Source organism: Sturnira hondurensis, unplaced genomic scaffold (assembly GCF_014824575.4).
Source record: "Sturnira hondurensis isolate 20B ecotype Veracruz unplaced genomic scaffold, ASM1482457v3 Scaffold0003693, whole genome shotgun sequence".
NCBI lineage: Eukaryota > Metazoa > Chordata > Mammalia > Chiroptera > Phyllostomidae > Sturnira > Sturnira hondurensis.
Window position 1 is genome coordinate 9,815,114 of NW_028076324.1, and position 134,486 is coordinate 9,949,599.

At 51.1% G+C, this 134,486-nt stretch overlaps 4 protein-coding genes, 1 long non-coding RNA gene and 1 other non-coding gene across 10 annotated transcripts; 4 read left to right on the top strand and 2 right to left on the bottom strand.

The window, feature by feature from the left end:
* The first annotated feature begins 7,043 nt into the window (after nucleotides 1–7,043).
* TNFAIP8L1 (TNF alpha induced protein 8 like 1) lies at nucleotides 7,044–17,581 on the top strand. Of its 2 annotated transcripts, none has more exons than XM_037042609.1 (2): nucleotides 7,044–7,146; nucleotides 15,789–17,581. In XM_037042609.1, the coding sequence occupies exon 2, from the start codon at nucleotides 15,794–15,796 to the stop codon at nucleotides 16,352–16,354; it is 561 nt and encodes a 186-aa protein (XP_036898504.1). In that variant the 5' UTR covers nucleotides 7,044–7,146; nucleotides 15,789–15,793; the 3' UTR covers nucleotides 16,355–17,581. The 2 variants fall into 2 exon arrangements, with proteins under 2 accessions (XP_036898504.1, XP_036898506.1); XM_037042611.1 differs by lacking the exon at nucleotides 7,044–7,146 and adding an exon at nucleotides 8,300–8,375.
* An 11,305-nt stretch (nucleotides 17,582–28,886) lies between these two features.
* Nucleotides 28,887–39,023, bottom strand: MYDGF (myeloid derived growth factor). Its single transcript, XM_037042612.1, has 6 exons — nucleotides 38,812–39,023; nucleotides 37,748–37,798; nucleotides 34,072–34,133; nucleotides 32,203–32,284; nucleotides 30,820–30,892; nucleotides 28,887–29,477 (listed from the first exon to the last, which is right to left on the bottom strand). Exons 1-6 carry the CDS (start codon nucleotides 38,986–38,988, stop codon nucleotides 29,398–29,400), a joined length of 525 nt encoding a protein of 174 aa, XP_036898507.1. The 5' UTR covers nucleotides 38,989–39,023; the 3' UTR covers nucleotides 28,887–29,397.
* A 4,450-nt stretch (nucleotides 39,024–43,473) lies between these two features.
* DPP9 (dipeptidyl peptidase 9) lies at nucleotides 43,474–79,898 on the bottom strand. 4 transcript variants are annotated; one of them, XM_037042615.1, is made up of 21 exons: nucleotides 79,739–79,898; nucleotides 76,232–76,320; nucleotides 73,707–73,960; nucleotides 68,196–68,308; nucleotides 66,860–67,033; nucleotides 66,609–66,777; nucleotides 65,811–65,924; nucleotides 63,801–63,929; nucleotides 61,953–62,014; nucleotides 60,589–60,689; nucleotides 59,410–59,587; nucleotides 59,055–59,217; nucleotides 56,450–56,529; nucleotides 53,624–53,776; nucleotides 53,073–53,208; nucleotides 51,206–51,351; nucleotides 50,088–50,234; nucleotides 49,150–49,302; nucleotides 48,406–48,548; nucleotides 47,020–47,131; nucleotides 43,474–44,566 (listed from the first exon to the last, which is right to left on the bottom strand). In XM_037042615.1, exons 2-21 carry the CDS (start codon nucleotides 76,285–76,287, stop codon nucleotides 44,474–44,476), a joined length of 2,676 nt encoding a protein of 891 aa, XP_036898510.1. In that variant the 5' UTR covers nucleotides 76,288–76,320; nucleotides 79,739–79,898; the 3' UTR covers nucleotides 43,474–44,473. The 4 variants fall into 4 exon arrangements, with proteins under 4 accessions (XP_036898510.1, XP_036898508.1, XP_036898509.1 ...); XM_037042613.1 differs by having other exon boundaries at nucleotides 44,485–44,566; nucleotides 48,899–49,302; XM_037042614.1 differs by having other exon boundaries at nucleotides 44,485–44,566; nucleotides 48,899–49,302; nucleotides 79,672–79,898.
* A 261-nt stretch (nucleotides 79,899–80,159) lies between these two features.
* Nucleotides 80,160–80,231, top strand: TRNAG-UCC (transfer RNA glycine (anticodon UCC)). Its single transcript has one exon. It is a non-coding gene; the product is annotated as a tRNA-Gly (tRNA).
* A 33,156-nt stretch (nucleotides 80,232–113,387) lies between these two features.
* Nucleotides 113,388–113,998, top strand: LOC118984529 (uncharacterized). The gene is made up of 3 exons (XR_005065937.1): nucleotides 113,388–113,451; nucleotides 113,564–113,604; nucleotides 113,937–113,998. It is a non-coding gene; the product is annotated as an uncharacterized LOC118984529 (long non-coding RNA).
* A 9,451-nt stretch (nucleotides 113,999–123,449) lies between these two features.
* FEM1A (fem-1 homolog A) lies at nucleotides 123,450–127,349 on the top strand. The gene has a single exon (XM_037042617.1). The coding sequence runs from the start codon at nucleotides 123,704–123,706 to the stop codon at nucleotides 125,696–125,698; it is 1,995 nt and encodes a 664-aa protein (XP_036898512.1). The 5' UTR covers nucleotides 123,450–123,703; the 3' UTR covers nucleotides 125,699–127,349.
* The last annotated feature ends 7,137 nt before the right edge of the window (nucleotides 127,350–134,486 follow it).

Genomic DNA, 134,486 nt, shown 5'->3' on the forward strand with positions numbered 1-134,486 from the left:
GCTGTGAACAGCTTTTACACATCTCTTCATGCAGTTGGCAGAGTATCTCTCTAAAGATTATGGCTAAAAATGGAATTGCTTGGGGCACTGGATGTGTGTGCACAGAAGTCTCAGTCCTCCTCCATCGTCTCTCCATCTGTCCCCAAAATGACAGCTCACCAGAGTTAATGCCTCAGGGCCTTTGCACACACTGTTTCCCCTGCCTGGAACACTCTTCCAGCAGTATGCACATGGTTCCCTCCTCACCACCTTTCGGGCTCTGCTCACACGTCACTTCCTCAGAGACGCCTTTCTGAGCACCCTGTTCCTCTGGCAACCGACCTCTTTTTCGATGAGAGAACTTACACCTGCCGTTTTGTTAGGCGTTCTATTCTATTATTAATTGTGTATCTTCCCTAATGGAATGTCACTTCCACGAGGGCATGGATTTTTGTCTGTTTTCTCCATAGTTGCATCCCCAGAGCCCAGAACAGTGGCTGGCACACAGTAGGCATTTAGGAAATAGCGGATGAGTGGGCCCCATGGCTGGGTGGAGCTCTCCAGGGTCCTGACACCTCCTCTCTGCCTCCTGGGTGCCACCCGGAGCTCCCCTGAGCTGAAATCAAGGCGTTAGCAGGATTGCAGTCCTGGAGGCTCCGGGGGGGGGGGGGGGGCGTTTCTCACGTTTTTCAGCTTCTTGAGAATTCCTGCACCCCCTTGGTCCACAGCCTCTTTCTCCATTTCAAAGCCAGCAAAGGCTGGTCAAGTCTCTCTCAAACGGTATCACTGAGGTTCTTGGCGTCTGTTGTTCCATCTTGTCAGACACTGGTGCTCCTGCCACAGCCTTTGTGATGGCATCGTGCTCACCCAGATAATCCAGGACCCCATCTCAAGATTTCTTACTTAACCACATCTGCAAGTCACTTCCACTGAGGTGACAGGCACACAGGTTATGGGGACTGGGACCGGGCATCTTTTGGGGGGGGAGATCATTATTCTGTCAACCACAAGGAGGTGCAGACATGAATGTATTGATTCACTCTATAAACACTTATTGAGCACCTATTGTATACTGAGCTGTTCTAGGCACTGGAGGCACAGCAGGGAACGAGGTAAACAGTAACCTGGCTTTCCTGGAGCATCTCAAGAGAGACAGACAGGGAGCACGGCCGATGAAACAGACAGTGTCTGGTGTGGACTGTCCAGGGGCATCTGCCTTGGGGGTGAAGTCCTAGAACCTGTGGCCAGCGTTGCCTGAAGTGCTGCGTGCTTCTGGTTAAGAAGTAACATGACTTCAGGGGGAGCTTGATGTGGTAGGAAATAACATCAAACTCCAGGTGCAAAGGGACTCCTCTTAAATGTCATTTCCATCTTCCTTCTAGTCTCAGCTGGGTCCTGGGGGGTCTGTAATACTTTTTCCATCTGCTAGTCCCTGTATGTGCCACAGGGCCCGTGCTCTGAAGACAGCAGTAGCTGGTGAGATTCAGATTGAATTGTATTTTCAGTCACCTTCTACCTATGGCAAGAGATGCTGATCTCTTCACCTTTGTGATTTAGAAAAGACTTTAAAAAACTAATATAGCTATTGATGTTCCAAATGTGAGCAGGTTTAGAGGAAAGTATGAAACAATTTTAGATATGTGGGAAGTGGGAAGCGTAAGAAACCAGTGGCGTAGATTTCAGAAAGGTTGCCTCTTTTACAGATGACAAACAGAGGCCCAGGTCGGGGGAGGGCTTCCCAGTGACCAGAACCCGCGGGGCGGGCTGAAGATCTTTCCCCAAGGGCTTGGGTGAAGGGAGCAGAAAGCACTCCATCATCTTCACCCTCTCACCCGCCTATGAACAGGAATCTCTTCCATTGTCCTCATCCTCAGCTGACGTGAAGGAGATTCCCTTTAAATATCTTCAGGAAACAGCATCCTAAGTGGAAAGAACAGCTCATGCAAAGGCCCTGGGGCAGGACCATGCCTAGCATATTGAATGAACATCAAGGATACCCATAAGGTCTGGAACAGGGAGCGAGGGGAAGAGGGGAGGAGGTGAGGGCAGGGAGGGGATGGGACAGGTCCTGTAGGGCCTTGTGGGGAGGACTTGGGCTTTTATGGCTAGGGAGGCGGGAGCCCTGGAGGGCTGTGGGCAGAGAAGGGGACCATACTCAACTCAGGTTCTCAGAGGCGCCCTCTAGCCACTACAGGGAGAATGAATTGAAGGGAGAGTGCAGTGGCTGAGGGGTGACAGGTCCCAGTTGTCTGTCATTTGCTGTGTGTCTCCAGGTGGTGAATTTCTTCTCTGGATTAAGTTTCTTTATCTGCCTAAGGGGGGCCTATAATAATGTCTTCCTCGAGGGGCCGAGGCAGGGACTCTGAGATAATGTATACGAGATGCTTGTTGCCCTAGATTCTGGCCGGGTGTGGGGCTGCTGAGTTATTATTTTATCGCGTCAGGGTTCAGCTAACACATCCTCCCTGAGGTGGGAGGATGAGGTCAGCAGCACCCTCTGCCCAGGCCCAGATGCAGTCATCAAGACAGAGGTGGGTGTGAGGAAAACAGAGGAAATAGATTTCCCACCTAGGCCTCATGCCTCCGAAAATTGAGGATGAGCAAACTAACTGGGAAATCACAGGCTGTACAGGGTAATCCTCAGCACACCCTGCTGCCTAGGAGCTTCCTCTTTCAGGAAGCCCTCTTGGATTGCCTGGACCCTCTGGGGACTTGCAGAAACCTGGTGGGAGAAGGGTCTTAGGGAAATAGTCAGGGACCCCAGAGAGGCTGACTGGACTGAGCTATGGGAGGGAAGGATAGTCAGAGAAGATGGCAGAAGCACTCCGAGGGTGAAGGAAAGCGCCGAACTGGACAGGGAGGACGGAGGGTGTGGGTTTGAATCCCAGCTCCAGATATGGATTTCTCCCGTTTTTCCACTAATGCCCTTTTTCCTGTTCCAGGGTCTGACCCAGGATCCCCCTTTGCTCTGAGGGTGTACTGCCCTTTGGAACTGCATGCTGTAATTTTAAATAATTTACATAATTCCTGCTTCTTGCTTTACTGGAGAATCAGCTCCATGAAGGCTTCTATCTTATGTTCCCCAATGGGTTCTCAGTGCCTGGAACAGTATTTAGTATCAAGTAAGTGTTCATTAAATATATGTGGGATTCAAGAATATGTGGGGAGGTGCCCAGGTGGGACAGGCCAGAGTCTGAATTCCTTGCTTGGGTCCCCATGAACACCTGGTGACTTTGGACAGATGATAGTAACAGTCTGAATAGTTGACCCACCCATCCCACATTACCTGGAATTCAGCAAAGCGGGACAATTAGCCCCAGTTGATGGACAGAAGGAACTGAGACTGACAAACAGATAATCACCGGGCGCAGCCGGGAACTGTGTGATTCAGGAGCTGGACTTCCTCCCTCATGCAGCTACCTCACCTGCTGAGTCTGGGAGTGCAAGGAGGGTTCTGAGGGTGGAGGGAACAGCTAATCGGAGGTGTGGCCCTGCATCCTGGAGACACTAGAACACTTTGTCAGGAGTGAGGTGGTGGGGTGGCTGCGTGGGGTGAGGGTGAGGGGCTCACCTCCCGAGGGGTTTTGCCCTCCACTCAAGAGGGGCTGGCGACAGATTGTGGGAGTTACGCCTGGGCATTCGAGTTGGGTGTTGTGGCCACCACCACAGCTGGTTCTCCAAAGCGCCTGGGCGGTGGGGAAGCCTCCAGACAAGGGATTCCCGGAAGCTCCTGGAGAAAAAGCTCCCCCTCCCTCGATCCTCCTCTGCATCACCGAGGTCCCATTGCGTAGGGACGAGCCAGAGGTCCAAAGAAGGGATCGCTTTTTCTGTGTCACACAACCCGGCAGAATGCAAGCGCTGATATTGAGGTGCAAGTGAGGCTGGCTGGGTCTAGGGTCTCAGCTGACTTGGACCCGAGACCCTTCCCCGCACACAGATCCCGCCCGCTCTGCACCCATTTCAGAGTGAGAGAGGAGAGAGAGAAGAGAAGAGGGGAGAGGAGGGGAGGGGAGGGGAGGAGAGGGGCACCGCTGGGCTGGCTGTGGGCAACGCACGCCCCCTGCTGCGCATGGCCGGAATCGGCACAGCTACTACCCCGAGACCTGGCCCTGAGTCCCGGTTCTGAGCTGAGCCTCAGAACCCCTTGTCTGTTCTTTGCTAGGCTCAGGAGCACCATCAGCCCCCTGGCCAGCTGGGGCAACCCCAAGGATATTCAGGCAACTCAGAGAACTGTATACATTACACTCAACTCAGACGGTCCCAGATTCTAATTCCACCTCTGTCACAGCCTGGCAGTGTAGCTGGGACAGGCCACTTGCTTCCTCTGAGCCTCAGTTTCATCATCTTTGAAATGAAACAGTTGTAGCTCCTGGCCAGGTTGCTTTGACATTTGGTGAGTTAATTTATATAAAGTGCTAATAGTGACTGACACATAATAGGTGCTCGATAAATATTAGCTATACTATTGCTATTATTACCAGATGTGCAACTGGGCACTTTCTAAAACAAACAAACAGAACAGTTTTACTGTGATATAATTAATATACCATTCAATTCACCCATCTAAAGTATACAATTCAGGATTTTGGTATATTCATTATTCATTTCTAAAATTGTGGTAATATTTAGCATAATGTTTACCACTTTAGCTATTTTTAAGTATACAGTTCAGTGGCATTAAATACATTCATATTGTTGTATACTTGTCACCACCATCCATCCCCAGAACTTTCTCATCTTCCCAAACTGAAACTCTGTCCCCATTAAACACTAACTCCCACCCCCTCCCCCAGCCCCTGGCTCCCACCATCTACTTCCTGTCTCTACAGATCTGACTCCTCCAGGGACCTCCTGTGAGCAGAATCGCACAGTGTCTGTCCTTTTGTGTCTGGCTTATTTCACTCAACAACGTCCTCAAGCTTCATTCATGTTGTAACGGGTGTCAGATTTTTTCTTCTTCTTAAGGCTGAATAATATTCCATTGTCTGGATGGGCCACATTGTGTTTATCCCTCATCTGTTGACGGGCACAGGTGGCTTCCGCCTTTTGACTATTGTGAATAACGCTGCCATGAACACTGAGTCCCTTAACTTCATTGGGTCGATACGTACGAGTGGAATTGCTCCGTCATGTGGTGATTCTATGATTAACTTTTTGAGGAATTGCCGAACTTTTCCAGAGAAGCTGCACTATTTTACAATCCCACCATCGATGTTCAAAGATTCTAATTTCTTCACATTCTTGTGAACATTTTATATTTTTTCTCTTGTTTGTGGACCTCTAGGCTTTATTAATCTTTTTCTTTAAAGATTTTATTTATTTTTAGAGAGGAGGAAGGGAGGGAGAAAGAGAGGGAGAGAAACATCGATCAGTTGCCCCTTGCATGCCCCCAGCTGGGGACCTGGTCCACAACCCAGGCATGTGTCCTGCTGGGTATCAAACCAGAGACCTTTTGATTTGCAGGCCAGCATTCAGTCCACTGAGCCACACCAGCCAGGGCAGCTTTATTATTCTTGTGTCACATGTGGAAGACTGAGGCTTGGAGAGATGAACACGTGTAGGCAGATACTGACAAAGCTGGGATTGAACTCACCTCAGTCACACTCCACACCTGCCACGCCCACGCAGCACTCATTGGAACAATCTGCTGCTGTTCGCTCAGTGCCAAAAACAGCTCCCTCTGCTCCATTAGCTACCCTAATCCAAAGAAGCGGTCTCCATAATTTGGGGCTCTGGGACACGAAGAGATGGATCTAGGTCTCAACCAGGGGCCATTCTGCCCCCAGGGAACCCTTGGCAATGACTGGACACATTTTTGGTTGTCATGACTTGGTGGTAGGGCTACTTTGGCACTGAGTGGGCGGAAGCCAGAGATGCTGCCGCCTGACGTACCATAGTGCAAAGGGCGCCCCCACCCCGCTCTCACAAGCAGGAATTACTGGCCCCAAATGTCAACAGTGCTAATGAAGAGAAGTCCTGGACTAAAGAGAGAGTGAGACCCAGCTGTGGCTGGGATGAGGTGGGACAAGCAGTCCTGGGTTTTGAACTGCGGCCCCACCACTTGTGCCTGCATGTCCTTAGGCAAGTCACTTCCCCTCCCTGGACCTCAGTTTCCCCCTCCACAATGAGATAAAGAGACATTTCATTTATTTGGGACTCATGAGGTCTCAGTCAGGGTTGTGTGATCTCCAAGTGCAGGACAGGACTAGGCACCCACCAAACACTTGTCTGGCCTGCTCTGGCCTCCCTCGACTGTAGCAGCAACTGGGACCCTGGGTTGGCCCTGCAGGGAGGAAACAGAAGCAGCAGAGGAGCTGGGAGCCGATCCTGGGCCCCGTTCCCAGAACTCACAGCTGCATCCTCTGGGGGGGCCCCAGCTGGCCCCATCGCCCGACCCGCTGGCGGCCAGGAGGTCCATTCCCACGGAAATTGACTGTATCTGGACTGTATCTGGACTCCCCCTGTAGGATAACCAGGGCATGTTCACCCAGCAACTGCCTCGAACTCCACCCCGAGAATTTATCAGCAACCCAGAACGACTGATCTTCAACTCTGGGTCAGATTCAGCATGTCTTGGGGTACCAGACTCTGCATTTTTAAAGGAGCTCTCAGGTGATTTTGATGTAGTTTAAGAAACAAGTTTCTACCCCAACTGCTGGTGGGTAAACTGAGTCCCAGAGGGAGGAAGGAGCCTATCCAGAACTGTATGTTGATCTGTTTTTCTTTTTGGCTCCCTCTGTCTTCCTCTCTTCCCCTGGGTCTCTCTCCGTTTTTCACTCTGTCCCCTTCCTCCCCTTTCTTCGGATGGGCCCCATCCCGCAGCACCCCCAGCATCCGGCTACTAGTGCGATTCCGGAGTAATCCCCCTGGCCGCCTGGCCCCGCCCCGAGCCCGCCCCTCTCACGGAGGTGACCTGCTCCTATTGGCTTCTTTGTACACCGCCCGCACTGCCATTGGCTGAGCCCATGCCTTTGGCCCATCCCCTCCTCCTCCAGCCTCTTCGCTGCCTCCAAGCGGGCGGGGCAGGGTGGGGCGGAGCGATGGGAGGGCGGGCAGAGCTTCCCGCCCCGCCCCTCGTGGTTATCAAGCGCGAGTGCTGCGGTTTCTTGGAGGAGGTGGCAGGGCGAAATCCGGGTGGCTGGGCCCACGACTGGCCCCAAAGAGCAGGTGAGATTGATGCTGGGGATTCCCCCATCTCGGCGCGTTTCAGGGACCATCTAGCCATCCTCTGGCTCTCCTGCTCCACCATGCCCCTGCAACCCCCCCTTCCCGGTCAATCTATTCCTTCCTGAGTTTCTCCCTTTCTCCTTTTCTCCCTTTCCCTCTGTCTCTGACACTTTCTTGCTGTATGTGTTAGGGAAGAACGGCCCCATGGGCATGGGGCATTGCTCTGGGACCAGCGAGCCCCCGCTTCCCGCCCCATGGGGACTCTGATGTACTCTGCCCCTTTCACCGTGCAGGGCGCCAGGTGCTAGAGCCAGATTCCAGAGTCGGAAGGGCATTCCAGGTGGTGGGCAGCCCTGCCAAAGGCGTGGGGGTGGAAATGAGTGTGACTTCCAGTAGGTCCAGGTTGCTGGGATATCCAAGGCCAGGCCCACCCAGACTGGCCACCTAGGAGCTCCCCAGTGGCCCAGAGCCTTGGCCTCAGTTTTGCCAGCTGTGAACTGGGACTGTCACCGCTGAGGTAATCCGCAGTTGAGCTGACCCAGCATCACCACCTCCTCTATCCTGGGGGGCCCCCTGGAGGAGGGGCAGGTGTGGACAGGCCTTCATGGTTACCTCCTGAATATATGAGCCCAGGTGAGAGCGGTGAAGGCCCCGGGGGGCTGCTGGTGGGTGAGGGCAGTTTAACTAGTGGTTGAGTTCTGTCTTGGCATTTGACAAACCTGTGTTTCCACCCACCACTCACCGTATAGTGCCTTGAACAGATGATTTGATTCTGCTAGGCTCAGTTTCCTGTCTGTATAATAAGAGGAACCCTGGGAGTGAGTGCTGCTTCCAGGTTAAATGCAGGAATGTGGGTCCTGCATGCCTCCTGGGTCTCATCTCCCGTTCTCCCTCTCGCTCGCTCACTGCTCACTCTACCTCCAGCCACACCAGCCTCCACAGTCATACGCCTGGCATAATATTGCCTCTGGGACTTTGCACAGGTTGTTTCCTCCACCATCATGCCAGGTCCATGATGTTAACTTTAAAACATAACAAGTTGCCTGGATAGGCTGGGCCAAAGGACTGCCAGGCAAGGGCTGGGCAGCTGGGTGGGGTGGAGGAGGGGCCTGCCCAGGGACGCTGTACCTATGGAAACCGGAACAAAGAGCCGTAGCCCTAGCCACACAAACACCTTGGCTGGGCTTCTTCTACTCGGCAGGCCCCGTGGCCTGGGACACTGGTGGTGGGTGAGTACCAAAAAGCTGGGGGCTCGAATCCCACTCTGTGGGGAGCGGGACAGGAGGGTCCAGTCCCTAAAAGAAGAGATTAGGCAGGAGCAGACTTGAAGCTTCATGGTGTCCCTTCCTGCTGTGTGGGGCATGTCTGAGGAATGTCCGAGGCCCAGAGCCTCAGTTTTCTCATCTGAGGCCTGGGTAGGTAAGGGGACTTCTGGTTGCTTGGGGTCTGATTAGGTGGATTTAAGAGGATTCAGTGTCCCTGTCTGTCAAATGGAGCCACAATAGTGTACCTAGGACACTATCCTCACTCATGTCTGTCTAGTTGTTGGCATGAAAACAGCCTCACTCAGAGGCAGATGCTGAATAATGGCCCATGCTGGTCTGGGTTCAGCCCCAGGTGGTGCACACGGAGAGGTGGGAGCCTGGAGCTGGCAGGACTGGTCCCGGTTCCACAGTGATCCCCCTTCTTTGCGATCCCCCTACACTCCTTCCCAGGTGGGGGCTGCCTCTGGAATCCCACTCTTCTGAGCTTTCATAAAAGGATCTCAGCCTAGTCTTTGAGATCTTCTAAGGCCTCATCCTTTAGGCCACGGTTTCCCCTTATGTCCAGTGGGGTAGTGGGAGTAGGGGAGCTTCCACCTGGGGGAGCCCCCTCCAGAGCAGTTTGTGCTGTGCTACTATGTAACCTTGGGATAACTCTGTCTTTCTTTGGGTGTCTCTTAGAGGGGAAGGAGAGAGGGAGAGAAACATCAATGTATGGTTGCTTTTCGTGCATCCCCTGCTGGGAACTGGCCTGCAACCCAGGCATGTGCCCTGACTGGAAATTGAACCATGATCCTCTGGTTCGCAGGCCCGTGCTCAGTCCACTGAGCTACATCAGCCAGAGCCCTGGGTGTCTCTTTTCCTGACTGAACAGTGGAGCCCTTGAATGGGATCTCTGGGACCTTCTGAGAGGTCATTTATTCACTCAACAAACAGATCCTGAGCACTTACTGTGAGCCAGGCTTGGGGGTTGGAAGAAATGTATTTCACCCAGAGAAATCATTGCACTTCATTATAAATGCCTGGAGATACCGGAGAGTCAGACGGATGGGAAGTTAGTGTGGTTGGTGGTTCTGAGAGGGCCTCCTGGGCGGGGCGACATTTGATTTAAGTCCTGAATGACAAGAAAGAAGCATCCATGCAGAGACCTGGGCGGGGGGCAGAGCATTCCAGGCAGCGGGCACAGACCGTGCAATGGCCCTGGGGCATGATATTGTCTGATATGTTGGAAGAACAGGGAGGAGGCTCTTGTGGTTGAAGCAGAGTGAGTGAGGGGGGGGGGAGTAAGTGAGGGGAGGGGGGGAGGGAGGAGGTGAGGGCAGGGAAGGGATGGTGGCAAGTCTTGCAGGGCCATGAGAGCCCTGAGGACTTATGTTTTTACCCAGAGGGAGGCGTGAGCATAGGTGGGATGGAACCTGACTTTGGTGCTCACATGCACCCTCTGGTGGCTGCTGAAGGGAGGACAGCCTGGGGCACCAGGGGGCTGAGACCGTGAGTAGGTGAGAACTGAGTGGAGCCAGGACTCATTTAGGGGTTGCATCCACACTCCTGCCATGTGACCCTGAAGTTTCCACTTGCTGTTGAATGTCTTTTGCTCAGCCTGAGTCGGAGTCTGCCCTGTCCTTCCCTCCGTGGCATTTGGCAGCAGTCTGCCAACATTCATGTTTGGCCCCCAAACTCTTTCTTTAGTGGAAATCTGACTACAGTTAAAAGTGTCCTGGCTCCCACTGCAGCCTGGCAGGTTGCCCGAACCTGCCCATCCATGGGGTGGCCCCCAAAGGTTCTGGGAAACCCAGTTCGATAACCGCTGGTGTTTCCCTACCCTCAGGCAAGCCCATCTCCCTCTCCCTTTGACCGTATCTGAAATGCATGCTGACTGAGCAGTGAGTGAGGGTTAGAAAGGGCTCAGTGTAGTGGGTGTCCAGTACTGGGTGAGCACAAGGACTGTGGGTCATTTGCCACCGTGGGCGGAGGCCTGGGGCCCCCTGAGGCCGTCCTGGGCCATTGCAGCAGGGTCCGGGAGAGGAGAGGCGTGGCTTCGACCTGCTGCCCGGGCCCATCAATTATTGACACCCTTTGTGTGGGGCATGAAGAATTTATGGGGTGGGGGCGGGGGCTGGGGCGGGGGCCTGTGGGCCGTGGCACGCTGAGCTGTCTCACCCCAGCTCACAAGAGCCACTCGCTGTATTTTCAGGAATTTTGCCATTATTAAAAATGACTATGAACTTAGAGTTAAACACATTATATTTGAAGCAAAGGTGTGGAATATTATTCAGCCATAAAAAGGTGTGAAGCACTGACACTCGCTGTGGCCACGGACCTGGAGACCGTGAAGCTCAGGGAGAGAAGCCAGACACAGAAGGCCACACTATGTGTGATTCCATGCATGTGAAACACCCAGAACAGGCACATCCACAGAGACAGGAAGTGGGTCAGTGGTTGCCTGGGGCTGGAAGAAGAGGGAAATGGGGGGTGACTTCCAGGGACAGTGGGAGTTGGAGTGTCCAAAATGGGCACTGGGGCAAAGGTTGGAGTCCAAAACCTGAAATGAGCTTGGCAGAGGACCAAAGTCTCAGGAGTGGACTGGGCTCCAGCATTCTGGGGAGGAATGTGGGGGCCAGGCCAGGGGTCGACAGAGCCCCTCAGTGTCTGGACACCCATTTCACAGATGGGAAAGCTGCCCCTGAGCACAGGGCTTGTCTGGGTGCACTGTGGGAGGGTATGGATGGTGGCCTCTGAGGGGTGGTGTGTGGGCCTGTGGCCCTCTTCCTGTTCCTCCAACACTCTGGGCGCAGTCCTGCCGCAGGGCCTTTGTCCAGGCTCTTCCTCTGCCCGGCTCAACCTCCTCTCAGACCTTGTCCTTTCGGTCTCAGCTCCAGGGGCTCCACCTCAGAGAAGCCCTCCCGACCACCCCAAGTCACCTGCCCGTTCCCGGCTGTCACTCCCCTGCCTGCCCTTGTGGCCCTTGTCTCCCCCCAAATTATCCTGTTTATTTCCATGTTCATTGGTTTCTGGCACCTCCTTCCAGGATGAGCAACATCTCTTAGGGGGCTGCCTTGGGAATTTGGAGGGATGCTATTTTTCTCCTGAAATAGCAGGATGTCCTGGTGTTTGAGGGCAGGGACCAGGGTGCTAGGGGTCCAGCCACACGCAGGGCAGCCCTGGGCCTCACTGCTTCCTGATGTCCCGCAAAAACACAAGCTGATGCGTGGGGTTTTTTCTGCACTGTTTTCATATTCAGTGGCTGTTCTTGGGGAAATCAAAGGGAGCTTGAGCTCCTTTTTAGTAGGATTTTATAGCTGTATGTTCACCATATGGGCAGACCTCCACTTCATCCTCAATTGTAGTGAGCTGCAGCTTTTGAGGGAAATTCTTCTTAATGAAGCGCGTCTTGAGTACCGGCCGAGTGCCTGTCCGTGTGGAAGGGACTTATAAATCTCAGGTTGTGGAATCCTTTTATTTTCTGTTTATATTACAGTTTGGACCAAGTCCTGTTTTTTAAATTTTTTAATTCATTTAACATTATAAAAACAAGGTATAAAAGATACATAGTGAGGAGCACAGAGGTGTAAGTATATACACTTAATTTTTTTTGAGAGCGAGAGAGATGGATTTGTTGTCCTACTTAGTTATGTATTCATTGGGCGATTCTTCTATGTGCCCTGAGCAGGGATCAAACACTCAGCCTTGGCGTATCTGGACGATGTGCCAACCAACTGAGCTACCCGGCCAGGGCTACACTTACTATTAATAGTAACTCTGGGCTGCTGTGGCTCAGTTGCTTGGAGAGTCATCTCATACACCAAAAAGTTGGGGGTTTGATTCCCAGTCAGGGCACATACCTAGGTTGTGTGTTTCTCTCTCCCACCCTCCCTCCCTCCCTCCCTCCCTCTGAAATCAATAAACATATTTTTAAAATATTTTCAAAAAGTAGTGCCCTGGCATTCTAGCACCCCAAAAAGAAGCCCAGTCCCCATCAGCAGTCACCCTTCTTCCCCCTCCCCCAGCCCCTGGCAACCCACTTCCTGTGTCTATTGATGTGCCTGTTCTGGACATTTCACACGAATGGAATTGCACACTGTGTGGTCTTTTGTGTCTGGTTTCTCTCACTGAGTGCCGTGGTTTCAAGGTCCATCAGTGTGGTGAGTGCCAGAGCTTCACTCCTTTTCTCCGCCTAGTAATATTCCAGTGTGTGACTGGACCACATTTTGTTTATTCATTTGTTGATGGATATGAAGCTTGCTTCCACTTCCTGGCTGTGACTCGTGCTGCTGTAAATGTGTGTGTGTGTGTGTGTGTGTGAGTTTTGGATGGATGTTTATGAGTGGGATTGTTGGGCCGTGTGGCAACTCTGAGGAGCTGCCAGAAACAGCTGCACCATTTTCCATCCCTCCTCCACCCGTGTGTTAGGGTTCCAGGTTCCCCACATCCTCACCAGCACCTGGTATGGTCTGTGTTTTTACAAGAGCCGTCCTTGGCGGGGCGAGGTGATGGATCACTATGATTTTGACTTGTATTTCATTAGAGGCCAGTGATGTGGACCATCTTTTTAGCTGCTTGCTGGCCATTTGTATACCTTCTTTGGAGAATGTTAGGTATCTTTTATTTAGATATAATTCACATAACATAAAATTCACCTTTGAAAGTGTACACTTCACTGGTTTGTAGTGTGTTCTGAGATGTACAACCACCTAACTCAATAATGTTTTATATTTGTGGGGACCCAGACTGAACAGAACAGGGAACGTTCCGGATCCCATCCCCTCTGTCCCCTCAGATGGTGGCCTTCGTCGCTATCTATTAGCTTTACTTTTAAAGTGGTGGATGGAGGTAGATGGTAGTGCCTGCGGGTCCCATTTCAGAGTGATGCTGGAGCACCCAGGCTGTTCTGTAATGAGGAGGTATGGGGTCTAGAGGGGGGATCTCCTGTGGCCGTTGCTGGTCCCCAGTGCCTGGTACCCGGCTGGCGGTTCATGAATGCTCACTGAGTAGCTGAGTGAATGCCCTGGCAGAGCCTAGATGAATCTTCAGTGGGCCTTTTTCGGTTGTAATGACAGCGGTGTTTCTGGCATTTGGGGGCAGGGGCCAGGGACACTAGCTATCTAGTCCCTTAGCCTCTGGGCAGTTCCTGGGGCGGCCCTGACACAGAAGGGCTGGCGTGGTGCAGCCTGGCCACCTCCTGGCTTGTTTGCCCTCGGTCCTGAGCAAGCACAGCAGGCAGGAAGGAAGGCCGGGGTTTATTTTGGTCCATGGTCTGCTCCCCTGGGACAGCAGTCATCCCTCTGGCTGCTTGAATGGGGGTGTTTCTGGCAGAACAATGGGTCAGGGAGGAGAGGGGGCATGCAGCTGGCCCAGGTGTGGCAGGTCTGGAGACTGGCCGGAGGGGCTAGGAGTGTGGAGGCCGGGAAAGGAGCCTGCAGCTGCCTCTGCTCCCAGCTCTTTTCCTGCTGGGCTTGGAGATGGGGGTTGCTGCTGGGGGCCCAGGCCCTTCCCAAAGTGCGTAAATAGGCTCAGCTCCCCTGAGAATCAACACGCTCAACCTCAGGACCTGCGGGGTAAAAGGACCTGCCTGGGCTCACACAGTAACCAAGACAGGCAGAAGGGGCTGGGCTCCAGGGCCCTTGGGGTCCAGGGGCCTGGGCCTCATCCCTGGACTTGGAGGAAGTTTCTCTCTGAACCTCAGTTTGCCCGTCTGTAACCTGGGGAGACTAGACCCGGGGCCTTGGGAGAGCCCTCTCATTTCCAGTGTTTGCCCACATCCTTCCCCTTACGTGTTCAACAAACACCGTGGGCCACTTGCTGTGTGCCAGGCCCTGGACTGGGAGACACAGCCCCTAAACATGCCACTGGGCCAGGGAAATGGACATGGAAACCAAGGTGCTCGAGGCCACAAAGGAGGACACCCAGGGTGCCGTGGGAGCTAGGGACACCTGGCCCAGGTTGGGACTTCTGGGAAGGCTTCCAGGAGTAGGTGATGGTAACTCTGAGACTTGAAGGATGAGTAGGAGTCTGTAGGATGAATGAGGGAGGAGGGGTCCAGGTAAAGGGAATGGGATAGAATGTTCTAGAGAAACTGGTGGTAGAGAATTCAGGAGGCATAGGTACTTGGGCCAAGTGGCGAGCCCGATGCCGCTGCTGCCCACAGAGGCCTCTACATCCAGGTTGCTGGATGCTCGGACCTTAAATGGCAGAGTCCCAGGTGGTGGTGCCCAGGGGACAGTCACAGCCTGGTGGGCATTGGGTCGGCCACGAGCTTCTGCCCTAAGGCAGAGTTCTGATCTTCCCCATTTTACAAATGAGGAAACTGAGGCACGGGGCAGTGATGTTTTTTGACCCAGCGGTCAGAGCCAGGAGTAGGCCCTGAATATTGGGGCTGGTCTTGTCATGGGGGACAGCCCCCAATCCTCTAAGACTCAAGGTGACTGGCAGGTGTCACCTGGGGAAGGTGAAGGGGTTGGAGGTGCAGAGGCATTGGGGGCAGGCAGTCACCGTCTTCTTGTGTGGCCTTGGGGGAGTGGCTTGGCCTCTGTGTGTTTTCTTCTGCACAACGGGCGACCTGCCCAGTACCTGGTGGAAGTGACAAAGTGGGCGCATGCTGCCAGCTCCGGGCTTGCCACATGGTGCTGAGTCAGTGGGGCCCCAGCTCTGGCCTGGCCTTCGTGGCCCTGAGGTCTGGTGACTGGCCCAGGGGGCAGGGACGGCTGCCCCAGTAATCCCTGTTCCCCGCCCTAACCTCTAACATGGCGGCTGAGGGTTGGGACTGCTTCCAGGGTCCGAGCTCCCACAAAGACGGGCTTTGTGGGAGCCTCTGGGCCTGAGTGGGCACCCACGTGACATTCCTGGTCTAGCCGGCCTGGGGCCACGGCAGGGGTGGATTCTGACCAGGGCCTGGGCAGCGGGTGAGGGCTGGGGGTGGGTCTGAGGCTCCCCTCATTCATTCCACAGATGTTTCTGGAGTCTCCAAGGATACAGTGGAGAAGGGATCAGGCCCGGGGCCTCTGCTGTGGCCTGGGGTGAGGCAGGCAGTGGGGAAGCAAAGCAGGGGGTGCTTGGGGTGCTGTGTGGCCTGGGGAGGTGCCTCCCCAACAGTTTGATGGTTCAGGGGTGGCTTTCTGGAGGAGGCGGTGTCCAGCCTAAGCGGAGGGATAAATCTGCAAGGAGACGCAGAAGCCTGGGGGCCAGGGCGCTGGGGGATGTCTATGAGTCCACCAGGAAAGGGGCAGGGCCTAAGGGGTTTGGGGGAATGTAAAAGAGTTCCCCGGGGAAGAGGCAAGGGCTTGGGAAGATGGTGGGAGCAAACGAAAGCGGCCTGACCAGGCAAACCCCTTGTGGTCCGGGGCCGTGGGAACTGACGCTGGGTCTTGTCTTTCCCCTGGGCAGGGCCGATGGACACCTTCAGCACCAAGAGCCTGGCTCTGCAGGCCCAGAAAAAGCTCCTGAGCAAAGTGGCCACCAAGGCGACAGTGGCCGTGTTCATCGACGACACAAGCGGCGAGGTGCTGGACGAGCTGTACCGTGCCACCAAGGAGTTCACGCGCAGCCGCAAGGAGGCCCAGAAGGTGCTCAAGAACCTGGTCAAGGTGGCCGTGAAGCTGAGCCTCCTGCTCCGCAGCGGCCAGCTGGGCGGGGAGGAGCTGGCGCTCCTTCAGCGCTTCCGCCAGAGGGCGCGCCGCCTGGCCATGATGGCCGTCAGTTTCCACCAGGTGGACTTCACCTTTGACAGGCGTGTGCTGGCCACTGCCCTCCTCGAGTGCCGGGACTTGCTTCACCAGGCCGTGGGCCCGCACCTGACCGCCAAGTCCCACGGCCGCATCAACCATGTCTTCGGCCACTTTGCCAACTGCGACTTCCTGGCCACGCTGTACGGCCCGGCCGAGCCCTACTGCTCCCACCTGCGCCGGATCTGTGACGGGCTCACCAGGATGCTGGACGAGGACAACATATGAGCGCTGTCTACAGTTTTCCTGCTGGGGGTTGGGGAGTCGTGAGGTTTTTTTATGTTTTACATGACCTCTTTTATCCCCAGTGTGATTCTAGCCAAACTCCCTGGACAGGTGACCCGACCCTTTCTGAAGATGCTAAACCGTTTACAGCAGTGGTTTTCAGGACGCACGTCACCTAACCCTGCTGGGAGAGGAGCCCAGCGTGGCAGCCAGCACAGCCCCAGGCCAGCAGCCTGCCCTGCACCTCGAGCCCACTCGGGTCCTCCTGTCCTGAGCCAGACAACCGGATGGTGCCCCTCAAACCACTGGGTGCTCTCTGAAAGCTAATGCTGCCCGCTTCATGTTGTAGCCTGGGCTTTTTAATTCCTTCACAAAGGACTCATCCTGCCCTGGCTGGTGTGGCTCAGTTGCGGGTTTGATTCCTGGTCCGGGCACACATCTAGGTTGCAGGCTCAGTTTTCTGTCTGGGGGTGCTTAGGAGAAGCAACCAATCAGTGTTTCTCTCTCACATCGGTATTTTGGTCTCCCTCTCTCTAAAAGCAACGGGAAAAACTTGAGTCATACTGAACTGGGAGAAAGGAAGTGTTATGGGATGAGCAGGGTTTCCCCCCTCATTCCTTTGTTGAAGTCCTGACCCTCAGTGACCCAGATCTGGCCGTAGGGTCGTTGCTGACGTAACTGATGAGATGAGATCACAGTGAAGCACAGTGGGCCCCTAACCCAATGTGACTGGGGCACTTATGAAAGGCAGAAGTGTGGACACGGGAGGAATGCCATAGGAAGAAAGAGGCAGAAAATTGGAGGGATCTGCTACAAACCAAGGGACCCCAGGGATCACCAGCAACCCTCAGCAGCTGGGACAGAGGCCTGGAACAGCCCCCAGAAGGAACAGGCCTGGCTGGCACCTTGGTCTCAAGACTTCTGGCCTCCGTCACTGAGAGGGAGCAAAGCTCATTTCGGCTGCCCACCCCAGGGAGCAAGCACAGGGAGCCATGGGTAGGGTTGCAGTGGGTGCTGGTGTATGGGTGAGGACACCTCAATGTACCCAGAACCCTAGTTCTGACTCCCACGTGGGCAGGGACAGAGTGTGCCCCACGTACAGAGGACGCGAAGGTAAAGCCATCTGAGATGCAGGCAGTGTTTTCAACAATCGCTTCGTGTTTGGAAAACAAATACACTGACAAACACTTTTCAGACCTCAGAAGGCAAAGCTCACCAAATTGTGGCTTTGGGGACACCCAAAAGATACAGTGATTCTCCACTCGGGCTGTGGACGGACATGTGGGGTGGGGCAGTGTATTTGCAGGTTTTGTCAGAAGGGGGCAATGGTTGCGGGGCAAAGGGCAGCGGGTCCATTTGGGTCAGGTTTGGGAAGGTTTTTCCCGGGTGCCCAAGTGGGAGGAGGAATGATGTCCAGTGACCGTTTAACAGAACTGGGTCTGGTCCGTTCAGGGTGAGGGTTGCAAACAGGAGGCCTACAGACCTTATTAGGCTAGAATATGGGTTTGCTTGCCATCCCATCCAGGGTTTGAGCCAAATGGAATCATCTGACAACACAAAAGTGGAGAACTGCACATACCAATCTGGATTTGGAATTTCTCTCAGCAACTCGGCTAAGCCTGCATTGCCTGCTGGTGAAGCTGCATAGAGGTTGCCCCCCTCTGCTTTGTTACAGTCCCCACCACTCCCTTTTGCCTCTCCCAGCCTGTTGTGCTAGTTGATAAGATCGTGACCTCAGATTCAAGTTAGCCTTTCTGTGGTTCAAGGAAGCAGAAACCATTCTGCTTCCTTAAGCCAAAGCCATCCACCTGAGAGCCAGCCATTCCCTCCTCCCACTCCGCCATTTTAAGGCCAACTTTCCCTCCTATCTGTCCAGTCCCAAGACAGCTCTTCATATTTGAGAGTAAAGGTGCATTTTGAGTATCCCAAGAAGCCCTAGATGAATTTTCCCCCCAGATTTTATTTATTTACTTTTAGAGAGGGGAAGGGAGGGAGAGAGGGAGAGAAACATTGATTGGTTGCCTCTTGCATGCCCTCAACTGGGGATCTGCCCCACCACACAGGCCTGTGCCCTGGCTGGGATTCAAACCAATGACCTTTAGGTTTTCAAGACAATGGCCAACCCACTGAGCCGAACCAGTCAGGGCCCAGATGAAATTCTTTGCCCTGGGTTCTGCTGACTGAATTGATCAATATGCATAATAATGCTTTTTCTTGTTCCTTGCTGGGTTGTTCAGCCTCTTGACTCTTCATAAATTTGGGATTTAATTTCGGAAAGCCAAACAGCACTGCAGAAAATTTTAAATAAAAGCACATGTCTTCCACTGGCAGTATGTGAAAATGGCTTGAATTGCTTGGTGCTGAGTTTTCTCCTCTTGGGGGTTTTGCCTTTTAAAAAACAATTTGAAAAATTTCGATTACAGTTGACATACAATGTTATATTACTTTCAGGTGCACTGCACAGTGGCTAGAGATCTATGTGACTTAGGAAGTGATCACTCTGAGAAGTCCAGTGCCCACCTGGCACCACCCCTGGTCGTCACAGTGTTACGGCCGTATTCCCTGAGCTGCATTTTAGACCCATGACTGCTGGTACCTGCCAGCGTGCACCTCACTCCCATCGGCTTTTACGCGCAGCCTCCTGCTCCCTCCCGTCGGGAAGCTGTGGGTTTGTTCTCCGTATCTATGTCCATTTTGTTTCTCAGACTCCACCTGTAAGTCATACAGTGTTTGTCTTTTTCTGTCTACGTTATTTGACTTAGCATAATTCCCTTCTTGGTCCATCCATGGTGTTATAAATGGTAAGATTTCACTCTTTTTATGGCTGAGTAGTATTCCATTGCAAATATCTATCGCATCTTTGTCCACTCATCTCTCGACGGACACCTGGGCTGCTTCCATATCTTCACTGCGGTGGATAATGCTGCAGTGGACATAGGGAGGCATGTATCTTTTTGAATTAGTGTTTTTATTTTCTTTCGATAAATACCCAGAAGTGCAATTGCTGGATCACATGACTGCTCTGATTTTCAAAAAAATCTTCACCCAAGGACATTTTCCCCCCATTGCTTTTAGAGAGAGAGAGAGGCGGGGAGAGAAACACTGATTTGGTTGCCTTCCATATGTGCCCCAAGACCGGGCGTTGGACCTGCAACCTAGGCACGTGCCCTGACCAGGAATCGAACCTGCAACCTTTTGGGTACAGGATGACATTCCAACAGACTGAGCCACACTGGCCAGGTCGTCTACTTTTAATTTTTGAGGGAACTCCGCACTGTTTTCTGTAGTGGCTGCACGATGCTCAATCCCCCCTCGTGCACCGCTGGCGGGGCTCTCCCTCCACCCCCGCGCCAGCCCGTGTTGCCGGTTGGTGCGCGGACACCATTCTGACCGGGCCGGGGGGAGATCTCACTGTGGCTTTGCTCCACGTGTCCCTGATGACTCGTTGAAGGTGACCGTCGTATGCCCTCTTCACTGAAGCGCCCACTCGGGTCTCTGCCCCTTCTCAAGTTGGATCGGGGGCTTGTTATTGCGGTTCCAGGTTTACACCCTCGGCATCGATGATTTCCATCATACGTTTACTGAAGCTTGTTTTGTGGCCTCATGTGGACTCCCCCGGAAAACGCTCCACGTGCACTTGAAAAGAATGTATATTTGGCTGCTTTGGGGCAAAACATCCTAAAAATTTCAATTAAGTCCATCTGGTCTAATGTGATATTTAAGGCCAGCTTCCTTGATTTTGTCTAGAACAGGGGTGTCAAACTCATTTTCACTGGGGGCCACATCAGCCTATGGCTGCCTTCAAAGGGCCAAATGTAACTTTATGACTGTAAATGTAACTACCCCTTAACTAGGGGCAAGGAGCTCGGCGCTGTTGCCGGATAGAAACAAGGTGCCGGGTGGATACAACAAGGTGGGGAGGGCCGGACTCGGTCCGCGGGCCTTGTGTTTGCCACCTGTGCTCCGGAAGATCTGCCCTCTGATGACAGTGGGATGTTAAAATGCCTGCAATCACTGCATTACTCCTGATCTCTCTCTCACGTCCATCAATATTTACTTTATATATTTAGGTGCTCCTACACTGGGCACATAGAAGTTCACAAGTTATTTCCTTTTGTTGGATTGATTCCTTTATCATTGTGAAATGTCTTTCTTTGTCTTTTGTTACAGCCCTTGTTTTTTTTTTTTTTAAGATTTCATTTATATTTTTAGAAAGTGGAGAAGGGAGAGAGAAGGAGAGAAACATTGATGTGAGAGAGAAACATCAATTGGTTGCCTCTCGCACATGCCCCCACTGGGGACTGAACCCCCAACCCAGGCGTGTATGTGTCTCGACTGGGAATTGAACTGGTGACCTTTCGCCATGCAGGATGACACCCAAGCAACTGAGCCACACCAGTCAGGGCTACAGCCCTTGTTTTATTTTATTTATTTATTTTTAAAAGATTTTATTCATAATTTATTTTTAGAGAAAGGGGAAGGGAGTGAGAGAGGGAGAAACATCGATGTGTGGTTGCCTCTCACACGACGCCCACACTGGGGACCAGGTCTGCAACCCAGGTATGTGCCCTCACTGGGAATCGAACAAGTGACCCTGTGGTTTACAAGCCAGCACTCAGTCCACTGAGCCACACCAGCCAGGTATAGCCCTTGTTCTAAAGTCTATTTTGTCAGATATCAGTATTGCTACCTTAGCTTTTGTTTCTTAATTTCCATCTGCATGAAATATCTCTTCCCATCCCTTTACTTTTGGTCTGTGTGTATCCTTTGATCTAAATCAGGTCTCTTGTAGACAGCGTATGTAAGAGTCTTGCTTTCTCAACCATTCAGACACCCCATGTCTTTAGAACGGAGCAATACGTCCACTTACAAGTGAGGTACAATCAAACCTCGGCTCTCGAATGTCTCCCATCTAAAACAGTTCGGCTCCCAACCAAGCTGTTCATAGAAAAAAATGTCTGTTGTTGAACCTGACTTTGGCTCTCTACCCGATGGCCCTTTCATGCTGACCCCTGGGAAAAATGATTCGGTTTTTAAACAAATCGCTTCTCAAAGAGGCTCCAGGATGAATGAAGTTTGAGAATGGAGATTCCATTGTAATTATCAATGGGTATATAATTATTGCCATAGCATTTTCAGATTGTTTTTGTGGTTCTGTTACTTTTCTCTTGCCCTCTTCTTGATTCGATGACCCTCTCTAGTGCTGTGTTGGGATCCCTGTCCCTATTTCTTGGACAGCTCTTGGGGATTTGCAATCTGTGGTTACCATTTACTTCATACATACCAAGCTATGATTACAGTGGTCTATTTTCAGCTGATGGTTGTTGCTTAAGTTCGAACAAATTCTAAAAACTACAATTTTCACTCAACTCCTCCCATGTTTATCTTTTTGACATTATTTTCTTCTCTTATGTACCCCTTAATTTATTGCTGTAATTACACCTAATCCTACTTTTGCCTTTTAACCTTTGTTTTTTTAATGTATTTTATTGATTATACCATTACAGTTGTTCTATTCCTCCCTTCATTCCCCTCCACCCTACACACCCCCCACCCTCCCCCACTCTCCCCCCTTTAGTTTATGTCCACGTGTCTCAAGTTCTTTAGATTCTATATTTCCCCTACTATTCTTGCCCTCCCATCTGTTTTTTACCTACCGTCTATGCTACTTATTTTCTGTATCTTCTCCCCGCTTCTCCTCCTCCCACTCCCCTGTTGCTAACCCTCCATGTGTTCTTCATTTCTATGGTTCCACTCCTGATCTAGCTGTCCTCTTGGTTTGCTTTTGTTTTAGGTGTGGTTGTTAATAACTGTGAGTTTGCTGTCCTTTCACTGTTCATATTTTTCATCTTCTTTTTCTTATATAAGTCCCTTTAGCATTTCATATAATAAGGGCTTGGTGATGATGAACTCCTTGAACTTGACCTTATCTGAGAAGCACTTTATCTGTCCTTCCATTCTAAATGAAAGTTTTGCTGGATAAAGCAATCTTGGCTGTAGGTCTTTGGATTTCATGACTTGGAATACTTCTTTCCAGCCCCTTCTTGCCTGTAAGGTCTCTTTTGAGAAATCCGCTGACAGTCTGATGGGTACTCCTTTGTAGGTGACTGTCCCCTTATCCCTTGCTGCTTCTAGGATTCTCTCCTTCATTTTAGTCTTGGCTAATGTAATTATGATGTGCCTTGGTGTGTTCCTTCTTGGGTCCAACTTCTTTGGGACTCTCTGAGCTTCCTGGATTTCCTGGAAGTCTATTTCCTTTGCCAACTTCCTTTGGGGAAGTTCTCCTTTATTATTTGTTCAAATAACTTTTTCACTCGTGGCTGTTTCTTTTCCCCTTCTGGTACCCCTATAATTTGGATGTTGGAACGTTTAAACATGTCCTGGAGGTTCCTAATCCTCTCCTCATTTTTTTGAATTCTTGTAACTTTATTTTTTCCTGTTTGGTCATTTCTTTCTTCCTTCTGGTCCACCCTCTTGATCTGAGTCCCAGTTTCCTTTCCATCACTATTGGTTTCCTGTGCATTTCCCTTCATTTCAATTAGTTTAGCCTTCATATGTTCCTCTAATTTGTGACTATAATCAACCAGTTCTGTGAGCATCCTGATTACCAGTGTCTTGAATTGTGCATCTGAGAGGTTCGCTATTTCCTGGTCACTTAAGAGTTATCGGCTCTGGGGCTTTGAGTTCTTCTTGAGCCATATTTTGGACTGTTCATGCCTGTTACGTATGAGGAGCAGAGCCCTAGGTGTTCACCAGGGCTGGGTGACCCAGTCGCTGGGTTGTGACGCTGTATGTGGGGGTAGGGCCAAAGGAAGGCAATGGCGGGCACCCTTTGCTTCCTCCCGCTGCCACCATGGGCCGTGCAATTTGTCCCACTGCTTGTGAATGTGTGACCGCAGTCAGCCGCTGCTGGGTTCATTGCTGGGGGCTGCGTGGTCTGTCTCACTTCTCACTCCCGCCGTCCCAAGCCCTCACTGGGTCTGCCCAACGCTACCCCGGATGCCTGGGCGCCTGGGGTCAGGGATCCTTCCTGCCCGACCCTGCTCCACTGCTGGCTCCGCCCCTCTTACCCGTCTGGTAGAAAGGTTCATTGTTGTTGGACTTCCTTATAGTTCAATTTTCTGTTCTTTGCCTGCGTCTTTGTTCTCCAAACCTTTGTTGTATTCAAACTTGGTTGTGGGAGAAGGCACAGTGTTTCCACCTACGCCTCCATCTTGGCGGAAGTCCACCTTTTTCCTTTGTATGAGCTTTATAATTGGCTGACCCACTGCTTTTACTGTTTGCCTTTGTTGGTTAGATAGTTTTCTGTCCTATATATATATATATATTTTTTTTTTTAATTTTAAAGAAATTTTATTTTTTCAGAGAAGGGGAGGGGGAAAGAGAGGGAGAGAAACATCAATGTGTGGCTGCCTCCCATGTGCCCCCCACTGGGGACCCAGCTGGCAACCCAGGCATGTGCCCTGACTGGGAATCAAACTGGCGACTCCCTGGTTTGCAGGCTGCAACCCATTCACTGAGCCACACCAGCCAGGGATTCTTTCCTATATTTTCTTTTTCATATTTTTTTCTCTTTTACTCAAGACCCTTTAACATTTCTTTGAATACTGGTTTGGTGGCGATGAACTTCTGTAGCTCTTTCTTGTCTGCAAAGCTCTCTATCTGTCCTCCAATTCTACATGACAGCCTTGTTGGGCAGAGTAAGCTTGGTTACAGGTCCTTGCTTCTCATCACTCTGATTATTTTGTGCCAACCCCTTCTGGCCTGCAAAGTTGCTGCTCAACAATCAGCTGAGAGCCTTATGAAAGCTCCCACATAGGTAACTAACTGCGCTTAGAATTCTTTGTCTTCAACCTTTGGCATTTTCATCTTGGTGTGGGCCTCTTTGTTTGTGACTCTATGCCTCCTGGAATTGCACGTCTGCTTCCTTCACCACGGCAGGGAAGTTTTCCCTCAGCTTTTCAACCTCCCTCCGTCTCCTTCTGGTACCCCTGTGCTGCAGATGTTGGTACGCCTGATGTTGTCCCAGAGGTCCCTTAAACTAACCTCATTTTTAAAAATTCTTTTTTCATTTTGCTGTTCCAATTGGGCATTTTCTCCAACTTTATCTAACAAATCGCTGATCTGACCTCTGCCTCATCTAATCTGCCATTGAGTCCCTCTAGGTATTCATTTCAGTAACTGTATTCTTCATTCTCACTGGTTCATTTTTTGTTTTCAATCCCCCTTTTAATGTTTTACAATTATTTGTTGAAGTTCTGAGTTCATCTATTCCTCTAAGTTCATTGAGCATCTTTACACAAGTGTTTTGAACTCTGAATCTGACAGGTTGTCTCCCTTCCTTTTTCTTTTAATTAATTAATTTATTTTTAGAGAGACAGGAAGGGAGAAAGAGAGGGAGAGAAACATTAATGTGTGCTTGCCTCTCACACACCTGCTATTGGAGACCCAGCCTGCAACCCAGGCACGTGCCCTGACTGGGAATTAAACTGGTGACCCTTTGGTTTGTAGGCTGGCACTGAGCCACATCAGCCAGGGTGGTTGTCTCCATTTCACTTAGTTCCCTTTTTTAAAAAAATATTTTATTAATTTTTAGAGAGAGGGAAAGGAAAGGAGAAAGTGGGAGAGAAACATCAGTGTGTGGCTGCCTCTTATGTATCCCCTACTGGGGACTTGGCCTGCAACCCAGGTATGTGCCCTGACTGGGAATTGAACCGGCAACCCTTTGCTTCACAGGCCCGTGCTCAATCCATTGAGCTACACCAGCCAGGGCTAGTTCCCTTTTTTTAAAAGACTTTATTTATATTTAGAAGGGAAGGGAGAGAGAAGGAGAGGGAAACATCAACTGGTTGCCTCTTGTATACGACCTGGCTAGGGACTGAACCTGAAACCCAGGCCATGTGTCCTGACCAGGAATTGAAGCAACAACCTTTCGCTGTGTGGGAATTCACCCAACGAGCGAGCCACACTGGTCAGGGCTTCATGCAGTTCTTTTTCTGGAGTTTCGTCCTGTTCTTTCATTCAGGATGTTTGTCTTCTCAATTTGGCTGCCTTCCCGTGATTGTCTCTGTGTCCTGGGTAGAGCTGCTGCACCTCCTGCACTTGCAGTGGCCTTATCCAGCAGTTGTCCTGTGGGGCCCAAGGTGTCCTTGGCCACCTGAGCTGAGTGCCCTGGGCGTGCCCCATGCGGGTTGAGTTGCCCTCCTGCTGCTGCCATCAGTGGGGGCTGACCTTCAGGCTGATGCGCTGTGAAGGCCGGTCACAATTCAGCAGGTGCGTTGTCGTGAGGGATGACTCCATGGGATAGGGGTCACTTTAGCAGGGCTCTGGTGAAGCCAGGCACTGGGTGTTTTTGATCTGAAGCCTCTTGGGAGGGGCTCCAGCACAGGCCAAGTTCAGTGGTGACTTATGCCAGGTCTCTGGGCCCCTTGGTGGGAGCTACAGTGCTTTGTGATTGGTTGTCACTGGTACCAGGCTTGGGGCCCTCTGGAGGGCACTACAGTGCAAGCCGAGGCCAGCTGCCACTAGTGTCAGGTTTGTGACTGCTTAGTTGAAGCAATTTCTTACCCAAGAGTGGCTGCTACTTTATACCAGGCTTGGGGCCACCTGATGGGAGTTAAACTTCAAGTTCAGCCTGGTCATGGCTCGTGCTGGGCTCGGGGCCTCTTGGCAATTGCTATAATGCACACCAAGGCTGGCCACTGCTTTTCAGGATTTGTGGAACTTTTGAGAAGTCTGTAGGACAAGCCTCGGGCAGCCACCTCTGCTGTGAGGTTTGTGGGTTTGGGGGGAAATATGCAGTGTGAGCCGTGGTAGGCTGTGTGTGTGGAAAAGCAGCTGGAAGCAGCTCAGGCTGGGTGAACGTGCGGCGGGGTCCCAGCATCACCAAGGTGGGACAGTGTTAGCCAGGTGAACAGACAGCACAGATTTGGTGCCTTCCTGAGCCAGCCAGTGGGGTCGGGGTCAGCTAGGGCTCAACAAAGGAGCACTGGTGTCTGCCAGAACGCCCGTCTCCAGTTGTCCCACTCCCTGTCCCGGTAGCCTTGATGAAATTAGTCAATATAGTTATTTTCCATGTGTCCCTGGTGCTTTTTGAACAGTGGACCCTGCTCTGGGTCTTAGTGAGTTTGTGAGCAAGTGAGTTTCCAGCCCTTTGGGAAAAACACCTGAGCCCTGGCTGGTGTGGCTCAGTGGATTGAGTGCCGGCCTCCAAACCAATCCCTTCTCTGGAAACAAATGAATAAAATAAATCTTAAAAAAAAGAAAGAAAAAAAAAGGAAAAGCACCTCAGCCCTAGGCAGTGCAGCTCACTTGCTTAGAGCATCATCCGATGAAGTGAGAGGTCACGGGTTCAATACCCAGGCAAGACAAATGCCCAGGGTGCAGGTTCTGGCAGATGCAAGCGGCAGCTGATCGATGTTTTTCTCCTTCTCCCCGCCCCCCTTCCTATCTCCCTGAACGTCAATGGCGTATCATCCAGTGAGGATTAAAAACAACAGCACTTAGTCTCTAGCAGCCCCTTCTCTCTCCAGGAGGAAATCCCTGCTGGTTTTCACAGCCAGGGGGGAAAGCGCTGGTGCCGGCCCGCCTGATGGAAGGCTGTGACCCCTTGCTCCTCAGGGGAGACCTCTGTGGCTGAGATGTCCCTTCTTAATTGCCACACATGGGTGTGGGACTCGCCCATTCCTCATCTCTGTCCTTCCTACCAGTCTCAACACGGCTTCTCTATGTCCTTAGTAACGGGTTGTGTCCGGCTGGGCTGCGGGTGGTTCTCAACGACAGCTCCCCAGAACTTGGTTGTAGCTCTCTTGTGGCCACGGGAGGGGGTGAGTAGTGTCTCCCATTCCACCACCTCGATCAGAAGGTCCACCTGTTTCTGCCTTTGAAATAGACGTCACAGGTGAATGTCACGCAGCCATGGCCCCCGAGAGGTCTGATTTCTGGCGTACCAGGCATGGCGACGGTCTAGTGCAGTGGCAGAGCGTGGCTCCTGCTCGCCAGCCTGGGGTTTAGTTCAGCTTCTCCCCACGAGGAGCGCTGGCGCTGGGTGGCTTCGTTCTTCAAGGTGCTGGAAGCTACATAAAGTTGCAGGCATGTGCCACTTGGGGGCAGGAGGAAGCTCCATTTGTCCAGGGACTTGGCAGTGGTGACTCTGGGCTGACTGTGGAAAAATCCCTGTCCCTTCTGCTGACACCTCGGGGCTCAGGGTCTCGCTGCCCAGTGTGGCAGGAGGTCCTGGGTGATCATCTCTTGGGTCCTGCAGTTGGCCATGCTCACCAGACCTTGAGGCCAGATGAGTGACCTTCCTTGTGAACGTGTACAGCCTTCAGAACTTCTCTCATGACGGGGCAGGACACGTGGCTTAGAAGTTAAGGCTGACTGGGTCTGTCCCCTGAATGTCTTTGGGGCCCAAGGTCCCTCTCCAACGGTTACCTGTTCTGAGAACAGTTCCTCTCCGCGCTCACGTACCTCGGCCTGAAACTGGCTGGACTGTGGGACCCACTGAGGGTGCGGGCAGGTGAGAGCCTCCCTCTGCTCCCTGCAGGTGTGAGGCTCCAGCAGGAACCCAGCTGCCTTCAGGCTGGCACAAGGTGAGTGAAAGGTAGAGAGATCCCTGTGGGCCCAACATGGCGATTTCAGTCAGGAAGGGCTCCACTTTGAAGCCACACAGTATTTTCCCCTTGTTTGCTCTTGAAGACTCAGCCAGGGGGTGGACTCCCTGCCCCCACAGTGCTGGGAGGCTGAGCGCCTCTAAGTGGCTGGGGCATTTTGGGGTTTCATTTGTTTGCCTGTGGGTGTTTTTTCCTTTCTTGTTGTTTTTTNAGGTAGAGAGATCCCTGTGGGCCCAACATGGCGATTTCAGTCAGGAAGGGCTCCACTTTGAAGCCACACAGTATTTTCCCCTTGTTTGCTCTTGAAGACTCAGCCAGGGGGTGGACTCCCTGCCCCCACAGTGCTGGGAGGCTGAGCGCCTCTAAGTGGCTGGGGCATTTTGGGGTTTCATTTGTTTGCCTGTGGGTGTTTTTCCTTTCTTGTTTTTTAAATCACTGTACTGCAATCTGGCTTTTAACAACTAAGGAAAGCAGTCACGAGGTCAGAAGAGGTCTGCCCCAGAGCATTCACCCTCCACTGGCGCCACCTGCGGGACGCAGCAGACATGGCAGGGTCTGCCCCCGTGTTCAGGGAGTCGCAGTACTGCCTGCCTCGGCACCTGCTGAAAAGTAGGGGCAGCCAGATAGTCCCTGGGCCCAGCCAGGTGGGCACCAGCACCAGACGACCGGTCTATGTGGTTCCTTTTCAATTTATTTATTTAAATACAAAAGATGATTTCATTTCTTCCCAGTTAGTCTGAAAGGTGGTCTCCAGGGGAAACTGAGAGAAAACAGTCAGCTTGGGGTCAGAGGACAGCGGGACCATTCTTCCTGGAATGTCCGGGGCCTGGCCTGCACCCAAGGGGAGACACTGGCGTCAGAAAAGCTGCGACCTACCCCCCACCCCTGCCACCTTGNTGGGCACCAGCACCAGACGACCGGTCTATGTGGTTCCTTTTCAATTTATTTATTTAAATACAAAAGATGATTTCATTTCTTCCCAGTTAGTCTGAAAGGTGGTCTCCAGGGGAAACTGAGAGAAAACAGTCAGCTTGGGGTCAGAGGACAGCGGGACCATTCTTCCTGGAATGTCCGGGGCCTGGCCTGCACCCAAGGGGAGACTCTGGCTTCAGAAAAGCTGCGACCCACCCCCCACCCCCGCCACCTTGTGCTGATGTCTCTCCTGGTACAACCAGCAGCGGGCCTTGGACCCGCACTCTGAGCTCAGAGGAGCGAGGGTGGAGGGGGCTGGGGGGTGGGGCTGGGGGCGGGGCCCAGCAGGCCCTGGACTCTGTCCCAGGGCCCCGTCACCCTGTGGGCCCCTCCAGGCAGGGCAGTATCACCAGGGCAGAAATCCCTCAGCATCCTCTAGGAAACTGGTAATGTGCCGGCCCCTCACGGGGCACGGCCCCTTTGGCAGAGATGAGGGAGAGCTGCTCTCTGGGGGGCTGCTGGTCACAGCTCACTGCGGGACGCCTTGGCCACGATCACCAGCTTGGACAGCTCGGCCTTGAACGCCCCGGGCCTGTGAGACACTGCAAGAGAAGAAACGTGTGGCAGGGCCCTGGAGACTCCACAGGTGCTCCTGGGCCAGTGTGAGGCCCGGTGGGGTCTGGCAGAGCAGGCAAGCGGGCCCCAAAGTGGACCGCACCTAGCAAGGACCCAGCCGCAAGAGTCTTCTGGGTGAGCGACAGGAGAAGGGTGAAGAGGCTGGCCGCCCTGTCCTGAGGGCAATACGAGTGCAAAGGGAAGCCCCCAGTGGGACAAACTGTGGTGGTCTCTGGCACACCGAGAACAAGTGGGGAGGTTGGGGCCGGCCTGTATCAACACTGGCAAGCTTGTTGAGGACCCCATGATGCTGTCACAGCAGGGTCAGGGAATCGGCAAACACTGTCTGCCACGCCGTCTGACTCCCTGTCCGCCTTGTCCTATGTGCCCTGGAGCTCACTGTCTGCCCACAACCCAACACCCTCTGCCTTGACCTCTACTCTGAATGGTCCCCATCCCCTCAAGGGCCTGCAGATGGGGCTCTACCCAAACCTCCCTTCTCCCTAAAGACCCTGCCCATGCCATCTCCTCCTCCCCAGGCGTTCACGTCGGGTGACATCCAGAGCCACACGGGTTCCTTCACCTCATCTTTTCCTGAAACTCAGGGCCCTCGGGGCTTTTCCTCTCCTACTCGGCTAGCTCCCCAGTCCATCATCCTAACCACTCGCTTGTCCACCCTTGCTCTGCAACCCAAGCCCCACCTCTGGAGCTCCCCACCTCTTCCTGTTCAGTATCTGCCCTCCGTGGCCGAATGTGGCTCAGAGGACTGGGGCAGGGGGGCTCTCAGGAACTCAGAAGGTCCTAATCTTGAAGCTGTGCCTGGTCACAGAGCCCAGGACAGTTAGGCGGCGCGGAGGTCACGGCCCTCCCACAGAGCACGAGGACATTCTTACGCTCTCAGCTGTCTACCAGGGGTTAGTACCGTGTGGCCCACCACCCCTGAGCTAAAAACATTTTTTACATTTTTAAATAGCTTTAAAAAAACATAAAGAAAATGGTATTTTGTGATATGGGAAAGTAATATGACATTCACACCTCCAAGTTTGTAAAGTATTAAAGTTTTGTTAGAACACAGCCACACCCACTCGCTGCCGTCAGGAACGGCCTCTGCAGGATGGGGGCAGGCTGAATAGTTTCGACAGAGGCCATTCACCCCACTGGACCGAAAATATTCACTGTGGAGCTCGTTCCGGGAACTGCTCACAGGCGCCTGGCCCTCGGCTGCACACGTGCTGCAGCAGTCGCCGCTCAGTCCGGCCCGAGGGCCTTCTGCTGCCCCACCCCCACCTCCCCCGTCGGCTTCCCTGTCCACAGGCCATCGTTACCCACCTGCTGTTTTGCTCACTTCAAATTCTTCATTTTTCAGGGGAATGTCACTCTCTCTTTCAAATGCAGCTTTAGACTGAAAGGAAAAAAGTGGAAACTTTGCTAATTAAGAACGAACAGGATTTGCTTTGCTTTCCCGAAAGGCACAGACTAGAGCCTTGCTCTTTTGCTGGAAAGCTGGGTGACGCTCGTTTGAGCACGCAAGGGTGACTGGCTCGTGACTCCACTTAAGAGATCGGCAACTGGCTTGAAAGTTCGTGCCTTCACTGCAGATCCTAGGAAGAAGGTATTTGATTGTTTTTTTTTTTCTTTAACTTACAGAAATGGGACAAGCACAACAGCCTCATAAATATAATTTTTAAAAATCAGAATTGTGTCTCTCTCACATCAGCTAAAATAATAGTTTTAAAGTGAGAAGAGACCCTGGAGAGTAATTAGATCAAAGCTGTGACAGTCAGGCTGATGTGTCACCTGCGAGCAGCCACATCCAGTTATGCAACGAACCTCTCCCCAGGAGCTGCTGTGAAGGCTTCCTGTGTGGGTGATAAAAATACCTCCTGAGCGGATTCTTCTTCTCGAGACCTGGCTGGGCCTGACTCAGCCACTGGGAAGGGCCTTCAGAGCAGAGTTGCGGCTTCCCTGAAGACATCCGCCCGGGGCGGCAGGGGAGGCTTGTGTCCTAGTGCCAGCCCTGCCTGCCAGCCTGCCTGGCCTGTGGACCCTGGAGCTGCTTGGCCAACCGCTGTGACAGAAGCCAATTCCTGGCAATAAGTCTCTGAATGCCTTTCTCCTACTGGTTCTGTTTCTTCACTGAACATGGTCTGACAATAGTTTACAAATTTTCTGACCCTGATGCGGAAGCGGCAGGCTCTGTGGAGCGGCCGGCCATGGGGATCGGAGTGCAGAAGAAGGCGCTGCGTGGGCTGCGAACCACAGGCCCCTGGGCCAAGGGATGTGGACCTCCACACACAGACCAGTGAGCCACACCGCCTGCCCCTCCGGGGCCACTGCCACCCTCACTGCCCTTGTTTCTGTCCCAGTGGCGAGCATCCAGGCCTCTGTGCCCTCTAACTTCCTGTCGGTGTTTCCAAGGGGGGCACTGGCAGGAGACTGGCAGACAGGAGGAGAGGACGTCAGGGTGTCCGCCTCCTGCTCTGCCTACCTTCTGGGTTTCTCGGGGTCAGCAGGCCCCTCTGGGCACTGCCACTGCCTCTCCCCCTGCACCTCCAGACCCGGGGGTCTGCAATATCCCGTGTCCTTCCTTGCACTTGCAGGACAGGTGGCACAGGCAGGGTCTGGCCCTCTCCTCATCTTGCTCGTCCTTGCTGGGGTCTGAAAGGCGCTGTCCGCAGGGGAACACCCCAGGTGTGCAGGGGAGATACTCACGTAAGCCATGCCGTACTCAATCTCAGCACCCCGCACCTCTGCCTTGAACTGAGTGAAGTACAGGTAGGACTTGCCCTGGGGCCTGCAGAGAAAGGTGGGGTCAGGGGTCGGTGGCCAGGAGTTTCCAAGCACTGCTGACTCTGGGAAGTACTGAAGGGCCATCGACATCATCGCCCCTTCCATTCGTTGCCAGACATTCTTCTGGCTTTTTACTGATGAGCCTCTTTCTCCTTCTGGGGGAAGCTGTTCTAGGGCAGGGACCCTCACGCTCATCCACTGAATGCTTGTTATCGAATGCTGGTGACATCCAGGTATGGCAGTGGGGCCACAGCAACATGCCGAGAGGGCTGAGAAGTACAGGAGTTAACTAGGAAGGGGACGGGGAGAGGGGAGGGGGAGGGCTGGCTGGGCCCGGGAAATGGTGGCTGCAAAGCTCCCTCACAGGTGCAAGTGGGACACTTACGGGACATGAGGTCAGTGTGGCCAGAGCAGAGAGAGAAGCCTAAAGAGGTGGACTGGTGACAGTGAAGGGATAACGATGTCTGCAGTATGAAAAGCTCCAATTGGCCACGTGTGGAAAGCCGACAGCAATGGGGGTGGGAGTAGAAACGGCAGCAGAGAGGCCAGGGAGGAGGCTGTGGGGTGGGGGCGTGGCATGCAGGGAGCCGCCCAGATTCTCTAAGCCTCTGCGTGGAAAGAGGGTGGCTGAGCATCTGAAAGCTGGACCGCGGCTGAGCGGGTGTCTGGGGATGAGGGAGCACTTGGGCCTGCGAGGCTGGCCGGGGTCTGTGCCCACAGAGGGCAGGTGTTCACATGCCCGTGAGAGGCGGTGACCTGCACGCTGCAGAATGCAGCCCTGTGACAAGCCTTCCCTGTAGTGAGCACCCCGGGCTCCTTCCTTTGTGACGCTTCTGAGGCCAGGGGAGGTGACACAGGCAGGGTCTGGCCTGGTGAAGAGCAGGGGCCCCTTGCCCCTGGGCAAGTCCGGCAGAAGGGCAAGAATCCCCCCAACAGCACCCAGTTAACACCTGCAGTTTGTGTGACACTGAGCAGGAGACTGTGGGGTGGTGCCCACAGGCATGATTGAAACACGCCATATGTCCTTAATGTATGCCTGAAACCTGTGTAATTTTATGAACCAGTGTTACCCCAGTAAATTCAAAATGAACAAAAAATGCGTTGTGTCCTTTAATGTCGAGTGCCCGCTCTCCCACTGTGTCCAGGCTGTGTCTCCGGGGTGGACCCTGGTCCCCCGGGGGTGGGGCCATAGCTCGGACTTTTCCTGTCGGACATCCAACAAATGCTCAAGAAATCGGTGCTGTTGGGGTGACACACTCTAGGCAGAGGAGCCCAGAGGAGAAGGGACACGATTCCATGCAGCCCCATCACCCTCCTCCCCACCCAGGGCCATACTCCCTTGCCTTCACCCCTTCCTAGGCTCACCATTCCCTCACCAAGCAGGGTGTAGCAGCGGGGTTACGAGAAGGGTAAACAGGGCATCAGTCCCTGGTGGGGAGACTGTGCCCACAAACCGTGAATGTGACTGAGGGTGACAGTTGTAGGTGAGCACCTGGGGGCCCTGGCCCCGCTCCCTGGTGCCCTGGCCACCACCTGGACTGCACCTCCCCAGGCCCCACGACCTCCTCTAGGCCTCAGTGTCTCGAGCTCCCGGAGAGCCCTATGGCCCTCGCCAACTCCCAGCACCATGTGGTGCTCCCTCCGTGTGCCCCTCCAGGGCCACACAGCATGCTCTGGTCTGTCTGCCCCCCTCTTTCCTGGCCTCCCCAGAGCAGCCGTGCACTCACCCCCAGCAGCCTGAGCCAAGGCAACTGCCCCCAGGAGACCCCACCGCTGGGACCCACAGCTCACCTCCAGATGGTACAAGTGAAATGCTGGTGGTCTTCGCTGGTCCCCAGACTCATCTGCCACTTCTAGGGAGAGGAGAGAGACGTGGGTCAGTCCGGGACACGCAGGCTGACCGTGTGCGGGCTGGCTCTGACAGCCTCAGGTTTATTTCCAGTTCTGCAAGGTGAGCAGCCCTTCCCTGGGCCTCCAGGCTGCAGCCTGGCCCCAGGGGCTGCCACACTCTGTCAGCGCCCCTGTGTGAAACTACAATTGTGGGTACATGTCATTTTACATTTGACCAGACCCACAAAATAAGTGCACACAAGAATGAACCCTAATGTATGAATCTGGGGCAACGAGTATGTGTCAGTGTGGGCTCACTGACTGTGAGAAATGTCCCCTTCTGGGGGGGGAATGTTGACAATGGGCGGCTTGTGCATGTGGGGAGGGGCGAGGGGGTATATCAGAATTTCTACGCCTTCTGCTCAATTTTGCTGTGAACCTAAAACTGCTCTAAACAATAATGTCTGTTAAGAAAAATAAAAACAAAAAGAAAAGGGAAGACAGTGCACTCCTGCGTGCTCGCAGAGCATGAAGAAGTCCTCGGCAAAGACACAATACTTTAGTAACCATAGTTACCGGCTGGATGTGGGCAGGAACTGGACAAGTAGAAGGCCCGGTCACCTTTTACAGTTTCTTCTTTTTCAACAATGTATAGGTAATGGCTTGTTTAAAATTAGTATTTTAATTAGAATTTTAAAGTAGTTCCCAAACACACCACTACTAGTATATTCTGATTTCCATGGGCTCTGAGAAACAGCCAAATGGAAAACCAACTGTTACCTTCCGGGCTGCCTAAGGCACTTGCACAGTTTGTCAGTAAAAGGAGTTCACGGTGCCCCCCAGGAGTAATGACGGGCTCCCATGACTGGTCCAGCACCGAGGCTTTTTCATTATGGAAACAAGGCGGTTTCAATGTTAATTATCATCGGAGTGAATGGGCACTTAGAACCTTTTGCCTGCCACACGGATGCAGGAGCCAATTACTGGTTTACACACACCGAACAATGACCCCTTTAAACTGTGCAATCAAAAGGCAGGTCCACGATGGTGCTGGAGGTGGACACTGAGCTTGCTCCCTCCTGAGAACAGAATGTTTAGAGCACATCCTTCTGAGAGACAACTGTGAGCCGAGTAAACAGCTTCTGCACAATGAGTGTGAGAAACCAGAGAGAAGGATGAGAGAGATGTCTGCGAGCTGAGGACCCCAGGGTCACAGGAACCAAGGCACGCCCTTGCTTACGTTTCCCCCGCTTGTGCAGAGAGAGCGAGAGCTCCATCCAGGTTCTTTGGTCAAACTGCAGAGCACTGTTGCAGGTCCTCAGCCAGTTCCAGCTATGGCCAGCAGGAACAGGAAGATACCATAGCATGTGCATAAGGGCCCCCCCTGCCCCCACCCTGAGATCGATGCTGGGGTACAGCAGGGTGCCACTTCACGCATCCACTGGGCTGCTGTGTGTATGTGGAGCCCCCAACCTGGAAAGAGTGAGCAGAAAGTTGCAGCACCTGCCTGCCTACAGGGCTACCCTGTCCAGGGAAAGTGCAGAGACGGTGAATTGCTACCGTGTGTTCACAGGGGGATTCTTCACCCAATGAAAACAGGGATTTAGCAAAATGCTGCAGCACCCACACACAAGGCTGCCCCACAAAGAGTGAGTGGCGCGCTGCTGTGCCAGTGCACTCACAAGTGGCTGCGCACGCACACCAGGCTGCCCCACAGGGACAAAGGGCAGAGGTGGTAGGGCACTGAGACAAAACAGGGACAAAGGGCAGAGGTGGTAGGGCACTGAGACAAAACAGGGACAAAGGGCAGAGGTGGTAGGGCACTGAGACAAACACGCAGAGCAGCCTTGCTAGGACCCTGCCCTGCCGACAGACAAAGCAACAGGGCACACAAAGCGCACAACCAGCAGTCCTGCCCACACCAGCCTGCCCCACCCACAACTCACTGCTACACACCAGGTGACGCACCAGGTACCACACGCATCGTCCCAACCACCACTGGCCTGCCGAGGCCACCCATCACACGGCTTACACAGGGACCACTTTCTTAAGACTGGGAGAGAGCTACTCCATCCACCTCAGAGGAATAAACACAGAAAGTGAAACAAAATGGGCAGACAAAGGAATATGCCCCAAATGAAAAAACAAACAAAAACCAGAGAAAAACCCTAATGACATGGAGAGAAGTAAGCGTCCTGATAAAGACTCTGAACAGCCCTGGCTGGGTCACTCAGCTGGTCAGCGTCGTCCTGATACGCCAGGCTGCAGGCTCGCCTTCAGTCAGGACACACAGGTGCCCAGTGAACGCATCAGTAAGTGGGACAACACACTGGTGTCTCTCTCTCTCTCCCCTCCCTCCCCTAAGATCAATCAATTAAAAAATTTAAAGTCACTTGAATGTATATATATATAAGTAGACAATCATAATGCTCAACGAACTTGAGAGTAGCACCGAGAAATTCAGAGAGCACTTCAACAGGGACAGAAAACACAGTAAAGCACCAACTGGAGATGCAGAACACAATAACTGAGAGGAAGAACATGTCAGAAGGAATCGACATCAGGTTAGTTAACACAGAGAAACAAATTAGGGACATGAAGACAAAATATTGGAAATCACACAAGCTGAATAGCAAAATGAAAAAAAAAAGAATTTTAAAAACTGAGGAAAGGCCCTGACCAGTGCAGTTCAGTTGGCTGGGTACTGTCCCACCAAGTGAAAGGTCACTGGTTGGATTGTCGGTCAGGGCACATGCCTGGGTTGCAGGTTGGGTCCCACCAGGTTGGGGCGTGTACAAGAAGTAACAGATCAATGTGTCTCTGTCACATCAATGATCTGAGCTGGTTCTTTGAAAGAATTAATAAAATAGACAAGCCTTTAGGCAAGACCAATCAAGAAAAAAGAGAACACAACTAAATAAAATCAGAAATGAAAGAGGATAGGTTAAAACCAACGCAACAGAAATACAAAGAATCATGAAAGAATACTATAAACACTTATATGCCAGTAACTGACTAATATAGAAGAAATGGTAAGTTTTTAGAAACATACAACCTTCTAAGACTAACCAGGAAGAACAGAGAATCTGAATAGACCAATTACTAGCAATGAAATTAAAGCAGTAATCAAAAAACTCCCAACAAACAAAGCTCAGGACCAGATGGTTTCACAAGTGAATTCTTCCAAACAGTTAAAGAAAAATTAGTACTTATCTTTCTCAAACTATTCAGTTTGAGAATGGGAGCCCATTCTGGCCAACAACTTGATTTTGATTTTGGTTTATGAAGCACCCACCTCAGCTGCCAGGACTTCTGACCTCCAGAACAGAGAGATGATAAATGGGTGCTGTTTTAAGCTGCTATGATTGTGGTGATTTGTTCAGCAGCACAGAAAACAAATACAACACCTCTAATAGAGGCTCATGGGAATAGCAGATTCACATCTCACGTCCCTTCTGTTCAGACGTGTTCACTCTGTGAAATTGACTTAAGCACTCTCGCTTTTATTGGTTAAGTGAGAGTAATTCAATGAGTGTAAGTTAAGCCAAGCACAACTCTCCCCACTGTCCCTGGAGAGCATCTCTGTATGGCAGCAGATACTGTCACACTAAATGACATGGAATTTTGAACAACTCACCTCATTGGTCCCTCCTTGAGAAGCATAGGTGAATATACAGGTATATTTGTCCTAGAAAATGGAATGGGGGGAAAAAAGGCTTGGTAGGAGGTAATCCTTAGGGCTTAAGGTGCAGGGTCTCAGGGTCTCAGGATGTCTTTCTAAGAACCCGAATCAAGAAGATCCTGCACTAAAAGGAAAGGAGGCAGATTCCTCTGGCAGATGTCCCTGGAAGCGTCCCCATGAGGCCTCCCAGTGGCTGACAACCTACAATTCCCCTGCCTGCCTCCCTACTGGTGAGCTCCTGGGTCAGGACAAACAACCCATGTGGCTTCTGAGAAATAAAGACAGGAAGGAGGTCAGACCCCTGCTAGCACCCACCCCTCCAGGAGATAGGGCTTTGGGACACCAAGGAGAACATCCGGGGGCCCAATTCTGCGCTGCTGTGGCTCTTGGGCAGGTGCAAGCCTTTCTGAGCCTCTATTTCCTCATCTGCAAAACAGGCCTAACGTATTAAGCATTCAGCACAATACCCAGCTGTTAATACTCATAAATAGCAACAGTGATAAAGGAGAATAGAAAAGGCGGCGACTTCAACAAGTTGAGGACAAGGCTGGGCTAGGCGTACGCCTGCTGCCCAGGCAAAGAAGGGCCTGGCCTCACACTACAGTGAAATAGACCCGGAACCTGTGCAATAGAAGGAAGGAACAATGTCCACTTCCTCCCTCGTCAGAGGTGCAACACGACCAACCTTCCTCTGCGGGACATGGAGGGGACCTGGAGGCGCGTAGCCATCAGGCCCCAACTCCCCTCTCCCCACCTCTGTGTCGACCCTGCCCTCCAATGGCTGGGAACTCGCCTGGGTCTGGGGGATAGGGCTCCTTGGGCACGCTGGGCATGTGAGAGGAGACAGGGACTGAGGTTAGTGACCCATCTCTCTCAAAGTCGCCAGCCTCCAAGTCGGCACCCATCCTCAGGCCCCGCTCCCGACGTCGGAGCTCCCTCCTCCTCTGGCACAAACCCCTCCACAGGCCCCGTTCCCGCGGGCACTTTGCTCAAGCCTCCAGCTCCGCGGCGTCAGTTACCCCAGGGCCCACGTTCTGGGAGAAGGTGTGCACAACGCCGCCGGGCCGCACGTCAAACGCCACCGTTGTGGGCTCGGACACCGCTTCCGCTAGCCTCAGCGCCACGGCCGCCAGAAGCAGCGTAGCCCACAAGCTCCCACCTCCGCCACCGTCCCTCCTTCCGCTGGGCGCCGCCATGTTGGGATCGGGTCTCCGAGGCAAACGGCGGACGGGGCGCTACGAGGGACACGTTGGGCGTGCCCCCCCCCCCACCGAAGGCCACGTCAGCGCTGGGGGACCATGTGACCGGGCGCGCCCCGCCCGGACCGGGGCGGGGTTTGAAAGTCCAAGAAGTGGCCGTGGGGTGGATGGTGTTGGTTCTGTTGTCTCTTACTATGTGACTGTTCAGCTCTTACAGTTAGTAAATGTACAAGGAATGAGGGAAATAAAAGATCGCCGCTAAAATTTAAGTTAATAAGTATAGACTTATTAACTTGAGGGAAATGGAAGATGACCACTGGGCAAACACCTCTAGTTGTTGCAGGCAAAATCCATCCATTACTGGATGCTAAAAATTGGTGATGGAAAAGGTATGGTTAGAAACAGGATATTTGCAGAGTGTCAAAGAATTTTCTCCCCCAAGATACTTATTAATTGCAACGAGAAAAAGGTGATTTTACAGTGGAGAAACCACCATAGCCCAATGGTCAAAGTTAACATCACCCCAGGACACACTGAGAACACATACCTTCCAAGCACCTCTGGAACTCCTGCCCAAAGTGCTTGACCTCAAGCTAATCATAAATTGTTATTTCAAAATGAAAAAACAAAAAAGTATCCTTACCTCTAGGGGTTGCCAGAAGGATTAACTGAGGGAATGCAGGTAAAAACTCTAAATTCTAGTTGTTACTAGTGTTAGATACCAATGAAGAAATTACAGGTTTTCAATTACAGAAGGAAAAATTTTTTTTGGTCACAAATTGCTTCGAATTTTGAAAAAATATCAATAGCCATGTCTGGGTTGTCCAAAATTAAGCTGTTTTTCCTAGTCCTTCCTGACTTGAAAGAACAGAACGCAGAGAGAAAATGTCACGGGTAAACCCTAAGCTGGGCTGTATTCCACTCCTTATGGAACTCAAAGCTCAGCTCCCAACATGCCCCCCGAAACACACGCACAGAAGATGAAGGTCAGTGTCAGGAAGTCAGGAGGCTCCTGCAGAAGGTTGACTGCTCCCCAGATAATCTTAACTCCAGAATTCTGTTTTGGCCGCAGCAGCCTGTCCTCAGTGGGGATACCTGCTTGTGGTTAAGTCACTTCCTCCTTGCAGCTGGCTGCTTTGGATTCACTGGAAATGGGCTCCATAACTTGGACCACTGTCCAGTTTCTTTGGTGTTTCACGCAGCATGGCTCCATTCCTGTCTTGCCTCTTGTCACCCCGTGTCTGACCTTCAGCCTGTCACTGTGAAGAATCCAGTTGGTGGCCCAGAGCTGTTGCTAACAAGACACTGCATTTCAATTGTGAGTTGTTTGGGTCTCCTACTGAAGAGGGGTAGGTTTATTTTATTTAATGTTTTATTTTATTTGTGTGTGTTGAGAAAAAGAGCCACAAGCCTCTTGTTGTTTTTGTTTTGTGGGGGGGTTTTTGCCTAAAAAAAAAATCACACTGAAGGAATTAAAAGAAAAAACCATAATTCCAAAGATCCTGCTTTCTAATCCAGCAGTCCTAAAAAAAAACAAACAAAAAACTGATGACACAAATGTCATGGACTTCCTATGTCAGGACACCATAAACGGGGTCAATGTGGATATAAGGGGACCGCAGGCAGGAGCTCCTTGTGGTGAATAAACATTTCTGTGTTGTGATTGTGGTGGTGGTTACAGGAATCTGCTCAGATGACAAAGTGGAACAGAACTACACACACAGAGAAATGAATGCATGTGAAAGCTGATACCATGAGAATAAGGTTTAGAGTCTAGTTAATTGCATTGCCCTGCCAGTTTCCTGGGCTGAAAGTGCACTGTGGTTAAGATGTAAGTTGGGTGAAGGGTATACAGGACTCTGTGCTATTTTTTTGCAATTTCCTATGTGTCTAGTTATTTTTTTAATACCATAAACATGTTTGCAAGGCAAACAACAAGCCAGGGAAATATCTGCAGCTGATATGACAGGGTTTTATGTCCACCGCCAGTGGGGAAGGGAAAAAGTGGCCATGGATCAGCAGGAACAAACACACATTTCTAACCTGCCACCTCTGACATACGGAGACCTGCTAAGGTACAGTCCTTCTGTAGCTGCCCCTCATCCATTTCCCCTTCCTGCTGGCACCCCACTTCCCTTTTTTGACCTTGTTGTTAAGGTGGGAATGTGACTAACTAAAGTTTGGCTGGTAGATATTGTCTCGTGACAATCTGAGTGGTGACGAGGTGAGGCAGGGATAGAAGGTTCTGATGAGTTCCTGCTGAGCTGCCAAGCCTCCCAGGGCAACCCCAGTGTCCCCTTTCTCACCAGTTTCTATCATCCTGTGACTTACAACTAGTTCCCTTTCCACTCCATTTCACAGTGGTTTAAGTGAAAGACATCATGCACCCGAGAGGATTGTAAGCATTCATCAGCTAAGCTTCCTAAACAGTTTAAAATCAGCAACATAGTTCAATTTGCACCCTGTATGACAGACAACAGGTATTTACGAACAGTAACTCATAAGGACTCTACCTTACGAATTACTAGTAAACGTTTTAACACGTAAAAGAAATTTGAGTGCAATTACTGTGAGACGCCATGTTGCACCTGTAAGACGGAGGGAGGTAGGGATGTCCGATGACATGTGACACTGGTGGAGTGGAGAAGCTGGCGCACTGCTCTCCTGGCAAAGTGTACACTGAGGCATTCGCTTTGGAAGGCAATTTGATAGACTTTTTAAAATTAAAAATGAATATGTCTTTTCCTAATTCTAGGAATTTACCCAATAAACTCAAACATATGCCCCAAAGATCATCTGTACCAGCCTGTGATCTATGATGCCCAAAGTGTGATCCAACTACAGCCGGTGGGTTGAATCTGGCCAGCTGCCTGGTTTTATAAAGTTTTGTTGGCACACCGCCATGCCTACGTATTTATGTATGCTAGTGGCTGCTTTTGAACTACAAGGGGAAAGTTGGGTAATTGGAACACAGACTACCTGGCCCACAAAGTCCAAAATATTTACTATCTGACTTTTTACAGAGGAGGCCAGCTGACCCAATTTATGCTGATTAATACAAAAAGGACCAAATACCTTATTCCTTGATAGGTGCCTGGCAAAATAAATTATGGCACATTCACAAAGCTGAATAGAATGCACTTATTAAAAATGGAGACTAAGGCCCTGGCCACTGTGGCTCAGTTGGTTGGAGCATCGTCCAGTAACCAAAAGGTTGAAGATTTGATTCCCAATCAGGGCACATACCTAGGTTGTGGGTTCGATCCCTGGCCCAGGCACTTACAGGAGGCAATGAATTGATGCTTCTCTCTCACATGGATGTTTCTCTCTCTCCCTTCCTCTCTTGCTAAAAAGCAGTGGAAAATTGTCCTCAGGTGAGAAGAAAAAAAAAGAGAGACAGAAGAGGGCTTACCTGTGGAGTGAGAGGGAGGGTGTCTTTCCTCTCTGTACCCTTTTATACGTAAATTCATTTTTTTAAGCCATTAAAAATAAAAGTGGAGCCAAGGCTGGTGTGGCTCAGTGGATTAAGCATTAGCCTGTGAATGGAAAGGTCACCTGTTCAGTTCCCAGGGCACAGGCCTGGGTTGTGGGCCTGTGTGAGAGGCAACCAACTGATGTTTCATACATTAGTGTTTCTCTCCCTCACCTTTTCTAAAAAATAAATAATAGTCTTAAAAATAAATAAACAAATAAAAGTGGAGCCCTGGACGGTGTGGCTCAGTTGGTTGGAGTGCCCTCCCATAGATCAAAAGGTTGCAGGTTAGATTCCCAGTCAGAAAACATACCTGCTTTGTGGGTTCAATCCTGGTCAGGGTGCATGCGAGAAGGCAACCAACTGATGTTTCTCTCTCACGTCAGTATCTCTCCCCTCCCCCTCCTCTCTCTAAAAAGCAATGAAAAAATGTCTCCGTGTGAGGGTAAGAAAAGAAAAAAAGGTAGAGCTTCTCAAAGGATGGAGAGGGTGATTGCACTCAGCAAGACCGTCCTGTCGTCAGAAATTCCAGTACTTTACACGCCGTCTACACGGGCACAGTCTCCAGTCTCCCCAGGTCTCTGCTGGGGGGACACACGTAAAAAGGGGGTTTCTAGATCTCTGAACCATGGCGTCAAGTCTCTGGACAAGCACAGCTGCAAAAGGAAGTCACGGTGGCCCACAGAGCACTCAGCCAGAAGGATGCTGCACCTTGGGTGCTGTTGCCCTGGCAACGGGTGGCAGATGGAATAAGCCACCTGCCATACCCTATGCTTGGTCTTCAAGCAACACATCAGTACAGTGGGGACTGTCCTCCCTGGGCCACTCTGATGAGGAGTGGGGCATCTTCCAGCCAGGGCATGGTGCCCCTCCGCTTTTTGTGCCGAGGGCCCAGGGCTGACTGCAAAGACCATCATGCCTTTGGCTCCATCACCACCTGGACTCTGCACTCAGAGAGGCCCCATCCCCATCCCCAGGGCTTAGAAGGAACTGCGGGCGGGGGGCAACACTTCCATCTGGAATCCTTTAATGAGACTACTCCTTACACGCATAATTATAAAAGAATAAGAATTGACAAAAATATTTTCTTTCCATAATATGTAGAGGTGGTTTGTTTCTGGTGGGTTTTTTTCCATTTTCTTCTTCTTCTTCTTTTTTTGCCCACCCCTGGCAGAACTCTTGGCAGGGAGGGAAAGGAAGGAGTAAAGATAACCCTGAGGCGGGGATGGTTCCACTCCCAACTCCGGACACCGGTCTGTGCAGGCCCGGCAGGCATGTGTGGCCAGAGGGCTGGGAAGTGGGCACCAGCCACGAGGCAGCAGAGACCGAACCTGGACGAGTTCACAGCCGACCTGAAAGCTGGGGAGGCGGGCCCAGGAGGGCAGCCCTGCAGCTCGCGCATTGCTCATACCTGCCGGCCACCGCTCCCCACTCTGGGCTTCAAGAGTGGTGGGGCTCCCCAGGTGCTGACTGGGCTGAAGCCCGTTGCTCAGCGGCAGACCCCAATTCTAGATTTAGGCACCCCTTGCTTTTTGTCTTTTAAATAATTATGAAAAACGTCCCCAAAACAAAACACAAATAGGAAGTGGGGCAGGTGGGGAGAAAAGGCAATCGCATGCTTCGGTGCTGGGTGCGGCAGTGGGTCAGGGCCCAGGAGGCAGACCCAGCCTCTCCAGTGGCCAGTAGAATTCAGGCCACCCGCTCAGACAACGGGAAGAGGAGAGGATGGCTTTAGGAAGTGCCTCGTGGATGTCAGCCTTGTCTTTCTGTCTTGGCAACCAAGAAGCAGCAGGCAAGAATCCAGGAGCATTTTAAAAAATGATAAAAGGCGTCGGGACGTAAAGGCGGTGGCTCTTGGGCCTGGGGCGGTCCAGCAGGGGCTGAGGAGAGGGCACTGCAGGGTTAGCGGCTGTGAGGCCACTCATTCCTTCCCGCCTGGTCCCCCTGGTGGTGGTGGTGGCAGCGGTGAAGCCACTTGTGCTCTAAACGTGCAGCTGAGTGCCCCCGGCCTCAGAGGTATTCTTGTAGAAAGTGCAGCAGCGTGACTTCATAGTGCTCGCCAGACTCGGGGCAGCGGATACTGTGTCTCTCATTGGGGTAGATCTGGGTAGACAGAGAAGGAGGGTTGGTGACACCAAGGGACCTTGCTGGAGTTGCAGGCCTACCCTGCACCCTGGAGCCCCTCCCTCTTTCTGGTTCGGGGCATCCCCCTGGGCGGACGCTGTGCCGCCATCCCCTCCAGGTGGAGACAGAAGAGCACAAGCCCTGGAGTAGACGGACTGATTCCAACTCCGCCTGGTGCCTGTCAGCCTGCTGTGTAACCGAGCAATTGACCATCTCCCTGACCTTAGTCACCTCCTCGAGAATGGGGCGAAGAATTTGGACCTTTCAGGATCTTTCTGAGGGTTGCTAAAACACAGAGCACTTGCACATATGAAAGACTTAAGGAATGGTACTGCCACTCTGTCCCCAAACCTGAGGAGGTGCAGTGAGCCCATGTCAGTGGAGGAGCGGAACTTCAAACCTCGGGAGCTATTTCCGATTTACCAAAAGGCCACTAGTGGATTGCACACAGCAAGGCTCCCAGCATGGCCTCCCCAATTGTTTTGGGGAGGCTTTGCCAATTGTTTCCTGGGTGCCCTTACCATGGCAAAGGGGGTCATCACCAGAGAGGGGCAGCAACATGCTGGTGCCAAGGGCCACACCCCTGGAACTACCGAGTCCTAGCTGAGGTGATGTCCCAGGTAGACCAGCGAGGGGCACGGGTCTTGCTTCCTGCCCCATTCCCACACTCCAACAGCTCCTGGATGGGCCCTGGGGGCTCATGAAATAGTTGTGAACCTGCTCCAGGCTATTCCAAAGAACATGGCTGGCACCAGGCCCAGGAGGCCCGCTCCTCACCTCTTCCTGCCAGTGAGATGGGTTTTTGAACTAAACCATTCCTCCCTCTCAAGGCCCATGGCAACTGCCCTATTCCATGACTCTGGAGATGCATCTGACCACCCAGAATTCTCCCCTCTTCCACTCCTGCCTTCTTTAATCCATCCCTGGATGAATCGTAAGACTGATCAGACTGACCCCAGCTCAGAGCTCTGCAAGGACTTGCCAGACTGACATCAAGACTCGGCCTCCTGGGTCCTGCAGTCCCACAGGCACCACTGCTTTCCTGCCCGGGGCACCGGCATGCCCAGGGTGACCCGGCTGCCCTCGTCCCTTCGCACCACCTTGACTTGTGGCTGCATGGCTGCTTCTCCATCCTCCTGGGCTGTGAGGGCTGGGAGAGCATCTGGCTCCCCACTGTGCTCCCAGCCTGAGCCCAGGGAGTGGCACAGGACAGATGTGATGCGTGAACAAACTGGGCTGGCCAGCTGCCAGTCTGTTTCAGGGTATCCGAACCAGGATGGGGGTTGCCATTCATCTCCCTCAGCGAGTGCCCTGCTCCCACCCCCACAGAGTGTTCAACCTCACTTTGGGCATCTCCTGGGAAGGTGGGGCTCAGGAAAAACCCCATCTGCTTAGAGACCCTCCGACAGCTCTTCACCCCACAGAAGCTCTGGCGCATCTGGCAAGTGTGTGCCCAGTCACAGGTCTTTAAAGCCAGTGCCTCCCACTGTGGGACCCTCAGTTATAGTGTCCCCAACAGAACAGAGTGAGCACACAGAGGAGTCAGGAAGCAGAAAGACATCGTGACGGCAGGATGTGATAAAATCTGTCCTGCTCTCCCCCAGAAGAGCTCCACAGTCCACCAAGCCTCTTGATTCTAACTGTTGACCCCATTCCTGCTGGAACAACTGACCCTGTAGCTCATGTCCAGTGGGCTCTCGTCTACAGGTGCTAGAGGGGTGCTGGTCCACGGCAGGAACAGTCCCAGTCCAGCTCCCAGGCCCGGACACCTCCCCTCATCTTGAGAACAAAATCCAGGCAAGGCTCTGCCCCCCACCAAGGCCCCACCCCTCTCCCAATACCCACTCTTCACCCAAGGCCCTAGTCAGCTGAGCCTGCCCGTCTCCAACTCACCCCACCAGCCACCCCACTTTCCTGTCCCTGACCTGCTTCCTCCACCTGGGTCCCTGTGTCTGGTGTCCTCCACACCTCCTCCGACCCTCCCGGGGCCTAGCTGACTGCCACTCAGTCTCCAGTGCCCTTAAGTGTCAACTGCTCAGGGAATTCTTCTCTGACATCCCATTCAAGGTGACATCTCACCTAGATGCTTCCAGAACACCAGATAGTTCCTCCAAAGCAAATCTTTGTTTAAAATAAAACCTATGGCTGTGTGATAATCTGGTAGCAATGACCTCACTCCAGCAGGCCCTGGGCCGGTGGGGCTCTGGCCACGTTCCCCTGTGTTCCCAGCACTGAGGGCAGCAGAGACCAACCCATGGCTGCTGAATAAAGCATGGATGAAGGTAGGACGCAGGGAGCCCGGGGTGGGGGTGGAGGCAGGCAGTGCAGGCATCTCCCACAGATGCCCCAGGAGAGGTGGCAAGTGCAGCCGAATCGCCCTGCCCACCCTGCCAGGTCCTGGGATGGACCCAAAGTGTCCAGGAGCCACCCACCTGGAGTTGGTAAGGTTTTCCAGCTCGAATCAGCTGGGAGACGAGAAAGTTGGTGTGGAAAAAGTGCACGTTCTCATCCAGGAAGCCGTGCAGGATGAGCAGGCGGTTGGGCCTGAAAGACAAAATGGGGTGATGGTCTGTGCTGGGACCCTCCTCTCCTGCCCTGAGGCAGTTAGTCCCAGAGTCCCTCTCCAGCCCAGGGACAGCGAGGACAAAAGCAAGAGAAGGTGGCGGAACTGGAAGTGGCAGGGGGCACAATTGGTGAGTTAAGGAGACCTCACTTCATCCAGACAAAGAGGGGAGAAGGGTGCTCTCAGCCGTGTGTGCGGTGCCCTGAGCTACAGCAAAGCTTTTAGGGCAATGCTGCCCCAAGGTACTCTGGGATGACAGAATGTTCTAGACTTGCCCAGCCCTAAAATTACCATCACCCCCCACACATGGCTATTGAGCACTTGTTATGTGGCAAGAGTGGCCAAGAAACTTTATTTTTTAAAATTTAGATTTTATAAAGTAATTTATTGAAATAAATTAATTCACATAATTTACATAATTGAAAGTTATGTAAAATTCACATAATTTAAAGTTAACTTGTTTGAAAGTGAACACTTACTGCATTCACAAGGTTGTACAACCATCACCTCTGTGTAGTTCCAGAACATTCTATCACCCCAAAGCAAAAGCCCATGCCCATCAGCAGTTACTCCCTTCCCTGGCAACCAGCCATCTATGCCTGTCTCAAGGGATTTATTATTCCAATGGATGTGAGTGAATGCAAACTTAAATTTAAGCAGGCGGTTCCAAGCCGGGGTGCATGTTGGTGCCCCCAGGGAGCCCAGGCCACACTCCAGACAAAGAGCAGCCTCACTGTGGGGACCCTGGGCCAGTGTAAGGTAACAGGAACCAGCATGAAAGACACAGGAGCCTGGCATGTATTCAGACAGAGCCACAGCAGAACGTGGTAACACTGACTTCTTTCAACCAGAAAAGGAGATGCCAATGCCAAAAGCATGACCCAGGACATCGGGGCTGGTCCCATGGAGCCAATGTTGCAAACACATGTCAAAACCGGCAAGACAGAGGCTGCTCAGGCCGCAGACCCACTGAAAGGTCCGTGGTGGGTGATGTGCTTCCGTAGTGAGGGCAGCCCGCACGTGCAGTGGTTCAAATCTAGAACCTTCTTCCAGCCTTCTGAAGGCAGGGCCAGGGCCTCCTTCCCAGAGCACGTAGGTGCCCACTTCCTGGGAGAGCAGAGAGGAGACAGGGCTGCGTTGCGGCAGGGATGTGAGGCTCAAGCAGATGAGTGGAGGGGCAGAAGCCATAGGAGTACAGTGTCAGAGCCAGGGGGCCTTGGTGATTCGGAGCTTCCAGGGCAGGTGGGAGCCTTACTCATTGGGCAGCTTCTCCACATGCAGGGCCACAGACCCTGCCTCATAGCCGAGCTGGTTATTCTCCGGGATGTCCATGTAGCGTTCTGTGTACCCTGTGTCATAGGCCATCCAGACTGTGACTGGGGCACCTGCGATGGCCACCTGAGGGCCAGAGTGGATGGACAGTGCAGAGTGGGGGAGGGGGGGAGAGAGAGACATGCACATGGGTCAGGTTCCAGGAGCGCCTTGTTCAGCGGCTGTCCCAGGGCCTCAGCCTCCCCCGGAGGGCATGCACACGGGGGGCTAGCAGGGAGGGGCCCTCAGACCGTGTGTCCCCGTGGACTGTGCGCTGTTGAGGGAGGGTTAATTAAATGGACGTGTTTAGGCCGGATCGGCCCCTCCCTGGTCCCACTGCCTCTCTGCCTCCTCCTCCTCATCGCCGCCCCGCGGTGCCCGGACAGTGCCACCGGCCTGGGGGCCCCTCCCCCGATGCTCTTCACACCATGCCCCACCTCTGCCCATCCGAGGCCGGGGTCCCAGGCTCAGCCTCCCACAGAGAGCTGCTGGCGGGGTTTTGTGCAGCCGGACGCCATCCTGGGGTCAGCAGTGGCGGGCAATGAGGAGGGGGGCTCGGCCCCGTGGGGCTGCTGCAGGGAGAAACAGCCACGTGGCAAAGCCCCTGCCAAGATGCCTCCCCCAGGGGCTCCAAGGGACACAGGTGGGCGCTGGTAGACAAGAGGGAGCAGTCGGGGGTGGGACCCACCTTGAACACTTGGGGCTTGTGGATCAGTCCCATGAGCGAGAGGAAGCCTCCGTAGGACCAGCCGTGGATGGCCACCCGGCTCAGGTCGATGAAGCCGTACTTCTCAGCCACGAAATGCAGACCCTCCACCTGGTCCTCAATCTCCACCTGGCCCTGGGGGACAAGGCCGGGAACCTCTCAGGGGCCTCCTCCTGGGTGTGTGCCCCACTGCCCCACCTCTGTCCCTGCAGGGAGCCCCGTCCGTCTGGGATCAGAGCAGCTTCCTGGAAGGCATCCCGTTCTCCAAGTCCTGTTCACACTCTGCCTGTCCACTGGGGCGGTGGTCAGAGAGGCCTGGCACCACCTGCCCTGCGACTTCCCTGCTCAGTGACTCTGAGGAAGTCACATCCCCTGTCTTGGCCTCAGTTTTCACACTCCCAAGATGAGGATGTTAACTTAAGTAGGACCCATTTTATAGTGGATGAGAGATGGTGAGCGCCCCACATCAGAGGTCTGGCACATAGTAGGGCTGAGTGAATAGCTGGTGTCCGCACTGTCACCATCTCCACCAACATTCTCCTCCTCATCATCATTACCACTCTCATCGTCGTCACCACCACCATCACTGTTGGCTTCACTTCCACAGACACCAGTCCCTGTCGGCCCAGCCCTTGGCACTTCCTGCCATCTGGGCCTGTGCTGACATGTCTGGCTGTGTCTGGTCTCAGGCACCAGGCAGAATGGTATATACCTGTCTCTCACGGGGTGAAGCTCAGAGCTGAGCAGCAAAGCAGATGTTCCCCTTGGTTCCGAAATGCCACCCCACTTATGCCTGGCACCCTGGCCAGGACAGTCCTTGAAGGCAGTGCCCAGGAACCACCCCAAGCCCCGAGCCAACAAAACCAAGATCTCCCTTCACCACACCAGAAGGGTCCAGAGAGACTGGGAAGACAAGTTACCATTTGGTTTTTCAGGGCCCCTTCGAACCGAAGCCCTCGCTGACATGAGCCCCTGCCATCAATCACGACCACGGCGTAGCCCAGGGATGCCAGCGTGTTGAGCCGCAAATACTTGATTCCCTTGAAGGAGTTATTGACTAGCTGTACCTGTGAGGGAAGGCAAAGAGAGAGCGTGGGGCTTTGGGCAAGTGGTAAGAAATCCTGCATGAGATGCAAGACAGAATGGGCTAGATGGCAGGGCAGGGGTGGGGTCTTACAGCCTAATCAAGGCCCCTGTACTTTACAGTGAAGGCTGTAAAATGGCCCGGAAAGGTTCTGAAATCGGGGCAGGGGAAGATGGGAGGGGCCCGAGCCACAGCAGGCCTTGTGCCTAGATCATGGTACAGAAAGGAAGACCCCACTCGAGCTCTTTTCAGCTAGGCCCTTCCTGGAGCCTCCTCTTATTTTGTGAGCCATTTCCTGCCTCTTTTATACCCTTTAGTTATCTCTAGAAAGCAGACATAAAAGCTGGCAGGGGGAGAGGCTGGTGGCAGCAGGCTGCTTCTCTGAGGAACTTGACTTACACCAGCTCCTCGCTTCAGCACTGTTACTATCGGAGCCTTGCCATTCTGTGTGTGTGGGCAGGGGGTGCATCCTGGGCACTGCAGAGTGTACACAGCATCCTGGCCCCCACCCTCGGTGCCAGGAGTGCTCCCCCCCAAGTTATTACAACTACACATGTCCCCGGACATCGTCCAGTGTCCCCTGGGGGAAAGAACACCCCCCAAGTGAAAACCACTGTCTTAGATAGACCACTGTCTCTGCTGGCCTGGCCTTGTCCCCCTCTCAGGGAACTGGGCCTAGGGCTCAGGCCACCTCTGTCCCTATGCTGGGGAGAGTGGATCACTACCAGGCAGCTGGCCCAAATGAACACATGGGGGTGAAGGAGACATCCCAAAAGGACAGGGAGCATCAGACGGAGAGGAGGGGTGGGTGGTCGTTAGAGAGGATAAAGTGTACGGAAAGCCAGAGGCAGAAGATCGAGAGACTCCAGAACCCAGGGTGGTCAGTGTGGGTGGGATGGGGCACCCGAGTCCTGGCCCGGAAGGACAGGGTGTAGGGAGTCAGCCAGTACCCACCTGAGGACCTCCGTACACGAAGAGGACGGTGGGGTGTTTCTTCCCTGGCTGCACAGAATGTGGCTTGTAGATCATGCCGTAGAGCCGCACATCAGACCGCGTGTGGAAGTCGAAGATTTCCGGGGGCACGTAATCAGGGGGGCAGCCTGCAGAGACAGAGAAGCCATGGCTACTCAGGCAGGAGCCCACAGCTGGCCAACACCCACACCCCACTGCCTGGCCCCCACCTGCCGAGGCTGGGTTGGAGTCACCCAACTCCAGCAGGCCCCGACGCTAGCTTTTCCCCATAGAGGAAACACGTCTGGGACTTGACTAAAGCCAATTTCATGGCTTGCTCCTCTCTAATTTTCAAAATCACTTTCATTTTGGCAAAGCAACACTGCTGTTTGGATCATGACAGCAAAGAAAGGTCTTTCTCTACAATAATTTTATTCAGGTAAACAGGTTGCAGACTTAAAAGTTTAATAAGTAGGTGGTAATGTAGTTCAGGGGTTGTTGAACGTTTTCTGGGAAGGGGTGGAGAGTACTTTGGGTTTTAAGTGCCAAGGAGACGTGTGTCTTGGCAGTCACATCTCAGCTTTGCTGTTGCAGCCTCAAGGCGGCCACTGACGATGCGTATGATGGGGCGTGGCGGGATCTGCCCATGGCTGGCTAGCCTCTTATGGAGGCTATCTGCAAACATGCCTGCAAACCCAGGGCTGGGCATTAGGATGCTCAAGTTCCCATCACTGCTCCCCACTGCTGTGCAAGACCCGTCTCCATCTGTAAAACCAAGGCCAAAGGCCCTGCTCAGCCACATCCCATGGTGACATAAGGAGTCAGACTGAGTTACTGGGTGGAGAGGCCTCGCATCTACCAAGGTTCCAGGGGGTGATGATATAACGAGGTGATTTTAACCCACAGAAGACTCTACGAATGCCAGGGCTCCTTATTTCCTGAAACACCGGGAAATCTAGCAAGCAGCAGGGCTGGGGTCAGGGAACGGAGTCCTTCCCAGGGAGAGATTCTTGTGTGTTCCAAGGGTTTGATTTTTACCCCCAAAATGAGTGTTATATGATTTTGTAAATAAAAGAACATTTTAGGGAGACAAGCTGACTTGTCCGTGGCTCTGCAGCCAGAACTAGAACCTGGGGTCACCCCAGCAGAGTCTGAGCTGCCATCCAGGCTCCTGGACAAACAGACACGCTGCCTCTTGTTTTCTGAGGCTCCGCTAGAGACGGACTCCCAGGCTCCTCCCACCAAGGCTCCAGAGGGCCGTCCCTGTGCCCCCAAAGACAGCATCCCCTGAGGAGAGGGACGCCCTCTACAGCAGGGGTGTCAAACTCATTTTCACTGGGGCACATCAACGTCTCAGTTGCCTTCAAAGGGCTGAATGTAACTTTATGACTTGTAAATGTAATGACTCCTTAACAGTTAAGTGAGAACTCAGTGCTGCCACCGGATAGAAATGAGGTACTGGGCCAGATAAAACAAGGTGGAGGACCAGATTTAGCCCGCGGGCCTTGAATTTGCCACCTGTGCTCTACAGGGACCCCCTGCCAGGCAGTGGGGTCCTGAACCGAGTCTGCTCTGTGAGGCCTTCACTGAGGTGCAGAAATGAGAGACGGTCCCAGGTGGAAGGGCCCACAGGACAGTTGGGGCTGGTGGTCGTGTTCAACAACAAGCTCTCAGGGCTGCTGGGAGGAGCTGGGTGCTGGGCAGGCCTAGCAAGCAGGGCTTTGGGCATGCTCGCTGCCTCAGACCCACGAGACAACCTCCTCTCACCACTGCTATTTAATGGGATCCCACCCCATTTTATAGACGGGCAAGCTGGGGCTCCCAAGGGGAAGGACTGGGTCAAAGCTTCGGGGGACCTGGGGCTACTCACTGGCTGCCTCCATCATGCTGGCCCAGAACTGAGGCTGCTTGTGAAGAGGGTCGTCCTCGGGGCCGCTCAGCTTGTAGACGTGCACACAGGGCGGTGTGCTCACGCTGCTGTAGTGGCTGATGAACATGTCGAAATTCTGCAGGTAGGACGGGGGCGCTGAGCAACTCTCCCCGCTTCTGATTCTGTGCCCTTTGCCCCATCACCCGCCAACCTTCACTGAATATTTACCATCTTTACCCTTGATGAGTGCTCATTTAAACCTCAGAACTCCACCCACACAGGGTGGCTGCTATTATCATCACCCCCATTTTGCCAAAAAGCAAACTGAGGCTGAGAAGAATCCATTCTCTGGCCAAGAGCCCCCTATGGACAGACCCAGATCCTTCTGACACTGGAGTCCACTCATCCCTCTGGTTCTACCAAGTGTTTGCCTTGGATGGGGATTGGCCTTGTGCTTGGCTGCTGTCATACGTTCTAGAATGTTCCAAGAGGCCAAGGGCAGGTGTAGGGAGGGTGCCATTGAGTGCATCAGGGCTCAGGGAAGTGCCCACCTGGCTCATGGAACAGCTGTGGGAGAAGCCGGGCGTGGTGAGGCGCACAATCTCGCTGGCTGACTCGTAGCTGACCACATAGAGGTGGTGCTCAAGGGGTGTGTCCTTTGTGCCTTGGAAGTACACCAGCTTCGTCTCCTCATTGACCCAGATCTGTGGGGACACCAGGGGCTCCTTATGACACTGCCCCACGCTTCCCGTGCCTGCCCTCCCACGGCCCCCTCCCCTCTCCCTGTCCCCACAGGGAGGGCCAGTGTTCTGTGAACAGGGGACTTGTTATCCCCCAAGTTGGCTGCAGAAGCGTCTGGGAGAGACATCCTTCTCGGACCCTATGGAGCAGGAAGTGATCCCAATCTGGCTGGGCTGACCGCACGTCCTGGGGCAACTTAGGATCAGAAGCCTGGAGAGTTACCCGGGGTGTGCTCAGAACCTTTGGGTGGGAGCTTAGGGCCAGTGCCTTGGACAGAGGCTGAGCGAGGGGCCATCCTGGGCCCAAGGGCCTGCCAGGCCCAGCTCTGGTCCCAGGCGGGTTCAGCCCACCTCTGTGACCCAGATGCTTGGGATTAAGAGGTGATACTACCTGCCCCACCTACTCGCCTCAGAACCCCCACCAGGCCCTGTGTGGTTCTGCGGTGATGTCCACTGGAGGGAAGGAAAGTCCCTGCTCGGATGGTGAGAACAGGCACTGCCTTTCAGGGCCGTGCTGGCAGCAGGGAGATGGAACCCTTAGAGAGGCGCATCCTCTGCCCTGGCCACCCGGCCCTGGGAAGTGTTCCTGAGGGTTCCACCCAGGAGGGGACTCCAAAATGGAAGGACAAAGATGCTCACGTATTCTTAAGACTAAGGAAAGGTGACAACTTGAATGTCCAGAAAGGTGAGATTTTTTCCTCACAATTATGGCACAATTCTCTGGGTCCACAAAAAACCTGTATTTTCTAAAAAACCTGTAGAAATCCCCTAAGATAACAATGTGCAAATAGGAAAGGTCTGCGGGATTTCCCTCTCTGGGCACTTCCATGGAGGGGAAGTGGCTGCAGGGTCCAGGGGGAACATCGAAGGGGACCCCAACTTGAGTCTTACCTAGAATGATTCAGTTACTATAACAAACACCGATGCATTTGTTGTTAGCATACTTTTAAAATAAAGGTTTTCTAGAAATAGAGGATATCGTTGGGAAACTCAAACCACATAGAGTCAAGAGCCGCTTTGGTCTCAAGGATGATGTGACGAGGGGCAGAAGTGGGGAAGTATTGGTAAGCACTCTCAGCCCAGGGCCCACTAAGGCCACCGTCTTTCCAGAGGAGTGCCACAACAGGCTGGGGGCACATGGCCTCAGGCAGAAATGTGAGAGGGCCACTCCTTCTTTTTCTAATTTTTAAAATGCTGCTGCTTTGTTTTTTTCATTTCTGGGTAAAAAGGTAAGGCACGCCAAGGGTGAAACGTTCCGGTGACAGAGAAAGCGGACGATGTGGACTTGTGTGTGTGCCAGATGCCATGTGTACCAAGTGCTTTATAGCAGGGTCCTCGCCCGGGCTGATTCTGCCCCCAGGAGACACCTGGCCATGTCTGGGGACATCTGTGGTTGTCAGGACTGGGAATATTCCTGGCAGGAGCCAGGGATGCTGCTCAACACCCTGCAGGGACCAGGACACCCTCACAGAGAATCATCTGGCCCTGATGCCAGCAGTGATGAGGGGCAGAGACCGGCTGTCAGGATGAAAGAATCAGAACTACTAAATGGTCCCATTTCACAGATGAGGAAACTGAGTCCAGCTACTAAGGGGCAGGGCCATGCTATGAGCTGGGGGTTAGGGGGGCAACACCTCCAGCAAAACTGGCTGCAACCACAGCACAGCCACTAAGAGTGAGTGAGGCCTTTTAACCTTTGTGCCCAACCTTTGGCCTGCTCTCCTCACACATCGAGACATGAATGTGAAATCTGACAAAGTTAGGACTATGCTCCACAGTTTTACACTTCTGCTTCTTTCCCAAGAATTCATAGCAATGTCTTTATAAGCTGATGACCGGGCATTCTGTCAGGAGTGGTCACATTACAGTCAAAACAGTTGTCTATGGAGCCTGGACCCACCCATGCGCTCCTGGCTCGCTTGCTCACTTGAGCATTTACTGGCCGCTCTTTCTTGCCATGCAAAGAGTGCTGAGTGGCTCACATGTGTGCTGAAGCCTCTGTGTCTGTCTTTGGTCCCAGCTGGTGTGAGGCACCTATGCTGCTGCGAGGTAGAGGCCAGGAGTCTGATTGTGAGGGCCTCTGTGAAAGCTGGAATTTTGTAGACCTGGACCCCAGTGAAGACCCTCCAGCCAGAGGCAAAGGCTCACCACGTTTTTATGATGGTGTGTTTGAGGGAATGGATGGTACATTTCTGGTTTTCCCTATGGCCATATTCTTGGTTCCCGAAACTCTCTGGGGGTAGTCGTTGGGGCCGGCCCTGGTCAGAAGCTGTAGGACAATCCCATGGTGGGTATCCCAAATGTCCCACAAACTGTTCTTCCAGGGACAAGTGGTTTCACGGAGAAGGAGACAAACCTCCAGGTGGCTGTGAGAATGGGTCAGGCTCCACCCACTGGGGGTCCAATAATGGATGCTCAGAACAGGCCCTGCATCCTGAACCCAGGGTGTTTTCCGCTGGTCAGAATCACAGTGCCCGAGGCCCTGAGCACACCAGAACTGTGGAGGGAGCAGAGTAGGAGGGGCACATGGCCAGGTCGGGCAGCGTGAGCCACAAGCACAGGAGGTCTGGACAGGAACCAGGCATGTGTGTGTCTGAGCATGTGCACGTGTACAAGTGTGTATGGAGACGCTGGTACCTTGGAGCCGTGCCTGGCCAAAACCTCCCATTCACCGCTGGTCAGCGCGATCTCCTCTTTGACAGGACACTTAAATTCATCTGGAAGGAAGGAAGGAAAGGAAAGGAAAGGAGGTGAAGGGGTCCCTAGGAACCTGTGATGGGGACACAATGCACCGAGACCCAATTTCACCACTGCAGACTTATCCCGGAGCCCACATGTCCTCAGCCATGGCCCCTACCAACTATGCCAAATGCTAATCTATAGCCTCTGTGTCCTAGGCCAGCCCTGCCCTTCCTCAATTTTTCTGCCGCCCCTGAGGCCCCTGGCTGAGGCATGGGCTATGGCTCAGCTCACTAGTCCCCCCGCCTTGTCCCATCCATTCTGAGCCCGGTGCTACCCTCTCAAGAGGCTCTTGAGTCTACCTCAGCCACAGATTCATGCCCATGCTTCTGCTGGCCCAGAGGGCCCTGCCAACCACACCTGCTGGGCCCTGTCTGACAGGACTGTACATTTCACTTGCCAGTGTCACCCCGTCCCTGTCCCTCATGGGTCCCTCCAGGCTCCTGGCCTCACTCCCACTTTACCAGAACACTTTGATGTTGCCTTTAAGGTTCTGAAGTGAATGAAGCCAGCATTCTTATCTGTTCAATTGCCATCAAGCAGGTGGGAGACACGTGACAGGTAGTGCGATATGGGGACGCAGTTGGGCCCCTCCCCCATCCAAGGCTAATGGGACAATGGGTGTGCCCAGCTCCATAGCAGGAGGTCTCCTGAAAGGCACCTGCTGCAAGCTCCACTCAACCACTGCAGGTAACATCCGAGCGCTCAGTTGGCCCATTTCAAGAGGCGGAAATGAGAACTTTTCAAGTGACATTTCCCAAGGCTAGGTGGGGTCAGTTAAGTCAACATATGAACCAAAAAGCGGCAACACCGATGAGCCAAAGAAAACTCCCCTTGGAGATGGCTCTGCTGGCCTGTGATGGCCGTGTTATACCCTGAGTGGCAATGCCCTGAGATAGGAGTCACTCCTCAGTCCCTGCTACTCAGCCCCTGTAGCTTGTGGCTTCAGTTGTTCTTGACACTTGGGCTTCCCTCGGCTCCTGGCCCCCTGAACACACCCTCACTTGGGTCTCTGACCTGTGATGGTGGCTGCCTGTGGCTCCTTTGTGGGCTCTGCCTCTAACCTGTAGGGCAACCCTGGGGTGACTCGGTGCCAGGGAACACTAGGCGACATCTGGAAACACCTATGGTTGTCACACCTGGGGAGTGGGTGGGGATCGGGGATGCTGCTCAACCCCCGCCCCCCCCAGTGCCCAGGATGATCCCCACAGAGAGGGACTCAGTCCTGGTGGCAGCAGTGCCCAGGGGAAGACCTGGCTCCAAGCTGGAAGAGCCTCGGCTTACTTCTCAGGCCACACTGCTTCCTGTCCAGGCATGGCCCTTTGCCACTCTATCCTGCCCCTTCTGAGGCTTGAACGCCATCCGAGTGGGCAGACGGCCACACTCCCACCGTGAGTACGTTCTGCTCCCCCCAGCTCCGAGCACACAGGAGCCCGCCAGTGCAGCATCTCCACTGCTGAGCACTTCACCTTGAATATGTCCAAAACCCGCCTCTGGAGTTTTCCCTCCCAAAACTGTCCCTTTCAGAGTCTTTCCATTCCAGACCAGATCTTCAATCATCTTCCAAGTGTCTGTGCCTGCCTCCATCTGCCTCAGACTCCACCTCCAAAACCCACTGGCAAACTGTATCTGCCCGGTGGCCAAAGTGCATCCAGAGACTCACCACCAGGGTCAGCCTCACCACCCAACTCCAGTCCTCATCCCTTCTTGCCCCCGAGGCTACACTCTACTCGACAAACCCAGGAATCATTTTAAGCTCGTAGATCACTGGCAAAAGCCCAAGTCTTCCCCGAGACTCACATGACCTGCCCATTCCCTCCCTGCCCTCACCTCCTCCCTCTCTCCCCCTTGTTCACTCTGCTCCAGTCACCCAGGCCTCCTTGCTCTTCCCCTAACACTGGGCACAGTCCTGCCCCAGGACCCTTGCATGGGCTGCTCCTGGGCCTGGAGTGCTCTGTGTGGCTGCCTTCGCCACCTCTACCATGTCCTCCAAGTCTCTGATGCACAGCACATTATCCAGGGATGTCCTCCTGACCACCCCTTTTAGAGAGACAGCCCCTCCCTCTCTAACCTCTTACCCTGCTCACACTCACCACTCCCAGGCAGCATCATTCACTGTTCTGGGGTGATTCCCCAACTCTGCCATGGCACACATGGCACAAAAACCTCAGGGCCTCATGGCACAAAAACCGCCACAGAGGACAGGTAAATGAAGGGGTGTGACCAGATGAGATTAAAACTTACAGAAACAGGCAGCGAGCTGCAACTGACCCATGGCTGTAGCTTGCCGACCCCGGTATGAGAAGGGCCTGGCACCTAGACAGTGCTAACAACTACTACAGACTGATGAACGACAGCTCACTATGAGAGTCCCTGCCAGGCCATGAATAACATGTGCCAAAGGCAAGCTTCGTCATTACAGGAGGCTCAGCCAGAGGGTGGGATCCGGGAGCAAACGGCGCCTCGAGCCCTGATGAGCACTGCCGTCGCTCACTTTGCTCACCTTCCCCGGGGCTGAGGGGCTCACTCCAGTCGTAGCCACTGGGCTGTAACACAGTGGTGACCTTGTATAAGTGGCAGAAGCCAGTCTTGCTTTCATTGGCACGGATGAAGCAGAGCTCGTCCTCGCCCTCTGATTGGGGGAAGGGATAGAAGATGTCATGAACCTGTCGGGGCAGAAGAGAGAAGGTGGGTCAGGAGGTGGGGGCACACCCTGCAGAGGAAGGTGGGGCTCTGATGGCTGGCTGGGTTTAGAGGCACACACGGTGTCTCCACTCCCTGGCCGGGGGAGGCCTGCCTGAGCTTGCTTCTCCACGTGGGAAACCCGGGCTGCAAACCCAGCACCTCCACACCCTTACGTTGATCCACACGCTGGTGATCTCCTCGTACACCACGTACGGCTGGACATTCCTGGGCACGGCTCTGGCAAAGGCTACCCGCTGCTCCTCGTTCTCAGTGGTGGGAATGAACAGGGCCGGGGGCAGAAGGACAAGCTGAAGCCGCTGCTGGGGCCGGTCCAGGAGCATGGCCCAGGCACTGAGAGGGTGAAAGAGAAGCCAGGGGCCTCAGGGGCCAGCAGAGGAATGCCAGTGACTAATGCTGCCCCCCACCCCTTGGCCAATCTTGCCAATGCCTGACAGTGTAGTCCCACAACACGCAAAGGTTTCCAGCTGGCAGGTGTGCTCGGGGGAAGACAGGAGGGCTGACAGGACCCCACAGCCTGCCTTCTGGAAACATCTCACATCATTTAATCTTAGAGTAGTGTTTTGAAATGCCATAATTTCTGCCAAATCCTCACCCACATGCATCATCCTTGATTTCATACTTTGCTGTAACTTAAGTTTTTAACTTAAATATATTTTAAATGGGGACCTATCAGTATTCTAGGTGGAAAGGCAGCAACTCAACATCAACAAGGAGCAACTAAAACAAAATCAAAGAGCAACATGTCAGGGATGGGAGGTTACAGAGGGAGCCCACACCCTGACCAGGTGCCGGGCCTGGGCTAGCTGTCCTGTCGTGAAGGGGGTCCAATGGGCATTTGGAGCAGGGAAAGCACACTCTTTTGGTTGGCATGTCAGGATTTCAACCCTGTGGCCACCAGCATCCTTCACTTTTCAAACCTGCCCTCACAATGTGAAAGCAGCCACAGATAAGCTATGATGAATGAGTGTGGCCCTGTGCCAATAAAACTTTATTTATACACGCCAAAATATGTATTCCATATCATATCTGTGTGATAAAATATTATTATTCTTTGGAGCTCCCCAATCATTTAAAAATAAAAAAACATTCCCTGACTCCTGGGCCTCACAAAAAAAGTGAGGGTGGTAAGGACTTAGCCCTTGGGCCGTGCTTTAGGGCCCTGGTCAGAGATACCTGTCCCTGATGTGAGCAGAAGGGCTAGAAAGCAAGTTAAACAAGAATCCTCCGTTTTGGGGACCCCATGATTCTTACGACAGGGCACGAGGGCGTGGGAGTGGCCCGCCCAGGCTTCTGAACGTACATGGCGTACAGCCTATCAAAGAGAGACTCACTATTTGCCGTCCTGGGTCCACCCGGCCCTGGCGATGTACTCCACCTTCGGGAAGAGCGTGCCAAAGGGCTGCACCAGCTCCTTCTCTTGGGTCGAGATGATCTAAAGGGAAAACGGAGTTGGGTCACATTATGGCCCGATCACATGCTACCCAGGAGTAGACAGCCACTGTTAGGGGCACACTGTGCTCCCCTCAATTCTGTATGCCTTGGGACCTCAGAATGGGGCCTTATTTGGAAATGAAGTGGCTGCAGACGCAATTGGTCATAAGGTCATACAGGAGTAGAACCGCCCAATCCAATAGGACTAGTGTTCGCATAAAAGAGGAAACGTGGGCACAGACACTGCACAGTCAGAATGCCTTGTGACGAGAAACAGGAAGGATGAGGCCTGGAACAGGTCCTTTCTTGCAGCCTCAGGAGAAATCAGCCCAGCCGGCACCTCTATTTCCGCAGCCGTGAGACTATATATACTTCTGCCACCCAGTCTAGGGGACTTTACTATGACAGCCTGTTCACAGCACCTCAAGGGTTCTAGTGTGGACTGTCACTGCACAGCCTTGCCCAGGCGGCAAGACGGCCTTGGGCAAGACAGCCTCTGGATGCCACAACCTCCGGAGCCTAAATGGGGCTGGCGTGGCATCTCCTCAGGAGGATCAGGGGTAGAAAAAAGGCAGGCAGAACCTCGGCATGGCCCACAACCCAGCAGCCAGCTCCCCACACCCCTGAGCTACCTGTCCAGTTGGTATAACCCAGGCCACTGCAGGAGCTATTCATCTGACAGAGCCAGGGACTGTTTAAAACAAAGCCACTTAGAGTGATCTGTGTCAAATCTGCAAGAATACTCTGGTTGAGAGTGAAGGAGGGGTTTGGTTAGGACCTAACTGTGCCCGAAATGAAAAAGACTCCTAACTTACAAATATAAGTGTATTTTATTGCACACTTTTTTCAGAAACGTTACACAAGAATGCCTTTTGGCAAAAACACACAAGGGCTTCCTCAGCTGGTCTGAACTCTGACCTCTGACGTGCGGTGCTGGTGTCCTGCCCCCACAGCTCCTCTCAGATACAGCCTGTCTTGCCCTCCTTGCTATGGAGGCCTGAGCAACAACTCCCCAGGCAATGAGGGCCTCTTGCATTTCCGAGTGAGGTGCATGGCAGCAGGGGCAGCAGGGCCAGCAGGGCCCAGCCTGGAAGCAGGGCTCCAGGCGGAGCCATTTTGCATTCAGCCGACCTTGAGGAGTACCTGCCCCTGCAGTGGGGCAAGCAGCCTGCAAATGCTGCCCAACTACCCACCCAGCTCACAACACACACCTCAGCCTCTCTTCTTGTCCAGAAGCTTCTCTGGGGTTCACCGGCCCCCTTACCTTGCCCTGGCTGTCAGTCTGAAACTCAGCCAGCTTCAAGGCGATCTTGGGATTTTTGCTACCTGCAGAAATGAAAGTGAGGTGAGCCCAGTGGGTACTGCCTAGGTAGGGTGAGAGCAGGTGTTGGGGTGGAGGGTGCATGGTGACACCTAAAGAAAGGCGACGGCTGGTGTGGAGGGAGGGGAGGAAAGGTGTCCAAAGGTCTCTCCATGGGCATGTCAGCCTCTCTTGTCCAGGCATAAGTCCTAGACTTTCTGACTTTGGGCCAGGACCTCCTTCCAGACAGTGACATAACAAACTCTATGCTGATGGGGGGTCATCGGGGGACACATACACGAGGAAGACACCTGCCTGCATTTGGAGAGCTTGACATCTGGCTGTGAAATGGGGTACATCCGTGATAAAACCACCAACATTGCAGAAAGGTGGCATACACCCAGTGTAACACAGCTAGGGCCCCACCCACTGGGAGGTGAGGCAGGTGGCTTATTGACTGGGATGACTAAGATGTGCATACAGAAGTGGGACTTGGTTCAAGCTCCAGTTGCTTCTATGCTAGGTCTCAACTCTGGCACGCAGGGCTCCAGCACCCTGGGCAGGGGTGTCCTTGAGCCTCGGTGTTCTCTGACTCATCAAACCGGGAGGGTGAGACTGACTTTTCCTGCCTGCACTGGGATTGGGAAGATCCTCTAAGAGGGCTCCGTCTAGCCTGGCACACAGTAGGTGCTCACTGCTGGTTAGTGAAAATGATTCTTTCATTTGCTTCCACGGAGGTGGCAAATAAGAGGCCTGCAGGCTGAACCTGGCCTGCTGTGTATTTTGTTCAGCTAAGTATTTTTATTTTTTATTTATTTTTAAAAGGTTTTATTTATTTATTTTTAGAGCGGGGAGAAAGAAAGGGAGAGAAACATCAATATGTGGTTGCCTCTCGTGTGCCCTGTACTGGGGACCTGGCCCACAACCCTAGCATGTGCCCCAGACTGGAAATCAAACCAGTAACCCTTTAGGGCCCTGGCTGGTGTAGCTCAGTGGATTGAGCACGGGCCTGCGAACCAGATGATCGCGGTTCCATTCCCAGTCAGGGCACATTGCCTGGGTTGCAGGCAGGTTCCCTGCAGGCCAACTCCCAGCAGGGGACGCACGAAAGGCAACCAAACATTGATGTTTCTCTCCCTCTCCTTCTCCTCTAAAGATAAATAAATAAATAAAATCTTTAAAAAAACAAAACAAACAAACAAAAAAACCAGTAACCCTTTAGATCTCAAGCCAGCACTCAATTAACTGAGCCACACCAGCCAGGGCTCAGCTAAGTATTTTTAAATAATTTGAGTGATATTTAAGAATGGGGCCCTGGCTGATGTAGCTCAGTGGATTGAGTGTGGGCTGCAAACCAAAGGGTCACCAGTTGATTTCCAGTCAGGGCATGTGAGAGGCAACCACACATTGATATATCTCTCCCTCTCTTTCTCCCTCCCTTCCTCTCTCTCTAATAAATAAATAAATAAATAAGTAAACTTGATTTATCCTTTAAAAAATAAGGGGTCATTTCTCAAGTAATTCTGGATTTCCAGTTTCTCTTTAGAAACAGGCAAACTCAAGTCTGTCTTCTCACAAGGTGAGAAGGATGCCTTCTCATCCGAGGCGTCCTAGAATGGGGCGCACACCCCCTCACCTCCCCTGGCTCCTTCTGTCTCCTGCGCCCCAAGGCGGTGCTGGCCTTGCTCGTTCCCAGCCTGGCCTGCTTCTCTAGGTGCTGTGGGCCCGTCCCGGTTGGTGCCTCGCCTTGCTCTGTGGGGCCTTGGACAACTGCCCAGCCACCCGAACCTGTCCTGGAGACAGGACACTCACCTGTGCGGGGGTATCGGTACGAGTCTGTCTTCCTTTCTTCCAGCGCAGGAGAGGGCACATGAATGACCTCCACCTCAGACTCATCAACTTCCTCATACAGGATTCGCAGTGTCTTGTGGCCTTCTGAACCTGGGCAGGGGCAGGGGACACTACTGAGGGTGGTGGGAGTCTCATCCCATCCGGTACGTTTGAAGGACTCTCCTCCGCCACAGCTCAGCCCAGACAAGAGCATGAGCCTCGGGGCTAGGACCCTGGGGTCTGCCGTTTACTAGACCTTCAGCCAGTTGAGGCTCTGCTTGGGGCCTCAGTTTCCTTACCAGCACAGTGGGGACGAGAGCTGAGCTATTCCCAGAACAAAATGGCATGGGGGGTGGCCACGTGGGGTGTTTGTGAGCTGCATTATGTGTGTCCCTGCCAGATCCCTGTGTTGAAGCCCTCACCCCCAGGACCACAGAATGTGACTGTACTTGGAGACGGGGTCTTTCAAGAGGTAATTAAGGTAAAACAAAGCCATGACAGAGGGCCCTAATAACTGGTGTCCTTATAGGAAGAGATTAGGACACAGATATGCACAGAGAAAGAGGTATCTACAGCCAAGGAGGGAGAGCCAAGGTGCTGACACCTTGAACTTGAACTTGCAGCCTCCAGCACAAAGACAATATTTTACACCTGTTGTTTCAGCTCTCAGTCTGCGGGAGCTGGTTCAGCCATCCAAGCTGATTAACCCATGGCTCAAGAAGAATTACAATGAAGATCGTTGTGAGAATAAGTAAATCGCTGGGCAGTAACAGCTCAGAAAGGAGCATGCTGACTGGCAGTGCTGAGGCCACAGGGACAGAGTCCATGGTGGTTTCCTTCCTCAACAAGGAAGGTACTGAGAAGGTTCTTCATCTGCTGCCCTCTGTACCCTCAGCTGAGGCTCACCATGGACAGACCAAAGATGTCCCAGAAACGCCCGTGGTCCGCAGCTGCTTTATGGGTGGAGCACCGGAAGCCTAAGAGGCTGAGTGGCTGGCTTGAGGCCACGTGGTTTGGGAGTGGTTCAGACTCGGGTGTGGCAACCACAGATGTCTCCAGACATTGTGGAATGTCCCCAAAAGGCAGATTCACCCCAGTTGAGAACCACTGATATACTCCCAGAAGATCATCCACCAGGGTGCATATATAAAGATGTTCATTAGAGTATTGTGTATGACACCGAAATAAAACCAAAACCCATAACTAGAATAAACTGAAGTGTCCATGTGGGACTGGTTCAATGAACCGTGGCACACTCACACTCCAGGGTCGACTACAGTCATTAAAGAGTTCTCAGCCCTGGCTAGTATAGCTCAGTGGACTGAGTGCTGGTCCTGGTCTGCGAACCAAAGGGTGCCTGGTTCGATTCCCAGTCAGGGTACATGCCTGGGTTGTGAGCCAGGTCCCCAGTGGGGGGCACATGTGAGAGGCAACCACACATTGATGTTTCTTTCCCTCTCTTTCTCCCTTCCTTCCCCTCTCTCTAAAAATAAATAAAATCTTTTTTTAAAAAAAGAAGTTAGCCATCAAAAGAGTTAGCCATCTCTGTGTGCTGACTGCAATGGACTGGAGGTTGTAGGCCCCAACCCCAGAATCAAATATTAATGGCATTACATCACGGGGCCTTTGGGGGGTGATTAGGTCAGGAGGGTGGAGCCCTCAGGAGTGGCATTAGTGTCTTTATAAAATATAAGAGACCCCACCACATGAGGACACAGCAAGAAGGTGCCGTTCATGAGTCAGAAAGAGGTTCTCACCAGACCCCAAACTTCTGGTGCCTTGATCTTGGACTTCCAGCCTCCAGAGCCATGAAGTGTGAGTGTTTGCTGTTTATAAGTCCCTCAAACCATGGTACTGATGGACTGAGACACCGATATCAATAGAAAGGTTGCTGAGGTTTCTTTTAAGTGAAAAGTGCAAAGAGCAGAAAAGTACTTAGACTTTATAAATATAAGTTCAGAGAAGCCTTTGTAAAAATGGAGAGGGACCTACCTTCCCAGGAGGCTGTGGGACACCACCAGTAGCCGGTGAAGCGGTCGAATTCTTCCTGGATGACGAAGGTGGCCACACCTGCGGATTTGGGGTCTTCAAGAACATTGGATAAGCCTGGAGTGGGAAAACGCAGGATAAGAGATGAGAAGTCCAGTTTAAAGCGGGTTCCTCACCTCAGCACCGCTAATGCTGGGGTCAGCACACTCTCTGCGCAGGCTGTCCCAGGCACTACGGGGTGTTGAGCAGCATCCCTGAATCCCCACCCATTCAGTCCCAGGAGCATCCTGACCCAGCTAAGACAACTAAAAGCGTTCCTGGACACGGCTGGTGCCTGAGTTGCCCCTGGTGAGCCACTTGGGTTTAGAGCAAGGGCAGGACAGGGAGGCAGGTCTAAGGCCATGCCAGGTGCCCAGTTCCACGGGCATCTGCAAAGGGAAGGTTACTTCCAGTGAGGAGGGGCATGAGGGAAAACTTGGGGAGCAGGTAAGATCTGAGCTTGCCCCCATGGAATCAGATAAGAAAGTGGGGGTGGAGGGGCCAAGTGAGTGGAGGTACAAAGTGCCTGGTGTGAGAAGCCACAGTGCCACACGGGAGAGTGGGCTGTAAGAGCAGGATCTAGGGAGGTTACTGGAGGTCACGGTGAGTGGACTGGAGGCAGGGTATTTTCTAGAAGCTGGGCTGGTGGCTTTGATGGCTAACCCCAGAAAGGGCTGGCCTGGGCCTGGCCCCACAGACCACACCCCTGGTGCAGGTTCCTGTCCACCCCAGCCAGGACTTGGTGCCCTCTGCCTGCCTTACCCCTGTGGCAGAACGTCAGCCGCTGCTCCTCGCCTGTCTCAATGTTGGCCACCCATAGGTCACTGTTGTTGATGAAGGAGAAGAAGGCAGGGTCAGCAGGGCAGATCTTGGGGTCCATCCGAGGCCCGGAACACTGGGTCTTGATTTCCAATGGCTTCATGGGGGACACCTAGGGACAGAGATATCTGGCTTAGGAGGGCAGGATGCTACCCACCTGCCCACCTGGCCTCCAACCTGGGGCCAGAGCTTACCATGAAGCCGTTTTTGCCGCCATCCCGACAGTGGAAGAGGCTGTTGCTGGCCTGGAAGAGGAAGAGGCCACTCTCGCTGTGGAAGTCATAGGAGGTGATGCCAAAGACTCCCAGGCGCTTCCGCTCCCGAAGGAGCTCCTCCTCCCGAGAGTAGACCCCGTGGTGGGGAGTGGCCTGGGGGGAACACAGGAGACAGATGCCAGTGTCAGTAGCCGGAGGCCCTGGCAACCAGGGCATTCCCAGGAGGGACCTATCGGACTTGGTTCTACACCAGAGAGAACATTCTGATGAACACAGCAGTACCCTTGACCAGGTGGCCAGGGGTGTCTAGGGTGGGCTTGCAGGTTTCCGGGACTTACATGGAACTCCTCCCTTCTCGGTCCACCTCTGAGCTTCCCTGTGCCACTTTCCCCATGGAATCTCTCCAAGGCAGACTGGACTGTCCTCTGCCCCACAGCATGGAGTGCCACTGTTGGACTGCTCTTCCCTGGTCCCCAAGGCCAATCCTACAGACACCCCCCACCCTTTTCATCACCCCTTCCTGCCAAGAGCATTTGACCTGAACCCACCCAACACCAAACATTCACACTTTCTGCCCAAGTGGCGGGCAGAACAAATTTGGGATCACCTGACCACCCAAACACCCAACCACAGCAGGTTCGGGCAGCTAAACTGTTGTGGGCACTACCACACAGCCGTCCCAAGGAGAGTTCGGAAGTTACGAAGATACGGAGGAGTGTTAGTGACAAGAAATGCATTTAGAAAAAGCAGAATCCAAAGCAAAATTACCCCCACACTGAGGTAAAATCTATGTGAACACAGCCCCTCGGCTTGCGGACTACAGAGAGCGGGCGAAGGGAGCTGCTGCGCTGGCTTGGGGGGTGCAGAGCGTGTCGCCCCCACTCCCTGCTACCGCCACATCACCTGTTCAGTCGGAGAGAACTAGTCGTAAGCCAATAAAAAAGGCACTCTCGTCCCTCACCTGCCATCCCTCTTCTTGGAACTGAACCAACTCTGGATGACATTAATTATTACCCAAGTCTCCACAAAAAGGCCTGGTCCCAAGTCAGTTCAACTCTTCCGTGAGGCATTGAGAAGGAGGAGACGCTTTGATAAGCATTCTCATCGGAAGCCTAGACTCAGGGGCTAGAGCACAGACTGGGGTGCAGGAGGGCTGCGGTGAGCCGGAAGCTCTTCTCTGCCGGGTGTGCGTGAACTGTGTGGCTGGCCTAGGCCCCTTGGGGGTTGAGGGCCCACGGAAATGGTGCACAGCCTGATGACAGGGCCTGTGCCCACATCCCTCGCCCACAGGCAGGATTCAACGGGTGCAGCTCACCTGGAAATGGTCCAGCATCTGCTTCCAGGACAGAAGCAGCAGAGCTTCTTTCCGGACCTTCCTGGGGATCTCAGAGTAGAGGAGGGAGTTTTCTCGGCTTCCATAAGGCATCCCTTGGGGGAAGAGGAAAAGAGCAAAATGGATGACCTGGTCCAAGACAGGCAGGGGCTGGCCTCAGGTCCCCCATGGCTGTGCTCAGCTGGTTCCTTCTGCTTCTATGTCATCCTGCAAGCTCATCCCAGCTGCACACCCTGCTCAGAGGAGCTGCGGCCCCGGGTTTAAGCATGACAGCAGTAGTACAGCATCTTCTACTGCTGAGGTATTTGTGCTAAATATCTTGGCCTAAGTTACTGAAAAAAACAGCACACAGTAGAACAAAAAAAGGGTGGTCAGGGCTACCCAGATTTTACTCAATAGGTGAGGCTCTGGCCTTAAAAGTCCTTTATTAAAACACTTTTGTACTCTGGCTGGTGTGGCCCAGTGGACTGAGTGCTGGCCTGTGCACCAAAAGGTTGCTGGTTCAATTCCCAGGTAGGGCACATGCCTGGATTGCAGGCCAGGTCTCCTGTTGGAGGTGTGTGAGAGACAAACCAGTCTATGTATCTCTTGCACATCAATGTTTCTCTCCCTCTCTTTCCTCCTCCCTTTCCCTCTCTCTAAAAATAAACAAAATCTTTTTTTTTAAAAAGGTTTTTGCAAAGGAAAAAGGATCCATGGACACAGAAAACAGCACAGTGATTGCTGGGAAGGAGGGAGGCAAAAGGGGACTAAATGGCAATGTAAAAGAATATAATAAAAATTAAACTTTTTTTAAAAGGCTTTTGCAAAGGCCATGAACTAATCTATGATTAGAGCAAATATGTCTAATCAAGGGCCTCTTCCCCTTGGCACTGGTGACACTGGGGCCTAGCCACTCTCCATGAAGGACATCCTGGGCACTGTGGCATCCTGAGCAGCATCTCTGGCCCCACTCAGTCGGTGCTAGTAGCACCCCCAGCTGTGATGACCACAGATGCCCCCACATGTTGCCCAGTGTCTCCCTGACAGAACCACTGATCTAACCTGACCTATGAAATGAGAGCAGCTGCCCAGTGAGGATTCAATGGGAATTAAATGAAGGAAGAAAGATGAAGCACTTAGCACAGTGCCCGAGACATGCCCCTCAGAGACTTCAGTATAACTCCAGCAAGCTGCCATTTCTCACACCCATGCATCTCTGCAGGGGAGACGTGTCCGACATCACAGGTGCTGGCCTGTTCTCGGTGGCAAATACAACAATGGCAGACCTGGCTGGGAGTACCTTCAGGTGGACAACAGTGTAAGTGTCGTCTGCAAAGTTAACAGTAGAGCAGAACAACTCTCTCTGGTGAGCCTTGGGTTCCCCCTCTCTGTGTGGTGGGGTGGAGGACACCAGGGCTGAGCTCCCCTAGTGTGGAACCCCCTAGCTGGGACATTCTGTGGTGGCCCAGGAATAGGCCGTGAGCTCTCAATCACTCACAGAAAGCCGAGCTCCTCTCCAGAGGAAGCTTGGTCTGGTGCTGGCCTCTTTTCAGCACCTGTTACACACACCCGCACTTCCACTACTAGGAGAACAAGCGGGCCCCACGCTCGGCCCCCACAGTTAGAGCTTACTAAATAACATCTGCTCTGCTTATGGTTATCTTTGTAGGTAGCTTTTTGATATGACAAGTAACATAGGTTTTCCACTTATGATTAAGTTGCTCACGAAGTACAGTTATCAAAATAAGAGCATATTTAAAGAAAATTATTAGGTTAGTAAGGGCTCCTTTTAAAACGGATTTAAGAAACATGCAGTTAGCTTAGATGTGCAGGTGGGAAGCATTCACAGTTCAATCTCTAAGGACCCTTTCGGCGCCTTCAATTTGTCCCATTCCCAGCTGGAGACGCAGACATGACACCGCCTGGCTACGCTGCCTGTGGCATGTACTCTGGATAACTTCTGTCTGTGGGGCTCTCTGGGATAGCCGGAGCTTTCAAAATGGGAAGTCAAGGGTGTGGCCTCACTAAGGATGTTGGGGCTGCCTCCCTCCCCAGCTGATTAGTAAGACACCAGATGACCTAAGCTAGCACGTTCCCTATGACAGTGCTGATCAGCATGTAAGGCAGGGGTCGGAGATGACCGGTGACTACTGCTTGTTGTTCTGCCTTCTTGTTCCAGGTGTGCCTCATCTTTAGGGACAGCACCCTCATCTCCAGTGCAAGCACCATCTCCATCCCCATGCGCTGTGGCCTGGGTGACTGGTGTGGTGGGGGCTTGGGATCCTGGATCTGGACACAGGACACAAGGACACAATGGTCTTGCATTTCCTGCCTAAGGGGCCCCCAAAGCTCTCTGGGGCCCTGTACCCTCTCTGTGCAACATGAGATGCCCACATGCAGGAGGAGCAGGAGGAGCAGGAGGAGCAGGAGGAGCAGGAGGAGCAGGAGGAGCAGGAGGAACAGGAGTGCCAGAAGGAAAGAAGCTTTCCTGACGCTGCAGTTTGAGCCCTGGAACCTGAGCCACTGCCATCCCATCTTCCTGACAGCAGCAGCCGGCCAAGTCCCTTCTCTGATCCTTCTTGAGAGCATTGGGCCTCATCATGCACATCGGCAAGAGCCTTCATGGAGGACCTGGTGACTGGCTCCATGTGCTCCCAACAGCAAAGCCTGTTGTCCACTGAGGAGGCAGGGGGAGTGGGGGAGCCGGGGGAGGGGCAGGTGGTGCTTAGAGCAGCAGGCTAGGCATCGCCCTTGGAGGCCCCTTCTGTTCTGTCCAAAAAGCTGCTGGCTGCCAGCACTCGCCCAGGTGCTGGGCTGGTGCAAAGCCACATTATAAATAGTCAGGAACTCTGGGGATGGCTGCCCCACCGACTTAAAAAGTCAAATCAAGGGTACCCTGAGGTCTTGAGTGACACAGTGGCGCAGCTCAAGGGTGAGCAACATCACTCCCAAAGTGGCATCACAGATCTGAACTGTTCTAGGCACACTTTGGCCTGGTCCACAGCCCTTGTCTGGAGCTGCCCCTACCCACTGGGATGGGCCCTCAGAGCCTCCTGGGAACGTTGGGTACCCGCCTACTCCAGGCGCAGACAGCGGACATGCACACAAGGCTACAGCCGACTGGACAAGTAGACATCTGACCTCTGTTGAACCAATCTGATTCTTTCTCCCAGGAATTTGGCAAAAGCTCATCCATTTCTGCTGATGGCGAGATCCCTAGACAAGTAACCCTGGGAGTGAAAGGCAGGAAGGCAGTGAAGGTGGACCCATGGAGAAGAATATATACAGGGCAGCTGCCTAAGCTCCACAAGACCTGGGGGGTCATATCGTAGGGTCCAGGATGGGGGCTCCCTGAAATGCCTTCCTGCAAAGTACACTTGGTGGCTCAAAGGAACTCAGAGAATTTCTCACCCTTTTAGCAGTTCAGTACTTAGCTGAACAATGGTTCCCAAAATGTCCACGTCCTGATCCCCAGAACCTGTGAATAGGGACCTGTAGCAAAAGGGATTTTGCAGATAGGATTAAGTTAAGGCCCTTAAACTGGGGAGATCAGTGTGGATTATCTGGGTGGGTCCTATATGTAATCATGTGCCTTATAAGAGGGGGCAGAGAGATTTCAGACAAGGAGGAAGAGGCAGTGATGTGACCACAAGAGGCTAAGATTACAGTGATGTAGCTACAAGCCAAGGAACGCCAGCAGCCCCCAGGAGCCGGAAGAGACCAGAAATGGCTTCTCCCTTCCAGCTTCTGGAGGGAATGCAGTGCAGCCTGGCCCACACCTTGATATCAGCCCAGAGAAACTGACCTAGACTTCTGGTGAGAATACTGACCTGTGAGAGAACAAAGTTTGGTTGTTTAAAGCCACCTAACTGAGAGTGGTTTGTTTAGTAGCAGCAGCTCTAGGAAACTTACACAAGTACCTTGACCAGGATGGAAATCTGAACTTGAATGAGTGAGTGAGTGGCCAAAGACAGTGGGAAAAAGAGGTTTGGAGGGCACAAAACTGCAGGAAAAGAGAGGCAAGAGGCCATCAGAGTCCATGAGCCTTGGCCACTTTCAGCCCTAACAGCCATGCTTCTCATTGGCTAAATGAAGCCTGAAGCACATTCAGCCCTAATCTCCCTAAATCAGAGCTGGCGGACTATTTTCTTTAAAGGGCCAGACAGCAAATACTTTCAGCTTTGGTGGCCATATGACCTGTGGTGCAACTAGACGTAAAAGCAGCCATAGATGGAAATAAACAAGTAGGCATGCTGGGCTTCAGTAAAACTAGATTTCCAGAATTGGCTGCTTGTTGCTTGACAACTCCCATCTCCCTTTCTAACTCTGTGCTTGCTGAACCACCGCCGGCTCTCACGTGGGCCCTTATGAGGAGGGTCTGCATCAACTGCGGGAGGGGAGAGCCACCTGGTGTCCATCTTGGTCACAGTCACAATCATGAGCATGGGACTAGCCTCAGGCCGAATGAACTTCATTTGTTCATTCCACAGCTCACTCCAACACTGACTGAGGGCATGACCAAAAACAGGCGCTGTCCCTGGGGCTGAGGACACAGAGAGACTGACCCTGGGCTCCAAGTTGAGACTGCTAAGAATGAAACCTGCCTTGGGTCAATAACCCTGTGTCGCACTGCTTTCAAACATGCTTAGAACTGTTCCTATCTGTTCTAGGACCGATTTGTTCTGGGCAAGTAGGACGACATTCATTCACTCAACAGATACTGACCATCCACCTGCCAGGAGCCAGGCTGCGGCTTGGTCACTGTGGTACCAATACAGGAGGCCACAGGTGCACAGGACCCACACCATGCCCTGGAGGGAACACGGCCCAGCAGGGAACATGAACCTAAACAACTGCAAATGTATGGAAAGTGCTGCTCCAGAGGCACACACCAGGAGGAGGCAGTGGTTAGCTATTAACGTGCTTATCCAGATATGTAGGGTAGCCACAGCAATGTGGCAGGCCACCCTATGTTAGCCTACCAGGTATATGGTTATGCAATCGCAGCAGCTTTCCATGAGCCTCGGGGTCCTACCTAACACTTTGCTTCACAGCCAGAGACTACTGGAGCTACTTGGGACTCTCCCTGCTGTGGGAGTCCCGCAGCTCAGAAGCCCAGCCCAACCCAGGGGGCAGGCTCAAGGGACCAACACTACAAACAATCTCAGTGGCTCAGGCCCGCGCATCCCAGGCCCAAACCACAGCCCCGTGCACCACAGATGGGCGGTCCTGTCCTCTGCTCCCCTCACCAGAACACATGACCCTCTTGAGGACCCTTGGGCCAGACCTTCATTGTAAACAGATGTCACTGTGAGTGGCATGACAGTTTGCTCTGGACCAGACCCATCTATTTGGACCTTCTAAGAGGACCAGCTGACCTCTGGAAATCAGAGGATTTAGAAACAGCCATCTCAGAAACACTGCCCTGCTGGAGGGCAGCCTGAGGGGCCCAAAAGGTCCTGGGGTGTCTGCAGGAGCCTGGAGGGCCAAAGGGGATGCTGGAGGGCTTACCTAGGTAGTAAAGGCGGTGGGAGTGGGGGCTTGACTCGTCCGTCTTCTGCACAAACTGGAAGTCATGCGGAGCCTTGTTGACGATCAGGCCCGAGTTCTTGCGGCTGCCGTGGATGATGTTCCGGAGCCCTTCCCATGAGTGCTTCTGCACCTGGAAGTGGGATGCTGGGTCCTCCATCTCAACCGTGTCTCCCAAGTCAGATGTTGGAGCCCTGGTGGCCATCCTCTCTGCCCCTTCAGAATTCAGTGAGAAGCTATGAGAAGGAAATGAGAAGGAGAGTGGTACCCGAGTTCCATGCACAGGCTGCCGCCTCATCAGACACTGATTCTCCCAGCCGAGCTCCACAGCGTGCAACCTTCCCTGCCCCCACTCCTTAAACTGCTACCCTACCCTCCAACACCATGACTGCTAAGATCCAAGCCTCCATCGCCTCTCAGCTGAATGATGGCAACCATCTACCAACACAAACCCTCTCTTGGTTTTCCCTAGAGAGAGAACCAGTCCTTACCATGGCCTTCAGCACTCTGTCCTCTGACCTCTGCCAGGCTCGTGAACCTCATTCTGTCATCACTATACCCTAGGTGAACTGGCCTTCTCAGGGCTTCTCAAACAGGCCAGACTCCTTCCCTCTCCAGGACCTTTGTTCATGCTGGCCCTTCTGCCTGGAACACATTTTCTCCTCTCTTTGCTCAACTAACTTCTAATCAAATCTCAGCTGAAATGTCTGTCAGGTCCTGAGAAACTCTCTATGATGATCATACCAAAGCTGGTCTCTCCATTAACCTTTCACAGGCCACCTAGCTGCCCCATCCTCAGAGAACTCGTCACAATGGGTAACTGTCAATCGCCTGTCTCCCCTGTTTGTCTTGTTCATAGCTGTGTCCCCAGAAGCTCTCGTGGTACCCTGGCTTAGCAGACATTTCACAGAGGCCCATGGAAGACACACTTGCCCACACACAGGAGCCTGAGCACAGAGAATTAATCCCCAACCTTGTCCCCTGTGCCGTCAGCTTTCCGTCCAGCAGGGTAAACGTGTGCCTCACTGGAGGCGCTAGAGAAGTGGATAGTTACTGGGAACCTGAGACCTCTAGGTGAGAGCATGTTGTGCACACTCTCCCCTCAGAGGCCATCCCACTTCGGGAGCAGTTGCAGCCGGGCAAAGGCTCCCTCCCTCCCCTCTCCAGCACTCACTTCTGAGCACGCTTCTTGAGCAGACTGGACTGGCCAGGCAAATATTTGTTTTAGGGAAACCTAAACACAGCCATGGTGACCCAGTTGTGGAAGAGCCAAGGTCGTCTCATGAGGCCAGCCAAAGTGAGCAGGATGGCCCTGCTCTCCTCCACGGCACCTTCCCTCAGACAGGTTGAAGGCCTTGCTGGGTGCTGGGACTGTGTGCTCTGGGATTAGCAGCTTTGCAAACTGAAGTCTGCAATCACTTCTCAGAGTGGGACTTGAACCTACTACTGCTGTGCTCAGCACAGGCCAAGGGCAGAGGAGTAACAAGCAGATCTCTGCCCACCGCCTCCCTTTATTCAGGTGCCCTTTGATTCCCAGAGAGCTTTGACCCCTGCCATAGCAGACCCCACAGAGTGATCACTGGAGGACAAAGCACCCCTCCCTGCTTTGAAAGGCAAGGGGAAAAAGAGACATGAGAAGACTGCCCGGGGCTTTTGGGCTTCCACTGTAAGCTGATTTTCCAAGTTCCCTTTTTAACTCAATTCCGTAATGGAGAGGAGGAGAAATGTCCCCCGCCCCCAGCCCGCGCAGCCCTACAGGACCCTGCCGGAGCAGAGGGGGCATGCAAGGAGCTGGCACGTCCCACGCAGGGGATGGCTGAGCACTCCAGAACCTACACAGCCCCAAGCACCGCCAGCAACAAGCCCAGAAGACAAAGCCATCCAACCCTCCCGAACTCTGCCATCACAGTTCAAGCCTTGCTCACAGCAGAAAAATGGATCATGACCTCCAGGGTCTCTAAAGGAGACCCCGAAGCAAAGAGCCAAGGGAAAGCACTCACAAAATCACATGGCTTACTTCCACAGCAAAGAGTGATAAAAATGATCTTGCCTCCAATCACTACAGAGAGCCCAAGGAGCAAAAATGCCATCCAGGAGATGAGAAATAAAATGAAACATCGTGAGAAATGCCTAAGAATCTTCTAGATGCTGTGGGGCAGCACACAGTTCCAGATAGGCTAAAGCCGATCTTGCACTCGCTTCTCTCCTCCCCAGAGGCAAAGCCCTGACTGTAGGAGGAGGCTGCGGAGAGCAGCAGGTGGACGAAATGGGGCCCCGGTGAAGCAAGTCTGTGCCAGCCCTTTCCCATCCGGTGCCAGCCTACACTGGGCTTCTTGAGTCAAGAGTTTATACAGCTGGAAAATGAAAGTGGGTCGCAAGCCTCTTAGGTTGGGTCCAACTACACTTTCCGTCTGCCAATCAGCAGGGCACCCTCAACAGCCTACGACCCAGACCTAAGACTCTGCAACATTCTCAGCAATCAGGGCTCCCAAGGCTGTGCCCCTTACCTTCTCCAATTTCCTGTGTTCACGTTGTCCAGGCGTAGCTTCTTAACCGTCCGCATTAACCACTCGGCTGATCAGGAGAGTGGGACAGCCTGCGAAGGAAGAGAGCACAGGGCTGCACCTCCCAGCAGGCAGTCCAGGGGTGCAAGCTCTCACTCTGTTCTCCCCTCTGCCCCTTCCCCAGGCAGCCCTCCATGCTTCCGGGGAACACTTAATGCCAAGGGCATTCTGATGAGGCAGATGGCTCAGGCCCTGCCCTGAAATCTGAGAGGGTGCCTGGCATTTGCCAGAAACCAGCATCTTTGCATCGAGCAGTTCTCCCAAGGTGAGAAGTTCCAGAGAAGATGGAAGTATTGAATGACTCTGAGGATGCCACCCACAGATGCTGGCCAGAAATGGAATAAAAACAAATTATCTATTGTGGCTACTCCCTGATGGCCTTCCTGACCTCCCCTGCTCCCTGCCCTTGGCCATTACATCCAGCACACTGGCCTTACTCTTCCCTAAAGACACTACTCATTTCCACTCCAGGGCCTTTGCGCTTGCCAGTCCCTCTGCCTGGGACACCCTTTCCTGGTTTCCTGTACGACCTGCTTCCTTTAGCCTTTGGGTCCCAGTATCACCTCTTCAGAGGTCTTTCCTGGCATCTAACCTCCAGTTGCCACCTTATCACCTCCATCACAACACCTGGTCTTTCTGCATAGCACTCGCTATAGGTCAGTGGCTCTCACTGGCAGCGATTCTGCCTCCCCAGGGGGCATTTTTGGTTGTCACCACTGATAGTTTCAAGTGGGTGAAGGTCAGGGATGATGCTCAACACCCCAGAGTGCCCAGAACTATCCCCCACAGCTGAGAATGATCTGGTCCCAAAGTCAGCAGTGTCGAGGGGAAAATTCTACATTCATTACTTGGGAAAAAATTGAGTTTGATCCTTAGGCTCAAAACAAAAACCGAAGTAAACCTCAGACACTCAGATGGTATAAACCAAAATGACCCCCAGCATCTGTGAGTCACCTCTGCCCTCCCTCCCCATTCAGTTCACATATTTAAGGGTACAGTACCCCAGGTCCTTAGTAGGTCAAATGATTCTAGAACGCAGTGTCTCCTGGTGGTGTTGGCAGTGGAGTCGATGGAATTCCTTAACCCAGGGGGCCTCAACCAGGGCGGCCTTTTCCGGATTCTGGCCCCCAGGGGACACTGCTGGTTGTCACAACTGGAAGGCATGCTACTGGCAATGTGGTTGGAGGCTCAATCCCACAATGCACAGGATGGCCTCCTACCTCATCCCACAAAGAATGACTGGGCCCCAAATATGACTAGTTCTGAGGCTGGGAAGCCCTGCTCTAGATGAGTGGGCACTCCCCACTGGGATGACCGTTCCGCAGGGGCAGGCCCACATCTGTCCTGTCCCTGCGGATCCTGAACCCAGGGACAAGTCTAGCACATAGGAAGCACTCCATAAACATTTCAGGTTGAGTGAACTTGTCCCTATCCTCACTCGAATGCTGTTTAAAGTCAAAGGGACCTCTGGTTTGGTTGGCATCCAACCACCTTCTTAACAAGCTAGGTCCCAGGAGAATAGGCAGGTGCTCAAGTGCTTAAAGAAAAAGAAAGCAGGACAGAGATCATATGAAAGAGGTGAAGCAACATGTCCCCATAAAGCAGCACCAGCTCCACTCTCAGTGCTGTCCTGAAAAGAGTGGTCTCTGGTGTCAGAGAGATCTGGGTCCAAATAGCAGCTCTGCTGCTTCCGGGCTTTGTGACCTTGGAGAAGTCACTTAACTTCTCTGTGCTTCAATATTCCCAGTATAAAATGGGACTGCAGTTAGGATTAAATGAGATTGCACAGGTAAAGTGCCCAATGTGGCAGAAAGTACGTGGCAGCTAATATTGTTGACTAAGCAAGTTATTTAAAATTATATCAAGGGGCCCTGGCTGGTGTAGCTCAGTGGATTGAGCACGGGCCTGGGAACCATACAATCGTGGTTCGATTCCCAGTCAGGGCACATGCCTGGGTTGCAGGCCAGTTCCCAGCAGGGGACTCAGGAGAAGCAACCATACATTGATATTTCTCTCCTTCTCTTTCCCTTCCCCTCTAAGGATAAATAAATAAAATCTTTTAAAAATTTAAAAAAATAAAATAAAATTATATCAAGGGGAGAATTGGTCTAAAGTCCCTTTCAGAGGCAGACTCCACCCCATTCACTGAGGGAATGGCAGGCACCGTGTTAGGTGTGGAGGGTGCAGCCACACCACCACCAAACCCAGCTAGAATCAGCACTCTCCCCTTTTCCACCCCCAGTCTCTCAGGGGGTCCATGGGGGGGGGCTGCTGGAGGGGAACACTGGATGGAAAGAGAAGTCTTCAGCAAGGGCACACAAAGCTGCAGCTACTGGCCTGGGTCCCAGCCAACTGTGCCTACGGGCAGTGACTCCAGGGTTGTAGAAAGACACTTCCTGCCGACTTCTATATTCTGGAGCAAATGAATCCCACCTGCCCACACTCAGCCTCCCTGGCTGCCCCACCTCCGCCCAACTGACCTTCTAAAGAGTCCAGAAAGCCTCCACTGTGGCTGCAGGTGTGGGACACAAGACCTTGACAGAGTGAATGTGTCACTAATGTGGCAGGTTAATGAAGGGACTGGCTAACCACTCGCTCTCCTTCCGCTCTCCTTCCACTGGGGAGTCCCGGCTGCGGTGCCTCATTCTGTCTACCTGGGCGGTTTCTAGCCGCGCCTCACAGCCCTGTGGCGAAGTCTGTGAGTCCTGAACCACACCTAGGAGAAAAATCCTCCCAGGGCCTGTTCCCCCAGGACTCGGCCAAAGAGGAGAGGGTTGGTGACCACTGTGCACATCTGGGCTTTAGTCCCAGGTCCTGGAAAGCAGATTGGTTCTTTCCACAGAGGTCAGGGACTTCCTTACGGTGGGGGATGGGAGCGTTGACAGGGGCAGTGGCGAAGGGAAGGGGCTGCTTCCGATGTTGGCTCAGCGGCAGCAACGATGTCAGGAAGTGTCAAGGCCTGTCTGAGGCACTTCGGAAGGTGGACAGGTCTAAGGGTGGGCCGGGGGGAGGCTGAGAAAAGAGGTTGGATCCTACGGGGATATGGGAAGAAAAAGCACACGGGGCAGGGAGACAGCCCCAGCTCTCACACGGGGAGTTGGAGAAAGTGGGGACCTCCAGAGTCTGCCCAGAAGGGAGGGTGTTCTTGGGTGCGGCCAGCCCGGGCAGGGGCCAGAGCCAGGTAGCATCGGCAGCGACGGGATGGGTGGGGAGACGAGGCCGGGCCAGGGAAAGGCTGAGAGGCGGCCCGGGCACAGAAGGGGGCGAGCGGGAAAGAAGGGTGAGGAGGGACGGGGCCAGAGGAAACCGACACAGGGACTGGAAGCAACGGGAGTGCGGTTCACGGCGAGGACGCGGGGCGGGAAGGCGGGGGCAGAGGGTACCCGGGAGGGTTGCTGGCGGGTTCAGGGTCGCGGCCGAGGCGGGACGGGGCGCGCAGGCGCTGCTCACCAGGGCTCGGGGCTGGCGCGGGGCGGCGGCCGGGCTGGCCAGGACGTCCCGGGGCCGGAGGCGCCTCAAGCTCGCGGCTCCATGCCCAGGACTGCGGCCCCGGAAGTAGGGAGCACGGGGGACAGCGGAGGCGGCGGACACAGGGGACTCGGGAGGCTCAGGTCCCTTTGACCCGGAAGTCGAGCGGCCGAGGCGGCGGCCCGGGATTGGCCACCGCCCGGCCAGCACCAAGGCTTCGCGGCTCTGGGGGGGACGTGCGGGCATGGGCCCGGGGACAGTGGTGTGGAATATCCCTTGGATGGTGTCTTCGGATGCACGGAGGGACGCGAAGAAGAGATGTCCCTACAAAGTTTGGTAGCACCCAGCCAATCCAACGAATCTTCTATTAAAGGGTAATTGGAAAAGAGAGAAACTTGCGGCGGCGTTGGTGGTATAGTGGTTAGCATAGCTGCCTTCCAAGCAGTTGACCCGGGTTCGATTCCCGGCCAACGCAAAGACGTTTAGCTTTTTCTTTCTCCCTGGGCCCTCTTGGACTAACCATCTAAAGTTTCTTAATAAAACAATTAAATAGAATTTCAATTACTTTGAAAAACCTGAAGTTTTATAATGACTTATAAAAAGTCAGGAGGCAGAAGAAAAAAAATCGGAATTTTCATTACAGTTACTTTGAATTCAATTTTAAAATTTTGTAATGAAGAGAAAAACAAAAGGGCCTACGTGTTTCCTCTCAGGACCGAACCGGGGACCTTTCACGTCTAAGAACGTGATAGCCGCTACACTACAGAAACTAGCAGACCACAAACTCTTAGTAATTACTAGGCACAGACAATGTTACAAAAAATTGTTACATTATATTTCCCGAGAAGAATACTGTATCATTTGGCAGCCGCTTCGTTAATGATTTACTCTTTCCTAAAAACTCATCACTCCGCTTGATTCAGTGACTGCTGGAAAGGGGAAAACAACCCATAAGCCCGTATCTTTATTACGTTATCGTCAACACACGTCCTATTAAAACAACCAAAGACAAAAATTGCAAACAAACCCATGCTAAAGCCAATGTCTCATTCGTTGTGTCTGTCCAGAAGGTATCCAGCCACGTACTGTGAAAACTAGAGACATTTATTGAAGAAGCAAGAAACGTACATAGGACAATGACACCCCAGCCCCCTTCAAAGTAGGCACCTTGGCACCTCACACAGTCTCCCAACAGCTGTATTTTCCTGAATCCGCCCATGGTCTGAAATCTCTTCCCTTTCAAAGGTGATTTAGTTTGGGGAAAAGCCTGAAGTCGAAGGGCACCAAATCTGGGCTCTAGATGGGCTGAGTCATCGGATGATGTGATGTTTCACCAAAAACCAAGAGAGGTGAGGCATGAGTAGGCACACTGTCCTGATGAAGCTGCCAATCACCAGTTGCCCATATCTGTGACCTTTGGAATCATCCAAATAGTTTCCACAGAGGAGTGTTCAAGTTTAACACAAAAAGTGATGCAGATTTGTTGCTCTCCTCATGCAGTCATTTTGAATGTGGTGGCCACACAGTATGCATGCTCATTCAATGGAGTCTACTGTCCCCACTGACTAGTACAGCAAAATCTTCATTGTTCATGCATGTGCATTCCAGTCTGCTCTCCTTGGCTGCCAGGTCACATGGATGTCTTGCAAACCGTTCTTTTATTACCAATGGCTGGACTTTTTCGGTACAGACCTCAAATACTGATACTTCTGGATTAGTTTCCCACAGCTACTGTAACAAATTAACACAAGCACTGGCTGAAAACAACACAGGTTTATTATCTTACAGTTCTAGAAGCCAGAAGTCCAAAAATTGGGGGTAAAAATCCAGATGTGGGTAGGGCTGGCTCTTTTCGGAGGCTCCAGGGGAGAATCCTTTGCCATGCCTTTTCCAGCTTCCAGAATTGAGATTCAAAATCCAGGAGTGTTCCTGGTCCCCCTTTGACTATCAGCCCACAAGCAGCTCAGAATGGCTATGAATGCGACCCAACACAAAATTGTAAATTTACTTAAAACGTTATGAGATTTTTTGTGATTACAGGTCACAATGTATTTAATGTGTGGCCCAAGATAGCTCTTCTTCTCCCAGTGCAGCCCCGGGATGCCAAAAGGTTGGACACCCCTGTTTAGAGGCCACTGTGTTCCTTGGCTCATGGTCCTGCACCACTTCAACTTCCGGTTCCGTTGTCACATCTCAGTCTTTGATTTTGACTCTCTTGCCTTCCTCTTATAAGGACCCTTGTGGTTACATTAGGCCCACCCAGATCCTGCAAAATAATTTTCTGTCTCAAGATCCTCAATTTAACCCCATCAGCATAGATCCTTTTGCCATATAAGGGAGCAGAGTCACAGGTTCTAGAGAGTAGGATGTAGATTTGGGGAGAGAGCATTATCCTGCTGACCACAACTTCCCTCCTTATCCCACATCCTTCCCTAACATTACTTTTGACAGCAACATAACATTTTATCTGTCCATCTACCCAAACATCCATGTGCTCATTGAACAAGTATTTACTGACCATCTACTTTGTGAACTTGGGAGGGGTGGGGAAGAGACAAGAGCAGAAGTTCAAGCTGGGGCTGGCAACAAGGAGACTGTTCTGAGGGATATTTAGGACCTAATATTGATCGGATTTACCGCTTCACCCCTACCAGGATGCCTATAATCAAGAAGATAGGTACTGACAAGTTTTGGCAAAGATGTGGAGAAACTGGAACCCTCATGCGTGGCTGGTGGGAGTGTAGGATGGTGCAGCTGCTGGAGAAAACAGTATGGCAATTCCTCAAAAGGTTTAAGTATAGAACAGCCATCTGACCCAGCAAGTCCACTTCTGGAGATCTACCCAAGGAAGTAAAAGACATACACACACACAAAGACTTGTCCATGGGTATTCGCAGCAGCGTGATTCTGGATGGTCCAAAGATGGACACTGTATCGGGTCTTACAAGGTCCATTAGTTGTCCTGGTGGAGGCCACACACCTAGAGAAGTACCTTGGATGAGAAAGATGATAATCTCATCTTTCCACTAGGTGTCAGCAGGAGCCGGGCCGGCAGAGTGTGGCACACCCCCAACACTACCCGCTCTCTGCTGCCCACCCCACCCTCCCCTTCAGCTCTACTCTGAGCCCCAGACCTCAGCATCTCAAAGTCAGACACTTCCCTCCTCCAACACACATCCCAGGATCTGCAAAGTGTCTCTGTCCCCAAGCAGGCTGTCTCAGCAGGCAGGGGTGCTGGCCTGTCCTAGCAGGCGTCGAGCCAATCTAGGAGTCTTCAGCAAATGTTTGGGGAGCTTTTCTTGTGAAGGTTGGCTGCATTCGATCCCTGATCCCTGTCCCTGTCTGAGAATAACATGCATGGAATACAGGAAATGTGTACTGGGAACTGTTCTAAGAAAATGTTACCCTTTTTTTTTAACTCATTGAGTCCTCCTAACCATCCCATGATACAGGTGCTATCAGTATCATCAACCCCCTTTTAATGAATGAGGAGAGTAAGGCACAGCGAGGTTAGTAACATGGAAACACAGAGAAGTTAAGGAATTACCAAAGGTCACGAAACTCGTAAGTAGCAGAATTGAGATTCAAAATCAGGTTCCAAAGTCCATGGCCCAAGTCTAGACTGCTTACTACATAGATGAAGCTCAAGGTAATCGAGAGACCCAAAAATAAAATAAAAGGTCATGAATCTGAACCAACCATTAGAACATCTGCCTGGCCTTCTAAGTGTCATGAGCACCATAAGACACGGTAGCCTGACAGGTTTCTACCTGTCAGGTAGAAAAAGAACATAAACAGCCCAAATGTCCACCCACAGTTTGGAGAGACCATAAAATGAGTGAGGAGTCCATTTGTGTCCTGAACTGGGGCAATTTGGGGAGGTGTATTTCATACCCAGTTATTTAGAGTAATCACAATCCACAAAGGAGATAAATATATAGACAGATGGTAGATAGATAGATAGATAAACTGATATAAAAGTGGTTGGGCATATTCATGAAATATCTCTGGAAGGAATCCATGAAATGCACAGCAGGGGTGGCTGACTATGGCCTTTGGCTGAGGCACCTGGGGCCGGGGCATGGGGCTCAGGGTAGAGGACACTGACTTTCCACCTGTCCAGTTTTATACAAGTTGAATTTTGACTTTCTAAACTATCCCAAACATAGAGAGAAGCATATGGGGAAAGACAGTCATGGTGTTAAGTCCCAAACTGCTTCTCTCCTACAATTCATTTAGATAAAGAATGGCACCCCCCCCCCCCCAGCTGGTATAGCTCAGGCTGGTTTGAGCACCAGCCTGCAAAACCAAAGGGTTGCTGGTTCAATTCCCAGTCAGGGCCCATGCCTGGGCTGCAGACCAGATCCCCAGTTGGGGGCATGTGACAGGCAACCAATCCATGTATATCTCAGACATTGATATTTCTCTTTCTCTTTTTCTCCCTCCCTGCCCCTCTCTCTAAAGTAAATAAATAAAATCTTAATAAAAAAGAAAAAAGAGCCCTGGCTGGTGTAGCTCAGTGGATTGAGCGCAGGCCTGCAAACCAGAGGATCGTGGTTTGATTCCCAGTCAGGGCACATGCCTGGGTTGCAGGCCAGTTCCCAGCAGGGGATACATGAGAAGCAACCATACACTGATATCTCTCTCCCTCTCTCCTTCCCTTCCGCTCTAAAGATAAATAAATAAAATCTTTAAAAATATTTTTTAAAAAAGAAGAATGGCACCCCAGACATGGTGGAGTTAGGGAGGGAGCAAGGGGGATGTGCTGATGTGGAACGAGCCCTCCCACAAGACATTTAAAGTTAAAAAAGAAAAAAGCAAACAACAGATGGAGCTGGCTCTTCTCTGCATGGGCAGAAATGTGAAAACACACTCGGGAAATTGCTACAGTCAAATATAGGAGACACTGTGAGGATGGTTGTTTGTAGCAGTGACCAGATTAGATGAAGTTCAAAGTAATCAAGATAATTAAAAATAAAATAAAAGCCCACGGAATCTTTTGCAAACAGGCAGGAGAGACCCTCACTTTTCCTGACACGCCCTTTTGTCCCACTGCGTTTGGATGGGCCAGGCGTTCACTATGCAATTAAAGCCCATTAAAAATGATAAGAATATAGAATATTTGCTTTGAGTCTTTTTAAAAACAATAAATAAGGTATACCTGATGTAGTTGATGTCCTCTGTGAACTGCTATCAATTTTTCAATGAAAAATACATTTAGGAAAATAGTGATATTAATGAGGTAGTTAACTAGGAGTTAGACAATGAGAATGAAGGTGCTAGGTCCCTACTGGGTGTCTTAATCACTTCTTTATTATAACCTCCTCTGTAGGGGTTGGGACTCTCATGCCCATTTTGCACCCGGGGAAACTAAGACTCACATTTAAGTTAGTCTAGGAGCTATATACTGGGCGAGAAAGCAGAGAAGGAGAGCAAGAGAGAGGCTGTTAACGATCCCACTCACTTCACTGGCCCTCCACAACAGCCCTACATCAACTAAGAGGAATTTTTGCCATTGACAAATACTTTTATTTTTTAAATTGTTTTTAGATTGCATTGACTTATTCCCAGAGAGAGGGGAAAGGAAGGAGAGGGGAAGGGAAGGGGAAAGAGAGGGAGAGAAGCATCGATGTGTGACAGAAATATCAGTTGGCTGCCTCTCACACTCCCCAACTAGGAACCTGGCCCGAATTCCAAGGCCTGTTCCCTGACTGGGAATTGAACCAGAGACCTTCCAGTTTGCAGACCAGGGCTCGGTCCACTGAGCCACATCAACCAGGGGAAATAGTTTTAAATTAAGTTATTTGTTCCTTCAGCGTCACCACGACAATAATCGTGTGTTATTCTCAATGCCATGGTGACAATTCTTTAATTGATACCAGACAGGTGAGGTTTGCAGTAGCTGGGAAACTCCCAACTCCACCATGTATTTGTCATTTTCACAGATTTACAAATGCTGTCTTTTGTCTGAGGCCATGCTGGAGTCCACCTCCATTCTTGCCATCTGGGGGTCCTTAAAATCTATCTCACACATCTCAATTCACCATGTCCACAATAATAGACAACATTTGTTGAAGACCTTCTAGACACACCTCTACAGCATTTCGTCCTCACAACGACCCTTTGAGGTGTGATGATCAATTCCATTACACAGATGGTGAAACTGAGGCCCAAAAATGTGAAGCCACATTTGGCTAGCAAGTGGAGATTTTAACCCTAGCATTTTGACTCCAGAACACACGTTTCTAAACCTCGCCACAGTTCGACCAGTGCCTATAAGTACAGAGATGGCTTTCTCAGTCAAGACATGGTGACAAAGTAGTCTTGTTATTTTTTGTCATGGGAATACAGGAATGGCAGATAAAGAAGACAGTTGGCAGAAGGGGGAGGAGACTTGGGGGGCCTGCATAAGGGGTGAGACTTCCCTCCCTCCCTGTCTCCTCTCTCAGCTGCCCACCTCCCTGCATCTGGAGGCCACTTTTGCATTGTATTATTAGTTCTGCACAGTCAAACCATCACCCACCTGAAGGCTAAATGTAGGGAGAGATGGTATGTCAGAGGGGGAGTGACAGGAGGGGTATGGGAACACTCTTCTTATTCCCCACATTGTGTCCCCACCCCCACTGCTCTCCCCACCTCCCTCCACCACTCACATACATAGAAGCTACTGGAATTTTCCCAGGACTGAGTTTCTCTCTCATTCTTCTTGGTTGGCCTGGTAAATTCAGTCTCTGTGGGATGCTGGGCCGGTAGCTTTCCCTCTCTGAGCCTTAACTTCCTCATCTGTTAAATGTGGATAATAACAGTACTATCTCATGGAGGGTAATGGTAGGATTAAACAAAATAAGGGCTAACCAATGGGCTTGGCCCAATACAGAGCATTCATGGTGCATTTTTTTAAAAAAAGATTTTATTTATCTTTAGAGGGAAAGGGAAGGAGAGAGGGAGAGAAATATCAATGTATGGTTGCCTCTCGTGAGTCCCCTGCCGGGAACTGGCCTGCAACCCAGGCATGTGCCCTGACTGGGAATCGAACTGTGATCCTCTGGTTTGCAGGCCTGCACTCAATCCACTGAGCTACACCAGCCAGAGCTCATGGTGCATTTTACTTGGTCCTGGGGTCCCTCTAGGTGAAGACACTGGTGTAGCTTCTGCCACTGACCATAAGTGTTGTCTGACGGACACTTCCCAGTGCCTCACATCCAACGTGGCAGAAGGGCCTCACCTTTGATGTCCTCCTAGAGTCCAAGATGAAAAAAGACTCTGACACCCAACCATTGACCAGGCTGAACTGTCACACAAGAACTCACGTTATAAATCGTCAGCCGAATTTTCCAGTTCCTCTGCTGCGCGCTGTGCATCAGACCTGCTGCCCGCACCCCGCTCACCTCCCACACCACTGCAGGGCCGCGCAGCAGATAAAGAGGACAGACATCCCAGCAATCACAGCGGATGCTCGTTGGGTCACCCTGGGCCACAGTATCGCAGCCCCTGGTGCTGACCTTGGTTTTCTAAAGTGGAGGTTATGACGGGGCCTCTCTCTGGGGGTTGTCTTGAGCACTAAACGGGCAATGGCGCACAGGAAGGGTTTCCCGAGGCTGGCACGTGGCACTCAGCAACCCAGTAGTGCTGAAGACTTGCCCTTTCACATGGCGCCCTCCTCAACTGCTCCTTGACCTCCCCACACTCAGGCAAAGAAACACTAAGGAAGAAACACAAAGAAACACATACATCCCTTTTGAAATCTTCTTGCTATTCCTGCTTGTCCCCAAGCAAGGTGCATGTGTCTTAGCCATTGGTCTGACCACAGGATACAACCTGTGGTGTTTAGAAAAGGTATTAAGTGTATGAATGAATGAATGAATGAATGAATAAAAGTTTCTTGATTTCCTTCTAGAAATCGCTTTAATTTGTTTGAGGAAGTAAGGCCGACTTGCCCAAGGGTCTACTACATTTGCTCGATATTCATGCCATAAGACACTATGGCCTAGTGGCTAGGCACCCAGGTGCTGGTACCCAGGTTCAAATCTCAGTCTTGTCACTTAATTGCTCTACTACATCAGATTAGCTACTAGTCCTCTCTGTGCTTTGGGTTCTCATTTGTGAGGTCTGGGTGTCGTGAAGGGCTGAATGGGCTAGTCCTCACGAAGAGGGGTTTTATGGGAGGGTTAATCTTAGGTGTCAGCTTGACTGGGCCATCACAGGGTGCCCAGAGAGCTGGTGGCATGCAGCCCTTTCCTAGGGTCCTCTCTGGAGATTCATTCCCTCCCCTCCCCCTATGACTCCCACTCTCATGTCGCTGGCCCCAATTGGGGTGGGGGGTTGTGGGTTCCCCTTAGCCCTGCCCATACCACTAAGTCAATAAGCCCTGTGTGGGATTCTCTTCCAGGCCTGATTTAGAACAGGTCAGCTCTGTCCTGCTAGGACCCTGACCCACCTGCAGCATACCCCCGAACCCCATCATAAACCTTGACTTTGAACTTGAGCCAGAGTAGTGGGAGATTGGTTGGGGGAAAGAAGGCAGGGTAACCAGAGAGTGGGATGGGGGTGGTTGGGGTCTCAAGGACACGAGGAAGGGGGCTGATTTGAGCAGCGGGCTGCCCAGCCCAACAGTGCAGAGAAGACAGGGGGACACAGCCTGGGGACCAGTTCTATAATCACTTCCCAGATGGCCAAAATGAGGCTGGGAGGGCCTTTCTGTACTTCTGGCCCTCCTCTGTTTCGGGGGAAGGCAGAGAAGTTGGGTGGCGGGGAGAAGAGCAGGGCTGGCGAGTGAGTGAGACTGAATGGAGTAGGGGTCTGTTCATTAGCTCTAATTGCTATCTCCCAGGCTGAATTAGAGGACGTTACAGCAGCCCTCTAGGACAGCAGGCTCAGGCATTGTCTGCTGGAGCAAGCTGGCAGTGGCAGGGAGGGGGCAGGGCCTGAGGGGCCACCCCTCCATAAAGGAGCCCTCCAATTAGGCAGGCTGGAGGAGGTGGGGGAAGTTGTGGCCCCTCCCACCTTATAGGGCTGTGCAGAGGCCCAGTGAATTCAGGACCACAGAAGCCAGTTAAAGATGGCAGGGGGCTTGAGCCATGTAGGAGAGGGGAGAGAATAGAGGAGAGAAGGGAGTCTATTGGGAGAATACAGATGAGGAAACTGAGGCACCAAGAGGGCAATGACTTTCCAAAGTCACAGAACAAAAACAAGTTAGTCAGGGCTGGAAGTCAAGTCAGTGTGACCCCAGAGGACAGGAGTGGGGTGGGGGCTCCATCCACAGAAGAAGGATGGAGAGGCCTCTATTCTAGCTCAACATGAAAGGCCCTTCAGAGAAATGAAGCGCTCAGTCACCTGCAGTGGTGGAGGCTTGTCTCAAACCCAGAACTCTCTGGGCCAGTCCCCCGGTGCGCACACAGGCACATGCACTCCACTTCCGATTTTGGGGAATCGAGGCTCCGGTGAGAACTCAGCTCGGCCCAGAGGTCTCCCTGCCCTCCCTGGTGGGTGTGTGTGCATGTGACAGGAAGACTGAGGTGGGGTAAGACCACCACAGAGAAGGGGAGAGAAGTCCGGGGGCTCCTGCGCTCCCTCAGTTCCCTGACTGAGCCGGCACCACACTGTGGTCCCCCTAGCAGGCCCTTGAGAAGAGGACTGTCAGGGCCAAATTTTCTAGAGGAGAAGGTGGAGGCTTGGAGAGGCCAAGGGGTTGCCCAGCTGGTGGCTGGGGTTCTTTTGCCCATTGGAAGCTGGGGTCTAGATCATCAGTTTCTCTGGTTTGGGCTATACTCTGTTTGCTTTCTTTTTCTTTGTAAATGGTTCCACATTGAAACCCAGATGGCCAACTTCTCCAGAAGGAAATTGGTGGCTCAAGCTGTGCTGGGCTGGCCTTCCTGCCCAGCACCACATGCTGTGCACCAGGCTGGAGAGGCCCTAATGCGGCCGGCTGCTGAGGCTGTGTGTGTGCTTTACCCGTCGTGTCTGCTCCTGCACGTCTGTGATCTGTGAGTCTGTGTGCATGTCCACGACAGCTTGTGTGTGACCACAGGTGTGAAGGCGGGTGGAGGTGAATCCCCAACCCACACACACTATGTGCTGTCAGTGCGCACGCAGCCAGCAAGTGGGCATGTGGCCGCATGTGCAACTGCGTGTGCAGCCTTTTATTCCTTTGTATTCTCCATGCCTCTTGGTGCAGTGTGCATGCAGCACAGTTTGTCCGTACTCTGTGTGTGTGAGTATGTGAGTGTGTGCTGCGATCTGTCCATCTGTGGCCATAGGTGAGTGTTCTGGGCCTGCGTCCCAGTGTGTGGTCGTGTCTCTGATGTCCGTGTTTGTGTGTGTAGACACAGGATGCTGTGTGACCATATGTGCATGAATGTGGACATGTGCCTGTGAGTACGTGTGTGGTTGTATTTGTGCCATGTGCCTGTGACTGTGTGTGAGGGGGCACATGTCCCTGTCTGTCTTGTGACATATCTCTGTGATTGTATGTGTGTGCCTGTGTGCACATGTGTGCAAACATCGTGTGGACACAAGTGCATGTGCCTGTGTCCGTGTGAACACACATGCATATGTGCCTGTGACCAAGTAAGAGTGCATGTGAACATGTGTGTGGATGCCTTTGTGGGCTCGTGATGCTGTGTGAGTGCGCAGACATGCATTTGTGTGTCTGTGACTGTGAGTGGGTGCACCTGTGTGAGAGCATTGTGTGGATGTAAGTACTGAGCTGTGTTGGAAGCATATTGCTTCTCTGCATTGGATCCTGTGCAGCGACCTTTCTTTGCATGTGGCCCCGGCAAGCCCCCTGGGATGACTATCTGTGACCCCAGCCTGCATGCTTGTGGCTCTGAGGGTGTACCTGTGTGACTCTTTAAGGCAGTGTCCCAGGGGCCTGGGGGGGGGTGGTCCCAAGAACTGCCCGAGCAGCATGGAGGTGCATGTGACCAAGGCCTGTGTGGCTCTGGGGTGCCCCTGAGTGGGCATGTGTGGTGGACAAGTGTGTGAGGGACCCTGTTCCTGGGGTTCAGGATCCAACCTACCAGCCCCTCTCAGCCAGCCCAGTGCATTTTCCCAAAAGCACCCTGGACCCGAAATGGAGCTGCAGCCCCCTCCCTTGCTACCCCACCTCGATTCCCCTCCTCCCCCTCCCTCCTACTTCCTATGCCCCTCTCCCCCATTTCCCCTCCTCCTCCCCTTCTCTCTCCCCTCTGTTCCCTCTCCCAGCCCAGCCTCAAAAGCAGCTGGGGGAAATGGCCATGGGCTGCCATTAGCTCCAAAAGGCTTAAGTGGCCCATTTCCTGGGTGGCTGGGTGCCCTTGGCAGACACCATTAAGGTAATGAACCTGCAGCCCCTCCCTGGCCCTAGTGCCCTGGCAACCAAGGGGGGTGTCCTCAGACCTACAAGGCTGCAGTTCCCTTCTGTTTGTACTTGAAGGGCATGGAGGTGGGCAGGCGGCTGGGAGGGAGAGGCCCCAGAGAGGCAGAGACAGCAGGAGAAAGACAGAGACACAAAGGGGCAGAAAGGGAGAGCAGAAAGGAGGACAGAGGGAACAAGATCACTCTCAAGACATGAAAGTCAAGAGAGGAGGGAGAGAGGGAAATGAAACAGGAAGGGAAAGACACTTCACAGGTAATGAACAGGCACAGAGTCACAGGGAGAGAGTCAGGGTAAGACAGGACAGAGACATGGAGGTGGCAGGGAGAGAAGAGAGTAATAACAGAGACAGACAGATAGACAGAGGCTGTGACAGATGAAGGAAGGTGGCAGTGAGAGGGGAGAGATAAGAGAGAGGGAAGGAGAGAGGCAGAGTGAGACTGAGACAGAAAGACCAGAACAACCGAGCCGAGCGTAAAAAGAGAAAGAGGTCTGAGCTCAGGCAGTCCGGCACCCCCTGCCCCCACCCAGGACAGGTGAAGTCGGCAGCTACAGGTATTGCTCTCCACCTTGCTTCCTTTCTTTAAATTTATAAATGTTTACCCAGGGCCTGCTGCGTGCCAGGCATTGGGCCAGACCCAGGGGTCACAGTGGTGAGAAAACGGAGAAGCTCCTGCCTCCGTGGGGCTGACCATGCCGTGGGAAAGGAGACCCAGCAGTTCTATGGGAAACAGACAATAGGGGAGACTGGTTACAACTGGGGGCTCAGAGCAACTCCCTCCTCAAAAGAGCAAATGTGAAGTTGTCACGTGACCCAGCAACTCCAACCCTGTCTCTACCCAAGGCAGACGAAAATGTGCATCGCTTCTCTGTGTTGCTTCACCTTAAAAACATGATACTCAGCCTGGCTGGTGTGGCTCCGTGGACTGAGCACTGGCCCGTGAACTGAAAGGTCACCAGTTCAATGCCCAGTCAGGCCACATGCCTGGGCTTCCGGCCAGGTCCCCAGTTGGGGGTGCATGGGAGGCAGCCAACTGATGTATCTCTAGCACACCAATGTTTCTCTCCCTCCCTTTCTCCCTCCCTTCCCCTCTTAATAAATAAATATAATCTTCAAAAAAAAAATACATGGTGCTCAGGGAGAGAAGCCAGACACAAAGGCCAAACAGTGAGTGTGTGATTCCATGTATGTGAAACACCCAGAACAGGCACATCCACAGGGACAGGAAGTGGGTCAGTGGTTGCCAGGGGCTGGGGGAGGGGGTGGGAGGGACTGCTAACAGGGAACTGGGTCTTTTTCAAGGAGATGAAAATGTTCTAAATTAGATTGTGGCAATGGTTGCACAACTCTGTGTACTAAACACAGACAGAAAAAAATACCAGAATGAACTGTACACTTTAAAGGGGTAAATTATATGGTGTGTGAATTCTATCTCAATAAAGCTATTTAAAAAAATCCAAGCTGGAGTTCCTGAGGGTGCCCTGAAACTAGTTCTTTGCAGTAACCCCTGAAACAGAAGTTTAGGGACAAATTGTGAATGTGGGAACAGAGAAAACTCCAGAGAGGAGGTGAGGACTAAGACCAGGCAGGGAAGGGGGAACGCAGGAGGTGATCACCATGGCAACAGGGGCTCAGACCTGCTGGTGACTGGTGGAAACCAGATCTGGTGTTCTCAGCGTTGTCCCTCCCTTTATCCATCAAATGCCGTGTCCTATTGGTTGACGGGCCCTCCTGGAATGCCGCCCCCCCCCCCCACGACACATATATTCTAGCCAGGTTCAGTGCCCTGACAGGAGAACACCCTCAAGTTATAAGATTCAGGAACTGACAGCAGCTGACCTGTGGGGTGGTCTGGGGGGCACACCTAAATTGGAAACTGGGGAGTCATTCTGTTGGCTTGACCTTCCAAATCTTTCCTAAGCTAAAAATCAGTGAGCAAAAAGTTTAAGTACACACATACATGCATGGTAAAGTATCTCCCCCAAGATACTTATGAATCACAAAGGGGAGAATGGTAGCTTTCCAGGGAAGATGCCTGGTCTGCAACACCATAACCAAGCAATCAAGGTTAATGTCATTGATGGTGAGACCCGTTGACATCATGTACCTCCGGATATGATGCACTGAGACACATCATTTCTGTGCTCTCCTTCCCCCAAGTGCAAAACCTCAAGCTAGTGAGACAAACCTAAACTGAGGAACATTCTACACAATACCTCGCCAGTATCCTTCAAAAGTGTGAAGGTCATGAACGACCAGGAAAGACTGAGGAGCTGCTCAGACTGGAGAAGACCAAATGCGATGTGGGATCCTAGACCAGAGTCCTATTAATATTTAGTAGGATCAATTTTATAATGTTATATTTAATTTAATTTAATTTTAATAAGATGATTAGTAATGTAATAATATTAATCCCATTAAGAGGAAAAACTGGCAAATTTGAATAAGATCTATAGTTCATTTGAAATATATTGTACCAGACATCAATAGGACAACCAGTGAAATTTGAATAAGGTCTTTAAAATTTGTAGTATAATTACAGTATAATTGACAAGTAACACTCTAAGTTCAACGTGTGCAATGTGTTGATTTGCTACATTTATATACTACACTGGGATGACCTCCATGGTGAGCTAATGCCTGCATCATGTCACATAGTTACCATTTCTTTTTTGTGCTGAGGATGATGAAGACCTAGTCTCTTAGCAGTTTTGAAGTTTACAATACAATATTGCTGCCTAGGATTGCTCCTTTGTTCGTTGGATTCACAGAACACCTATAGCTACTGGTTGTGAGTTCGCGACCTCAAACAACGTCTCCCCAGTCTCCCCAACCCCCAGCCCCTGGTAGCTGGCATTCTACTCTGCTTTCATGAGTTCACCTTTTTTCGATTCTACGTATTAAGTGAGACGATACAGTGTTTGTCTCTCTGTCCTACTTCACTGAGCATTATGCCCTCATGGTCCATACATATTGTCGCAAGTAGCAGGATTTTCCTTCTTTCTTCATGGCTGAAATATATATCGTTTTTTCTCACTCACTCATTTAATTATTATTTATTGAATGTCTATACCAGATACTGTTATAGGAGATGGAACACAGTAGCGAACAAAGCAATTAAAAATCACTTCCCTAGCCCTGGCTAGCGTAGCTCAGTGGATTGAGCAGGGGCCTGCGAACCACACAATTGCAGTTCGATTCCCAGTCAGGGCACATGCCTGGGTTGCAGGCCAGTCCCCAGCAGGGGACTCACGAGAGGCAACCATACATTGATATTTCTCTCCTCTCCTTCCCTTCCTCTCTAAAGATAAATAAATACAATCTTTTAAAAAAGAAAATAATCCCAAATGTTATATTAAAATCACTTCCCTGACCCTGATGGAGTTCAAACTGGAACTGCAGTGGGAGAGGTAGTTAGGAAAGTATTAGTACATAAACTATGCCATATTAGATGGTCTTGGATTAGAATGCTAAGGAGAAGCAGGGAAAAGGGGTGGCAAATATAGGGTGGGGGTGCAGAAATATTAATGTGACCAACACAGGCCTCACAAAAATGAGCAGAGGTCATTTCTGTACCCCAGGGCCCAGGCGACACCAGCCACTGTGTGCTCTCCATCCAGAAACCGAGAGTGAGTTGAGGGCCTGAGAAAAGCGTCGTCCATACCAGTCTCCCCCGATGTCTGCGCATCTTTCCATCCTCTCTCAGAGATGGCCCCTTTCAGACCAGGGACAGTTTAGGGCCCTGCCTCTCAATCATCTTGCTGAAGACTGGCTTTTTATTCCTGTTCTAATTGTAATCCTGCACACCCAAAAATTGTCCCCTATTTCCCCCACACCTTTCCCCTCCCCCCGACCCCAGCCACAGGGAGGAAAGAACCCGTGTGTGATCCCGGGCAAGCCCCGTGCCCCTGCTGGATCGCTTACTTCACTGCGGTTCAAGTAGTGTTTTTCTGAGGGCGCTTCCAGCTTTGCTGTTCCACGTGGTGACTCCGGCGTTATTGCTTTTTTTGGCCTTGGTTGAGCCGGGAACCTGCCCTCACAGAAATTCTTTTCCTTAAACTAAATCCTCTGCTTTCTTCTGCATAAAACATCCATCCATGAAGACTTCACCTTCGTTTAGGACTTTGGGTGGCAAATTACAGACTGCGGATCTCAAACAGGTTTAGCTGCACTGCCAAGGACGGTGATCTAACTGGACCCCTACGCCCTGCCTTTTAATGGCCTCCAAAGACAATACCTGGACACTCGCCCTTTGTTCATACCATAACACCACGTGATTGCCAAGAAATATAGAACAGATATGCCAGAAACAAAGCCTCTGCACCAACCATCGCATGATTTTCTTCCACTAACAGAACTTCACGGGGTCCAAAACTTAGCTGCAGGGGATTCTGGGATATGTAGTTTCGCGGCACCCAGCCCCAGCAGGGTCGCAGGTAGAGAGATCCCCACCTTCGGGCCACCCCTCAAGGCCTCAGACATGTAGATGTGCTTATCTTAGACCTTCCAGCCCAGCTCGGTTGCCCTTTGTATGCAGCTGCATGGATGTGCCTGGGCAAGAATGGCTCAGCTCAACCACAGAACCAGGAAAAAGCTTACCTTTTTTAGCCTTTAAGTTGGAGGTGGTTTGTCACACAGCAGGGGGTAACTGATACATCGCTGGCCTGCTGAGAGAAGACCACTGAATTAACCGGTCCATCCCTTTAAGCAAGGAGACAATGACTTAATAGAGGCAGTAAATGTTTAAATTGTTTGTGTACGTCTCCCTTTCTCTGTCTGTCTGTCTCCATGTCTCTGGGTCTCAGTCTCTATCTCTGTCTGTCTGTCTCCCTCTATCTCTGTGTCTCTCCCCCACCCCCCCACCCCCCCACCCCCCGCTTGTCTCCCTCCCTCCCTGCCTTTTTCTCTCTCTCCCCACCCCCCCTTTAACTCTAGACCCTGGGGTTTGGGAAGAGCCCCCACAGCAGCAGGTGGTCAGACAACCTGACACCCCTGGGGATTAGCTGCTCTGCCCTTTACTCCCCTGGTACCCCAAGAGATTTGATGCCACTGACTTTCCCACTTCACCTTGATTAAATTTCCTCATCTTTACCTATGAAGTCCTTGTCATTTGCTAATGCGCTTGATCCCCTCCCAGGTCCTCCTGAGTCACCAGTCATTGCCCCATGGCTGCACCTGCCTGAATTGGGTCTGGGTCTTCTCACCCCTACTCCCGCCCCCTGCTCCCCAACAAACACACAGCCTGAACTGCCATCTGCCACCTGGGAGATTTAGGGCATCAACAATGTTCTCAGTTAAAAATCTTACTTAAAGAAAAATCATAGGCTGGCTGCCTTGAGTTTTTGCATTTTCTCCTACTTGTTTTAAGGAGACACAAAAGTGTGTGAAATCTGTGTTTCTTGGTCCCAAATTTTTTATTTTTTTAAAACATAAGTATAGGTTCTACAGGAAGCTGCCAATATAACACAGATGGTCCCAGTACCCTCCCCCGCCTTCCCCCAATAGTAACATCTTACAGAACTCTATAAACATTCTAAAAATCAGGAAATTAACATAGTTACAATACTGCTAATTAGACTATAGATATTCATTTCCCAGTTTTTAGCTTGAGCTCCCAGATCGTGTGCATGCACCTAAATGTGTGCCTGTGCATTTCTGGGACAGCACACACACGACTAACACACATGTGCACGGAAACACCTGCATCACAGTGCACAAGTCACTCACAGCAGGCACATATGTGTACAAGCAGACTCAAATACCCGCACAAAAGCAAGCACATGGACAGGAGCACAGGGGCACAGAGCTGACTACACCATACATGTAAAGAAACACTTGGACACACATGGGACTCGTCACCTGCCCAGTTGCAGCTCTAAACCCCATGGAAAAGGGCACACACTTGCAGCCACACTCATGAACAGCACACACCTGTTACCTATGTGTGAACTGTCATGCACATGTTCAGATACCTATGTAAATATGCACACACAGCAACAGCCATGCAAGCAGGGTGCAAAGGCCCTGAGGTAAATATGCACAGATACCTATGTAAATATGCACACACAGCAACAGCCATGCAAGCCATGCAAACACATACATGCTGCCTTGCCCATATAATAACTCATGCTGGAAAAATCCACATAGATAACTGTTATTAATATTATCACACCCCCTCCTAAGTTTTACTGATCACCATGGTTTCAGGAGGATGCTATCTGCCCTTGCCAATTTCTCTCTCTCTCTCTGGAAGGGGAGAGAAAGGAGACTGTACCAAGGCCTGCAGTTGTAACCCTCACAGACCCCTCCCCAGGCTCTGTCTTATTCTAGTATTGGAGAAGTGGGTCCTGGTGGTCGGTCAGGGTGGGGAACTTAAGGCTGGTTTACCTGGTTCCAAAGTACGTGCGTGGGCCATTAGGACCCCTCACCTGTGCCTGCTCCCTGGTGGCACTTTTGAAACTTTGAGTTCTTCCCCCAGCCTCTTACTCGCTTCCTACAGCTGACTTCTTGACACCCTCTCAGCCCCCCAACACTAACAGATACCTTGGTGCCTCCAAACCTGATCTCATGACCCTTCCTCTATAAACCTGACCCTCATCAAGCCTCACCACCACCCATCTTGCCTCACAGGCCAGAATCTCGGGGAATCCCCTTAACATGTTCTTTGCTCCTAACCCAAGTTCCACCTTCTCACACCCAGGCTCATCCCAGCCAGTATCAGGTTCGGAACCAGTCCAGGACATTTCCAACTGGGATACCCCCTCCCTCACAAACCTGGTTGCAGCGCCTTGAATGGGGCATGTTCCCCCATACCTCAAGGCCTTTGCACATGCTGTGCCCACCTTCTGGAACACTCTTTCCTCTCTGTGTCTCTTAGTAGCATCAATCCATCCTTTGGTCTCAGCTCGCATGTCTGCAGGGAAGCCGACCCTAGTCCCCTGGACGTGCGCACTCGTGTTGCCCTGCTGTTCTCCACCACCCTGGGTGAGAATGCGTCCTTGTCCAGTGTCTGTCTCACTTTCTTTTCAGGTTATAAACTCCATAAGAGCAAGGATGTTTCTGTCTTGTTCATTGCCCATCTAGAACAATGTCTGGCACACAGTAGGTGTTTGGTAAATATGTGCTGAATGAACAAGTGAATGAGGAGACTTTCAACCCCAAGTCACATGAAAAGAATGAAAGTCAGGTGGGCCCAGACTCTGGATATCATTAGAACTGAACAAAGAAGGAACAAAGATGGGGGCTTTAAAGGGGACTTTATGGTCAAGAACAGAGTGACCTCATGGTCCATGGAAGTGAAACTCATGAACGTAGGTTCGTGTCTGTACAGAGGTTTTTCTACGTGGGGGTAGAAAAAAAAACTCTCTCTTTTTAAAAATTTTTTTAATATAATTTTTATTTAATTCTTGTTCAAGTACAGGTTTCTGTCTTATATTCCCAACCCTGCCCGCCCCCCACCCCAAACTCTCTCTTTTTTAAAAAAATATATTTTATTGATTATACCATTACAGTTGTTGTTCTATTCCCCCCCTTCATTCCCCTTCACTCTGCACACCTGCTCCCCCACCATTCCCCTCTTTAGTTTATGACCATGTGTCTCAAGTTCTTTAGATTCTATAATTCCCCTACTATTCTTGCCCTCCCCCTATCTATTTTCTACCGACTGTCTATGCTATTTTCTGTACCTTCTCCCCCCTTCTCCTCCTCCCACTCCCCTGTTGCTAACCCTCCATGTGTTCTTCATTTCTATGGTTCCACTCCTGATCTAGCTGTCCTCTTGGTTTGCTTTTGTTTTAGGTGTGGTTGTTAATAACTGTGAGTTTGCTGTCCTTTCACTGTTCATATTTTTCATCTTCTTTTTCTTATATAAGTCCCTTTAGCATTTCATATAATAAGGGCTTGGTGATGATGAACTCCTTGAACTTGACCTTATCTGAGAAGCACTTTATCTGTCCTTCCATTCTAAATGAAAGTTTTGCTGGATAAAGCAATCTTGGCTGTAGGTCTTTGGATTTCATGACTTGGAATACTTCTTTCCAGCCCCTTCTTGCCTGTAAGGTCTCTTTTGAGAAATCCGCTGACAGTCTGATGGGAACTCCTTTGTAGGTGACTGTCCCCTTATCTCTTGCTGCTTCTAGGATTCTCTCCTTCATTTTAATCTTGGCTAATGTAATTATGATGTGCCTTGGTGTGTTCCTTCTTGGGTCCAACTTCTTTGGGACTCTCTGAGCTTCCTGGATTTCCTGGAAGTCTATTTCCTTTGCCAGACTGGGGAAGTTCTCCTTTATTATTTGTTCAAATAAGTTTTCCACTCGTGGCTGTTTCTTTTCCCCTTCTGGTACCCCTATAATTCGGATGTTGGAACGTTTAAAGATGTCCTGGAGGTTCCTAAGCCTCTCCTCATTTTTTTGAATTCTTGTTTCTTCATTCTTTTCTGGTCGGATGTTTCTTTCTTCCTTCTGGTCCACTCCCTTGATTTGAGTCCCAGTTTCCTTTCCATCACTATTGGTTTCCTGTGCATTTCCCTTCATTTCAATTAGTTTAGCCTTCATACGTTCCTCTAATTTGTGACTATAATCAACCAGTTCTGTGAGCATCCTGATCACCAGTGTTTTGAACTGTGCATCTGAGAGGTTCGCTATTTCTTTTTTGCTTAGAGTTATTGGCTCTGGAGTTTTGAGTTCCTCTTGAGTCATATTTTGGACTGTTTGTGCCTGTTATGTGTGAAGAGCGGAGCCCTAGGTGTTCACCAGGGCAGGGCAATTCAGTGGCTAGGTTGTGATGCTGTATGTGGGGGCAGGGTCAAAGGAAATCAATGGCGGTCCCCTCTGCCTCCTCCCCCTGCCGGGGCTGCCTGTCCGGCTCAAATGTGCGACCTCGATCAGCCTGACCTGTACCCTCACTCGGTTTGCTGCTGGGACCTGCGCGGTTCGCCGCTGGGGCCTTCGGGGTCCATCTCACTGCTCACACCTCTGCTGGTTTATTCAGGCTCGAATGTGTGACTGCGCTCAGCCTGCCCTGCACCCTCACTGGGTCTGCGATGCTACCCTGCTGCCTACGTGCCTGGGTCTCGGGATCCTTCCTGCCCGACCCTTCTCCGCTGCTGGCTCCACCCCTCTTACTGTCCTGGTTGACTGGTTCGTTGTTGTCGGACTTCCATATAGTTCAGTTTTCTGTTCTTTGGCTGTGTCTTTGTTTACTAAACCTTTGTTGTATTCAAACTTGGTTGTGAGAGAAGTCACAGTGTTTCCACCTATGCCTCCATCTTGACGGAAGTCCCGTGGGCACAAACTCTCAAGAGACATTGCACTAAGCAGTGGAATAAAGGAAACACTTATTTTTCCTCTTCATGTCATTCTTTAAGCTCTTTCGGAAACTGCATTTTCAAATTGTATTGTAGTTGACAGTGTGCGATTATCAATTTGCAGTTGTAGGTAGTAGATAAGTTGCCATTTTAAAAAATACTCCAAAACGAGCATGCTTGCTGATAGGGCAATTCTGCTCCCAACCACTTACCATAAGGAAGTAAATGTGAACGTGCACAAAGATTTAGTCCCAAAGGGCTCTATCGCAAAGTCACATTAGCCCTGAACTGTGACCACCCAGCAGGCCCAGTGATGCACTTGTCACTCAAACTGTGGGGCAGCCATATCAGGAAATACCCTGTAGGAGAGAATTTTAAACCATTAAAAGATGTGTCCCATCTATTAAGTGACATGCTGTGCTGAGTGATTAGATTTTTGTAAATATGTGAATGAGAACAGATGCATTGGGGAAAAGGCGGGGGAGGGTATCGAGCACAGTCAGCAGCAGGTTCCTCTGCACGGGGTTGTCGTGGGTGACTTTCATTTTCATCTCTGCCTTTCTCTCATTATGAAACCATCTGCAGGAAACATGCCCTCACAGAATAAAAAACACAACAAAAACATTCTTTTTTGAACACACGAAGCGAATGCAATGGTGAACGGTTGTGTGTGCACCTGTATGGCTGAAAATGGGGTGTGTGTGGAGACATAGTCCTGACCCCCTTCCTAATGCACACCAGGGGTTCTCTCCCTCAGCGCTATTGACATTTGGGGCTGATGAGTCTTGCTTGTGGGTGGGCCATCCTGTGCATCACAGGATATTAGCAGCCTCTACCCATTACATGCCAGTAGCACCTCGAACCAACAATGTCTCATGTTGCCAAATGTCCCCTGGTGGGCAAACCCCCCACCCAGTTGACCACCACTGGTGCAGGTAGACACTTGGCACACAGCCCTACACGACTGGCTACCCGTGCAGAATCTCCATTTCTTGGGCCCCTGAGCTAGCTGTCACAGGTGAGCCAGGACACTCTGCAAAGGGCAAGAGTGACACAAGGATTATGAGGCTCAGTCTTCATCAGAGAACACTCACTCCCAAACCCCTCACCTGCCTAGCAGGGCCTCCCAGCAGCTGCCCTAAGCTGAAACCTGAGACTCTGTTCTCATCACTGGCTGGTGGCTGGAGACAAGGCTGCGCAGCAAGGTGCACCCAGACCCACTGAGACACAGCAGTGAATGAGCCAGGCGTGGTGTTCCAGGGGCCCAGGCAGGCAGCAAATGAAGTGTCTGACCACAGCTTGGGAAATCTTACCCTGGAGAAACCAGACACTCTAAACTCAGAGATTCTTAGTAAGGGACTTTAGACTCATTAGCATCTCTCAACCCTGAGTTGTGTGGGTATGGAGTATTTGCTCTCCTAACTACAAATTGCTTCAAATCACCGTCCTTCTTTAAAGTCATATATCATAGATTGCATATCCTCACCTAGGGGCAGTTCTCTTTCCTGGGGGACACTGGGCAATACCTGGGGACATTTGTGATTGTCACTGCACAGGGTAGAGTGCTACTGGCATCAACAGGTGGAGGCCAGGATGTGTTCCACACCCTACAATACATGGGACAGTGGTCAACCTGGCCCTAATGTCAGCAGTGCCAAGGAAGAGGAGAAACTGAGTTAGATGCACAGAATAACAAAAACCAGAAGAGTTCACTTCGTTTATTGCAGATTAGATTTGGTATCTACTAGTCTAGCCATGTGTGGTGTCCATTAATTTTCAGAACCCCTTTAAGTGGTTAAGACTAGTACCACCCACATTTTCCAAATGATGAAACTAAAGCCCAGCAAGGAAAAGTGTCCAGTGCAAGGTCATATAGCCAGTGAATGATAGAGCTGGATATTCGGCCTGGGTGGGCTGGACGCCTCAAAGCATCATGACCACCCATCCACCTGATGGTTTTATCAACCAACCAGGAAGTCCTCTTTGCTGCTGGGACACCAGGATCTGGCATGACGCAGGAGCTCAGTAATGAAATGAGTTAGAGAGACCACAGGACAAATCCAAACCAAAAGTACCTATGAAACAACTTCTTGGCTCTCTTTAAGTGTCATGGAAGACAAAGCGAGTGAATTCAGACAGGAACACCAAATGCAATGTATGGTTCTGATTATATCCCAGATCAAAAAAGAGAAGCCCCATAAAAAACATGATGTAAATGGTTAGCAACATTTGAATATGAATTACATACTGAATAATAACATTTAATTAATGTTCAATTTCATGCATTTGTTGCATCCTAATTATGTAAGACAAGGTGAGGATGACAAGATGTACACGAAGTCTGTCTGGAAAAAGTCCAAACATTGCTAAGATAAGGAGGATGGTTCTCACGACATTGATGTGAGCTGGCAGCCAAGGAGAGCGGACTGGAATGTGCATGCGTGAACAGTGATGACTTCACTGTACTAGTCAGTGGGTGCATTAGGTGCTGTTGAGCGAACATGTGTACTGTGTGGCCATTGTATTCAAAATGACTGAGAGAGTACAGCAATCAATCTGCATCAAATTTTGCGTGAAGCTTGAACCTTCCTCCACAGAAACTATTCTGATGATTCAGAAGGCCACAGCTATGGGCAACTGACAATCGGCAGCCTAATCATGACAACATGCCTACTCATGCATCATGTCTCATGCAGAAGTTTTTGGCAAAACCTCAAATCACTCAAGTTACTTGGCCCAGGTACAGCCCAGATTTGGCATCCTGCAACTTCTGACTTTTCCCAAAACTAAAGTCACCTTTGAAAAGGAAGAAATTTCAGACCACCGATAAGGTTCAGAAGAATATGATGGGCCAGCTGATGGTGATTGGGAGAACTAAGTGAGGTGCCAAGGTGCCTGCTTTGAAGGGGATTGGGGTGTCATTGTCCTGTGTACAATCTTTCTTGTGTCTTGTATCTTCTTCAATAAATGTCTCTATCTTTCATATTACATGGCTGAATACCTTCTGGATAGCCCCCTTATATCAAAATGTTAAATACTGTTGTTTTAAGCTACTAAGTTTTAGAGTAATTTGTTTGCTACACAGCAATAGCTAACTAATACACTATTACCATTATTATGATTATTAGAATAAGTTTTATAAAGCAAATTAGTATATGGGCTTTAATAGACACTCCTGGAAGGCAGAGTTCCTGTTTCTTAGCTAGATGCTGGCACCATTCTGAATCTCAGTTTCCTCATTTGTAAAAGGGCTTTATACAGGATGTAATGAAGATGAAATGCAGGTAAACTCCTTGGCTGAGGCAGTGCACCTAAGACTGGTCAGGTTCAGGGGCCCCTGTAACGAGGAGGATGATTTTGGGGACAGAGACTGTCTCGTCTCTATCTTGTCTAGTGTCATCCCTCTCTGAGCACACGCTCTGATCCTGGTGGGCTTTTCAGCAATTATTTGTTAATACAAAATCTGTGCATCTGTGTTCTCTTTGTACACCCTGACCTTGCTTGGGGGAGTCCCTGGCCTGCGTCCTGTCTGTGTTGGCAGACTGCGTGCCCCTTGTCTGGGTCTGTGACCTTAAACCTGGGGTGTACACCCACCTGGATGCCAGTTTCATGGGGACCTCGTGGAGACTGGGTTGAGGGGCTGGGGCCTGGGAAGAGCTAGGGGAGGGAAGCAGCTTGCCTCTCTCTCCCGATCCCCCCTCCTCACTCTCCTGCCAAGTCTCCAGACCCTCTGCACAGCCACTTCTCTCCCACACTTGTCGGGAAGGAGGACTGGCAGGCGTTGCCTCGGCAACACTGGGATGCCCAGCAACAAGTCCGCCGTGTGCGTCACGTGCTCGGAGTGGGCCAATCTGAGGGCCCGCCTGGAAGCAGGTCAGCCTGGGCCAAAGTCCGCCTCCCTTCCTCCTCCCGCCCGGCAAGAGGCTCGGAGCTAATTACCGTAATTGCGGTGGGAGAGCTCCGGGCGCGCGGGAGCTGGGCCTGGGGGCTGGGGCCTGGGGGCTGGGGGGCTGGGCAGACCCGGAGGAGCTGAGCGGGGAGGGCAGATGAGTAGAACCCTCTCCCTCCTGCAGCTTCGCCAGTGCTTCCTTACCCTCCATGAAAGAGCTCGTTAAGCGCCTATTGCATACATTTACTGTAGGGGAGGAGGGTTGGCGCACTTGCAGTGCGAGTGGGAAACTGTAGCCTCCGGTGTTGGTAAATCTGAACTTGGAGGCGCGAATCAGATCAATGGGTTTAACTCTCAACATTTGGGGTCTCAAAGGAATCGCTCAATCACTGTGGGCTGTACTGACACACACACCATATCTCACTTTGTGTCAGTTTTCTCATGTACGAAAAATACACTCTTGAAGGGAGTGTATAAAAAGACAGCTCTGAGCAGATTGAGTTTGAATCCAGTCTCTGCCACCTACCGCTCTGTGACTCTAGATGAGTCCTTTACCCTCACTGAGCCTCTGATTCCTCAACAATTAAGAAACCAAACAAATAGGAGGATCTCAATATTTATTCGTGGGAGTGGTATTTATTGAGGGAATGTATGTGAAGCATACAGTAGGCATTTAATAAACAGAAACTCGCCCTGGCTGATGTAGCTCAGTGGGTTGAGCACGGGCCTGCGAACCACACAATTGTGGTTCGATTCCCAGTCAGGGCACATGCCTGGGTTGCAGGCCAGTTTCCAGCAGGGGACTTACAAGAGGCAACCATACACTGATGCTTCTCTCCTTCTCTGCTTCCCTTCCCCTTTAAAGATAAATAAATAAAATCTTAAAAACAAAAACAGAAGCTCATCATCATCATCATGGTCCCTACTTTCACTTAGGAGCTGTGAGACTTTCACGCATCAGTTAATGACTCTAAACACAGCTTTTTCCACGGATAAAATGAACAGACTAAATAGGTATGCCGAACTGGCAGCCACTGGGGTGTGTTCCCTCTATGATTTTTCAAAGACCCCAAATTGGGGACTTCCACATGAAATACCCCTGCATGAATTTGGATTTTTGATTCCCGGACCGGCTGATGTCTTAAATCCCTTCCAGTTCTTTGCTTTATTCATTCTTTCATCAACGAACATTGATTGAGCAACTACTGTGTACCTGGCCTTCTGAGTCTCAGTCCTCAGGTTCCTTGCAGAGAACACAGGCTCCAAAGACCAGCTTTATCACCAACCATAGGAATGGCCTGGGAGCTCAGCAGACCAGAGGCTGGACCTGAACTTTTTTCAGGTTCTCCAAAACTGCTTCTCACCTCCAGGCCTTTGCAACTGTGGTTCCCTTTGCACCTATTATTCCCTTGGCCTGGCAGGCTCTGTTCACCGATCGGCTCTTTCTCACCTTCCTGTCTCTGCACAAAGGGCACAGCCTCTGAGCTGCCTCCCTGACACAGGCACATCTTACTCCCTTCCACCACTGTTATTGCCAAGAATCCTGTTCCCGTCGCTTCCTTCACTGCTAGGACAGGAAGTCAAAGGAAGGATGGGGAGGGTTGTACCAAGAATTTTGTTAATGCATGAAGCACCTCTGAAAATTGAAAAGAGAGAACACATTGTTTGATATTCATTCAAGGTCCTTCCAGGACTCAGGATTGGACAGGAAACGAGGTCCATAGAGGCTTGGCTTTCCTCACTGGCTGCACAGCCTGAGAGCCACCCTTTGGAGACTGGAGGCTGGTCCCACTCAGCACACAGACACTAACCACACCACACAATGTGGCTACAGGTGTGGGCTCTGGTTTCGAACAATGCCTCTCCCTCCTTCCCTGCTGTGTGAGCCTGAGCAAGTGTCTCAATCTCTCTGTGCCCACTTCCACCTCCAGGAAGTGGGGCCAACAATACCAAGCTTAATGTAAGGATCAGACAAGGTAGAGAGAGCCCTTACCTAGTAAGTGCTCAATAAATGGTAGCTCGCATTACTATTTAAACAGAAGAGGGGTTTATGGAAAGGATGTTGTGAGAGCCAGAGAACCAACAGGAAAGCAAGAAAATTGGTTTTGGAAACTGGCAGGTGTGCGAGCGGAATTGTTCAGGGGAGCAACAGGATGGCTTGGGGGAAACATTCAGCTCCAGCCAGTCACCTTCTCTTGGTGTGACCATAAGCTAGCAATCTTACCTCTGTGTTCTTCTTGTTCCCCCTCAGGGACAAAACCATATTCTGGCCTCTTGGATGGATGTGCGAACAGAGCAGATAACGTGAAAAGGGTTCCAGAAGGTTCTGGAAGCCCTGAACCTGGTACATACAGCAATATCCCTTAATATCTACTGTTAGGGCCCAACGTTTGTGGGACATTGTGCTTGTTGCTAGGGCTACAAAGAAGTATGGGAGAGCCAAGAAAGAGTGTGCCAGAGAGAGGGGTGGGAAAGCCTTATTCGAGTCCTGCTGGATCCCTGCCGGGTTTTATGAACTGGAGAAAGTTGCTTTCCCTGTCTGGGCCACATCCAGATCCCTCCTCTGCCCCCTACTTGCTGAGTGTCCTTGGGGAATGTCTCCACTCCTCTAAGCCTTGGTTTCCACATCTGAAAAATGAGATTCAGTAATTAATTATGCTGCACAATGGCTATGAGAAGTGAGGTAGAGCATTCATTCATTCGATGACTATTGATTCCAGACATTGGGAGAGACAGTGGGATTAAAATGGGCCAGATCCTTGCCCTTGGATGATCCATAAAGCTCTTAGACACATAAGTGAGCGTCAGCATTATAATAATCATTATACATAGTTTTTCAGTATGCATGTATATATTATCATATATTTTATTATATGTAAAATGTGCAGTGCTCAGCACAAAGTAGATGCTCAGGAAACACTAGCTGGCATTATTGCAGTAATCCCAGGATACACATTGTGAGATTCTCTCATCTCCCTCCGGGTCTGAAGTGTTAAGTGCCTGGGGTAATTCTCACTGGGGGCGGGGGTTACTGAGACCTTCATTAGGGATTCCCTGGAGGCCTCAGGTGAGGAGGGTGGCCTGTGTGTGGTCCTGTTTGTGTGTTCTGCCCCTTCTGGGTAAATGCCTTCATTAATCTCCCCCTGCCTGGGCTGGAGGGTCAGGTTTCAGGCGCGAGGCAGATGTTGTCCAGAGTAGCCCTGTTTCCTTAATCCTCAGGGCTCCAGAAACTGTCCTTAAAACAGAGAACAACAGGCTTGCTGAGGCCACCATCTGTGCAGTCTTGATACATAAATGCTCATGAGGGTGGCAGGAGCGAGGTCTCTATAGTAACGGCTGAGGAAGGGGCTGTGTGTGTGTGTGCACATATCAAGCAGGGAACAGGGAGGAAGAATCACCCAAGACCCTTATTCCTAAATCTTTTTTTCTACTGTGATGAGCTTTTAATTAATACTCATTGCTGGCTTATTACCCCTGGAGATAATTAGCTACTGTTCCTAACTGGAGCCCTCGTGGGGGACATTCTTTAATGAGACTCAGTCATTTCTGTCCACCTGCTCCTGCCCTTCTCCTGGGACACAGGCAAATGTTGCAGATCCTATGGAGCCAGAGGGGAGAAAACAGAGCAAAGGGGACCCTCACTGAGATTCCCAGTGAGATGACAAGGGTAGAACCCAAATTAGCAAGGGCATAGTAAGTGATTGAAAACCACCAGCTATGGCTATTATGGAAGGCAGAGTGGAGCCTCCTAAGGGGCCAGTGTTTGCAAGAGAAAGTCACTGCCTCTCTTTAAATGGACCAGTCAGACCCAAAGGTAAGCAAAAGAGGTGAGAGGAGGAAGGACTCTGCAAACAAGTGGTCTTGAGTCTAAATGTGTCAAGTCCAGAGTCTCCTCTTGACCTTTGCACATTATGGTCCTTCTATTAGTAAGATAATTCCTGCAACTTCACCTAGCTCACTCCTTCTTAGCCATAGGTCTCAGTTTATACAGTGGTACCTCCTCCAGGAAGCCCCCTTTGGTTTGCCCCCCATCTTCCTCCATCTGGACTGTGGCAGGTGACCCCCCTGGGTTCTCACAGCACCCCAAGTCTCTTCAATCACAGCATTGTTCACTTTGAGCTGTGATAGCCTGGGAGTATCTGTCTCTTCAACTAGGTTTTTTGTTGAAGATTATGTAGGATTGCGTTCTCCTCTATGTACTGCTAAGTGAAAACAACATTTTTCAAGATGTGTATAGAATGCTACCTTATGTATTAAAAGGGGAAGAAGACACTGCACACTGCGTAGGTGGCTAAAAAAGAAGCCAACAACACCAAGTGCTAACAAAGATTCCAACCAAAAAAACATTCATCCACTGTTCTTGGGAATGCAAAATAGTGCAGCCACTTTGGAAAAAAAGTTGGGCAGATTCTTAAAAGTCAAATATACCCACCTGACCATAGAGGCTCTGTTGGTTGGGTATCATCCTGCAAAGCAAAAGATTGTCAGTTTGATGCCTGGGTTGTGAGTTTGGGTCCCTGGTTGGGGCATGTATGAGAGGTGACCAATCAATGTTTCTCTTTCACATAGATGTTTCTCTCCTTCTCTTTCTCCTTCCCTTTCCCACTCTCTAAAAAGAAATAAAATCTTTTAAAAAGCATATCTTTACCATATGACCCAGATATCTCAGTCCTATGTATCTCTGGAGAGAAATCAAAACATACTGTCCACACAAACACCTATATGTGAATATGTCTAGCAGCTTTATTCATAATCCCCCAAACCCAGAGACGTCCCTGAACCCAGTGTTCCGGCACTGGTGAATGGCTAACCAAACTATCCTCCACCCACATAATGGAATGCCACACAGTAATAAGAAGAAGCTAATTCCTGATACACAACAACATGGATGAATCTCCAATGCATTGTGAAGAGTGAAAGAAGCCAGAAACTGTAAGCTGCATATCATGTGACTCCATTTAAATGATGTTCTGGAAAAAGCAAAACTATAAGGATGGCAATCAGAGCAGCAGTTACCAGTAATTAGAAATGGGGTGGAGTATGCCAGGGGGCACAAGGGAACGTTTTGGGGTGACGGAAACTGTTCTGTATCTTGACTATAGCGTTGGATACATAACTGTGCATTTGTCAAAATTTATAGAACTGTACACCTAAAAATATGAATGTTACTGTTTATAAATTACACCTTAATATACCTAGCTTTAAAAGTGAATTCTGCCCTGGCTGGTGTGGCTCTGGTGAGCGCCGACCTGTGAACTGAAAGATCACCAGTTCAGTTCCAAGTCAGGGCACATGGCTGGGGCTGGTCCCCAGCTGGGGGAGTGTGAGAGGCGACAGATCGATGTGTCTCTCACACATCTATGTTTCTCTCCTCTCTTTCTCCCTTCCTTCCCCTCTCTCTAAAAATAATAAATAAAATTATTTTAAAAACCTTAATTCTTAAAGTAAAAATAAGGTCATGTGTGGGGAGGGTGATGTATAAAATCATATATGTGTGAGGACCTCTGGAAGGGACAGGGAAAGGAATGGACAGTTGATAGAGTTTAGGTTGCAGACAGAAGTTGCAGACAGGGTTCCCATCCCAGCTACAACCCCTGATCACTGAGGTCTATGGGAAAGCAGGCTTGCCTTTGTCACACCTGTAAAACAGGGCATTTCACATCTGCTCTGCAGCACAGAAGAACTGACAGATGGAAGAATCTCCAAATCCTCGGCATGAAGACTTTCTCTGCTCTCCAGGAGGTACAGAGGAGACCACAAGTTAAGGCAATATTAGGGGTGGAAGAGTGGTGATGGGCATGAGTTTTGGAGCCAAGAGACAGATCTGTGTTTAAATTCCAGCTCTGCCTCTTGACAGCTAGAGTTATCTTGTTACTACAAGCCCAACTCTCGGCAAAAGAGATGGGAAACAGGACAATGAAGCGCATTGCACCATCCTGAACTGAATCCCAATTTGTGAAGAAATTCCATAAAGGACAGTATAGAGGCAACTGACAAAACTGGAATGTAGACTAAAGATTAGAGGGTAGTGTTGTCACAATTTTAACTTCATGGTTGTGATTACCTCATTGTAGTTACATAGGAAACTGTCCGTGACCTTGGGGAATGTATGCTGAAGTGTTTAAGAATGAAGGGGCAGTTCTGTCTGCCACTTATATGGTTGAAGTAGAGACAAAGATATATGTAGAGAAAAAGGCAAAGATGAAATGAATGTTGGCAAAATGTTCACAATGGGTGGGTGCATCTGAGCAAAGATGATATGGAAGTTCATTGCACTTTCTTGCAACTTTCTTGTGAGTTTTAATATTTTTTCAAAATGAAAAGGAAAAGAAGAGGAAGAAATGAACAAACAAAGCAGCCATTTCCAGGCTACAGTCCCATTTCTGCTTTTTCCTTTGTAGCAAGTTCTCTGCTTCTTTGGAACTGTGAAGCCAGAATGAGCCTCTGCATGGGAGGCAGAATGAAGAAGTTAGGGTATTCCTGATGAGTCATACACTTGACAGTGAATTTACTGAGTACCTACTATGTGTCAGAATTCCAAATAGCTTCTGCACCCTCTCCCCATGGGTTTGACTGGACTTTTCCCCAGTGCATCAATGGAGTTAAACCTGAGTTTGGGTATCTTTGCTGACAATCTTATCTGACATTCCTGGATCCATGGGTGATCAGCAGGCAGCTCACTTGTGAGCTCAAATTCCACAAAAGGAACAGCCCTCTTAGGGGACTTTCACACTGGGGAGAGCACAAGCTAGGACACAATTCCCCCATTGTCATGCATACTATTTTTGAGAAGAGTTACTTTTCCTATCCTCACCCTCCCTAAAGGAAGGTTAGTTGCTGAATTAATAAATGTGCCTCCCCCAGTGCCTAATACAATAAAGTTGTTTTGAGTAAATGGATAGAGTATCTCAGAAAATAACAATAACTACATTATTCGAAAATTTGGCAGGTCCAAACAATTTTTCTAATGCTGTGACAAGCTTCACTGGAGCCTGAGACAAAAAGAAAAAATCAGGAATGCAGATCCTGTCTTTATTTAAAATGTTGATATTTTGTTTATCATGGATTTTGTGCATTAATTTTTATTTTTTAAAACATTGCATTGAAAAAATATGTATTTATTTATTTATTTAGTTAGTTAGTTATTTTAGGGTGTATCTTCCCTTTTTTAAAAGATTTTATTTATTTATCTTTAGAGAGGAAAGGAAGGAGAGAAGGAGAGAAACATCAGTGTATGGTTGCCTCTTGTGAGTCCCCCGCTGGGGGGACTAACAGGGATGTGCCCTAACAGGGAATCGAAAACTGCGATCGTGTGGTTCGCAAGCCCATGCTCAATCCACCTAGCTACACCAGCCAGGGCTGAAAAAATATTTATTTATTTTTATTTTGAATTGTGGTTTTTTAATATATATATTTTATTTATTTTTAGAGAGGGAAAAGGAGGGAGAAAGAAAGAGAGAGAAACATCAATGTGTGTGAGAGATACATAGATTGGATGCCTCTCACACGCCCCAACTGGGGACCTGGGCTGCAATCCAGGCATGTGCACTGACTGGGAATCAAACCGGCGACCTTCCAGTTTGCAGGCCTGTGCTCAATCCACTGAGCCACACTAGCAAGGGCATGAATCAAAACAGTATTTATTTTGATTACTGAGGGGTTTTTTTTTGTGTGTGTGTCCCCTTAAATTTTGTTCTCAAGGCTAGTGCCTCTCTCACCTTAGTCCTGGCCCTGATTATTTATTTCCGACATGCAATCTACACCATAGCATTATTTTTCCATCACAATGCTTTGAGAAGATACTACCATTATCACCATTTTACAGTTGAGGAAGCTGAAGCACAGAGAGGTTCAGCTGTGCCCAAAGTCTCACAGCAAGGAGAAGAAAAATCTCAACTTGAACCCAAGTTTGGGTGGGTTTTTTCTTTTCTTTTTTTTTTTTTTTGTCACAGAGCCTTCTCAGTAAAGCAAAAACAATCAACTAAGTTACAAGGTGGGTGTTGGGTCAAGAAATCAGGAGGTCTGGACTTGAGTCCCACCTCTGCTCCAGGCTCCTCTGAACCCTACATTCACACAGACCTCAGTTTCCCACCTGGAACTGGACTTAAATATTCTGACCCTCACCTGTTTTACCCCCAACACAATTTACCAGCTTTCTCTCCTGATCCAGCAATGGCACAAGCTGGACATGGGGAGAAACAGGTACTGACAGCCAGAACTCCTAAGCCTCGGAGCTCTGAGGTCCAGGAAGGGGTTGGGCCAAGCTCAGAGATCCAGGAGGGGGTTGGGCCAGGTGGGGAGATCCTAGGGGCTACAATGAGTGTCCCCTTCCTCTTTAGAAAATCCCCAACCCAGTTTTTGGGCAGATGCCAGTCTTTTATTCTGAAGCCGAGGCCACAACCTATGAGGTAATCTTTGGAGCTGCATTCGAGGCAGAGTCCCATTGGCCCACTGGCGAAGCCCCTCCCCGGGTTCCCGGTGTCCCGCCTTCCCCAAAGCCCATAAAAGAGCAGTCCCCGCCTCAGCAGTCACTGGACACCTGCATCTGCCTACAATACTGGAAGGAGGTGAGACACCCAAGGGAGGGACTTAAGCCGCGTGGAAGAAGGGTGGTCGGGAGGACCTGGTACCCTGGGTATGGGGCTGGCTTGCAGGTCAGCACATGGACATCTTCCCAAAAAGCGACAAAGACGGCGAAGTTTGACGGTCTGGAGAGCAGAGATCAGCCGGGCTGAGTATCTGGTAGGTAAGACCTGGGACCTGGCACGAGGTAAGGTATGAATCCTAGTTGCAACCTCTCCGAGTTTTCCCCCCCTTGCCATTATGAAGAGCCCCAGGAGGAGGATCGGAAAGAAAAGAAATTTGGAGGAGTGGGTTCCCAAGAGTCAGAGGAACAGAGAACGGAGGGGAGTGGGTTGAGCCGAGGAAGAGAGGAAAGTTAAGTTTTTCTTCAGCACGGAGGCTAAGGACAGCTGTCCGATGACCGCGGAAGGAAATTGCTGTTTATTTCAGCACTGGGGCTCCGGACAGCGCCTCTCGGGGTCCAGGAAGGGAACCGCGACCTGCTTCAGCACAAGGTTCTGGACAGCTCCGGGAGGGGTCCCCGGCAGACTTCGTTTCAGCACTAGGACACAGGACAGCTCCCCAGGTGAAGGAGAACCCCACTACCTTGCTGGGGGAACAGAGTGTGGTCTGCGGTATTTGATGTTTCTGAAGACTTGCCCCTCATTTAATGTATTTTTCAACGCATTATTTTACAGATGAGATAAAACCGCACACAGAAACCTGTAATTCCCAACAGGTTAAAAAGACCAATCCTTAGGATTGTGGGGAAACAGATGCCTGCCAAGGTGACATTATTGTGGCCTTTCTAGACTTCTGTGGGAAACACTGTGTCAAGCGTTTTTTTACATACATTATATCTTGCCATCTTCCACCTTCGGATGTGGGGGTTATTACATCCAGGTGACAAATGAGGAAACTGAGACCCAGAGAGAGGCAGATATCTAGCTAGCCTGAGAGGTCTCAGGCCAAGGGCGAACCTGTAAGTCAACCTCACAGCCATCCAATTACAAATCCATGTTTCATGAGTGGGAGTTGGGTCCTTGGAGATCAGACCCTTTCACTCCCCAGGAGGACCAGGAATGGAAGAGAGGAGACAGTGGAGAAGCAAGAAGTCCACGTGATACAACTTGGCTCAGGTAAGAGGAAAGAGCTGGGTTGGGGAACTCAGACACAGGGCAAAGTGTGGCAAAGAAGACTGGAGCGGTTGTGGTCTAGTGCTGTGTGGAAGACTAGTGATTTTGTTGTTCTGCTGTACTATGACAACAAGTCACAGCTTCCTCACAGCGTGGACTCCCATCGACCTCTGCCCAAGATGGACAAGCAAGTGTATGGGGCAGAGAGCCAGGAAGGAATCACTTCCACTCAGGGGGTGAGCTGCCTAACTTCGTGGGACAAGAGCAGGGGAGGGAATAAAACAGGGCCATGCTCCCCTTGAACACATACCAATGTGTTATGCATGGTGTTGGCCATGTCATTCATATGCCACCCATGGGCCTGAAAATACAAAGTATCTGACTCTGAACTCAGGGCTTTGACCACCTCCCTACACTTTCCTGGGGAATCAATGAGGGAATGGTGCTCCCAAGACCAGGATTCTACTGAGACATTTCAATAAAAATTCTAGGAATAATTTATTTTCTCCCCAACCCTACCACCAGTTCCACAGGCCAACTACAGGACAGTGTAAATTTGTGGCTGATAAGTGAGTTGTCATCAAGGCTCACTCCCAGTTCTCTGAGACATCCTAATCAAACCATAGACACTACATCGAAGTCGTTCCAGTCTCAGAGCCTTTGCTGCTTCCTCATCTTGGAATGCTCTGCTTCCCACAGTGCCCCGCGGCTCCCTCTGACTTCTTATCCAAGCTTCATTTCATCAATGGAAACTTTCCTGTGGCCTCACCATCCTCCTTGTCAAGTCCGTATATGCTCATAGATCTGGATACCTTCTCTCCAGCACTTACTCCAATTACCGTTAACTTCACAAAAACTGTCTGTTGCTCTCATTATACTGTGAGCTCCGTGGGGGCAGAGAACGTATTTGTATTTTTTCACTTCTGTCTCCCCAGCACCCAAACCATGGCTTGCCATGCAGCAGATGCTCAATAAATGTTGGTTGAGTCAATAAAGACATCAGAGAATAAACCAATGCATTAATCAATACATGAACTGATGGCCCCGGCTGGTGTGGCTCAGTGGATTGAGTGCCATCTTGTGAATGGAAAGGTTACCAGTTCAATTCCCAGTCAGGGTTCATGCCTGGGTTGTGAGCCAGGTCCCCAGTTGGGGGTGTGCAAGAGGCAATTGATAGATGTCTCTCTCCCTCTCTTTCCCCCTCCCTTCCCCCTCTCTAAAAATAAACAAATAAAATATTTTTTAAAAATAAATGAATTGATGGTTTCAGCACACACACGAAGATTCTGCTTTTCCTTGGTCTTCCCCAGAGAGATACCATAGGGTGCTGCAAGTGTTTATTGGGGAGTGTGATTAAATTTGTGGACACTCAAGGGCCAGCCAGCCAACTAATAGCCCCAGGAGAGAGCCAGGCTCATTTAATTAGCGATTACCAGGCATTGATTCCTCATTAGCTCTGGCAACCCCTGTCTCCCTTCTCAGCCCCAGACAAATGAAATCTCTCTCTCTCTCTCCGGGAGTACTGCCTCAGTGAGTTCATTAACAAGCAGAGAAAATACAATTACAAGACACCTACATGCCAGAGGCACTTTGAGAATGAGTGGGGAAAGGGGTTCAGTGTCTGGGTTAAGGCTAATTGTGAGAGATTTTTGTTATATATAGAATCACCCTTTGGGAATGGGAGAGCATTCAGACTCCAAAAAAAAAAAAAAGACACCCAGATACTGCCCTTTAGGGATGCCCAGGAAAGAAGAAGAGATTCTGCCCTGGTAGTTCTATGAACACCCCACTGCATGCCTCACAGTCACTCCAAATTAACCATTTCAAACTGAACACCTGACCCACCTGACCCCCACCTCACCCCTCCTCCATGCTTCCATCCATGTGGCAGCCTCTCCACATCCCAGAGTCCCTCCCCTCCTCATCCATTTCTCTGACCCTGCATTTGCCAAGGGGAGTCATTCTGAGCAAATCCATTCTCTTCTCCAGCCCTCTGCCTCCATCATTGCCTGCTTGTCTCACAGTCTCTTTCCTGCCCAAAATACATACACAGTCAATTTATTCTCCACATACCTTGAAGGGTCTTTCTAGAACACGAATCTGGCCAAGTTCCATCATTGCCATTAACTCTTCCAAGACTCCCATTGCCTGCAGGATGAAATTCAAATTTCAAAATGCAGCCTGTCCTTTCCTGGGTGAGAGTATTGCTTATCATTTTCCCACTAGCTACACTCAACAACTAGCCCACCCAGGACCATTTTGGATTTCTCTAGGAAGCTCATAGACCATGCAGATTCCTGGGACCCTCCCAGTTTCAATAAAGCCAGAGGTGGGGTAGGTCCCAGCATCTGCATTTTGAACAGCTTCCCCACTGATTCTTAAAAGAAAACAACTTTTATTTATTGATGAGAAAGAGAAATATCAATTTGTTGTTTCACTTACTTATGCATTCATTGGTTTCTTCTTGTATGTGCCCTGACCAGAGTCTGAACCCACAACCTTGGTGTATAGGGATGATGCTCTTACTGAGCTACCTGGCCAGGGCCCCACTGATTCTAATTTAGGGGAACCCTTCCTTTGATAAAAAATTACCACCAACATTTATTTCTCCCAAATACTCCTGGGAGGGGGAAACTCGTTTACTCTCGCCAGTCTCATTATTACCCCCCATCGTGCCCAGATCACTGTTAGCACCCAGTACGTTCTCCGTTGTGATAAACACTGGTGTCTGAGACCCTTTTCCAGACACAGAAACACGAAGGCCACATGGAGCTGAGAACATCTGATCTGAAGGGACGACCCATTGAGATTTCTTATTACATCTGGTCAGTGTCCAATTATCTTCATTCGGGATTCCATGAACGTGGAGCCTGAGACAAGGAAAGTGATTCCAGGAACGAAGGAACCAGAGAGTGAGGCAAAGAAGCAGGGAGTACCAACATGTGGGGATACAGTCCAATTACTCGAACAGACTCAAAATAGCAATGGCTTAAACAAGGGGAAGTTGATTTTCTTCCCTTTGACTCAGCAACTCCATGCCTAGACTTACACACGAGAAATGAATACGTACTTCCACAGAATGAAGGAAAGAAAGAAGAGAGGGAGGGACGCCAATCAGTTTCTCTTGAGCAGCTGATGAAGTCCACACCTGGGTCACATCCCTTATCAGCCCTCATGCTCAAGGGCCACTGGGCACTTGCTTTGCCCTGGTTTCCAGCACCCAGGGCTAGAGACGGCCCTGTTGTCCTGGAGCTTGGAAAATTGTTTAAATTAGCAATGCCAGGAAGCCCAGAAAGCCTAACTAACCCAACAGGCTTTCCCTGCACAAGCCGCCCCACACAGCTCCAGTTTACTGTCCCCCCACCCGGTCCCTGAGGTATGCCTTGCCTTCTCTTCTTCGGAGCCCCGGGGAACAAAGCATCTGCCTTCATTGCATCTGAGTGTCATTGTGTTGTGTTTCTCCATAAAAACTTTAAATCTCACAAAATAAATAAACAGAGCATAATATTTGCATTTTAACCATCTTAAAGTGGCAATTCAGAGGGATGTAGAACTTTACAAAGTTTTGCAACCATCACCACCACCCAGTTAATTCTGGAACATTCCATCACCCCCAAAGAACACAGTTTCTATTAAGCATTCACTCCCCATCCCCCTCTTCCTGCAGCCCCTGGCAACCATTAATGTGTTTTCTGTCTCTGTGGATTTGCCTCTTCTGGGCATTTCATTTCAATGGACACAGACTATGTGGCCTTTCGTGCCTGGCTTTTTTCACAAGCAGCATGTGTTCAGGGTTCATCCATGTTTTAGTGGGCATCTGGGCTTCATTCCTTTTATATGGCTGAATAATACTATGCTGGACGGATATACTAGGTTTTCTAAAATCCAGATACTGCTTCAATAGCTTTAGATACATTAGCTCCTATGAGGTAGGTGCCATTAGTAGACTCCATTTGATAGGAGGGGAAACCGAGGCTCAAAGAAGTGCAGCAAGTTGTGCAGAGCCCGGACTTGAATGTTGGAAGTGTGCATCCGGTGTCTGCATTTGGAGCTGCTGTCTTACACTCTTTCCCACAATCTGGTACACACAGATAATGCGGCAACTGTGACATGTCCCTCTGTCATTTCCACAGGGGAGGAGGCCAAGATGTAGACAGGAATGGAGACTTGTGGTCACACAGCAAGTCATCTTCAGCCAAGGCTGGAGAGGGGTGTGAGGGCAGAACTCAGAGGCTGCATCATCTAGGGAGGGTGGGGGGTCTGCCAGAGAGGGCGCTGATTATATCCTGTATCTTAATAGATCCTTCAAAAGAGAGTGGCTTGGGTTTCCATGACAACAGGCAGGCAGCATCACAAGGAAATAGCTGAGTTTCCTCCCCCAATCCACATCTGGCTCAGGAATCTGTTCTCTTCCATGCCTGTCTTCCTGGATCCAGAGAGAACACCTGCATGGGTGGTCAGAGCCCACACCTGCTGGTATACGCCGACACCCCTCTCCCTGGCCCTGCCCCAGCGGAGTGATGGAGGGATGGACAGAAACAGAGCACACTGGGCACATGTGCAAAGTGAGGCAGAAGGAACTGGGCACAGAGAAGGGTTCCAGGGGCCTCCATATCACCCCAAGTTTTCCCAGTAACATGGCCGATCAGCCAAGGGTTTGAAGAAAGCTTTGGGATGGAAATTGTTAAGAGGACTGGACAGGTCAAGACTTTTTAACTGGCAGTGACCAGTCAGTTACAGAATGTGCTCCTCAGGGAGAGAAGGGAGATTTGACAGAAAGCAGGGGAGGTAATAATTGGAGAAAACTTCATCCTTGTTTCATCCCACCCGGCCCGGACTCAGTAATAAACCAACCAGTGGTCAAGAGAAGAAAAGCAGGAAGGCGAATGTTTCTGACTGTCACGGAGAGCAGCTGCAAAGGACACTATTGGGACAATGGAGAGCGCTGGAGTCTGGGTGGTGCATCAGACGATGGGGCTGATCAGCGGCACAGCTCCTGCTCTGGATCACTGAACTGCGGGCCTGCGAGGAAGCATCCTCGTTCTCAGGAAATGCCCACTGAAGTGCAAGAGTAAAGGCTGTCGAGACTCCAGATTGCTTCCTCACATTATTTGGAAAACATTACCTAGACATTGTGTGTATATATGTGCATTACATCTTATTTTACACGTCAACTGAATTTATATTTTATACATTGTATATTATTTTACATACTTTACACATATGTAACATTTGTAATACATTATCTTCTGTTATAAATATTATATACTATTATATAGTATAAACATTATATATCCTATATACTAGCATGTTACATTTATATGCATATATTATATGTATATAGTAAATATACATTATATATAGCTTGGGGGTGACTGCTCATGGGGCTAGGGTTTCCTTTTGGGGTGAAAAAATACAGGAATGTGCGAAAAGAGGTTCACAGTTTTTCGTATGAAAAACAGCACAATAACTAATAGATAACAATATAAGAATAAACTGCTTTGCATACTCACAACTGTAATCCAGCTTCTGCCCACTCTTGTGTCTTGGAACTCAGTAGAGGTGATGGTAGTTCAACACTGTGAATGTACTAAAGGCATTGAGTTGTTTATGTTAATATGGCTAACTTTACTTCAGTGTTTTTTAAAGATTTTATTTTATTTATTTTTAGAGAGAGAGGAAGGGAGGGAGAAAGAAAGGGAGAGAAACATCAGGTGTGGCTGCCTCTCCCACACCCCCCACTACTGGGGACCTGACCTGTAACCCAGGCATGTGCCCTGACCAGGAATCAAATTCGTGACCCTTTGGTTTGCAGGCCCGTGCTCAATCCACTGAGCTACAATGGCCAGGGCCAATTTTTAAAATTTCAGACTCAAAGAAAAGTTTTTCTATTGCTCATTGTTACAGGGAACCACAGACTCCTGTTACGGAATGACATTTCTGTTAGAGATGAGCAAAGGTCACCCCTTAAGGGGTCACCCCTCAATGAGAAATAAAAAACATATATTGAATGCCACTGATGTCAGTCATCAAGCAGTGACTAAAACGCCCCCACATAGCTCTCCTCTCTCACTCCCCAGACTTCAGGTGTGCACAGGTATCTTCACAAGCCAAAGTTCTCCTATAAAAAAAAAAAGACACTTCACCACAGTGAGCTACAAAGGTAGTGTGGACAATGTTTGCCACTCAGCAATGTCTTATCTTGAAGGAAAAATCAAGACTTTGTTGAAATGTCCTTGGATAGATGTGTTTACCTCTGACTGTCTCATTCAGTACATTATAAAAAAGAACCAATTGCATCATTGATTTCAGGTCTTTTACAGAGAAGGGAGTGTCCCCTCACCACTGGCAAAGAATCCCCCTGAAACGCTCTCTTGTAGGCACGGAGCGAGTGACTCAACGAGGCACCGAATGCGCCATGCCTGCCCTGTGGTCTGTTCCCCGGGTCTTTGCTCTACGTGGTTTTAAAACATATCTCCAAACTTACATCTCTCCTACATCTAGATCCCTCCCCTTGAAAGAATGGTGCCTGATTCTCTCCCCTTGAAGCGGGTTAGACTCAGTGAGCTTCTCCCAGAAAATGGCAAGGGGTGGAAATGACCCTGAGTGACTTTCAAGGCTGCATAGCACCTCCTAAACACTCTGTCCACAAACACAGTCACGATGCAGTTTAGGGCTTCAACGTGCAAATTCTGGGAGGACACAATTCGGTCCACAGCAGTCAGTAAGCCTGGGGTACTTTGTTAAGCCAAAACATAACTAAAATAATATAGAACACTGCTTCTTTCAATACTACCTGAAAATTTTCCTGTCTATCAACGAAACATCTCCCAGGTACAACTCCCAAACAACTCCCTCCTACCCTCCCCAGGCAGGTACAATCTATTCGTCTTTTGAGCTCCTACACCCCTGACCACACAGCCTAATTTAGGCAACCATTCTTAATCAGATTCTGGGCTCTTGAGAACAGTGTCTGCCTGCTAACTGATACATTCCCAGCTTGTAGCACATGACACGAAACAAAGTAGGTGCTTACAATTTCAATAAAAATGGCCGAACAAATGAAACAAAGACATATGTCAATACCTCAGGCTGAGCTAAATGGCACAGATCCATGTAGTCCTTCAAGACCACACTGAGACTCTTTCTTAGAAACTAAAGCCTGGCATATTTTCCCAATGAACAGGCAGTTCCCCAGAGAGGAAACACACGTAGTAAACAAACTCTTGGGAAACTGTGTGATTTGGTTAGTAATTATAGATAGGCAAAATGAAGCCACAAGCTACATTTAACACAGTTCCAGTTACTATCGTTACATCAGAAACTACTCCAAAACGTACAGGCTTAAAACAATCATTTTCTTATATGTCATGGTTTCTGTAAGTCAGGAATTTGGGCAGTGTTCAGCTTGAGCAGGGAGCTTCTTTTGTTACCCGTGTGTGGTGTCAGCTGGTGGATGACTAGTCTGGAAGGTCCAAAATGGTTCCATTCACACAGGGGACATCCCAGAGGGGATGGCCGGAAGGCTGGGCTCAGCTGGGACAGTAGACAAGAGGGTCTACCCGTGGTCTGTCCAGCATGATGGCCTTAACTTCTTTTCCGGTGGCTGGTTTCCCCAGAGTGGGCATCTCAAGAGAACAGTGGATTACAAAGAATTGATATTGAGTATTTCTGATTAGTACCAAAATTGAAAAAAAATTCCTATAATCTAATTGAATAAAAAACTCCTTCGGGACCCTGAAAGACAGAGAGAGAGAACAGGGGAATCTGGTGACCTTTTGTACCCTAAACTCAGAAATCCCAGTACCACTGGGCCAAGTGTTATGGGAGAAACTCAGTTCTTTTTGCTGACACAGTAAAGAATTAGAGATCAGAGAGTCTATTAGCACATAAGCAGTGTTTATTAGTGATAAGTTCTCATGGGAGAGAATGGGCCTTCCCAAGGTGGGGGTAAAAGGCCAGCGCTTGGGTGGCAAAAAACATGGGTGGCAAGAGCACTAGGTCCTTTGTCCTGAGGACTTACATAGTTGGTGGGATGGGGGTGAAGGAGTTACATTTTGATTGACAGTAAAGGTGGTGCCAGCTTTCCTGGGGTGGGGGGACATGGCTACCAAAACAAAGGTATGTGTGGGTGTATATTGGCCTGAATCCTTATCTTGTTCCAGATCACATTTGTTCATCTTGTCATAAAATAGGGACGGGACAGGAGGCAGTTAATTAAAGTTGGGGCAGTTACCCAAAGTCACTTATGGGCTGTTTCTCTAAGCACTAGGGGACTCCCTTGTAAAACAGTGACCCGAGGTAGGCAATTCACCAAAGTTGTTTTATGAGTTTTTTCTTTGGGCACTGTGAACACCCTCCTCTTCCACCTTCTAGACCTTGGGTGAGCAAATAGTTTCAAAGGCTTTCTTTCTCAGGTAGTGGAAATGATACATGGAATTTTAAGGTGTTAGCATGGTGTTTCCTGTGATGTTGGAACACCTGGCGATATTACTGGACCAGGCTCAGGACTGCCGAGATAGTGGGTGAGACATGTCTCCCTTCTCCTCCCTGCCTTGGTTTACTATCTAACCTACTTAAGGAAAGCAGCCACAAGTCCACCAACATTCAAGGAGCAGGGACATTGCCCTCACCTCCCAAGGTAGAAGTGTCAGGAGCCAATCAAACTGAGGATTTAGAGCCCTCATTTGCATAGAAATGGACCAATCAGGGTCATGAACCTAGACTCTTCTCTATATAAGCCAGTTTCACCAGTTTCATCGGAGTGTCCTCTGTTTCCCTACAAGACTGAGTTTCCTCAGCAGGGGCCGTAACACCAGCACTGAAGCAGCAAGAGACCCTCATTGGAGCAATTTGGACTGAGCTGTCTCACACCTAAGCTGCCTCACAGCCCAGCCATTCCACACCCAAGCTATATCACAATTGAGCTGCTTTCACTAGTCCCCCTCCTTTATCCCACCCCAAGGATTTTTAGTGCCATTAACCCAGTGGCAACCGTCTTCAGTTGATAGTATTAATGGGTGAGTGAACGAAAGACTGAATGAATGAGAGATGAATGCAAAAGACTGACCCTTAGGACCAACTGTACTTCCCTGCATCCCTAATATCCTGGCCCTGTCGACTTTCCTTCCTCTCCCGAGCGCCCCCTGTCGGAAGCCTGTGTCAAATCGTTTGGCCAGCTTAGCCAGCCATTACTCTATGTAATTGGCGCCAAATTGCTCCCAGTACCTTTTGGGGAATGTAGTCTTTGGGCCTCGCTTGCGTTTCCTGTTGGCACCAGCACTGAGGAAACCACAAAACTTACTTTGGGCCCAAAGCTATTGCGATGGCATTGCATTTCGGGAATTGTAGTCCTCTATTCAGTTTCCGCTGCAATCGGCAGCAAGTGGAACGACAATTCCCACAATGCACTGTGCTACCAGTTCGCTGAGGCTGGTCCGCAGACTTCTGGGAGATATAGTCCTCAAACCTCACAGTTCCTTCTATGTCCTATAGAGCAGGCCGACTTAAGGGACTACATTTTTTCTACGCGCTCCCATTAGCTAATGCCATTAGGCAGCGGCAACCATTTTGTTTCGCCCAAGAAGCCCTTAAGATGGCGGCGGGGGAGACGGTGAAGGTTGCACCCTGGCCCTCCCGGCTGTAGCCCGCCGTCTCCCGGTGCCCCGGCGGTCGGCCAATGGCCTGGCGGAGGCCCGAACCATGGACCTCCGCACCGCCGTGTACAACGCCGCCCGCGACGGCAAGCTTCAGCTGCTTCAAAAGCTACTCAGCGGCCGGACCCAGGAGGAGCTGGAGGAGCTGACAGGCGAGGTGGCTGGAGAGGGGACGCCGTTGCTCATTGCCGCCCGCTACGGCCATCTGGACGTGGTCGAGTACCTAGTGGACCGGTGCGGCGCGAGCGTGGAGGCGGGCGGCTCGGTGCACTTCGATGGCGAGACCATCGAGGGCGCGCCTCCTCTCTGGGCCGCCTCGGCCGCCGGCCACCTGGACGTGGTGCAGAGCCTGCTGCGCCGCGGGGCCTCGGTGAACCGCACGACGCGCACCAACTCCACGCCCTTGCGTGCAGCTTGCTTCGATGGACACCTGGAAGTAGTGCGCTACCTGGTGGGTGAGCACCAAGCCGACCTGGAGGTGGCCAACCGGCATGGACACACATGCCTCATGATCTCCTGTTACAAGGGCCACCGTGAGATAGCCCGCTACCTGCTGGAGCAGGGCGCCCAGGTGAACCGGCGCAGCGCCAAGGGTAACACGGCCCTGCACGACTGCGCCGAGTCCGGCAGCCTGGAGATCCTGCAGTTGCTGCTCGGGTGCAATGCCCGCATGGAACGCGATGGCTATGGCATGACCCCGTTGCTGGCGGCCAGCGTGACTGGCCACACCAACATCGTGGAGTACCTTATCCAGGAGCAGCCTGCTGGGAAGGAAGTGCAGCCAGGGCTTGCCCAAAAAGGCCCCTCTACCAGTCCGGGATGCGTGATGCCCCAGGGGGCCAGCTGTTGCAGTTCCTCCCCAGAGGAACCACTTAGCAGTGAATCTTACGAGAGCTGCTGCCCCACCAGCCGGGAAGCTGCTGTGGAAGCCTTGGAATTGCTGGGGGCCACTTATGTGGATAAGAAACGTGATCTGCTTGGGGCCTTGAAACACTGGAGACGGGCTATGGAGTTACGTCACCAGGGGGGCACATATCTGCCCAAACCAGAACCCCCGCAGCTGGTCTTGGCCTATGACTACTCCAGGGAGGTAAACACTGCTGAGGAGTTGGAAGCACTTATAACCGACCCGGATGAGATGCGCATGCAGGCCCTGTTGATCCGAGAGCGCATTCTTGGTCCCTCTCACCCAGACACTTCTTATTATATCCGTTACAGGGGCGCTGTATATGCCGACTCGGGCGATTTCGAGCGCTGTATCCGCTTGTGGAAATATGCCCTAGACATGCAACAGAACAACCTGGAGCCTCTGAGCCCCATGACTGCCAGCAGCTTTCTCTCCTTTGCTGAACTCTTTTCTTATGTGCTTCAGGACCGCACAGCCAAGGGTAGCCAGGGCACACAAATTGGCTTTGTAGACCTCATGGGGGTGCTCTGTAAAGGGGTCCGGGAAGTGGAACGAGCCCTGCAACTGCCCAAGGAGCCTGGAGACTCAGTCCAGTTCACCAAGACCCTGGCCATCATCCTCCACCTGCTCTATCTGTTGGAGAAAGTGGAATGCACACCAGACCAGGAACATCTGAAGCACCAGACCATCTACCGGCTGCTGAAGTGTGCCCCCCGGGGCAAGAATGGCTTCACCCCTTTGCACATGGCTGTGGACAAGGACACCACGAATGTAGGCCGATACCCAGTGGGCAGATTCCCCTCCCTCCAGGTGGTCAAGGTACTGCTTGACTGCGGGGCTGACCCAGACAGTCGGGACTTCGACAACAACACCCCACTGCACATAGCAGCCCACAACAATTGCCCGGGTATCATGAATGCCCTGATAGAAGCAGGGGCCCACATGGATGCCACCAATGCCTTCAAGAAAACGGCCTACGAGCTGCTGGATGAGAAGCTGCTGGCTAAGAGCACCATTCAGCCCTTCAACTACGTAACCCTGCAGTGCCTTGCAGCCCGTGCCCTAGACAAGAATAAAATCCCCTACAAGGGCTTCATCCCCGAGGAGCTGGAGGCATTCATCGAACTGCACTGACAGGGTTCTGAGGGAGAACCCAGAGAGGTGTAGCCCACACCAGTGCTCGCCCACTCTCGGTGAGCACTTCAGGTGGCATGAAATTGGTGAAGGGCTCTGCCACCTCCACAGCCCTTCACTTCTGCAGAGACGGGGTAGGAATTAGTTGTTGGTGCTAGAAGCCTTCAGGATTGTGTGCTCAGAGAACTCTTTCTCAGGAGCACGCATACCCATCCTTAATTGGGAGAAGATGCACGATTTTCCAACATCCCATCTGCCTGGGTCTCAGAAGATTTTGCCTTCTTACTGAGAGGCAGAGGGATTGAAGCCATTGCCTTCCTCCCCTGCTTTCTTTCTTTCTTTCTCAGGAAGAAACTGAGAATTAGGTCTGTCCTTCTTTGGCCCTTAACATGGCTGGATAAACCTAGCAACAAAATGCAGTGTTAGGATTGGGGGCTCCCAAGGTGGGAAGTTGGGAGATTCAAGAAGCAAGACCACCTCACTTCTTCCAGCACAGTTGCACCCTGCTCCCTCCCCGCATTGCCATAGTTGGCCTGCCAGGGCAGCCTGCCACTTGCATAGCTTTGGGATGGTTTGGTGTTCTCTTTATTTAGTAGGTGGGCAGACGACAGGCATTGCACAGGAGTTCTGAGGTTTTGCTGCCATTTTTTTTTCTTAAGAATTTAACATTTAAAACTTGCTAAGTTAATTTTGTGCACCAAGAGTTTTGTTATGCCTGAGGTGGCCACCGCCACCAGGAGTGAGCTTCATTATGTGAAGAATTTGGTGAAGAGGGTAGAAAACCATGGTATCGGTTCCTAGAACGCAGGTGGCTATACATTTCTTAAAACTTCACTCATTCGCCTTTTTCTTGGGCCTCTTGTATTCCCATTCTCATTAGAGAAGTATTTTCTAAATAGGTTCAGGCTAAGTGCCCAAGAAGCTGAGCTTGGTGTGAGCTTCCTACTAAGAACTAGCAAGGTTGGCTTGGGACTTGGTTTTTTTAGATTCTGAGTCAGAGCTGCAGGCCACTTCAGCCCCACAGATCATGTACAAGTGCACAGTGTTATTGTGGGCAAAACCACCCCGAGTGGCTCCAGCCACTCTTCCCACTGCTCAAGGCCTGAAGCCAGGCCTTTGCCAGGAAATCCTAAGTGCAGCATTAACTCTGCAAATCAGCTAGATGAGGCAGTGAATGCTGAGAGCTGAAGTGATGCAAAATCTTGGCTTCCCACAACTCAGGGTATGAAGTGCCTGTGTAAGAGAACCTGCTGCAGGGAGATTTGTCTTGGGTTGTATTGTGTGTGCCCTGAGGAGGGGCGGTTCTTGGCCTTTTTGGGCAGCAGTGAATGGTGGAAGGGGACAGAAGCTCAGAAGAAAGGTCACATCCAGGACAGCAGCATCCTCATCCCACTCCTCTCCCGCAGGCTTGTCCAGTGGCAGCTACACGGAGGCCTTCGGACGCCACAGCAGGTCCCTGAATATTCCACCCTCTGAGAAAACTAGGCCTCGTGTGGACTTGAGGTGTTACTTAGGATGTTATTTATTCACAAGACCAGGTTTTACCTTCCGTCAAGGCAGGAAACTGCACGGAATAAAGAAATGAGGCTGTTTAAATTGTGAGTCCTGGCACTGGTGTTGAAGTCATTAAAAAGACAACATTTGAAGAGAACCACCTGGCAATTTCTTGTTGGGTAGGCGGGGGAGGAGATGGGAAGTAGGCGCCCCTGAGAGTTAAAGGCCGCAACACCCAAGGGGCAGCCCTTGGGCCACCCTCTCTAGCTGGAAGGGTCTCTGTGCTGGAGCTGTGTGTAAGATTTCATTTGGAAGTGGAGCATTACTGCATAAAAAGTGAACACCAGACACCACTCTTTGTGTGAGGGTTGCCATGGAAAAGAGGGTGGCTTGACCCTTCTGAAAGGTGAGGAAGGACCAAGGAAATGGGCCCCTAGCCAATGGGAGACCCATGGATGGAACCAGTGCAGCACTGTGGCCCAAGAGGTCTGTTTAGGAGCTTGGCGAGTGAGTTTCCTGGAGTTGGTTCTAGCATAGGACAATCCAGGCCCCTCTCCTTTGTTTCTACTGCCATCTCCCTTGTGAAATTCTGGTTTTCTCCACATTGGCACAAACTCCTACCCAGAAGCACTGCCCCATTCACCAGGTGGTCATTGAGGCTTTCAGAGCACCTCTTGTTTGCCAGGCATGCTCTAAGTCCCCTTCGGGGTAAGGACTGAGTTGGCATCCTGAGGTCGGTGACCGCTCCATGTTCTCACCCCCTGTGGCAGGCAGTAGTGGAGGCTATGTCCTGGGGACATTGCACACCCAGTGGCTCATGGGGCTGGAGGGCTCTTCTGGTTTCATTGGGGATCCAACAACTTTTTTCAACTGTAGTTTATTGTTGATGCTATTACAGTTGTCCCAGTTTTTCTGCTCTGGTCCCTCCACTCAGTCCACCCCTGATTCAGCTACAGCAAGGATGTATATATTCTTGCCTTAAAGGGGTGGGTTTCAAATCAGATTTCTCAGCCACACGCTCCTAGGAGACACATAACAGTAGCAAAAGCATTTATTGAGCCCTGACTGTATGCTGGCACCATTCCTGGGGTTAAGTTGGCCATCTCGGTAATCGCTCACAACCATCCTATTGGGTAGGCGTTATGCCTGTTTTGAGGCTATTAAGAGGTGTGAGGAGGTTCACCAAAGAGGAAAACTGCTCTGTGCCAAACGCTTCACAAGCTTGGACTCCTGGTGAAAACTGTCTGAAAACATCTCAGGCAGGTTCGGGTGAGGGTGGTTTCAGCAGCTGGAAACGCAGGAATGACCCTGTTCCTCTGGGGTCTAGACAGGGCAGCCAACAGAGTGGAAGGCAGCTTTCTGCCAAGTCCAAAGTTTCATTTGGATTAGACCAATCAGTAGCCTGGAAATAGGGGCAGGAGGAGGAGGCTGCCTCCCCCAAACATCTGTACCCCAAGTGAAGTTGGGGTGTTGTAAAATGGAACAGATTCCATGGAGGAGGGAAAAAATAAAACATGATAAAATTACTATGTGTAATTTATCTGAAGAAACAAGCTCAGAGAAGTGAAGTGGCCTGCCCAAGGCCACACAGCCAGGATAATGACCCTCGTCACTGATACTTGAGCAAACAGGCTCAGAGAGGAGTAGGGGTTTGCTCAGGCTCAGCCAGGACGCATGCATACCCCTCATCAATGGGAACCACTACACCCACTCACTGTCACTCCCCACCTTTCTGCCTCCACAGAACTGAAGTCAGGACCTGACATTCTGCTCATTTGGTCATCCATTTGCTTAGTCTTCCTCAGACCTTCCAGAGCCCTGTGAGGGTCTGTCTTGGTCACGGCCACAAACTTAGCTCCCATGGGTTAAGTGAGGAGGTGGATGAGTGCTTCTCAACTCCCAGAATTCCAGTCCTTGGTGGCAGCTTCAGGGCACACGGGGAGCAGGCCCTGATGGCTTGGCAGTGCTCAGAGCCCGCTGCCCCTGCGGGATTCCTGCGCTGTCATCTGAGCAATGTTTATAGAAGGGAGTGGAGTTAAAGATAGCACAGCTCCAAATCACATCACAGGCCCAAAAGGTAAGATGACCAACCCCTGGGACCGCTGGCACAGCAGGTCACTAACTCTGTGCCTGGAAAAAGGATGGGTTGGGGTGTGGATTCCTGGGGGAGATTCCGTGAGGACTGGACAGAGTGGTTCCATCCGGTGGTGGTCGTGTGTTTGGCGATTCCCAGCCCACATTCAGGCAGCACCTCCCCTTTTACATTCCCTCCCCTGACCCCAGCACCTGTGGTTTGTGTAGGCCACAAAAGAGAATTGAACCTAGGTGTTGAGCAAGACATTTGAGATTCCCCAAGGCAACCCTCTCCCCCTGCCCTATGCCCTAATGTCCTCCACTAAAAGCCCATTGAGCAGTGATTGTGCTAAAATGTCACTTCCCTCGTGAAGCCCTCCCAGATCATCAAAGGCACAGCCCCAGTCATCCTCCACCGCATCCCCTTTGTGTGTTTCCTTCTCAACCCTTATAACCTTAACTCCTATAATTATCTTTTTCTTTACATGCTTCCTTTGCTCATTGTGTCCTCTCTTACAATGTCAGCTATACAAGCTCATTCCCTGCTGTGTTCCCAGTGCCTAAAAGATGGCCTGATGCCCTGGCTGGTGTGGCTGAGTGGACTGAGTGCCGGCCTGCAAACCCAAAAGGTCGCCGGTTCAGTTCCCAGCCAGGGCTTATGCCTGGCCTGCAGGCCAGGTAGAAAAGGCAGGCAATCGATGTTTCTCTTGCACATTGATGTTTCTCTCCCTTGCTCCTTCCCTGACGTATAGTAGTTCTTTAAGTGTTTGTTGAATGAATGAATAAACTCATGTGGCTCCTAAGGAGAGGATGGAGGCCCATGTTGCCAGTGTAACTGAGGGGGACCAGGGGGAGTTGGGGGTTGCAGGCAGATGTTGCAGGGCCTTTAGGTCCCTGTGAACTGTTTGGGTTTCATCCTTAAGGAGACAGGCAGCTGTGACAGTTTCAAGTTGAGGAGACGAGTGACCTGGTTTGTTTTGAGATTGCTGTGGGTGAGCCTGGAGGAATGTTTTGGGTGGATCTAGAGACTGGTGCCGGGAAGCTATGTAGGTGCCCCGTGAGCACCGGGCAGAAGGGGGCTGGACCAAGTCATGCTGTGGGTGGGGAGAAGTAGACTTGTTGGATCTACTTTGGAGTTGGGCTGGCAAGAGCTGTCAATGATCTGGTTTGGAAAATGGGGGTTGAGAGGAGTCAGAAATGTACTCCTAGCTCTGGCTGCTGTGGCTCAGTTGGAGCAAAGTCCCGTAAACTGAAGTCACAGGTTCGCTTCCTGGCCAGTGCACATGCCTGGGTTCCGGATTTGTCCCACAGTTGGCATGTATGAGAGGCAGCCAATCAGTATTTCTCTCTCATGTGGATATTTCTCTCTCTTGTTTTTCTCTCTTTCTTCCTCCCTTCCCCTCTCTCTGAAATCATTAAGAATGTCCTTGGGCGAGGGTAAAAAAAGAAAAAAAGTGTGCCCCTAGGTTTTGAACCGGAGCCGGCAGGTGGATGGGTGGTGGGGTTGTTTAATGGGCGGGGGAGCAATGAGCAGAGTTCTGGACTCGAGGCGGCTCTAGGGCCGCATGGGAGTCCCACATAGCTGCCTTGTTCATCACCATACACTGTACCCAGGAAAATGCTTGGCACGTAGTGGGTGCTCAGTCAGTACAGTCGACTAATTGAGAGCTCTAGTCACAGGAAGGTAGGCCTTTGAGTTGCTGGAGCAGCTTAGCATTGACTTCTAAAGGACCTCAAATTGAGATGTCATTTGGGGCCAGCAGGTGACACAGGTGGGTAGGCATCTGTGACCCAGTTTCAGTCAAAGAAGAAATCACGAAACTAGAAAATATTTTGAATGGAGCATGGAACACAACAAAGGAAATGTGTGGAGCGCAGCAGCTCAAGCGGTGCTGGAGAGCAGCGCACGGCGCTGGGTGCTTAGAACAGGAATCGGTGGACTGTGGCCAGAGTCTGCACACTGGACTGGGGGCCAGGTCCAGCCCCCGTTCTGCAAATAAGGTTTTGTTTACAAAAGCTGTTCTTTTTTCTTCTACGTTTTTAAGGCCACCAACTTGCCATCAGTTCTCTGATGTAGTCTAGTTTGCTCTTTCAGAAAGTGGGCATGCTCGTTGGCAGTGCGGAGTAGGGGCTAGGACGCAGGCCACACAACCTTGGAACCATCGTTTTCCCTCCCTGTGCCTTGGTTTCCTCATCCATACAACGGGGTACTGGTGGCAGCTGCCTCCTGGTGTTGTAGTGGGGGTCGCATGAGTTTGCTCATGAAAATACCCTGGTGCACAGTGAGTGCTCAGCAGAGCGCCCAGTTGTAGGGCGCCGACTGTCTGCATGCCCATGTGTGCATTAATACGTGAGTGAAGTTTTAAAATATTTAAATAGTTATGTATTCATTTGAACATGTCTTTAGGAACAAACCATAGCTAGCTCCGCATGCGTGAGTTCAGAGTTGTTAATGCTGCAAATAACCTAAGTTTAAGAATAAAGACAAATTTGCATTTTTATTTTTTGATATATTTAATTATTGTTCAAGTACAGTTTTCTGTCTTATATTCCCAACCCTGCCCACCCCTCCGGTGCTCCTCACCTCCCTCCCATTCGCCCTCCTACCTTAGTTATTGTCCATGTGTCCTTTATACTTGTTCCTGTGAATCCTTCCCCTTTTCCCCTGTGATTCTCTCCCCTCTCCCCTCTGGTCCCTGTCAGCATGTTCTGTATTTCAGTGTCTTTGGTCATATTTTGCTTGCTTGTTTGTTTTGTTGTTTAGCTTCCTGTTAAAGATGATATCATATGGTATTTGTCTTTCACTGCCTGGCTTATTTCACTCAGCATAACGCTTTCCAGTTCCATCCATGCTGTTGCAAAGGGTAGGCGCTCCTTCTTTCTTTCTGCAGCATAGAATTCCATTAAAATTTGTGTCTTTATACATTTTTTTTACCAAGATAAAATGGTAAAAGCTTTACCATTGTGCTTACAATTCAGTGGCTTTTAATGTAGTTGCAAGGTTGTGTAACATCACTGCTAATTAATTCCTGGGGCACGGGTGGGGGTTCATTTTAAAGCCTGCTTAAAGAAAATTGCCTTGGCTGGTATAGCTCAGTGGATTGAGCATGGGCCTGTGAAGCAAAGGGTCACTGGTTTGATTCCCAGTCAGGGTACATGCCTGGGTTGCAGGTCAGGTCCCCAGTAGGGGACGCGTGAGAGGCAACCACACATCGATGTTTCTTTCCCCCCGTTTCTCCTTCCCTCCCCTCTCTCTAAAAATAAATAAATAAAATGTTTTTTAAAAAAGGAAAGAAAATTATCATATGACTCAGGGAAATGAATAGAAAAAAATTTAATAAGTGGGCAGATGGCCAGCAAAGATCATGAGAACGGTAGGCAGGTGAGCAAAGTTTGGGGGTCAGGAGGAGGGTGCCAAAGAGCATCACAGCTCATATGACAAAAGGGGACTCGGAGACCCAACAGGGGTCAGACACACCGCACTGCCCCCACCCTGCTGGCCGCCAGAGCCTAGATGCCAGTAGAGAGAGGTTTATAAGGTGGAGACAGGCTCAGAGCCCGGGGAGGCGTCTGAGGAGCCCTGTGCGAGCCTTGGGGAGGAGAGGAGATTGAGCCGGCACCCTGAGAGGTCTCAGGCAGCTCCATTTCTTGAGAAGAAAACAAGTTTTTTAACTTCCCTCAGAAATTGGAAGCCCTGGGCGCCTCCCAGGGCTGTAATAAGGCCGTGTCCACCTATCAGGTTAAAAATAAAAGATCCCCATCCAGGAGCACTCCGGGCTGGGAGGAGACACTGTCTAGGCTGGGCAGGGGTAGGACCTGATTTCAGGCATGTGCCTGCTCTCTCTGGCTTCTGGCCCCCCAACACCATTAGAACGGTTTCCGAAGACCCACTTAAAGGGGAGATTTGTATGGATGCTGCGCTAAGGAGGCTGTAAACTGAGAGAGGGGGCTGTTGGCTGTTTGTGTTACTTGGAACTTGGCACTCTCTGGGGGGGGTTCCTGCCCCTCAGGGTTCTCTTGGGAGGATTCCCACCCAGCCCTGTCAGGGGGAGAGGCCACAAACACTGGTGGTCAGCACCACCTGGTGGTGCTGAGTGCTCATCGCAGCACCTGGGTCCCCACAGACGAAGCATCCTTTTCCAGTCCAGGGAGAGAACAGGTCCTGTACCCAAGTAAACCACACTGGCTCCTCTCAGTCCCTCACAGGCACCCAGGTCCTCCCTATCACAGGGCGTTTGTCTGGGCTGCAACCGTTCCTCACTGCACTGCCCCCTTCAGGAACTCCTGTGTGCCCCATCACACCCAGGACTACCTAAGTTTAATCACTTGGTCTCATGTCGGACTCCCCCACAGAGCCATGAGCTCCATGAAGGCAGTAACCGAGTCTGCTTCAGTCGGCACTGCATCCCCTGAATCTGAAGCCATCCCTGGCATACAGTAGGTGCTCATTACATGCTGTTGAATGAATGAATGATCAGGTGGATGACAGAAGGGATGATGGAATGAACGAACTGCTTGCCAGCAGACGAGAAGGGAACATGGAATCAAGAGGCTGTTTTAATAAAGATAAAGACAGACTTAAACAGTGATTCAAATTCATGTACTAAGCCCCTGCTGTGTGCCAGGCACTGGGATGCAGCAGTGAAGTCAACAGACAAAATTCACATCCTCATGGGGAAGGTGGATAACAATCTGGCCAATGAGTAAATGACTTATAGAGCAGATTCAGGGGGATCTGGTGGGTGAGATTGTAAATGAATTTTAAACGGTGTGTTGGGAGAATCCTCCCATCGAGAGGGTGACATTTGAGCAAAGATCTGGAGGCAATGAGGTGGGAGCTATGGAGGTTTCTGGTGGAAGGACATTCCCAAGCATTGGGAACAGCCTGTGCAAAGGCCCTGGGGCAGGACCAGGCCTTGCTTGTGTGGCTGGAGTGGAATGAGCAAGGGGAGAGAGGAGGAAGTGAGAGCAGGGAGGGGATGGGGGAAGGTTATACAGGGCCTCTGGGAGGGCTTGGGCTTTTATCCCAAGGGAGGGAGATGGGAGCCCTGGAGGGCTGTGGGCAGAGGGGGAGCAGGACCTGACTTGGGTGCTCAGATGTGTCCTCTGGCTGCTTCAGGGAGAGCACAGGGTGGGGGGCCAGGGCTTGAATACAAACTGATTGGATCTCTGGAATGGAGAACTGGGTGGCTGAGGATGGGGAACAGAGGGCAGCTTTACC

Bases quoted from the DNA above. Each gene is read 5' to 3' on its own strand.
- TNFAIP8L1 (XM_037042609.1), top strand. From the start codon at position 15,794: ATGGACACCTTCAGCACCAAGAGCCTGGCTCTGCAGGCCCAGAAAAAG.
- MYDGF (XM_037042612.1), bottom strand. From the start codon at position 38,988: ATGGCGGCGCCCAGCGGAAGGAGGGACGGTGGCGGAGGTGGGAGCTTG. The intron at 37,799-38,811 runs GTAACTGACGCC...TCCATTTTCTAG, and splicing joins CCCAGAACGTGGGCCCTGGG to GACAAATATACCTGTATATT. The intron at 34,134-37,747 runs GTGAGTTGTTCA...TCCTCTCCCTAG, and splicing joins CTCAAGGAGGGACCAATGAG to AAGTGGCAGATGAGTCTGGG.
- DPP9 (XM_037042613.1), bottom strand. From the start codon at position 76,287: ATGCGGACGGTTAAGAAGCTACGCCTGGACAACGTGAACACAGGAAAT. The intron at 63,930-65,810 runs GTAGGTCCCTCT...GCCCCTGCCCAG, and splicing joins TCCCACAGCCTCCTGGGAAG to GTTCAGAAGGCCACAAGACA. The intron at 53,209-53,623 runs GTGGGCACTTCC...TCCTACCTGCAG, and splicing joins ACAGCTGTTCCATGAGCCAG to AATTTCGACATGTTCATCAG.
- FEM1A (XM_037042617.1), top strand. From the start codon at position 123,704: ATGGACCTCCGCACCGCCGTGTACAACGCCGCCCGCGACGGCAAGCTT.